Consider the following 126,324-nt stretch of genomic DNA (forward strand, 5'->3'; position numbering starts at 1 on the left):
ATCCCCCTAGCTCTAGGATCCCCAGTCAGTGGGAATAGTTTATCTTTAGTTACCCTGTCTTTTCCTATTAATAGCTTGTTGATTTCAATCAGCTCACCCCTTAACCTTCCACGTTCTAGAGAAAACAGGCCTAATTTGTGTAATTTCTCCTCATGGCATGACTCCCTCCAAAGTTAATGTGTTGTTCCTAAAGTATGGTTCCCAGAGCTGCTCCTCATTAGACCAATCCCTGAGAACAGAGAAGTCAGAGTGATTTTAGCGCCTGTCATTTTTAAAAGAATAATAACTCAAACCCCAGTAATTTTCTGTGACCCTCTAGATTTTGTGAGCATTGGGTCTAAGAAAACGAGTCACGTGTCCTCCATGCCAGCTAAAGTGAGGTGGCACAGAGCTAAAGGTAATGCCAGCCATCTGCACCTTGGGTAAATGTACTCGCAGATTCACTTGGGAAAGCTGGCAATGTCTATCTGACTTTTAATTTAAAAATATGTATTTTGTGTTTTCAAAATTAGTAATAAACACTAATTGCATATGCAGGGAGTATTTAAAATTCTCTGCATGACCAAAGTGTTATTCATGTTACAAGTTGAATTGCTGCAATAAAAATTCACCATTATACAGTAGTACCTGCAGGTCGTTCTGCTATAATGAGACAGTTGTTTTCCTCTGTAACCCCGCACTATAAAAAATCAAGCTATGGAAAACCGCTATGGAAAATTGCACTGTACAAGATCGCCATTGAAAATCGCTATACCCATTCAGTAGAAAGCTTACGTTATCCAAACATCGTCCACAATTCATCAATCGTGTTAAAGCCAATTCAGGTTAACGAAACATGCATTATGCCAAAATGACCTAACTCAAGTAACAAGAGCTGATGATGGCATGACATTTAAAAGCAAGCATGCAAAACTGGTCTTGCTGCTCACTGCAAGCTAGCAAGGGAGCACAGGGAAGGTGCTGTGTTTTGGGAACTATGTTTACTCTGTAGCTCTCATTGTGGGGGAGATTCTCACCAGTGGCTGTAACAGGTTTGAACTGATGTTTGCACAGGGCAAGAGGCACGAGTCAGCACGTTCTGCCCTGCACCAAATCAAACAAATAATAGATTTGCCCCAATATTTCAGAGCGCTGAGCTTTTATCAGGTCAAATACAGTCAGAGAGATATGGAAAGGATCCTTCGGCCAATTGTGCCCATAATGCTTATCAAACATCCATCTATTCTAACCCCAATAGAATGTAATACCAACAGAGAGGGTTCAATTCCTGCACTGGATCAGATTATCATGAAGGACTTTTATTTATTAATTCATAAAAATATTTTATACACATACATAGCAGTTCAGTTCTTAACAATGACATATGAAGGAACAAACAACCAGTGGAGTTTGACTCTATCCAACAAACAAACCAAGAGCATCTCTTACTTGTTTCATATTGTATTTACATATAGTTGAGGCAAAGGGGGTTCTGATAACTGAAGGACTCCCATTTAACTGTGGCAGAAAGACATTAGACTGTGGTCTTTCTCCATTGCACCTTGGCACCAGCTGCCCCAAGCTTTACTGCGTCTCTCAGCACGTAGTCCTGAGCTTTGGATCGAGCCAGTCTGTAACACTCAGTCAGGGTCAACTACTTGCTCTGAAAGAGCAACAAGTATCAGGCAGACAAAGAGCATCTTTTACTGTGTTGATGGTCCTCCTCGCCTTTTCAACCTCTCCACTTGCCTGAGGCATGATGACCCTGAGATTAAACCACAACCACATAGAACATAGAACATGACAGCACAGTTCAGGCCTTTCACCCCACGATGTTGCGCTGACCTGTGGAACTAATCTGAAACCCATCTATCCTACACTATTCCATTCTCATCCATATGTTTATCCAATAACCATTTAAATGCCCTTAAAGTTGGTAAGTCTACTACTGTTGCAGGCAGTGCATTCCATGCCCCTACTCTGAGTAAAGACATTACCTTTGACATCTGTCCTATATCTATCACCCCTCAATTTAAAGGCATGCTCCCTCGTGCTAGCCATCACCATCCAAGGAAAAAGGCTCTCACTGTCCACCCTATCTAACCCTCTGATTATTTTATGTGTCTCAATTAAGTCTCAACCTTCTTCTCTTTAATGAAAACAACCTCTAGTCCCTCAGCCTTTCTTCATAAGACCTTCCCTCCACACCAGGCAACATCATCATAAATTTCCTCTGAACCCTTTCCAAAGCTTCCACATTCTTCCTGTAATGCAGTGACCAGAACTGTACGCAATACTCCAAGTGCAGCCACATCAGAGTTTTGTACAGCTGTAACGTGATCTCATGGTTTTGAAACTCAATCCCTCTACTAATAAAAGCTAACGTACCATATGCCTTCTTAACCAACCTATCAACCTGGGTGGCAATTTTCAGGGATCTATGTACCTGGACACCAAGATTTCTCTGCTCATCTACACTACCAAGTATCTTACCATTAGCCCAGTACGCTGCATTCCTGTTACTCCTTTCAAAGTGAATCACCTCACATTTTCCATATTAAACTCCATTTGCCACCTCTCAGCCCAGCTCTGTGGCTTATCTATGCTCCTCTGTAATGGACAGCACAGTGGCTCACTGCTGCCTTACAGTGCCAGGGACCCAGGTTCAATTCCCACCTCGGGTGACTGTCTGTGGAGTTTGCACATTCTCCCCATGTCTACATGGGTTTCCTCCGGGTGCTCTGGTTTCCTCCCACAATCCAAAGATGTGCAGGTCAGGTGAATTAGCTATGCTAAATTGCCCATAGTATTAGGTGCATTAGTCAGGGGAAAATATAGGGTCTGGGTGGGTTACTCCTCAAAGCGTCAGTGTGGACTTGTTGGGCCAAATGGCCTGTTTTCATACTGTAGGCAATCTACTCTAATCTAAACTGCACTATCTACTTAGTGTCATCTGCAAATTTACTAACCCATCCTTCTATGCCCTCATCCAGGTCATTTATAAAAATGACAAACAGCAGTGGACCCAAAACAGATCCTTGTGGTACATCACTAGTAACTGAACTCCAGGATGAACATTTCCCATCAACCACCACCCTCTGTCTTCATTCAGCTAGCTAATTATTGATCCAAGCTTTTAAATCAACCTCAATCTCATGCCTCCATCTTTTGTGCAATAGCCTACTGTGGGGAACTATATCAAATGCCTTACTGAAATCCAAATACACCACATCAACAGCTTTACCCTCATCCATCTGTTTGGTCACCTTCTCAAAGAACTCCATAAGGTTTGTAAGGTTCAACCTACCCTTCACAAAACAATGTTGACTATCCCTAATCAACATAACCCTTTCCAGGTGATTATTAATCCTATCTCTTATGACCTTTTCCAACACTTTACCCATAACTGAAGTAAGGCTTACTGGTCTATAATTACCAGGGTTATCTGTGCACCCCTCCTTGAACAGGGGACAACATTTGCTATCCTTCAATCTTCTGGCACTATTCCCGTAGACAATGTCAACATAAAGATCAAAGCCAAAGGCTCTGTAATCTCCTCCCTGGCTTCCCAGAGAATCCTAGGATAAATCCCATCCAGTCCTGGGGACTTATCTACTTTCACACTTTCCCGAATTGCTAACACCTCCTCCTTGTGAACCTCAATCACAAAAACAACATTGTCTTTTTCCAGTGTGAATACTGATGAAAACTATTCATTTTGCATTTCCCCTATCTCCTTGGACTCCATGCACAGCTTCCCACTACTGTTCTTGATTAGCCCTAATCTTATTGTAGTCATTGTTTTATTCCTGACACATCTATAGAAGGCATTAGTGTTTTCCTTGATCCTATCTACCAACAACTTCTTCTGTCCCCTCCTGGCTCTTCTTAGCTCTTTCTTTTGGTCTTTCCGAGCTAATTTGTAACCCTCAAGCGCCCTGACTCAGCCTTCATGTCTCAGTACCATAAGCCTTCTTCTTCCTCTTGACAATAGATTCAACCTCTTTAGTAAACCACTGCTCCCTCACTCCACCACTTCTTCCCTGTCTGACAGATGTACAATTATCAAGGAAACGCAGTAGCTGTTCTTTGAATAAGCTCCACATTTCAATTGTGCCCATCCCTTGCAGTTTCATTCCCCATCCTATGCATCCTAAATCTTGCCTAATTTTATCATAATTGCCTTTCCCACAGTTATAACTCTTGCCCCGCGGTATATAATTATCCCTTTCCATCACTAAAGTAAAAATAATCGAATTGTGGTCATGATCACCAAAGTGCTCACTTACCTCCACATCTAACACCTGGTCGGGTTCATTACCCAGTACCAAATCCAATGTGGCCTCGTCCCTTGTTGGCCTATCTGCATACTGTGTCAGGAAACCTCCTGCGCACATTGGACAAAAACAGACTCATCTAAAGTACTCAAACTATTGTATTTCCAGACAATATTTGGAAAGTTAAAGTCTCCCATAACATCTACCCTGTTACTCTCGCTTCTATTCAGAATTATCTTTGCTATCCTTTCCTCAACGCTTCTGGAACTACGTGGAGGCCGATAGAAAACTCCCAACAGTGTGACCCCTCCTTTTCTGCTTCTAACCTCATCCCATACTATCTCAGTACACGAGTCCTCAAATGTCCTTTCTGCCACCATAATACTGTCCTTGATTAATAGTACCACATTATATATACGTTTACCATCATCTCTGTTCTTACTCAAACATCTCAATCCTGGAACCTGCAACAACCATTCCTGTCCCTGCTCTATCCTTGTCTCCAAAATGGCCACAACATCAAAGTCACAGGTATCAACTTGCTGCAAGTTCACCCACCTTATTTTGGATGCTCCTGGCCTTGAAGTAGACACACTTCAAACCACCTTCCTGCTTGCCGGTGCATGCTTGCGACCTTGAAACTTTATTTCTGACCTCACTACTCTCAACTTCCTGGACAGTGGAACTACAATTTAGATTCCCATCCCCCTGCTCAATTAGTTTAAATTCACCCGTATAACATTAGCAAATTCCCCCCCCCCCCCCAAGGTATTGGTACCCCTCTGGTTCAGGAGTGGACCATCCTATTTATAGAGGTCCCACCTATCCCAGAATGAGCCACAATTATCCAGATATCAGAATCCCTCCCTCCTGCACCATCCCTGTAGCCATGTGTTCAACTCCTCTCTCTCCCTATTCCTCACCTTGCTAATACATGGGACAGGTAGCAAACCAGAGATAACAGTTTTGTTGGTTCTAGCTCTAAGCTTCCATCCTAGCTCCCTGAATTTCTGCCTTAAATCCCCATCCCTTTTCTTATGCCTTTAGTACCAGTTACCTCTCTTTTCTTTCTCTCTCTCTCTCTAAAGAGACAGCAGCTCTATGGTCCAGTGAACTATGACAACTTTACCCATCTCCTTTTAATTATAGAGTCCAGTTGATTCTCTCTGTATGACTAAGTTTCATATTGAACATTGTATTTACCACAAGGGAACGAGAACATCAATATCTTTATTCTATTCATTTGCATACATTACTTAAAGGCTTACTTCCCAGGGGATCGATAGTTCACATAAATGCACAGTTAAATTCATGAATCATGTAGCAGTGCTCCATTGTGCGTGATGCTTTTAAATAGATTTAAAAGATGTGTTAAATTCAAAGGAATCATTACAGAAATTGCGTTAAGAAAGAATGCCACAGATGCTTAATACTGAATTATCACTTCAATTGGAGGGAATGCTTCTTTAAATTTCCCAGTCAAGGTCAGTAGGGGCAGATTCTAGTCCATAATTTATAAATGACCAATGAATAAATATGTGGAGCAGTCACAACATCGACAACAATAACAGACTTCTACTTATCAATTCCCCCGTTGCACGGTGGCTCAGTGGTTAGCACTGCTACTTCACAGCACCGGGTCCCAGGTTCAGCTCCAGCCTCAGGTGACTGTCTGTGTGGAGTTTGCACATTCTCCCTGTGTCTGCGTGGGTTTCCTCCAGGTGCTCTGGTTTCCTCCCACACTCTAAAGATGTGCAGGTCAAATGAATTGGCCATGCTAAAATGCCCCATAGTGTTAACTGCATTAGTCAGAGGGAAGTATGTCTGAGTGGGTTACTCTTCGAAGGGTCGGTGTGGACTTGTTGGGTCGAAAGGTCTGTTTCCACACTGTAGGGAATCTGAATCTGATCTGAAAATTTTGGAAAGGTGAAAACTAATTATAGATGAATATGAAAGGGTAAAGAAAAGTCAATTTATCAATCATGCCTATCCCGTCCTGAAGATTGCACACGTGAATAATGCAGCCTAAAAGAAACAGCTGGCTTTATACAGCATCTGTAATATGGTAAATTCTTCTGAATGTTAGTTTGATATAAGCCAATATTATGGCAGATGGTGAAGGTTGCAGCTCTGATGAACAGTCATCTAAATTCAAAATGTTTGCTTGCTCACTCTCCCTGGATGTTATCTGACCCGCTGTGTTCTGCAGCATTTGCTGTTTTCAGTACAGGTTCCAGCAGCTGTAGTAATTTGCTCCCACATTGTGTTTGTTTTAAGGGGTGTCGTAATGGAGAAAAGGCAGGCTGAGCTGTTTGCAGAAGGGATTTCAAAATTTAGGGGCCGGACAGCTGAAGGCACAGTGATCGCTGGTGGAGAAATTAATATCAGGAATTCCCAAGGGGCTAGAATCAGATGAGCGCAGGGATCTCTGAGCATTGGGGATTTGGAGGAAGTTGCAGAGCTCGGATAGGATGATGCTGTGGAAGATCTTGAAAACAAGAAAGACACTTTTAAAATCAGGCTGAGGAAGCATGGGGGAGATGGTAAATCTAACATGGAATTAGAGGGACATGTGTGACAGAGTTTTGGATGGCCTCAAACAGCATTTTGAATGTGGGACATGTATGGGCTGACCCAGGCAGTTTTTTATTCCTGATGAAGGGCTTTTGCCCGAAACGTCGATTTTGCTGCTCGTTGGATGCTGCCTGAGCTGCTGTGCTCTTCCAGCACCACTAATCCAGTGGTGGAACTGGTGCAACTGGTCACGTTCTCAAGGTTGGAATGAGCAGCATTGGGAACGTGCTGATATGTGGTCAGCAGCTTAGTTCAAATATGATCAAAAATGACACCAAGATTGCAAACAGTGTCAGGCTGTGGCCAGGGAGGTGGGGCTGGAATCAGAAACGTGGGATCGTGCTGCAGCTGGACAAAACTCTGGTGCGGCCACATTTGGAGTATTTGTGTACAGTTCTGGTCACCACCTTATAGGAAGGATGTGGAAACTTTGAAAAGGATTCAGAGGAGATTTACGAGGAAGTTGCCTGGTATGGAGGGAAGGTCTAACGAGGAAAGGCTGAGGGACTTGAGGCTGTTTTCGTTAGAGAGAAGAAGGTTGAGAGATGACTTAATTGAGACATATAAGATAATCAGAGGGTTAGATAGGGTGGACAGGGAGAGCCTTTTTCCTTGGATGGTGATGGCTAACACATGGGAACATAGCTTTAAATTGAGGAGTGATAGATATAGGACAGATGTAAGTGGTAGTTTCTTTACTCAGAGAGCATGGAACACACTGCCTGTAACAGTAATAGACTTACCAACTATAAGGGCACATAAGTGGTCATTGGATAGGCATATGGACGAGAATGGAATAGTGTAGGATAGATGGGTATCAGATTGGTTCCACAGGTTGTTGCAATATCAAGGGCTGAAGGACCTGTACTGCGTTGTAATGTTCTATGTTCTAGAGTTTATTGCAGGAACCTAAAATAATAGCTTTGGCTGTCAGAATATTCAATTGAATTAAATATCTGCTGATCCTGTATTAAACCTGACAAGTTAGTGACAGTGGAGGTGGTCAATGGAATTGGTGACGAGGTAGAGCTGGGTATTGTCAATACACATGGAAAGACAATGCCACCCTTTTAGATGATGTCATCAAGGGGAAGAACAGAGATGGGAAACAGCAAAGGGTGAAGGTCAGGTGCTTGGGGAACACCAGAGCAAGAACAAGAAGGGAAGTCATTGCAGATAATCCTCTGGCCCTGATTAGATGCTTAAAAATGTAACTAGGCAAGTGTAGTGCCACACAGCTGCAGGACAGCTGGGTTAGGAAGGTTTGAAAGTTAACTCAGACAGGGTCCATGATGAATATAAAGAAAGCAGGAAAGAACTCAACCCCAGGGAATTAGGAGGGTAACAATGGGCCATGTAATGACCTTGGTACATAGGGTTAAAGAGAATCCCAAGACATTCTATAGATGCATTAAAAACAAGAGGATAACTAGGGAGAGGATAGGACCTGGATTAGTGGTGCTGGAAGAGCACAGCAGTTCAGGCAGCATCCAAGGAGCTTCGAAATCGATGTTTCGGGCAAAAGCCCTTTATTCCTGATGAAGGGCTTTTGCCCGAAACGTCAATTCCGAAGCTCCTTGGATGCTGCCTGAACTGCTGTGCTCTTCCAGCACCACTAATCCAGAATCTGGTTTCCAGCATCTGCAGTCATTGTTTTTACCTAGAGGATAGGACCTCTCAAGGATAAAGGAGGGAACTTGTACTTGGAGGCAGAAGATGTGGGTGAGATCCAAAATGAGTACTTTGTATCAGTATTCACCCAGGAGAAGGATATGGAGAATAGTGAGATAGTGTGGACCATGCCAATATACTAGGCTACTTTGAGATCAAGAAAGAAATGGTGTTGCATCTCTTGAAGAGCATTAAGGTGGATAGATCCCCAGGGCTCAATGGTATCTGCCCCAGCTCACTGAGTGAGGCAAAGGAAGAGATAGTTGGGACCTTGACCAAGATCTTTGTATCCTCACTAGCCATTAGAGAGGTCCTGGAGGACTGGGGAGTAGCAAATGTTGTTGCTCTCTTCAAGAAGGCAAGTAGGGATAATCCAGGAAACTATAAGCTGGTGAGACTCTTAACAGTGGTTGGGAAGCGATTGGACAGAATTCTTTGGGATAGGATTTACATGCATTCCAGGAAGGTTGTGGTGGCTTTGGAGAGGGTGCTGAAGAGGTTTACCAGGATACTGCCTGGATTAGAGGGTATGAGCTATAAAGAGAGGCTGGAAAAACTCAGGTTGTTTTCTCTGGAGTGGCAGAGACTGAGGAGAGACTTGATAGAAATCTTTGAAATTATGCGATGCATAGATAAAGTTGACTGGTCAGAATCTTTTCCCAGAGTTGAAATGTCTAAAACTAGGGGACATGCATTTAAGGTGAGAGGGGGTATGTTCAAAGGAGATGTGAGGGATGAACATTTTACACAGAAAGTGGTAGGAGGGTGGAACGTCCTGCCAGGCTTGGTGGTGGATAAAGATACAATAGGGGCGTTTAAGAAACTTTTAGATAAATTCAAATAATGCAGGGAAAAGAAGCAAGGGCAGGCAGAAGGGATTGGTTTAATTTGGGGTCATGTTTGGGCCAGCATTGTGGGCCGAAGGGCCCATTTTTGTGATGCACTGTTCTATGTTCTATGTTCTATGATCTGTGTTCTATGACAGTGCAGAGACATTTCAGACAAGTGTCAGCAGATTAAGAAGCCTAAGGAGGGACAGTTTGCATTGCCACAATTACATTCTTGAAGAGACAAGAAGTTAGACTGAAATATTAGGCTGGTCTTGGGAATTTTTGTTGAAACTCAAAGGAAATCGAATATGTCCTGATATGTCACTGTTACTGGTATCACTAATTCAAATTCATGTTGATAACTTCCCTATCCATCCAGTTTCCTTCTGAAAGCCGCCAATGAATTAATTCCTGCTGAAGCATGCAACCCATTTCAACAGATACCAGTTGTTTGCAATAAATAAATATTTTCTCTACACTAACTCTATGCTTTAATGATGAGCACTGGTGACTCAGTCTATGTTTTTCTAACTATCTTGCTAAAATAATCTATCAGAATCTAATCCCTCTATATTGAAAAGGGATAAAAGCACCACATATCCTTTATTAGATTTTTAGATACCCTCCACTGCCTTACAACAAATGAAGCATTTTAGAAATCTATTCAATGAACAGAATGGAAAATACAATTTATACACAGTATGGCCCCAGAAACCTCAATGCAATTATAAACAGATAATCAGTTTCGTTGACATTAGTTCAAGTACAAGTATCAGGGTGGACTTTGGGGAAACTACACCCAGTTTAAGGTATGCAGTCATACTTCACTGAAGGCTGTATTCTTCCAAAGTGAAAAAGATCATTGCTCTAAGTCTATCATGATAAGTAAGGGTGTCAAGCAAATTGATTTCCTCTGAACCTTTCAGAAGGACATGACATCTTTTGTATAAGGGTATTATATTCGGGCACAATATTCGAGATACCCTGTACAGCTGAGCAAAGGTCTTCTACAAGCTAAGAACTGTGTTTGTAATTTCATATCTAATTACCTAGTTTTGCTTCCTAACCTCTTTCACAACATTCTCATAACACAATTTGTAGGTCTTCAATGTTTTATTAAATACAATTACTCAGATCATCCATCCAGGGAGCAACCTGCAACTACTCAAGCACAAATGCATAGCATTTCACTTACCAACACTGTAAGACATGTTACTGAATGACCCACTTGCAGATTTACTGAAGGTTTACATTCAGAATTCTTTGTAATGACATATGAGCCACACATGTGCACTCATTCACCCAGATAGTTTTTACCCACCTCTCTGTGGCTGAATGTAGAGTGGGGGTAAAGTCTGGAATAAATCTTCAACTTTCCTTGAGCAGAAATAATATTTTACAAAGGAACATGCGTGAGGCAAATGTTAATTAAATAATTATACTTCATGTCTGATTGTACCTAAATATCAACCAAGTTATACAAATGAATAATTTTTGTATCATAAAAATTGCTCACTCATTAAAATATGGCAGTTGTCTTTAATCTTTGTTGTATGCATTCTTTAATGTGATAAAATCTGAATTAAGGAAGAATATGGTCAGATTTTTAAAACTAATTATTGCCTTGACTACACTTCACTTTTCCAGCAATTTATAGAAAAGAAAATAGCATCCGATGGCACCCTCATGTCTCCAGGATGGCATAATATTCAGCTTTGACTGGAGAAATAGCAATCATTGTGCCAGATAATAATCATGTCCAATAAAAACAAACTAACCAAGTTCCCTTAACATTCAATGGTTTTGACATTGTTGAATCCCTATTATCAACATCCTGGAAGTTACCGTGGCCGAAAACTTAACTGGCCATATAAATACTAAGACCATAAGGGCAGGTCAGAGGCTAGAAATTCAGAGGTGAGCAACTCAACTCCCCACTCCCTAAAGCCTGTTCACCATTCACAAGGCATATGTCATGAGTGTGATGGAAATACTCTGCATTGCCTGGATGAGTGCAGAGGTAGCAACACTCCAGAAGCTTTGTACTATCAAAGACAAGTCAGCCTGTTTGATTGACACCTCACCTGTCACATTAAACAATCCCACCCTCCACAACTGTTCCACAGTGGTCACAATGTGTACCATCAAAAAATGCATTTACTGCAAAGCTTCTTCATCAGCATGTTTCAAACTGCTGGTGTCTCATCTGAAAGAAGGTGAGCAGGAGACAAATGGGAACATGACCATCCATCCTGCCATCAATCTACGTTGTCATTTTTTCACTATTGCTGGATCAATATCCTGGAACTCCCTCCCTAACTGTATGGAAAAACAGAAATTGCTAGAAAAGCTTAGCAGGTCTGGCAGCATCTATGCAGAGAAGTCAGAGTTAATGTTTCAGGTTGATTGAACCTTCCTCAGTATTGGGTTTTTGTTTCTGATTTAGAGCATCCACCCCACAGTTCTTGTGGTTTTTATTTAGATTTATGGATGTACCTATACCACACATATGGGGGGGTCTAGATTAGAGTGGTGCTGGAAAAGCACAGCAGGTCAGGCAGCATCTGAGGAGCAGGAAAATCGACGTTTCGGGCAAAAGCCCTTAATCAGGAATCCTGATGAAGGGCTTTTGCCCGAAACGTCGATTTTCCTGCTCCTCAGATGCTGCCTGACCTGCTGTGCTTTTCCAGCACCACTCTAATCTAGCCTCTGGTTTCCAGCATCTGCAGGCCTTGTTTTTATCTATACCACACACATGGCAATCCTTCAACAAGATTCTCCAGAACTAGCTCATGTTATAAAGGGATGGTGGTAAAAGATGGCCTTGATAGCTTTGCCCACATTCTCAAAAAAACACAAAAATAAACAAATTATAACTATCAAATTACTTTAGAAATACCGACTGGCTATTAACCAGGCTTGTGCAATAGGTCTTATAAACAGCACATGAATAAATAATTAGATAAACTGCTTTCAGTGGGAGTGGGTGAGATAGAAATGTTGGTCAGAACATTGCTTTCTCTGCCCTTCCAACTGTGCCATGGAACCATTTTGCCAATTGCTTAAGAGGTCAGGTCTCAGTCTAATAGCTCATCAGAAAGGCAATGTTTCTGACACTGTAATGTTTGCTAGTGCTGTACCATAATGTTGGCTTCATCCTCCAAATAGCTTGAAACACAAACCTCCTGAGATTTAGATGATTATGTTGCAAACTGCTTCCTGGGAACTGTGCAAACATCCGAAAGATGTGATTTGTACACTGACAGGGTGGAAGCCCATCACATTGAGTAGGATGCTGTTGAAGACTTCATGGCCACATACACACAATCAATGACACCCTGCACCTGGGGAAGTCCTGAGATGGCTCTAAATCTGATTGATCTCTCCCCCTGATGAAGATGATGATTGTAGAATCACACATCGCTAGCCCACATGAACATGGTATTAGTCACATCCTTGATTCACCAATGGGGTGCAGATTGGGGAGTCCCATACATACCTCCAGTGGATCCCTGAAAGAGCCACTGACATATAATTTGAGGCACAGTGGCTTTCAGGGCCACTGGTATTGGGTTTCCACTAGAACACCTGGAACTCAACTCATGCTGCAATGTGGCGGGAGATATCAGGTTTGTTAGCTTTTGTTTTGATTCCCTCCTTTTGTAGGTTTCTTTTTTTTCGTACTCCGTTGAAGCAATGTGAATATTGATGAACTTGTATCTTGCTGAAGATTTTTATCTTGAACCTATCAGAAAAAATGCAGGAATGCCTAATTTCAAATAATCGCAACAATTCTTACCTCTGGAGAAAAGAATGCTGATTGGTTGGAAAGTTTAGTCCAGTTGGCTAAGGCAGTAGCATAGAAACATAGAAAATAGGAGCAGGAGGAGGCTATTTGACCCTTTGAGCCTGCTGTGCTGTTCATTATGATCACAGCTGATCATCCAACGCGATAGCCTGTTCCTGCATTCGCCCTCACAACCTTTGACCTCTTTATCCCCTAATGCTGTTTTAAACTCCTTCTTGTTTTAACTTCTGCTGCATTCCCCGTGGTAATGAATCCCACAGGTATACCATTCTCTGGGTAAAGGCTTTTCTCCTCATCTCACTCTTAAATCATTTACCCCATATCCTTAGAATGTGACCTCTCATTCTAGACTCTCTTGTCATCATGACTTTTGTTCCTGCATTTACCCTGCCTAGTTCTGTTAGAGTTTTATAGGTTTCTGTGAGATTCCCCTGACTCTTCTAAACTCCAGTGAATACAATCCTAATCATTGTGATCTCTCCTTATGCTCAGTCCCATTATCCCAGGAGTCAGTCTGGTACACCTTAGCTGCCCTTCCTCTACAGCAAGATTATCTTCCTCAGATAAGGAGGCCAAACCACACACAATCTTCCAGGTGTGGTCTCACTAAGGCCTTTATAATTGTAGCGAGACATTCCTGCTCCTGTGATCAAAAACTCTCACTCTGAAGGTCAAATTCCATTTGTTTTCTTGACCATGTGCTGCGCCCTCATTTTAAAAATGTGGGTAAAAGAGTGGACAATCAGCGATTAAACAATGTGGAAACATAAGCTGTATAAGCCATCAGATAGTTCAAAACAAGCTCAGTGGTTTGAACGTTTTATTTTGTTTGCAGGGAATTGGTTCCTGTGCATAAATGCAAGTCACTTCTAGCAAGCACCACTGAGCTATGTTGAGAATTTGGCTGATTATCTTGAATTGGTAATATATCCATGAAGACACAGAGGGTTGTTCTGTAAGTGTTGTCCAATCATACCCAACCAAAGATATTTGTTTTGAGTTTTGTGAGCCTGGGATGTGCTCTGCCTGTCAGGGAACACGCTGTTTGATTCTATCCATTGGTGATTGAGAATTACTGCCTACATGCCTGGCATCATCCTTTCACTGAAATTCAAACATGAGCTTATTTAATTGTGACGTAGGTCCATTTTGGGCAGATGTTAGTATCCTGCTAGTGGGAAGTATTACTTGTGTAGCCATTGCATATTAGCAGCATGAAATGGTTTATTTAACTTGCTGTTCAAATGTATAAAATTCTTTACTTTTCCAGGGTAATTTGAGCTAAACCAGGAGTGTGATATACAGCAAAGAATACAAGTCTAAAAGGGTTGTAAGATCATTGGGTGCATATCTGTACAAATTATGTTTCAGTTGTTTCAGGAAGCTTAAGAAAGTGATTAATACGATGTATAGGACATGAGCTTTATCAATAATGACAGAGTTCAAAAACACAAAATAATAGTGAAGGCATTAAATAACATTGGTACAGCCACAACTGGATAATTTTGTCCAGTTCTTAAACACCATTCCTTAGGGAGAATGTGAAGACATTAGGAAGTGTGTGTAAAAACAAGAATGGTCTGGAGATGAGAGACTTTAGTTGGCAAGATATGATGTAGGTTCTGGGACTCCTCTCAGCAGCACAGTGGCTCAGTGGTTAGCACTGCTGCCTCACAATGCCAGAGACCTGCGTTCAATTCCATCCTTGGCCAACTGTCTCTGTGGCGTTTGCACGTTCTCCCCATGGTTTTCCTCTGGATGCCCAGCTTTCCTCCCACAGCACAAAGATATGCAGGTTAGGGTGGATCAGCCATACTAAATTGCTCATAGTGTCTAGGGATGTGCAGGCTAGGTAGGTTAGCCATGGGCAATGCTGGATTATAGGGTAGTGGGGTGAGTCTGGGTGGGATACTCTTCAGAGGGTTGGTGTGGACTCGATGGGCTGTATGGCCTAATTCCATACTGTGGGGGTTCTAAGAAAATATTGAGAGGCGATTGAATAGTGATCTGCAAAATCAGGAGAGAGAGAGTAAGCATGAAGACATTGCTTTAAATAAAGAATTGAGAAGGCACTGATTGAAGCTCCCTGACAAAATGTGACATGAGGGTAATTTTTAATGCAGCCAATGCTTTGAGTCTGGAGAAGCTTGTCTGAAAGGTGCTGAAGCTGCTTCCAATGCTGTTGTCAAGGAGAAATTATATAATTACTGGTGGAGACTGATGTCAGCCTATAAGAGGAAGGGTAAGTTAATGTTAGGGAGCAGGTAGGGACAGGGTCTGTCAGTGACCTCCTGCTTTGTAACCATTCTGTGATTCCAAAGTTTAATTATGTTTTGGTAAGCTAGGTCAAGAAAATAACTAACAAGACAATAGAATAAAACAAAGAACTGCCTAGACTGGATATCAAAAACGAAAACAGAAATTGCTGGAGAAACTCAGCAGGTCTGGCAGCCTCCGTAGACAGCGCGAAACAAAGTCAACCTTTCGAGTCCGGGAATCTTCTTCAGAACTCCGTCCCAATGTTCCGCTATTTCTCTCTCCACAGATGCTGCCAGACCTGCCGAGTTTCTCTAGCAATTTCTCTGGTCGATAAGATATGTGGAACACGGCTTTATCAATAGGGGCATAGAGTTTAAAATCACAAAGTCATGGCGAACCTTTCAATAACAATGGTGCAGCCATTCTGTGTTTCCAATGATCCAAAGTTCCCTCCTCAATGAGTAAGACAGAGAAAACCGCCTGCCTTTCCTGGGATTCATTAAAAAGTGTATCAAAGGGAGATGCAGGATGGCAACAACTTGATAATCATTACTGGGCAAGATGCAAATGTTCGGCATAAAACTATATATTAGGAGAAAGTGAGGACTGCAGATGCTGGAGATCAGAGTCGAGAGTGTGGTGCTGGAAAAACACAGCAGGTCAGGCAGCATCCCAGGAGCAGGAGAGTCGACGTTTCGGGCATAAAATTCCTGAAGAAGGGCTCATGCCCGAAACGTCGATTCTCCTGTTCCTTAGATGCTGCCGGACCTGCTGTACTTTTCCAGCACCACATTCCCAACATAAAACTGTATATTGGAAATAATAAACGAGAAAAGCCTATTGAGAAAATGCATATCATCCGCGCGTTATAAACTCTGGAGCTTCAACGATCACAATGAACAATTGAACAAAGAACAATGAACAAAATAACACAGGGACAGGCGCTTCGGCCCTCAAGTCTGCGCCGACATGTTTTCCCATTCCATACTAAAACTGTCTTCACTTACAGGATTCATATCCCCCTATTCGCATGGTATTCATGTATTCGCCCGGGTGTTGGAGATTACATTTTATGTTACAATAGTTGCCCCACAATTAAACTTTAAAAAGGATTCGCAGCACTAGATTCCTAAAGATCGGTTGTCTGCGTAGATTTCCTTCTCAAAAATCAACCCAGTGGAGTTGAGAGTGACCCTGATTTACAGACCGACTTATCGGAACGGAGAGGGGTCTGTTTTGTTCGGCTCTCCAAGAAATGATTCAAAACGTACAGGAAGGAGTCTGACTCTTACAGTCGGGCAGTGTTGAAGTAACGCTGTGAGAGATCTTCCAAGGTATGCCCAGCAAACTGGTTCAAATCACTATCACCTCAATATGCGTGAGAAAACCATTCATCAAAGTTTTCTGGTTTTGTTTATTTGTTTCTGGGCTGGCCGTGCAGCAACATGCCGCGAAATTCGTTAGGGTGCACATTTCATTCAGAATATACATTGCCTTCAGCACAAAACCTTTTCCTGTGAAGTAGTTGTCTCTTTGCAAATGTTTTCCTAAAAACCAGAAAGGGGAAGCAGCCTCGGCAGCAGCGGAGACGAGAGAAACCCAGTTAGCACAGGGAGAATTGGCCGGGCTGGAGATTTCAGCACCTTGGACAGTTCTCTCTACTTCAAGCCACTGTGTGTCTCTCTGCCAAACTCACTCAGCCCCAGTCAGAGCCCCCCAACTGTGGATACGGGAAATCTCCAAACCCATCCTTAGCCCTAATAGCCTCGAGCAAGCTCCAATTCCCTTACAACTCGAAATTTCCCCCCTGAATCCAATTTCAATAGCTCGGGCTCCCTGTAACACTCCTCAAAACGAACCCCGAAGGTTTTGAAATGGACGATCATCTGGGCAGAAACACCGACAGAAATTACTGGAGAAGCTCAGCAGGTCTGGTTGCAGCTGTGGAGAGAAATCAGAGTTAACGTATCGGGTCCGGTGACCCTTCCTCAGAACTGGATAATCTGGGCTTCATTCTCGCCTTCAGTCTGCTATTAACCTGGTTTCAATCGGGGTGGGGTGGGGAGGGGGCTGGTTCTCTATATGAACCTGTGGGTTTCACAAATTACCGAGGTTAAAGAGAGAAAGAGAGTGGGTGTGGGTGAGAGAGTGTGTGTGTATGAGAAAGAGTGCGTGTGTGAAAGAGAGAGACAGTGTGTGAGTGTGTGTCTGTGTGAGAGTGTATGTGAGAGAGAATGTGTGTGTGAGAGACTGTGTGACAGTGTGTATGAGAGTGTGTGACAGTGTGTGTCTGTGTGAAAGTGAATGTGTGTGTGTTTGTGTGAAAGTGATCGTATGTATGAGCGAGTGTGTGTATGTGTGACTGTGTGAAAGTGAGTGTGTGTGTGTGTGCGTCCCTGTGTGAGTGTGTATGTGTGTGTGTGTGCGTGCCTGTGTAAAAGTGAGTGTGTGTGTGTGTGAGTGTGTGTATGTGTGTGTGAGAGAGAGTGTGTGTGCGTGCCTGTGTAAAAGTGAGTGTGTGTGTGTGTTTGTGTATATAAGAGAAAGAGGGAGACAGAGAGTGGTCTCCTCCCCCTCCCTTTTCATTCATAAATGTGTCGGCACCATGCTCCCATGTTCTGCGTCATTAAGCAGGCTACAGACGTGATACCCAAAGCTGAGAAGCAAGTATAAAAGTCCAGGAATCAGTCTGTCCCCCCAAATAACTTCCTACCAGCTTGCAATCTCATCTGCAGGGAGAGAACTGCAGCACTGGCCAGACCATCCTCCGCCGTTAAGAAGTTACACGGTATGTATTTCTTCATCATTCTCCATCCATTTGTTACTTAAAAACAAAATGCAATCTGAAGTTGATTCTTATCCTGCCTCAAAATGAGGCGGTTACTGGAGTCGATTAGGGACTTGCTTTTCAAAAGAAAAGAACGCGAGAAAAATCTCGACAGAATTTTTGACTGGCATTTTCTATTCGAAACACAGTATGTCTCCAATATCCGCTCCAAAATTTCCGGATTATTTTGCGGTCTGTTAACTCGATTCGTGTCGTGTCAACATGATTTATTCTCGTTAACAGTGGGTTACAGAGGCGGCTGGGTTTTTGAGAAGGAAAATAAAACAAAAAAAAGTTTACAAACTGGTTCAGATAATTAATTTGAAACATTTTATTTTAAGATGTAAAGACTTGGCCATGCAGGATGTGTGTGTGCGTGTTTATGTGTAATTTCTTGCTCATGCAACGCTTACATTTCCGCATTTATCACGCGGAAATGGCTGGCCAGTTTATCCTGTTTAATTTGCTGTCAATGATTTCACCTGAAATGGTGGGTCAAAGTCAACTGGAAAGCAAGAAGGCAAAGGTGCTGAGAGGCGCCGGGTGCAGTTCCCGTGGCAGGGCTTTGAGCTCACGTTAAGTTCCAGTAAGTGAAGTCATCCCCTCAATGATCCGTTACCCACTCACTAAAAGACAAACGAAATGCTGCCTAATTCTGGCCCGTGGTTGGATAAATGTGGCAAGAGCTGAGGATTTGGTGCCAGTTTAGGATTTGATGACAATTTAGGATTTGGTGTCAGTTTAGGATTTGGTGTCAGTTTAGGATTTGGTGACAGTTTTTATCTGGTTCTGTCTTGCAGATTGGCAGCCCCCTGTCATGAAGACTCCGCTGCTGTCCTACACGGTTATCCTGCTTGTTCTCTTCTTCCGCAGTGGGCATTGCCGAGCCCTGGATAGCTCCACACCCAGCAGGACCCGCCCGGATCCCCAGGCAGCACCCCAACAGTCCCTTAGTCCATTCTGGATCCGCGATGGGGAGGAATACCTCATGCTCCCGGGCAAAGATTCCAAGGACAGCGCTGGGGTCTCTCCCGCCCGCTGGCAGATGGTCCTTTCTGATCCAACTTTCCCGAAGCATATTCTGCGAGACCCAGTTGGAGACTTGGAGCAAGTTAGCAGCAGATACCAGGCCGAGAGGGGTGGGATGTTAGACAGAGGGAAGAGGTTAGACGACCCTCCGATTTCCTTGGATCTAACATTCCACCTTCTCCGGGAAGTGCTGGAAATGGCCAGGGCTGAGCAAATGGAACAACAGGCTCACACCAACCGCAAAATAATGGAGCTCATCGGCTGAGAGAGAGGGAGGGAGGTGTCCCCACCAAGAACATCAATCATAGCGCTGCTCTGACACTAGTGTTTATTTTTATAGCGCTAAACTGTTAGTGTGCAGTTCAAACAACCCAATCCTGTAGCTGACAGTCCAGTGTAGAATTGTAGTGAATAAACGTATCGGTGCTCAATCATGTTTCATGTGTAAGAGAATGTCTGATATTTATATTTTTTAATAAAAGCTGCTTTATGCTTTATTGTGGAGCCAATGTCCTGTTCAATTCAGCCTGACATAGCAGAGGGAGGTGCCCGCGGCTCACCGGGCGCGGAAACCCTGAATAAAGATCGCCCTTTGGTTCTTTCTTGCGTTGAGTTGTTCCATTTTCCGAGGTTTGTAGCCACAAGGAAGCATTTATTCGGTGCGCTCAACCCTCAGGCAACCCCTGGGAACATAGAACATAGAACATAGAACAATACAGCACAGAACAGGCCCTTCGGCCCACGATGTTGTGCCGAACTTCTATCCTAGATTAAGCACCCATCCATGTACCTATCCAAATGCCGCTTAAAGGTCGCCAATGAATCTGACTCTACCACTCCCACGGGCAGCGCATTCCATGCCCCCACCACTCTCTGGGTGAAGAACCCACCCCTGACATCTCCCCTATACCTTCCACCCTTCACCTTAAATTTATGTCCCCTTGTAACACTCTGTTGTACCCGGGGAAAAAGTTTCTGACTGTCTACTCTATCTATTCCTCTGATCATCTTATAAACCTCTACCAAGTCACCCCTCATCCTTCGCCGTTCCAACGAGAAAAGGCCGAGAACTCTCAACCTATCCTCATATGACCTACTCTCCCATCTCCCCCCAGCTCCTCACCCCCACTCTCCCAACCCCCAGTTCCCCACCCCCACTCTCCCAACCCCCAGCTCCCCACCCCCACTCTCCCATCCCCGCTCCCCCACTCTCCCAACCCCCAGCTCCCTACCCCCACTCTCCCACCCCCACTCTCCCAACCCCCAGTTCCCCACCCCCACTCTCCCACCCCCTTGCCCCACCCCCACTCTCCCAACCCCCAGCTCCCCACCCCCACTCTCCCACCCCCTTGCCCCACCCCCACTCTCCCAACTCCCAGCTCCCCACCCCCACTCTCCCACCCCCAGCTCCCCACCCCCACACTCCCACCCCCCCAGCTCCCCACTCCCACTCTCCCACCCCCCAGCTCCCCACCCCACTCTCCCACCCCCCTTTCCCCACACCCACTCTCCCAACCCTCTTGCCCCACCCACACTCTCCCACCCCCAGCTCCCCACCCCACTCTCCCAACCCCTTGCCCCACCCCCACTCACACACCCCTTGCCCCACACCCTCTCTCCCAACCCTCTTGCCCCACCCTCACTCTCCCACCCTCCAGATCCCCACCCCACTTTCCCACCCCCCCCAGCTCCCCACTCCCACTCTCCCACCCCCCTTGCCCCACACCCACTCTCCCAACCCTCTTGCCCCACACCTACTCTCCCACCCCCCAGCTCCCCACCCAACTCTCCCACCTCCCCTTCCCTCCCCCAGCCCCCCTACTCCCAACCCCTCTGCCTCACTTCTGGCGCTCTCTAGCTCCGGCTAAAGGGGACGATTGAAAGGGTTAGTATTTGCCGAGCCCGAGGGGGAATGATATCGGAGACTGTCCCACCAGAGAGTTTGGGCAGGTATTCCCCATCAGAATTAAACAAGCCCTCGGTCACCAAAGCACAAAGACCCAACAGTTATCCAACTTGGAGCAGGAGACCCAGGGGTCAGCTTCGCATTGAGGTCCCGCTGTTGTTTTGGAAGGGTTCGGCTGTTTGCCTGGATGTGGGGTTTTCTCTCTCTCTCTCTCTCTCTCTGTCTATTTAGCCAGCGAGTTTAACCAGGAAAAGGAGAACACGTGGCGACTTCCTTGTCCCGCTTTCTGCCCCCCGCCGCTTGGATCTTCGCTTTGGCCTGTGGCACTGTCATCAGAACCAGTCTGCAACAGGGAGACACAAAGACATTCGGTTACTTCAGTGGCCATTAACAGCTCCCCTTGGAGCCTGACAGTTTGATCTCCCATTCCCCCCGCCCCCTTCCCCAGCCACACCATCCCCAGCGCCTTGGCATCTGACCGGGCAGTGCACTGTCCCTCAGGGCCAGACCCACTGGAGGATCCGGGCTAAAAGAGGGGTTTGGGCGCTGCTGAATCCATGAGCTGAAACAACGCCGGCTCGTTTATCTCACAGCTCCTGTGCCTTTGTAACAACGTTAAAACCACAATTTGACAAACTGCGGAGGCTGGAAACAGACACAGAAAGTGCTGGAGAAACTCAACAGGTCTGGAGAGGAAGCAGAATTAACGCGGAGAGTCCAGTGACCGTTTTCCCGAAGTCCTATCGTTTAACTCTCTTCTCTCTCTGTACAGAGGTTGCCAGACCCGCTGAGTTTCTCCAGCACTTTCTGAGTTTGTTTCCGACATTTCTCTGTGTCTGTCATAAAGTGGACAAAACCCCCTGGCGTGAAAACTCGACATTGGGTGGGAGACCGCAACAATCACTCCAATAATCCCACAGCTCATTCCCTGCCTCGACTTCCTTCAAAACACCAGACTTAAGACACACGCCTTTCGATTCCTACTCCCATTTCTCCAGCGGTTCACACCTTCCCGTTACAGGGGGCGTCTCCGCCCAGTCTGTAGGACCCGCCCATGGAATAAAGTTGCATTTCTAAAGTGCCCAGGTAATTTTGTTTTCCCGCGGAACGTTCTGACTGAGCGAAGCTAAATGTAACAACAAAGTGGCCGATGGCCTTGAAGACTGGAATTGCAGAGACGAGCTACAGAGTGTTCAGCTCGTCATAGAACTAGGAAATAGTGCAGCACAGGAAGAGGCCACTCGGCCACAAGGTGTGCTTCATCTCTCTTCATTCAATCAATCTCATTCCTCATGTACCTGTATTTCATTCCCCCTTTCTCAGGGCTATGACTCAGCGAGTACAGTCCACGTGTAAACACTAAACGCCTTAAAACTGTGCGCTTGGCTCCATCATTGAAACGGTCCATTGTCTCCTTTGAACCTTCCCGAAGCCTTCACCGTACCAAATCACTTTCATCCAATCTCTTTTTCCTGCTCTTGGGAGGCAGGCCCACTTTCTCCAATCTATCCCGCATTCCCAGAATGAATCCAATGATCTTCCTCTATGCTAAACCTTAGCCAAAGTTTTCCCAACCTTTCCACAATGTGGGATCCCAATCGGACACCGTACTCCAGCTGGGACTGAGCTAGTTCATATAAGATAGCACCGCGGGAACAGGAGGAGGCCATTCAGCCCCTCAAGCCTGTTTCACCATTCAATGAAATGTGGTTGATCCATGGTTCAATCTCATATGCCCGCCTTTGACCGTATCACTTAATACATTTCTTAAAGAATATCTATCTCAGATTTAAAATTATCATCTGATCATGCATCAAGTGCTGTTGTAGAGAGTTCCAAACCTCTGCCACCCTTTGTGTGTAGATGTGCTTCCTAACAGCTCTCCTGAAAGGTCTGGCCCTAATTCTCAGACAATGACCTCTGGTTCTAGAATCCCCAACCAATGGAAATAATTTATCTAACTTCCTGTATTTTGTACTCAATGGGGTTAATAGTGCCTAAAAACAAGTGATGCGCAAGTATCCAGAGCACTGCAGGGATTGCACATCATGCAGTCCCAACCATTTAACATCCAGCTCACCCTGTTTAACATGCACCTTGGGCTAATAATGCTATTGGATTCATTAGCAACATGTTGCTTACTCAGCGCCGATGAAAGGTACCGTGTACCTCTTAGAGGGGAGGTGTGTAGTGGTTGAAGTGGGCCTGACAGTCAGGCAGGGAGTAAAGGTGCCCTAGGTGCCCGCCCCTTCACTGTTTGATCACTCAGCATTGCCCTTTGATGTGAAGGGCACTGCTTGTCACTGACCACTCGGGTGTTTCCTTTCTTCCTGGTGGTGGTGAAATGAATAAAGATTTATACACCTGTTGTCTCGCACTGTGTCTCACACCTGTATGCACAGAATGAGTGCTGGGAAAAATATAAGCACTACCACCTAACAGTGGGGAAAAAAAGAAAAAAATATATAACCAGGAGGTTTAGAATCTCCTCAGTTTAAGGGACTGACTCTGTTTAAAAAAAGCTGCCCTGGGAAGGGGGTGAAAGAAAAACAGAAATTGTTGGAGAAACTCAGAGTTAACTTTTCGAGCCCAGTGACCCTTCCTCAGCCTTCACTCCCCACAGATGCTGACAGACCTGCTGACAATCTGCTTTGCCAAACTCACTCCCTGCCTATCCCTCTCCAGGCACTGTGCTGCATGGGGATGGGTCCTTCCCAGAGTTAGGGGCGGGGGCTGGGCAGTTGCTGATGCTGTTTTTTCTCTGCCCCCCCCATAACTCCACCCTTGCCCAGATTCACCTCCAGTGTACCCGGACTTGACCAGTAACAGCAGCTCGTTGTGACACTCTCCTCCTGGTGTGTACACACACTTAGTGCCTCATCTGCTTGTGGCAGTCACTATGGAAATACTGCAGAATGGCACAGCAGGACAGAAAGTGAGCTCCAAAAGTTGTTGGAAGCTGCAATGGGGACCTGTTTGTGAAAGGCAGAAAGGCACCAGGATGTCCTATATTCCTCAAGTGAACTGAACAACCAGCACCCACATACTGAGAAGGCTCACACCTGTGGAGGGTTATTCCAGAGGATAAGTTCAAAGACAAACATGCAGCACTGTGAATTTCAATAAGCTTGTGTGAGTGGCCAGGATAATTGAATTCATCCTTAGATGTCATACCCTGCCAAGTGCTACACCCCCACCACTCACCTATCAACGTTCCCTGTCAGTCAGGACACAAAGCTGAGACTCAAACTTTCCACTGCACCTTCAGCTTGTGTAGTCTGACAACAACAGCTCACAGCTTGTTCACACTGCCAACCATTCAGCCATTACATCAGCCAGATTGTACTGACTGACCCTCTTCATCCCTTCCCCTCATGAGGTGAGGTTGTGTAAACTGGAGGAATCGAAGTGCACCCACATGACCCAAGCAGTTGCTTGTACAGAAGTCCTGAATAACAAAACCGCCTTCACCACCAGGCACACTGCTGTGGAGACATTAAACAACTATAGACAGCAACAAACACTCAGCCAATCAAAGCAACTGCAAGGAAAAAAAGAAGGGACCAGCAACTAATCTGTAAGTAATTGATAAATGGAACATTATCAGATAGACAGGATGAATATAAATTAGTGTTGGTCACTCTGAATGGAGAGAGGGGGTTGCAGATGGCTCAGCTTTGGGTTCATCTTTGTTCTTGGTTAATATAGATTATTTGGATTTGAGCACAGTAAACACAATCTGAAATTCTGCTGAATATAGAAACGTTGACACACGTTAAGGATGATGCAGAGATGTTAGCGGAAAGGGCAGGAGGCAGCAGACATAACTTAATATGAGTAAGTGCGAGGTAATATATTCAGGAAGAAAAGCACAGGAATGGGAGCAGATCGTTAGTGGATAAATAATCAAGGACATGAAAGTGACATAAATTTATACCATAGATTAAAAAAATGATGCCTTGGATAGATGAATAAAGTTAGGAGCAAAACATGACTTTTGATAAAGTATCACACATAGGCTACTTAATAAGAGAAGAGCCCACAGTATTGGTTAGAACATGGATTGAGGATTGGCTATAGAAGACAGAGATGATAGAAGACAGAGAATTGAGGGAAAGGGGGTATTACCAGAATGGCTGTCTGTCATTAGTGGAGTGTTGAATTAGTGGATTAGTGCTCAGGCCACAATACTTTTACAATACACATATAAACAATTTGATAACAGCAGTAAACATATTATTGCCAGGTTTGCAGATGACACAAAAACATGGGAAAGGTAAGTGGGGAGAATGGCACTAAAAGAGTCTACATTGGGATACAGACAGGTTAAGTGAGTGGGAAAAAAATCTTAGCAGATGGAATATAATATGGGAAGGTGTGAGATTATGGACTTTGGAATTTAGAAAAATGAGAGAAGGGTCTTGATAAAGTAGATATGGAGTGATTGTTTCCCCTTGTGAGAGAGTCTAGGACCAGAGGGTATAATCTCAGAGTAAGGTGTCACCCATTTAAGACAGAGACAAGGAGGCTCTCTTTTTCAACAGAGGGTAATGAATCTAAAGAATTCTGTAGCACAGAGGACAGTAAAGGCTGTGTCATGAAGTATATTCAGTGCTGAAATGGACAGATTTTTGAACCGTAAGGGTACCCATGCTTCTGGGGAAAAGGCAGAAAATGAAGAGATTCATTCATCTTAATGGAGTTGAAGATTAACCATGGTCTCATTGGATGGCAGAGGAGACACAATGGGCTGAATGGCCTACGTCTGCCTCCATATTTTATGGGCTAACATGAAGTGCTGGGATTACTCCCATTAATGCAGCAATAGCTAATAAAGGATTTAAATTATGGAGAATTTTTTTAGATTGAGTTGCTGAGGAGTATCATTAATTTCCATGGAAAGGTAATGGAGAACAAATCACCATCTTCGGGACAGGAAAGGATGGAAACAAAACAGTCCGAGAACATTACAGCAAACATTAAACAAGAGAAGTGTCAACCTCTACTGATGCCAAGGACTGAAAATCTCTTGCTGAATCAATGGTGAAAAATGCCTGCCAGTCAGACAATCCAATGGACAACATGAAATATCAACTCAGCTATGTCCAACTTGTGGACTTTGATCTTTCCACTTTCAACAGAGGTTACAGGTCTGTTGTAACTTCAATTTCAGATACTGTATTGAAAAGATGTAACAAAAGAAATTATAGCACTGCTGAAATTTAGTTGCACTTTAACTGGGCAGTTTGTACTTCTCAAATCAAGTGGTTATGTTTTCTTTGATTGACACTGGATTTTCTGAGGTATATGTTTTCTGTGTCAATTCCCCATCTGTGTCACATTAGCACATCCTATTGCTTTTCCTGTAACACATCCTCATGATGCAGCCTTGGCAATGGACATTTATCTGTGGAACAATGAAATTCAGTTCTCAGCCTGCAATAATTTATTACCATGATGATTTGAGTCTCTGAATATTTCTGCTGTTTTCAGTGTAACAAGTATTTTGGGAACAACAAAAATCATTGCAGGGGGTATAATAATGGAACAAAAAATGGAATCATCCCTACTAGATTCCAAAGTTTAAAGCTCAGGTCCTGATGATACTTAATGAAGATGGATTGATATATGAAATTAAAGACATTAATTAAGGTATAATGGAAAAAAGCAAATTTATCATGACGTCATATAATCATAGATATTTCTGTTAATTGAAATATTCTCAATTTAGAATTCTCCTGCAATATTTCCGTGAAGCAAACATGCTGAACCAGTCAATTCTGTTTCTATAAACACTGCCTCTGTCAAAGTATAATTTAAGACAAACATTGTTCTATAATTGTTGGATAATTGACTGTTATGGCATTCTCCTTCAATAGACTAAACAGAGCAGCATTTTAGCTGTTTCATTGTTTTGTCATGAATTCATTTACTCAGCATCAACATACTGCTGGTTTTTTTAAGTCCCATGTGTTAGAGACTTTACAAGAAAGAATAAGTTAATGTTTGTCAGCATACTTTGATAGAAAACTTTGTCATATGAAACAAGAATAAAATGCAATTTCTAGTAATTATCTTGACATATTTATATTCAGATAAAGTTATACTTTAGAACAAGAAAAAGCACAACAGCTTTTGAACTGAGCAACCAATCTCTGAAACACATAACGGCTATTGTAGCAGTGCAGGAAAAAAGTAAAGCAAAGTCCTAAAGATGTTATGGATTGAGAAAAGGGTTTTCTTCAGTGGTAGCGTTCTTTACTGAAAGTTGTGACTGGAGATGAGCAAAGCATTGTTTAATTTCTTGCACTACCTCATATCTTCAAATAAAGTTTTTCCAATGCAATATTCCCAGGATGGAAGATAACATGCTGGAAGAACATTTTGGAATACTAATCTACCAATGAAGAGAGGTGATTCCCGTGCAATGAGAAAAAAATAAAGTTGAGGACAAGCACTATCCAGCAGAAAGTGAAGAAACAATCTAAGGGTATGTTTCCATGAGAAACAATCTAAGGATATGTTTACACGAGAACAGCACTTTGGTTTCAAATTGTTTCACTTTGCAATGAACCTACACTTACAGTGTAAATGCAAGCTGCATCAACAGTCAGAACTCAAACTCAGAGGTGAAACAAGTACATGATGTGGAAGTGCCGATGTTGGATTAGGGTGGACAAAGTCAGAAGTAATACGACACCTGGTTATAGTCCAACAGGTTTATTTGAAATCACAAGCTTTCAGAGTGCTGCTCCTTTGTCAGGTGAAATCAGGTGAACAATGTCTAGCTAGACTCCATGGAAAATGAATCTCACTTCATTTTGTTCTGGAGTCAGTTTGGATATTAATACGTAATACTGCACTATTTACCATTCTATTAGAGTTATATAATTGTGCTCATTGCATAGAAAGCAGTTTCATAGCCCAACTGGTCCACAGAGTGCTTACATTTCACAAGAGCCTCCTTGCACTCTTGATCTCACCTTATCAGAATCTTCTATTTCTTTTGTTCCTCATATGCTTACCTAATTTCCCCTTAAATGTACCTTCCATTGACCTCAACAGCTGCTTACAGCCAGACCTCCACAATTATACCATATTTTGGGTAAAGAAATTTATTTAATACTCTACTGGTTTGCCAGTGATTATCTTTCCAAAATTTCAACTTTGGAATTACCACAACTGTACAGATTTTCTCTGTGTCTATCAAATCTTAACATAATCTAAAAATACATCCAACTGGTCATTCCTCAATAGCCTATGTCCCACTGAAAAGAATCTCAGTTAGTCAGTCTTTCTTGTTAAGTGCGTCATCTCAATATTGGTATTATCCTTTTGCAAATTTTTCAGTGTCACTATATTATTTAAATGATATGGAGACTAGAGCAGTGCACAATAAGGTGTGGTCTAACCAATTTTCTGTACAAGTTGAACATCACTTGTCTACAAATGAATGGTGGTGCTTCTTTTATTTTATGACTGAGCTAACTTGCTTTGCTACATTCAGAAATTTGTCTGTACTCTAGATTCCTCTATCTTCTTCCCTATTTAGTCTCTTATTATCCAAATAATTAATTGCCTCCACATTCTTCCAATAAATTGTGTCAAATCACACATATCTATAACCAAAATTCATTTGCCAATTACATTATCAGCCAACAAGATTATTAATGTCAAAAACAAAAACAGAAATTGCTGGAAAAGCTCAGCAGGTCCGGCAGCATCTGTGGAGAGAAATCAGACTTAATGTTTCGTGCCCAGTGACCGTTCCTCAGTGTTCTGAGAAAGAGTCACTGGACCCGAAATGTTAACTCTGATTTCTCTCCACAGACGCTGCCAGACCTGCTGAGCTTTTCCAGCAACTTCAGTTTTCGTTTCTGATTTACAGCACCCACAGTTCTTTTGGATTTTATTAAATTTATTATTATATAGGCCTACTGCCAGAACTCTAATTTTTGTGAAACATTTCTGCTTGCTTTGGATCTTGAAGTAAGTCTGAAATGAATTGGTAAACTTTGTGATGAGAAGTGTGATTCATGTTTATGAATAAATTTTGTAAATTTTAGATTTTAAACGAGTGGCATATGGATGTTGGTTAATTTCTACAAAGGGGGTTTAAAAATAATTGGGTTAATCTTTCTGAAACTGTGATTTCACATTAATACCTGTCAGAAGACAGGGTGGCAAGACTATCTGGAGTGCTCATGGAAACTTGGTTAAATTGTGGGTTTTATGACAGGAGACAGAAAACACTGAAAGATGTGAGCTTGTTTCTAGGTTGAAAAATAATGAAGGATTGAATTGAACACAGAAAAATCCAAAGATTGGAAAGTATTTGGACAGTTCAGAGGACGCTGTTTGAATTCATGTATTGCTGGACATTGGAGTGCGTCTGGGAAAATTAACAAACAGAGAAATTCACAACTGATTTTGGAGGAACTGGGTGAAGTCACAGCACAGAATCAGAAAAGTGAACCATTTAAGTGTAGCCTAAAGAAAGTCTGCAGTAGTGAGTAGTGTGGGTCCTTTCTTGATTATATATTTTTTGAGATATGTCTCTTGATTAAACTTAAAATATAAGCCATAGCTATTAATTTAACCTGGAGCAGTATTTTGTAGAGGAATAAGAAGGTGTTATTTTCTGGGTCTGTAGATTGTGAAGGAGCAAAAATGGCCTTTGCAGTGATATGCACTTCTTGTCAGATGTGAGAGTCTAAGGACAGTGTAGGGTTACTGAGGATTATATCTGCAATAAATGCTGTTGGTTGTGAATCCTATCAGATCAAATGGATCGGTTGGAGAGACAGTGAGAAGCAATCAGGAACTTGCAACAGCAATGGTATGTGGTGGATGGCAGTTTTTGGAAGGGAGAAAAGTTGCAGATACTGTCACATAGATGGGTTAACTCCAGGAAAGGTAAGAGAGGTAGGCAGTTAGTGCAAGAGTCTTCTGTGGCTATTCCCATTTCAAACAAGTATGCAGTTTTGGAAAATGTACAGGGTGATGGATTCTCAGGGGAACACAGCACGAACAGTCAAGTTTCTGGTATTGAGATTGGCTCTAATGCAATGAGGGATATGTCAGGTTCCAAGAGATCAATTGTGTTAGAGGACTCTCTAGTCCAAGGTACAGACAGACGTTTCTGTGGCCAGAAGTGAAAGCTCAGAATGGTGTGTTGTTTCCCTGGTGCCAGGATCAAGGATGTCTCAGAGAGGGTGCAGAATGTTCTCACAGGGGAGAGGGGTCAGCAAGAGGTCATTGTCCACATTGGAACCAAAGACATAGGAAGGGAAAAGGTTGAGATTCTGAAGGAAGATTACAGAGAGTTAGGCAGGAATTTAAAAAAGAAGTCCTTGAAAGTAGTAATGTCTGGATTACTCCCTGTGCTACGAGCTAGTGAGAGCAGGAATAGGAGGATAGAGCAGATGAATGCATGGCTGAGGAGCTGGTGTATGGGAGAAGGATTCACATTTTTCATTGAAATCTCTTTTGGGGTTGAAGTGACCTGTACAAGAAGGACGGATTGCACCAAATTGGAAGGAAAATTTGCTTCAACTGTTTGGGAGGATTTAAACTAGTAAGTTGGGGGTGGGGGGTGGGGGGCAACCCAGGGAGATAGTGAGGAAAGAGATCAATCTGAGACTGATACAGTTGACAATCGAAGTGAGTCAAGGGCAGGCAGGGACAAAGCAGAGAACAAGGTAGGACTGATAAATTAAACTGCATTTATTTCAATGCAAGGGACCTAACAGGGAAGGCAGATGAACTCAGGGCATTGTTAGGAATATGGGACTGGGATATCATAACAATTACAGAAATATGGCTCAGGGATGGGCAGGACTGGCAGCTTAATGTTCCAGGATACAAATGCTACAGGAAGGATAGAAAGGGAGGCAAGAGAGAAGGGGGAGAGGCATTTTTGATATGGGATCGCATTACAGCTGTGCTGAGGGAGGATATTCCTGGAAGTACATCCAGGGAAGTTATTTGGGTGGAACTGAGAAATAAGAAAGGGATGATCACATTACTGGGATTGTACTATAGACCCCCTAATAGTCAGAGGAAAATTGAGAAACAAATTTGTAAGGTGATCTCAGTTATTTGTAAGAATAATAGGGTAGTTATAGTAGGGGATTTTAACTTTCCAAACAAACTGGAACTGCCATAGTATTAAGAGTTTAGATGGAGAGGAATTTGTTAAGTGTGTACAAGACAATTTTCTGATTCAGTATGTGGATGTACCTACTAGAGAAGGTGCAAAACTTGACCTACTGTTGGGAAATAAGGCAGGGCAGGTGACTGAGGTGTCAGTGGGGGAGCACTTTGGGGCCAGAGACCATAATTTTATTTGTTTTAAAATAGTGATGGAAAAGGATAGACCAGATCTAAAAGTTGAAGTTCTAAATTGGATAAAGGCCAATTTTGACGCTATTAGGCAAGAACTTTCGAAATCTGATTGGAGGCAGATGTTCGCAGGTAAAGGGACAGCTGGAAAATGGGAAGCCTTCAGAAATGAGATAACGAGAATCTAGAGAAAGTATATTCCTGTCAGGGTGAAAGGGAAGGCTGGTAGGTGTAGGGAATGCTGGATGACTAAAGAAATTGAGGGTTTGGTTAAGAAAGAGAAGGAAGCATATGTCAGGTACAGACAGGATAGATCGAGTGAATCCTTAGAAGAGTATAAAGGAAGTAGGAGTATACTTAAGAGGGAAATCAGGAGGGCAAAAAGGGGACATGAGATAGCTTTGGCAAATAGAATTAAGGAGAATCCAAAGGGCTTTTATAAATATATTAAGGACAAAAGCGTAACTAGGGAGAGACTAGGGCCTCTCAAAGATCAGCAAGGCGGCCTTTGTGTGGAGCCGCAGAAAATGAGGGAGATAGTAAATGAGTATTTTGCATCAGTATTTACTGTGGAAAAGGATATGGAAGATATCAACTGTAGGGAAATAGATGGTGACACTTTGAAAAATGTCCAGATTACAGAGGAGGAAGTGCTGAATGCTTTGAAATGCATAAAAGTTGATAAATCCCCAGGACCTGATCAGATGTACCCTAGAACTCTGTGGGAAGCTAAAGAAGTGATTGCTGGGCCTCTTGCTGAGATATTTGCATCATTGATAGTCACAGGTGAGGTGCAGGAAGACTGGAGGTTGGCAAACGTGGTGCCACTGTTTAAGAAGGGTGGTAAAGACAAGCCAGGGAACTATAGACCGATGAGCCTGACCTCGGTGGTGGGCAAGTTGTTGGAGGGATTCCTGAGGGACAGCATGTACATGTATTTGGAAAGGCAAGGACTGATTAGGGATAGTCAACATGGCTTTGTGCGTGGGAAATCATGTCTCACAAACTTGATTGAGTTTTTTGAAGAAGTAACAAAGAGAATTGATGAGGGCAGAGCAGTAGATGTGATCTATATGGATTTCAGTAAGGCGTTCGACAAGGTTCCCCATGGGAGACTGGTTAGCAAGGTTAGATCTCATGGAATACAGGGAGAACTAGCCAACTGGATACAGAACTGGTTCAAAGGTAGAAGACAGAGGTGGTGGTGGAGGGTTGTTTTTCAGACTGGAGGCCTGTGACCAGTGGAGTGCCACAAGGATCGGTGCTGGGTCCTCTACTTTTTGTCATTACATAAATGATTTGGATGTGAGCATAAGAGGTACAGTTAGTATGTTTGCAGATGTCACCAAAATTGGAGGTGTAGTGGACAGCGAAGAAGGTTACTGCAGATTACAACAGGGTCTTGATCAGATGGGCCAATGGGCTGAGAAGTGGCATTTTGGGAAAGCAAATCTTAGCAAGACTTATACACTTAATGGTAAGGTCCTGGGCAGTGTTGCTGAACAAAGAGACCTTGGAGTGCAGGTTCATAGCTCCTTGAAAGTGGAGTCGCAGGTAGATAGGATAGTGAAGAAGGCGTTTGGTATGCTTTCCTTTATCGGTCAGAGTATTGAGTACAGGAATTGGGAGAAGCTGATGCCTGAAGAAGGGCTTATGACCGAAACGTCGATTTTCCTGCTCCTTTGATGTTGCCTGACCTGCTGCGCTTTTCCAGCAACACATTTTTCGACTCTGATCTCCAGCATCTGCAGTCCTCACTTTCTCCTACAGGAATTGGGAAGTCATGTTGTGGCTGTACAGGATATTGGTTAGGCCACTGTTGGAATATTGCGTGCAATTCTGGTCTCCTTCCTTTCGGAAAGATGTTGTGAAACTTGAAAGGGTTCAGAAAAAGCTTTACAAGGATGTTGCCAGGGTTGGAGGGTTTGAGCTACAGGGAGAGGCTGAACAGGCTGGGGCTGTTTTCCCTGGAGTGTCAGAGACTGAGGGGTGACCTTATAGAGGTTTACAAAATTATGAGGGATATGGATAGGATAAATAGACAAAGTCTTTTCCCTAGGGTCGGGGAGTCCAGATCTAGAGGGCATAGGTTTAGGGTGAGAGGGGAAAGATATAAAAGGGACCTAAGGGTCAACCTTTTCATGCAGAGGGTGGTACGTGTATGGAATGAGCTGCCAGAGGAAGTGGTGGAGGCTGGTACAAATACAACATTTAAAAGGCATTTTGATGGGCATATGAATAGGAAGGGTTTGGAAGGATATGGGCCAGGTGCTGGCAGGTGGAACTGGGTTGGGTTGGGATATCTGGTCAGCATGGACGGGTTGACCGAAGGGTCTGTTTCTGTGCTGTACATCTCTAAGACTTTATGACTCTATAAGTGAGGCTATTGCTTGGCTATGGAAATTTTCATTCACTAAATGAAATAGAATCTTTCCTCTCCTTGATACAATGCTAACTAGTCTATTGTTGCCTGAAATTATACCACCCTCCTTCCTAAAATTAGGAACAACATTGACTCTCCATTAGTCCTCTGGCACTATTCCCTGTTTTATTTAGTTCATACAAGCATGAAATGGTGCTGCTATTAACCCTCCCCCTATTATACACACACACATATTCTTATTATTGTTTTCAGAGATATTATTATATACCTCTGAATCAGGTGGGACTTGAACCCAGGTCTCCTAGCTCAGAGATAGGGACACTACCACAGAGCCACGAGATCCCCAGTTTTTTAAAAAAATGCAGAGCTGTAAATGGATCATATCTGTACTAATCTTGTGATATAAATGTAACCTGGGAGTACCTTTCGTTGTCTGCTCTTGCAGAGTTCTACCTGTTCTTGGAGTAAGTTTGAAGCAGCACTGATGGGCAGGAACTTGAGTCCCTGTCCACCTTGACATGTCAGCTGCATGAACAGCAGAAGGTAGGAAGAAAGGTAGAAAGAAAAAAATGTTCAGAAAAGGGGTCTACCTTTATAAGTTTTCAGGCATGAGGCTTAGCAATAAAAATTGCAGTTCCTTTTCTGTTATTTACTCGTGGGACATGAGCATTACTGACTGGGGCAACATTTATTGGCCATCCTTACTTAACTCCAAAAAGGAGGCAGTGAGTTTGCCTTCATCCAGCTACGCTATCAGTGTGTTTTTTTTTGGTAGCCAATGTTTACATGATTTATAAATACAATTTTTGATATGCTCTATATTTATCAAAATTAATGGACAAATCAGTGACTCATACTCATGAGTCAAGTTCCAAATGCATGTGAATCTCATGAGCAACACTGATTATAAAATGCAGCATTTTCAGAAAGGAAAACACTTTATTCATCCAGAGGAGATCTTTAGGACTTTAATCCGCCACTCACTCGTTAAATTTGGGATTGCTTTATATGCCACATTAAAGTAGTCTCTCACTCTCACAAAAACAAATTTGAATGAGGATTGGTCAACAGGGTTTAAGCTCAGCAACAGAAACCAAGCGGCTCAAGTTAATGAAACCAGCAGTGAGGTTATCAATCAGCATGCAAAGATTTCCCAAGTCTCTTTGCAATGGCTTGGCAAATATGGAAGGAAAAGGGTATTTAGCGAGAATTTAAAAGGCAGCAATTGTCAGCTTGTGAAAACTTAAACCCTGAATCTTTGTAATTAAATAATATTCTGCACCAGACTGTGCAATGACTAGATGGCCTGAGTAATGACAAAATAGATTCCCAATCTGTAATTTCATTCACATTTCTTCTCATTGTTTCATAACTTCAAGGATATAAAGGAAAAACTGACATCACCAATCAGAATCTGTGATGCTGATTTTCTGTTAGTCAAATGAAGGGGAGCAATGAAAGCAGTAAATGTACCGGGGAATAGAGTGGGAGTCCGATTCTTGATGGGTTCCAGAGTTAATAGGTGAAGGAACTTCACTTACTCCAAGTTTTAGTTGAAAAATAATCTACAGGTTACAGTTTTAGCTGAGAGTAAGAGAAACTACTTTATGTCTTTAAGATACCGTATTGAAAAATATTCTTCCTACCCAGAAAAGAAAAGATCATGGATTGAATCTGATTCCAAAGATGGCGAAGCATGATCATCAAAACCAAAACTGAAATGAAGAACGCTAGACCCTGTCAGAAAATAAGATACACCGGGTCTGCACTTTTGTCCACAACTGATCGTTTAAATTCTTTAGTTAACGCAGAGTGGGGGTGAGAAGGGAATGACATTAAATAATGAAAAGTGAAGCATTCAGCACGAGTACGTGAAGACAGCACACAATAGCAGACAGCAATTGTTCATTCAGAGGTAGAACAGTCTTTCTGTTTACTGATCTATTTAAATTACTATCCTTCATAGTGATATCAAAGGAAGAGTAACAGTACGTTTTTCAGAGCCCCTGCTGCTCAGCATTCCTATGGACAGTGATTCATGAAGCTCAATAGGTACGTTCACTGCCCAGCGTATTGTTTTCCTTTTTTTTGCAAGCCTAGACAGCAAAGTCTAGACTTTGTGGCCACAATTATTTAAAAAATAGTGTCAACTCATTTACATCTGCTTGATAACCAAAAAACCAAGACTGAATCATGATCAGACTGTTTAACTATGCAGGTCATTACAAACTAAACTGACCTCATCCACACATCAGAACTATCTATGTATACCTTTCAAATGGAACCATACATAATTATATAAAGGGAAAGAAGCAGTGACTTTTAATACTCTCACCATTACTGCCCTGGGTTGAAATCAGCTGGTTGAACAAACTAGGGAATACATTTATGCTCTCCTTAATTTGCTTGCATCACTTTCTCCTGCAATGACGATTTATTATGATCGATCAGGAAACACTTTTCCAACACCCTCATTAAGACACTTTTAATTAGTAATAAGCAAAAAATATTGCAGGCTGCTGCCTCCATGCACAAAACTGATTTGGCTGCAGGGCTGAGCAAGGCCATGTGGTGCAGGAATACTGTTGTTCAGCTGGTCTACCACAGAATTCTTTTGCAAACATTTAAATCTTCACTGACCTGTGACAAACCTGGAGCTGAACTATCTTCATTACCATCCACTTCCAATTTAGCTGAACTCTGGTCTGCTGCTGATTTCTTTGCATCTTTCACAATGGAAACTGCTGATCCAATCTGACTGTTCCTATCGTCCGAACTGTTGCTTAATAGGTTCAAACTGGGGCTGATCTCGTCCAAGGTGTGAGCTTTGTGCCAATCTGGGTAAAAGGCAGGATCTGCAGTTGTTGCTGATGACAGCAACTGAGGTTCAGAGTCCAGGAGTTCAGAGGCCTCATTAAAATTAACCATACGCTTGATAAGGATAGACAGAGCAAAACAGAATATTCAGTAGCCTTTTCACCATGTGAATTCTGGTTCATCGTTCATACTTAATTAATAATAAATGTGTTATTTTGAAGGGAGCATATTGGCAAATACCTTTTCCTTATTGAGTTTTGTCCTACCAAAAGGACCCTTTTGGAAAATACTTGTTTCTGCACCAGTCTCAGTTGAAGTATCATCCAAATCCTCAGTGAATAAAAATGCTTGTGATCGACAAAATAACATCCATGATCTGAAGTGAATATATCATTGTCGAGGTCACAACTGACAGGGTGGCATGGTGGCTCAGTGGTTAGCACAGCTGTCTCACAGTGCTAAGGACCTGGGCTCGATTCCAGCCTTGGGTGACTGCCTGTGTAGCATTTGCACATTCTCTTGTATCTGCATGGGTTTCTTCTGGGTGCTCTAGTTTCCTCCCACAGTCCAAAGATGTGCAGGTTAGGTGAAGTGACCATGCTAAATTGCCCATAGTGTTCAGGGATGTGTAAGTTAGGTGCATTAGTCAGGGATAAATGTAGGGGAATTGGTCTGGGTGGGATACTCTTCAGAAGGTTGGTGTGGACTTGTTGGGCCGAAGGGCCTGTTACCACACTGTAAAGATTCTATTCTAGCTGTACCACTGTCTCACTGCTAATATAGAACTCATGCAAGGTTCTAGAAATTTACTTTATAATTCAATTATTAGTCCTTGTGAATGGTTATAACATACTTGTGACTCTTCAATTCAAACAAAACAACCGTTTGGCGCAATCAGTTCTTTACCATGAGATGCTCAGAATTTATGACTCCTGCCTTATAGAAGAGAATCACAGTGTGCAAGTAGGCCATTTGGCCCACTAAGTCCACACTGACCCTCTAAAGGGCATCCCACCCAGATACACCTGTCTACCTCACCACCCTGCATTTTCCATGGCTAACACAGCTAGCCTGCATATCCCTGAACACTGTGCGCAAATAAGCATGGCCAATCCACCTAACCTGCTCACCATTGGACACAGACAGTTGCCTGAGGTTGGAATTGAACTCGGGTCCTGGTGCTGTGAGGCAGCAGTGGTAAACACTGAGCCACCGCACCATCCTCCGTTATTACCTTTACTTTTAGAAATGATAGATTGTTTCCACATTGTTTTCCCTCTTCTCTCCTTAAAGATAATTACATAGGTATTGTCTCACTTCCGATTTCAGAAATGGATACATTATACACTTTGGAACTTGGGGAATTTTTAACCAGAAACGTTTCCTTAAAATAGTTTATTTGAGGTATTTTACAACATTTTGATGTAAGGTTTAGTAGTCATTTGAAATGTGGGTCCATTGTTAATTCCTGTAAATTGGATCAAAGTATCAACAATGATTTTCCCAGGAGGAGAAGTGCTTTGGCTGACACGGTCATTCACTAATTAACTGGGTTTCAGGGCATCATTTCTTAAAAAGTATCATTTCAAACAGTTCATTTAATATTCCTTTTCTTTCACGTAATGTGTATGTCACTGGACTGGCCATTGACTGCCCATCCCTAGTTGCCATTGGGAGGAAGTAGGGAGCTGCCTTCTTGTGCCACTGCAGTCCGTGTGCTGTAGTTTGGCCCACATTATTGTTATGGAGGGAAATCCAGGATTTTGACCCAGCGGCATTGAAGGAACGGTGATATATTTCCAAGTCAGAATGGTGAGTGGCTTGAAGGGGAACTAGGAGGTGGTGTTCCCATTTATCTGCTGCCCTTGTCCTTCGAGATGGAAATGGCTATGGGTTTGGAAAGTGCTATCTCAGGAAACTTGATGGATCTCTGCAGTGCATCTTGTAGGTGGTACACACTGCTGCTACTGAGTGTCAGTGGTGGAAGGAGTGGATGTTTGTGAATATGATGCTAGTGAGGTGGGCTTGCTTTGCCCTGGATGATATTTTTAATGTTGTTGCTGCTCCACTTGTCCAAATAAGTGGGGAGTTCTGAAGTGTTTTGTAGATCAGGCTTTGGGAGTGAGGCGGTGAGTTATGGTGCTATATTCCTAGCCTCTGACCTGCTCTGATAGCCGCAGTATTTACATAGAGAGTTCAGTTCAGTTTTGTGGTCAATGGTAACCCCCAGGATAGTTGATTGGTGGGGAACTGAAGCACTCCATGTCCAAACGCAGCATCGAAAAGTGTGGCGCTGGAAAGCATAGCAGGTCAGGCAGCAGCCGAGGAGCAGGAGAGTCGACATCGCAGGCGTAAGCCCTTCATCAGGAATGTGGAGGTGGAAGAGAGCTGAGAGAAAATAGGAGGGTGGCAGTGGGGCTGGGGGGAAGGTAGCCAGATAGGAAGATGATAGGTAGATGCACGTGGTGGGGTGATGGTGATAGGTCAGAGCAGAGGGTAGAGCAGGAAGTTGGGAAGGAAGATGGACAGGTAAAACAGTTCAAGAGAGTGGTGCCAAGTGGAGGATTGGATCTGGGATGAGGTGGGAGCAGGGGAGATTTGGAAACTGGTGAAGTCAATGTTGATGCTGTGTGGTTGGAGGGTCCCATGGCAGAAGATGAGGCTTTCTTTATCCAGGCATTGGGTGGCTTTGATTTGGTGGTGAAGGAGGCCCAGGACTTGCATATCCTTGGGGGAGTGGGAGGGGAGTTCAAGTGTTCGGCCACAGGGCAGTGGGGTTGTTTGGTGCGTTGTCCCAGAGATGTTCCCTGAAACACTCATGGGTTGGCGTCCTGTCTCCCCAATGTAGAGGCAACCACATTGAGAGCAACGGACACTGTCGATGAGGTATTTGGATGTGCAGGAAAATCTTTGCAGGTGTGGAAGGATCCTTTGGCATCTTGGATGGAGGTGAGCGGGAAGGTGTGGGTGCAGGTTTTACACCTCCTGCAGTGGCAAGGGAAGATGCCGGGAGGGGAGGGTGGGCAGCCATGGACCTGACAGGGGAGTCACGTAGGGGATGGTCTCTGGGAATGCAAAAAGGGGTGAGGAAGAAATATACCTCTGGTTGTGGGGCCCATTTGTAGGTAGCGGAAATGGCGGAAGATAATGCAATGTATCTGAAGGTTGGTAGGGTGGAAGGTGAGGGCCAGGGGAGTTCTGTCCTTGGTGCAGTTGGACGGGTGGGGTTTGAGAGTGAGAAGTGGAGGTGATGTGCTGGAGGGCATTGTTGATCATGCATGAGGTATCAAACCTATACCCATACTCCCCCTCACCTCTGTCCAAGACCCCAAAGGATCTTTCCGCATCCAGCAGAGATTTTCCTGCACATCCAAATGCTTCATCTATGTGTCCATTGCTCTCAATGTGGTCTCCTCTACACTGGGGAGACAGGATGCCAACTTGTGGAGGTTCAGGGAACATCTCTCGGTCAGTTACACCAAACAACCCCACTGCCCTGTGGCCGAACACTTCAACTCCCTCTCCCACTCTGCCAAGAATATGCAAGCCCTGGGCCTCCTCCACAGCGGAGTCAAAGCCACCCAATGCCTGGAGGAAAAACATCTCATCTTCTGCCTTGAGACCCTCCAACCACACAGCATCAACATCGACTCCACCAGTTTCCAAATCTCCCATCCCCCCACATTATCCCAGATCCAACCCTCCAACTCGGCACTGCCCTCATGACCTGTCCCACCTGCTTCTTGCATCTGCATAGAATGGATTGGATAATGGATCTTCCTTCCCACCTATCCACTCCACCCTCCCCACCGACCTATCGCCTTCCCAGCTATGATCCCCCCCAGCCCTATCCCCACCCCTCCCATTTATCTCTCATACTCCTTTCCCCACTCCACATTCCTGATGAAGGGCTTATGCCCGAAACGTCGATTCTCCTGATCCTTGGATGCTGCCGGATCTGTCGTGCTTTTCCAGCGCCACACATTTTGACTTTGACTCTCCAGCACCTGTCATCCTCACTCTCTCCATGACAAGGGGAAAGACACATTCGCACCACACAACTGGTAAGCAATCACCATCTCCAACAAAGAGAGAATTATCATTTGTCTTCAGTGACATTATCATCGGTGAAATCTCTCCAATAATGACTTAATGGATGGGCTGGATTGTAACATATCCAAATTTTGTGATGATAAAAAAACAGGTGAGTGGGAATGTTGTGATGAAGACATAAGGAATGTGTAAATGGATGGAAACGGGTTGAGTGAGTGAACAAACACTTGGTAGATGAAGCTTAATGTAGGAAATTGTGAGGACACACACTTTGGTTGGAAAAATCAAAAGGCATACAGTTATTTAAATGGAGAGAGACTCCAGAAAAGTGCAACACAAAGGGATCTGGGTGTTCTGAACATAAAGCACGATAGGTTAGTATGCAGATGCAGTAAGTTATTGAGAAGGTAAATAGAATTTTGGCATTTATTGCTAGGGGTTTGGAGTTTAAAAATAGAGACATCTTATCACAACTATACAGGTAGCTAGTGAATACTATAACCTACTTTGGTGTCCATTTTTCAGAAAGGATCTATTGGTATTAGAGGCAGTTTGAAAGGGATTCATTTGGCCAATTCATGGGATAAAGAAGTTGACTTATCAAGAACTGCTAAACAGGTTAGACCTGAATTCATTGGGGTTTAGAAGAATGAGGGGTGACCTTATTACAACATACAAGAGTCTGAGGGGCTTGACAGGGGAGATACTGAGTAGATAAATATTGATAGTGACAGAATCTTGAAATGGGGACATGGTAACAGAACGAGAGGACACTCATTTAAAACAGAAATGCAAAGGAATTTCTTCTCCTTGAGGATAATGAATATCTGGAAGTCTCCATCCCAGAGGCTTGTGGGGGCTAGATAACATTTAAAGAGGAGTTAATTAGGTTTCTGAAATGTTGGGGAGTCGAGGACTATGATGAACTAATGCAAAAGGCTGAGACAGGTCAGTCATGGTCATGTTGTTTGTGGCAGCACACTTCAGAGATCACACGGTCCAGTCTTGTTGCTGCTTTTTACATTTATCCTTGACGATTTAACACACCTAACAGGCCACTCAGCCTTATTAAATGGCTAAAAATGTAAAAAATGGATTGAAGTTGGGCAAACCCACTTAGCATTGAGTAAGGAACCGGCAACAGGAGCAGTATGTACCCAGCTCTGCCAACCATGTAAAACAATCCCTACTGACAACTGGGCCTTGAACCAAGATGGGGAGAACGGTCTCAAAGGCTCATCCAACAGCAGCTTGATATAGTCATACTCACCACACTCTAGCAGATATGACCCCAGACGCCAACATTGCCATTACTGCATGTGTTCTGCTCTGCTGGCAGGACAGAGGCAGCAGAAGAGGCAGCATAGAGGTTACACAGTCAGGAGGGAATTTCTCTCATCATTGACTCTGGATCCTATTGATCAATACACTGCTACTGATCATGGTAACTGAGTCCTAACGGTCATAGCTGTTTGAGTGGCCTCTGCCAGATTATGAGGAAACCAACAAGAAGGCAAAACTTACTTCACCTCATCCAATGTACCTCTGGTAAATGCATCCATTTGACAGGATTAGAGAGAGAGTAACCCCCTCATGGGACTTGGTCTTTGAAAGGACTTATGTTCACTAACACTAACACCATGCTGAATGGGATAGATTTTCAGCAACGTTTAGCAAATCCAGATTAGGCATCTGTGAACAAGGAGGTTATGCTGGAACTGGACAAAACCTTGGTTACTTTTCCTCACATCTCCACTAAACCTCCTGCCCCTTCAATACGTGCCCCTCAAAGGGAAGATTTCCTTCCTGTCTCCTCATAATTTTATGCATTTCAATCTCCTCTGCTCTAAGGAAAATAACCCGAGTCCAATCTTTCTTCATAACTGACATAACTCTCCAGCCCAGGCAATATCCTTGTAAATCTCCTCTGCAGCCTCTCCAGTGCTATCACATTCCTCCTGTAAGATGGATTCCAGAACTGCATACAATACTCTAGCTGTGGTCAAACCAACTTTTTATACAATTCCAGCATGACGTCCCTGCTCTTAAACTCTATGCTTTGACCAATAAAAGTAGGTAAACCATATGCCTTTTTAACATTTTATCCACATGTCCTGCTACCTTCAGGGACCAATGTACATGCACACCAAGGTCCCCCGATCCTCAGTACTTCCTAGGGTCCTACATGCATTCCCCTGCTATATTTGTCTGGCCAAGTACATCTTATGACATCCCCTTATCCCGACTGAATTCCACTTGCCACTAGCAGCCCATCTGACTAGCCTGTCTATGTCATCCTGTAATCTAAGGCTTTCCTCCTGACTATTTGCCACCCCGCCAATTTTCACACCATCTATGAACTTACTCATCAGGTGGTACCAAAGCATCTGTTCCATTATCCAATCCATTCTGTGCAGATGCAAGAAGCAGGTGACTGATGCATTGCTTGCCAATTTGCTATATTTTCCATCGACAACTTGAGACAGCCAGCTGAACATTGACAGTGTGTGGGTGGGTGAATTTAAAAGGAATTAGGTTCTGACTGTAGGGCATTGCGTGGCAGAATTTTTTGCTGTTCCAACGTGTCTGATGGAAGATCACAGATCATTAACATTCAGATGAACATTTAATCAGGGCTCAGCTCCAGGTTCCAACTTCTGACACCCACACCTCAATTTCCAAAGCTCTGGTCAATTAAGGACCAGAGAGCAGGCTTGCTCGTCCAATCAGAAACAGCTAGTGAGCTGCTAATTCTGGAAAGCCAATGGGAAGCCCTCTAGCATTCAGGAATTAGGAACCCCCAATTGATTGAGGATGGAGTTACTGGGGTGAGGAGGCAAACAGCAAAGGATAGAACCGAGAAGTTAATTTTGTTATAGCTGACTGGTCACAATCCTGGAGCAGCCATCCCTCTAGAGGGCAGCCAATGGCTCCTGCTGTGATCTTGTAGGTCACGTGATTTTCAGTTGACCCATCATTCCACTCCACCCCACACTTATCCAGTCTGAACCCACCACCTTAGCCTTGATGTGTGTTGCTGACTGGAATTTACGTGGAAATGGGGCCTCAATAGCTTCTTGATTCATCATAATTGGCTTCCATCATCTACCCACCATTTGCTGTCAGTCAGCTTACCCAGCCCCAACCTGACCCCTTTCAAAATGGCTCCGAGTCAGGGTTATGACAATACCCAGCAGTAACTCTGGGCCCGTGCCGAGGCTGGAATCAAACCTGAGACTGTGGTGCTATGAGGCAGTAGTGCTAACCACTGAGCCACCATGTCGCCCGAGTACCCAGCAGAAACACTGAGCCTGACAAATTGTATGCCCCTCTCTTGCTTCTGTCTGGCCCTTGACCTGGATTAAAAATGTAGCCCTCTGTTTTTCTCTTTCCACAGATCGTGGCAGACATACTGAGTATTTCTGGAATTTTTATTTTCCTCCAAAGATTGTGTGTGATTTCTTCAATGGGTCTGTCGCCCAACCCAGGAGAAAAAGACTCTCTCACTTTTGACCCTTCCCAAGTGTAACCAGCAGCACCAAGTCATAAAAGGGACTGTTCAATCTCCTCGAAGCTGACACAATTTAATTTTAAGCCGTCTGATCATTCTCAGTCCACTTGGTCTGACAAGACCTAAAGTATAAATGGATGATGAGATCATGGGAAACATGAACTGGAGTAGGCCATTCGTGCCTTCAGGCGTGTTCCATCATTCAACAAGGGTTCGACAGGTGACATGGTGGCTCGGTGGTTAGCACCGCTGCCTCACAGCACCAGGGACCTGGGTTCAATTCCAGCCTCAGGGGACACAGCAAGCCTCCTGCTTGTCTAGCTTTGATCCTGGCACATGCAGTTTTATTTGTCTTTAATCTGATTAGGAGTATATTCACTGGGGTTAACAAGATTGAGAGGGGGGGGGGATGGGTAATCTCACAGAAAGTTGACTGGAGTTTGCACATTCTGCCTGTGACTGCCTGGGTTTCCTCTGGGTGCTCCAGTTTTCTCCCATAATCCAAAGACATGCAGTTCAGGTGAATTTGTCAGACTAAATTGCTGATAGTGGTCGGTGCATTAGACAGAGGGAAATGGGTCTGGGTGGGAACTCTTTGGAGGGTTGGTGTGGACTTGTTGGGCCGAAGGGCCTGTTTCCACACTGTAGAGATTGTATGGCAATGTAATTCTATGACTAATCAGATTGGCCTGTACAGCCTTAGCAAGATGTCCTGACTTTCATACTCCCTACGTCTCCACTCCTTGCAAATAAGTCCAACATTTTATTTGCCTTCTTAATTACACGTGGTGCCTGCCTGCTAATGCCTTTACAAGGAAGGATGAAGTACCAAAAATCAGCGTGACGTGCAGCAGGTGGTGAGGAAAGCGTGTGGCATGCTGGCCTCCATATCGAGAGGATCTGAGTACAGGAGCCAGGATATCTTGTTGCAATTGTGCAGGGCTTTGGCAATGCCACACATGTATTGTGTGCAGTTTTGGTCTCCTTATTTGAGGTTGGATAATCTGATTATGGAGAGCGTGCAACAAAGGTTTACCGGACAGATTCCTGGGAAGACGGGACAGGTGTATGAAGACGGGACTGCTTTAGTTAGGACCGTAAAGTAGACAAGCAGGAGGCTGGAAGAACACAGCAAGCCAGGCAGCATCAGGAGGTGGAGACATTGACGTTATGGGTAGGAGGAACTGCAGATAAAGGTGGGGGGGTGGGAGAGGGGCGGAATGGTGAGGTAGTGATAGGTGAATGCAGGTAGTGGGTATGACCTAGTTGGTCAATGGGAGACACAGCAAGCCTCCTGCTGCCTACTTTTGATTCTGACACCTGCAGTTTTATTTGTCTTTAACCTGATTAGGAGTATATTCACTGGGGTTAACAAGATTGAGGGGGGAGGGGTAATCTCACAGAAAGCTGTCAAATTCTGACAGGACTGGACAGGGTAATTTCAAGAAGGTTCTTCCTGATGACTGGAGAGTTCAGGCCCAGGGCTCATGCTCTAAGTATATGGAGTAGGCCCATTTCCTACTGGGATAAGAGATTTCTTCACCCAGAGAGTGGGGCACCTGTGGAATTTTCCATCACAGGAAGTGGTTGAGTCCAAAACATTGATTTCAAGAAGGCGATAGATATAGATCTTTGGGCTAAAAGAATCAAAAGGAATAGGGAGAAAGCAGCAACAGTGCAATAGAGTGGATGGTTAGCCATTATCAAGATGAATGGTGCAGCAGGGTTGAAGGGCTGAATGGCTTACTTCAGCTCCTATTTTCTATCTTTCTATTTAGTTTAAAGCCCTCTACATGACCCTGATTATACATTTTGCCAAGACACCAGCCCCAGGGTGGCTCAGGTTTTGCAGCAGTACATCTCTCTCTTACCCAACTCTCGGTGTCGGTGTCCTATAAAATAAAACTCATTTCTCTCATTTGAGTCTCTTAGATATTTAGCATTCTTGTGCTGCTTAACCTATGATAATCTGCTCATGGCTCAGACAAAGGGGGCAAGGGCATCTTCTGAGACCAGTCCAGACCTTGTTCACAGCTAACAGGGTCAGGATAAGGTAGTGGCCGGGGAGTCAGACGTCAGGAAGCCCACCACCCGGCTGACTCTTTCTACCCTCTTATGGGGTGGTTTTCCTCCAGGGATGAGAGAGAGGGGGATGGGTGTCACAGCTGTTACTATTGGTATAAGTGATGGGGTGTGTCCCAAGTGAGTGAACAGGCAGCACAGCTGGTTAATGGTGTTGGGAGTTGGGGTGAGTCAGAGCGAGTGTGGAAGGAGTTGCAGGCATCAGTGAGAGTGGTGGAGCATGATCCTTAGTGGGAGTTGGGTACAGTAGCAGAGATAGAATGAGTGTGAGGTATCAGAGAGAAGATAGAGTGGAGTAAATCAATGGCCATTTTCCCACAATGCTCTGGACAGCTGAGACCACATTATCCTGGGTGGAAACCTCAAAGTGGGCTAGGCATGGTCTGGAGGTGTGGCCTCATCTGCTATTCTGGGGTGGGGGAGGAAATCCCATCTCACCCTCCCAACCTCCAGCTCCCCACACGGCGCCAATTTCCCTTCCGTCTGCCACACCTGGGGCAAATCTCAGGAACTGTGGATTGACAGTGTTTGTCTATGCACCATCACCTTTTAAATATGATGCCAGCTCTAGGTTGCTGGTCAATTCTGGACTAACTAAACAGTGGTAAGTTGCTCTGGGAATGCTGTTCTAAGATAGGACAGGAATCGAACCTGATACATGCCATAGGGGCGGGAACAGTAATTATTGTGGTGAGTTTGGTAAGATTCAGTGAGAAAACCATTTGGCTTCTCAGAGAGAATCCGTCCAATGAACCTAGCCAAATACACCAAATGATTCAGCCTGAAGAGGTATACAGAGGGGTATGGTCATGTTAAGCGATAGAACAGAAACTTGGCAGATGGCATACAATGTGGGAAAATATGGAGTTATGTACTTTGGTAGGAAGAATGGAGGAGCTGAATATCATTTAAATGGGCATAGACTGCACAAAACAGAGGGTTTGGGAATCCTTGACTATGAATCGTACAAAAACTAGAATCCAAGTTTAGCAGGTAATAGGGAATGCAAATAGAATGTTAGCCTTCATTTCATAGAGAATATTGTGTAAAGATAGGAAATCTTGCTAAAACTATACAAGACACTAGTCATAGAGTTGTACAGCATGGAAACAGACCCTAATCAGACTACAGCTGGAATACTGTGAACAGTTTTCGGCTCCTTATCTAAAGAAGGGTATACAGGCGTTGAACACAATTCACTAGTTTGATACCAGAAATGGAGGGACTTGCATTTGAGGAGAGGTTGAGTAGATTTGGCTTATTCTCCTTGGAGAGCTTACTGAAACAACATTCTTAGGAGGCTTGACAGAGCAAGTTATATCTCCTTGTGGGAGAGTCTGGGACCAAAGGGCATCATTCCAGAGTAAGGTGTCACTCACATAAGACAGAGGCGAGGAGGACTCTTCTCTCAGAATGGAGTGAATATGTTGAATTATTTACCACATGCTGCCAAGGCTGGGTGATTAAGTGTATTCAAGACTGCGAGAGACAGGTTTTTTACTCAATCATTGAAGGAAGAGTTATGATGATAAGTCAGGCATGTGGAGTTGAGAATCACGCCATCAAGCAGACTCGATGGGCTGAATAGTCCACTTCAGCTCTGATGGGTATGGTGTTAGAAGCCATTTCATTCTGCAGCAGGAGGTATAACAACCAACGTTAAAATCCATCCAATACTCATGCATGTCAAACAATTGAGCATGATCACTGCCATTAGGAAGGCAGACTATCGCTGTTTCCACCATCTAACTGAGTGACACTGATTCTCTGATGGCTATCCCATTTGAGATCAGCTAACTGCACAGAGATACAGGATATAGGAGTGCCCGAGGATCCTTCTAGTTTGGATGGTCATTAAGTGACTGAATCACTGTGATTGTGAGGTTTCCTACTGTGGTAAAACAAAAGTGATGAAAATTGTAGCTAGTACTAATAGTCCCTAATTCTGAATTATTTACTATTATTTTGTGAAAGTGAGACTAAATCTCATTTTCATATTTGTTTAACCAAATTAAACAATTACTTGCATACCAATTCTATTGAACTGCAGTTAATTGAAATACAGACATCATCCATCTTTAGGAGCTTATTATTGCTCTGAAGTGCCTAGGACAATATTGCAAGGATTAGAGCTTAACTTGGCTTGGAATGCAAGGCTGAATGTTGTCCTTGGTCACAGCTTATCCTTTTACTTTTGCAGAATCTCGGCAAGAAAGACAATCGATTTCACCAAAAGCTATCAAATATTTGTCAGTTAAAGAAAGCAATCAACTCAGCTTTAAGAAAAATAAAAATGCACTAGTTTCTGATTTATGATGCGTGTCACTTGTTATTAACATTAATACTTGAAGAATGGTGGTACCTGCTGTCCAATAGCTGTTTGCAAACAGACGCTTCCCTCTTCTGATGCCAAAGCAGTTGTGTTTATGGGTGTTGGCTCTGTTGGATGGATAGCTGGTGAAATGGCTCCAGTAGAAGCACCTTCCTGCTGGGACTGCTCCACTTCAGCATGAATCTCCTCAGTTTGTTCTTCTTCCACTTCTTCCCCTTCTTCCAGTTCAGTTGTCTCCTCTTCAACTGTGGGTTTAAAGAGTACGCGTTCTCATGCTGGAGATATTTTGGTCTATGTTAATCCTGCACAAGTGCTGTCATCTTCTGATACATGAATATTAATCAGCTGGCAGCAAAACCAGGGCAAAAGTGCTGAGTCTTCCTGGCACTGGCCACATCCTAGAATTGTGTTGTCACCAGATTCACATGCCAGGAGCAGGTGACACTAACATAGCACCCAATGTCAAATAAAATCAGATTGCAACAGAGAAATCATCACAGTATGCTGTGCTCAGCAAAAATCATTGGTAGATTGTTATAGAGCTGTACAGCACAGAAACAGACCCTTCGGCCCAACTCATCCATGCCAACCAGATGTCCTAAATTAATCTAGTTCCATTTGCCAGCATTTGGCCCATATCTCTCCCTCTAAACCCTCCTTATCCATGTACCAATCCAGATGCCTTTTAAATGTTGTAATTGTAACAGCCTCCACCACTTTGTCTGGTAGTTTGCCACATGTACCATCCTCTGCATGAAAAAGTTGCCCCTTAGGTCCCTTTTAAATCTTTCCCCTCTCACCTTAAATCTCTGACCCTCTAGTTTTGGAATCCCCCCACCCCAGGGAAAAGACCTTGATATTTGTTCTATCCATGTCCCTCATAACTTTATAAACCACTACAAAGGCACCCCTCAGCCTCCAAAAGTATGCTCTGCTCAGCAAGGATCATAGGCATGTTTCTTACAAGGGATTTATCATTTTGTTTCCCACATTAAAAAAGAGGGATTAACAGGAATAGGCCATTCAGCCCTTTAGAGTCATAGAGATGTACAGCATGGAAACAGACCCTTCGGTCCATGCCAACCAGATATCCCAACCCAATCTGGTCCCACCTGCCAGCACCCGGCCCATATTCCTCCAAACCCTTCCTATTCATATACCCATCCAAATGCCTCTTAAATGTTGCAATTGTACCAGCCTCCACCACATCCTCTGGCAGCTAATTCCATACACATACCACCCTCTGCATGAAAAAGTTGCCCCTTAGATCTATTTTATATCTTTCCCCTCTCACCCTAAACCTATGCCCTCTAGTTCTGGACTCCCTGACCCCAGGGAAAAGACTTTGTCTATTTATCCTATCCATGCCCTTCATAATTTTGTAAACCTCTATAAGGTCACCCCTCAGCCTCCGACGCTCCAGGGAAAACAGCCCCAGCCTGTTCAGGCGCTCCCTGTAGCTCAGATCCTCCAACCCTGGCAACATCCTTGTAAATCTTTTCTGAACCCTTTCAATTTTCACAGCATCTTTCCGATAGGAAGGAGACCAGAATTGCACGCAATATTCCAACAGCGGCCTAACCAATGTCCTGTACAGCCACAACATGACCTCCCAACTCCTGTACTCAATACTCTGACCAATAAAGGAAAGCATACCAAACGCCTTCTTCACTATCCTATCTACCTGTGACTCCACTTTCAAGGAGCCTAACCTTCAAGACTTTGGGTCCAACATTCTAAATGACAGCGAGGGCATTTAATCAGAACAATTCTGGAATGCCATCAATTCAAATCTAGATCTATTTGGTTCTATCCCCTGCATTTCCCCACTTCTTAGGGTTTATTCCATGTAACAAATGGAGATGTTTTGGGAAATATCTCATGTCCTGGGAATTCTGCCAAGTTCCGGAGTGTTCAAACCCCAATAAGATCCATATCTGCTGACAGTAAGAAGAATTGAGAGATCAGGCCCATGGTACTGTCTTGTATTGTTGTGTGTAAAAGTGCTTCCTGACAAATCTCCTGATGGTCCGGTCCTCATACCGCTTTAGACTTAGAATCACCAACCAGTGGAAATACTGGATTAGTGGTGCTGGAAGAGCACAGCAGTTCAGGCAGCATCCAACGAGCAGCGAAATCGACGTTTTGGTTTTGCCCGAAATGTCAATTTCGCTGCTCGTTGGATGCTGCCTGAACTGCTGTGCTCTTCCAGCACCACTAATCCAGTATTTGCTTTCCAGCATCTGCAGTCATTGTTTTTACCTAACCAGTGGAAATATTTTATCCTTATCTATTCTGTCTCTCCCAGTTAATATCTTGAGGATCCCTTAAACTTCTAAATTCTGCAGAAAGCAGAGCTAATTTATACAACGTCTCCTTAAAACTTAATCCCTGAAATCCAGGTATCATTCTTATGAACCTCCAAGGCCAATGTATCTTCCCTAAGGTGTGGTGTCTAGATTTGCTCACTGTACTCTGAGTGGGATTGAACCATGGGATTGAACAATTGCAACATAACTCCAGTCCTTATACGGCAGTCTACTAGGTATAAAGGCCAGTCTTCTATTAGTCTTCTTGGTTATTTTCTGTACCTGTTTGTGGCATTTTAAGGATCTATACACCTGAACCCCAAGTCATTTTGGACATCCCTGTATTTAACTTTATGCCATCTAGAAAGCACCCTGATCTATCCTTTCTCAGTCCAAAATGGATAACTTGCTTACATTGACCTCTATCTGACACAGTTTTTCCCATTCACCTAGTTATTCAATATTGCAAATTTACACCGTCATTTACACTATCTACAACGCCACCTAACTTTATTCCAACTTCACTAATTGCGATATAAGTAATATAATATTTTTTTCATCCATTGTCCAGTCAACACTATGACCTGGGCTTCAAGTCAGCACTATCTGACAAGACCTTAAAGCTATAGGAGCCTACGATGAAATGATTTTAGCAATTGCTTTTTTCTGAGTTATTTCCAGAGGACAACAAAACCTAGCATTAATTTTGCACTAAATTTGCAACTCCACCTTGAAAGTCTACAAAAATGAAATGTCTGGGAAATGGAGAATTAAAGAGCAACATAGAAAATAGGAGCAGGAGAAGTCCATTCGGCCCCCTGAGCCTGCCCTCCCATTCATTTTGATCATGACTTATCATTTAGCTCGGTACTCTAATCCCATCCATCCCCCCAATATCCCTTGATCCCTTTAGCCACAAGACCAAAATGACCTCCATATTGCAAACATAACGTTTTGACCTCAGCCACCTCCTGTGCTGCTGGATTCCAGAAGCTCACCATCTTCAGGTGAACAAAATTTTTCTCAGTCCCAAAAGGTTTATCTCTTATGCTTGAACTATGACCCCTGGTTCAGGGCTCCCCCACCATCAGGAACACCCTTCCTGTATCTAACCTGTCTAGTCCTGTTAAAAGTTTATAAATTTCGACAAGATCCCTCCTTATTCTTCTAAACTCCAGAGAATACAATCCTAACCAACTCAATCTTTCCTCATATGTTAGATCTGCCATCCCAAGAATCAATTTGGTAAAACTTTGCCACACTCTCACTACAGTCAGATAAGAAGACCAAACTGCGCTCAGTATTCCTCATCAATGCCCTGTAATGGGATGGAATTAAAACGTCTCATTGGACTAACATGAAAGTTATAGGTGAAAGTGAGGACTGCAGATGTTGGAAACCAGAGTTTAGATCAGATTGGTGCTGGGAAAGCACAGCAGGTCAGGCAGCATCCGAGGAGCAGGAAAATCGACAGTCCGGTCAAAAGCCCTTCATCAGTGGTGCTTTTCCAGCACCACTCTAATCAAACATGAAAGTTATATTCATCCATATTGTGTGTAAATTTAAACAATTAGTGTTATTACCTACACTCTTTCGCTAACATTGATACCTTCTACAAATTCATCATAACCAAAAATAAAACAATGAAAAGACCTTTGCCATAAAAAGAAGAAAGAAATCAGGGAACTCGAGTCCAGTGAGCTTAATGTCAATGGTGGGTAAGTTGTTGGAAGGGACACTCATATATTTGGAAAGACAAGTACCGGTTCAGGCTGGTCAGCATGGCTTTGTGCATTGGAAATCATGGTTCACAAATTTGAGTGAGTTTTTGGAAGGGGTAACTTAGAGGTTGATGAAGACACGGGCATTTTCTAGGCCTGCGACAAAGTTTCACATGATAGACTGCTTAGCAAGGTTAGCAAGGAGAGCTAGTCAACTGGATACAAAATTGGCTTGACAGTAGGAGGCAGAGGGTGGTGGTGGTGGAGGGTTGTTGTTCAGGCCTGTGACACAAGGATCAGTGCTGGGTCCACTGTTATTCATCATTTATTATTTATTGATTTGGATGAGAATAGAGGAGGCATAGTTAGTAAGTTTGTGGATGACACCAAATTTGGTGGTATAGTGGACGGTAAAGAAGGTTATCTAAGATTACAATGGGATCTTGATCAACTGAAGCAGTGGGCTGAGGAATGTCAGATGGAGTTTAATTCAGATAAATGTGAGGTGTTGCATTTTGGCAAGAAAAACCAAGTCAGGACTTACAATTGATGGTAGTGTTATCGATCAGAGAGATCTAGGGATGCAGGTACATTAGTTCTTGAATGTGGTGGCACAGTTAGACAGGGTGGTGAAGAAGGCATTTGGAACTTCATTGGTCAGAGCATTGAGTACAGGAGTTGGGAGGTCATGTCCCATTAGACATCAGTAAGGCTACATTTGGAGTACTGCATACTATTCTGGTCTCTCTGTTATAGGAAGGATGTTATTAAACTGGAAAAAGTGCAAAAAATATTCATACAGACTGGAAGGTTTCAGTTATAAGGAGAGACTGGTTAGGCTGGGATTTCTTTCCCTGAAGTGCAGGACACTGAGGGGTAACCTTCCAGAGGCTTATAAAATCATGAGGGCCATGGATAGGGTGAATAGCCAAGGTCTTTTCCTCAGTATAGGGAGTACAAAACCACAAGCCATAGAATTAAGTTGTGTGGGGAAATATTTAAAAGGGACCTGAAGGACAACCTTTTCATGCAGAGGATGGTGTGTGTATGGAATGTGATGCCAGAGGAAGTGGTCAAGGCTGGTACAATACCAACATTTAAAAGGCATTTCAACAGGGACATGGATAGGAAGGGTTTTGATCCATGGGACTTGTTCAGTTTAGGAAACTTGGTCAGCATGGACAATGGGGGCTGAAGGGCCTGCTTCTGTGCTGTATGACTCTATAAAACGCACACAATATGAATCTTGCACTTCAATTACTCCAAACAGAGAACTGGCCATGAAGAGAATGAATGTTGGAGGACCAGGTTTGGAAGATTGTAGAACTGTTGCCAATTCACTTTCCCCTTATACTTGGTTCACCGTGAGGCTGAACATGTCAATGCATTCCCCCTGTATTGAAAATCGGTGACAGAAACATAAAATGTACAAGTCAATCATGGTAAATGTACCATAGTTTTCCCAGACCGTGGCACTGCCTTCCCATTAGGACAGAGACAACAGCTCGGAACTTAACCTGAAGGTCACCAGATCTCAGGCAAGGGCTGGGAAGGAAACTCCTCCTCCTCCAGCCACTGCAGGAATTGAACCCACACTGCTGCAAAGAGCCTTTCATCCAACTGAGCAAAACTGACCCCCCCCACCAAGTCAGCGAACATTTAAAAGAAGGGAATATCTTAATTTTCCTGATCAATAATCTGTTGGAGCAAATTACACACACTTTACAGAATTCACCTGGTATCATTCCAATGGAATGAACTGGAAGAAGGAGGTGGGTGAGAATTCAATATCAGGTTGAGGATTTTCTCTGCCAGGTTACCGCTGTCGTAGTGAAATCCTATCCAGGCAGTGGTTAGTTGGGGAGTGAGATACGGATGAGCTTGTTGCGATCTGATCAAAAAGCTTTTTTCTAGTTTTACTTCCTATCAGGTCCTAGATTAGAATGGTATTGATTAACAGCACTCCCTGTTACCAATATCTTACTGAGCCATAAAATACGCTTACACTGCCCAAACTTTCACCTGTTGTTTATGATGAAATGTAAAGAATCTAACTTTGTTCTGGAACATGTCCTCACATTTTTGGAAGTCAATCTCCCTGAGGAGATTTTCTTCTTCCTTAAATTCGACTGAGAAGTGATCCATATTCTCAAAGTCACGTTCTATTTTTTCCATCTGTGATGTTTCAGATATTTCGGAAATCCTAGAAAAAATTCATTGAGAATTGGTTGTGAGACAACAGCCCATATTTTCAGAAGAACATTGTTAACTATCAAGTTTGTGTAGATGGGGTACTTACTTTTTAATCAGTGGTTTTGTATTCTGTAAAAAGAAAATGCAACTTTATTAAATACTCAAAGTACTCTTCAAAACAAAGATTAAGTTCATAATTTTGAAGTTTGATTTTGCAATGCCACTGTGGAATACTACAGGATGACTGACTAACATTTATCAAATGTTACTTCCTCCCTCCTTTGTGGTTGTATAAAGCTCAGTTAAAACAACGCAAGAGGAAATGAACTGAATCCAATATCCTTAAACCATCTTTAAAAAAAGTGGAGTGCACTCTGTCAAGTGCGGACACTCCAGAGCTGCTCTGCAGGGTGGGAGATATTAAACATGGGCACGGCACATAAGGGGAGGTTGGCACCACATGTTGTGGACAGGGACCAGAGGGTTAGGGATGGATGACACACAGATGGATGCCCTCATCTTCTAGACTCCAAGCTGAGGAGTAGACATATAGAGGTTTATAAAATCATGAGGGACATGGTTAGGGTAAATAGATAAGGTCCAGGGCATAGGTTTAGGGTGAGAGGGATGTGGGCATGAATAGGACGAGATTAGAGAGCGATATGGGCCAAGTGCTGACAAATGGGACCAGATTAGGTTGGGATATCTGGTCAGCATGGATGAGTTGGACCGAAGGATCTGTTTCTGTGCTGTACATCTCTATGACTCTATGACTGGCAGAGAAGGAGGCAACCCACCAGACCCTGCAAGTCCAGTCTGAGGTGGTCATCTGGGTCAGTCCAGTTTGGTGAAATGCCCATGGGTGCCAAAGAAGGTCAATCACCTGCTCCACTCCACTGTGGTAGGTATCACTACCTTCTCTCTGTTATGTCACACTCACTCTTTCTCTGCTACAACACCTACCTTCCACTGAGCCCCATGCTCTACCACTCTCACTATTGCATGCAGCAGCTTCCCTCACTCGTTCTCCCCCCTTTAAATAACCCCTCCCCTTTACCTTGCTGAACCCTACCTGTCCTCGGCATTGCCTAGTCACTCACTCAAGACGCCTCAGCACCTTTCCCTCACTTGTGCCAGTACCAAAGACTGTGCCGGCTGGTTTCACCTCAGCCAAACTTTCCCTTTGACTCATTCCAGAAGACTGGGGCATAATGTAACAGGGACAAAGGGACAGTCTGACATTCAGCTCCTCACTCTTGACCAGGGGACGAAGTTTGACCTTGCCAGCAAAGCCCGGGACAGTTCATTGAGAGACACTAAAACCTCCAAGTCCCAGCAAGCAATAAAGAAGCATTGTGCCTTGTTCTGCTACTCTCCCGGCTAGCCCAGAATCAATCTGATATCAGTCCTTTGCTAATAACACCTTCTCTGTCGCCTGCAGGTACAAGTAGGATGTTCATGGTGTCTACAGGGAATAGGCCTGCCTCAATAAACATCCCCTCCTCTACCACGGAGGGAGGGAGCATGGGACCTTCAAAGGAAGCAGCAGCAAGACCAGCTCCTGCCCCCATCTCAGACACCGACACCTTGTTGGGTACAGTTAGGGGGGTGGACCTTACTGACACGTCTCTGCAGCTGGTTGAGGAAGAGATGCCCCAGGTCGCTGGCACTCGGAGGGTTGATGGAGACGGGGTACCTGATTAACCTCAGGCAGGAGAGGGTTCCGTGCTGTTGCGATTCTGGACCCCATCGCCATGCACAGGAAGATCCCAGAGCAGCAGGCGGGTTTGTCAGGGCCACGACGGAACCTGTCGGTTGCAGGGACTGGAGCGAGGTTGTGGGAACCTGGCTCCCTCTGGCATGTGACCATCGGGCTGTCTCCTTGGACAGGTTGGTGACTGCCTTTGGAGGGGCAGCTGCAGGGCCCTCAGGGTGAGCTGGATAACCACACAATCCTGTACCCCCCCCCCCCCCCCGGGAGCTCCCTCAGGGTGAGCTGGATATCCACACAGTCCTGTACACCCCCACCCCGGGAGCTCTCTCAGAGTGAGCTGGATAACTACACAGTCCTGTACCCCCCCACCCCGGGAGCTCTCTCAGAGTGAGCTGGATAACTACACAGTCCTGTACCCACCCCCACCCCCCCCGGGAGCTCCCTCAGGGTGAGCTGGATATCCACACAGTCCTGTACCCCCCGGGAGCTCTCTCAGGGTGAGCTGGATATCCACACAGTCCTGCAAGTCTCAACGATCAATATCCGGTTTGGAAAATGCAACCTTTTTTGTCCCAATGTCGAGGATATCCTGACTGGGCGTCTCACCCAATCTTCCTAAGAGCCTGTGTCATTCAGGGTCTGGGAAAATACTGTCCTCTGTTTTTGTAAAATGTAACTACTGTAACCATCTCTTTGCAGAATGAGCTAACAGAGATAATTGTTGACGCTGGTCTCATTAACCATAATGGTTGACGTTTTGGAATGTGATTAATTGACAGGAACAGAGTTAATTAATACTGCAGTCCAATTGATTGAAGGCTCCTCCGGTATGATGGAGATGACACATGGCCCTTAAAATGATAAAATTACTCTTAAAGTTTGTTTCTTTTCTCTGTTTTACTGGTTAAAAACTCATTAAATTCTTGGGCTGTTGAGTATAGAGACTGGAGGGTAGAGCAGATGGATGCAGAGACGGTGGAATGGTGCTTGAGATTGCCAGGATACGGGGCACACCTGTTTTTGGGGAAGTGAGCCCTGTATACGCACTCGCACCTCAACAGAGCCAAGAGCAATGTCTTCACAAGGTGACTTACTCCTCCTGCTGGGGTACGTTGAAGCTAACTTGGCAGACCTTGGAAACCAGGATGCAGTGGTAGCTGGGTGCATGAAGGTTTGAGAGAGACAAACAGCACTCATGAGCAAGTATCGGGATGGGTGTTAGATGGGTCAGAATAAGAGGGAATGCAACACGACCTAAATTAGGCTTATAGCTCATATTTATAATTGCAATTTATAATTGTAATGTATTCTAGATTTACCCTGTATTATAGCCAACAAACAGTCACAAAGATCTAGTGGAACAGATTTAAATCACAGAAAAATTCAAAAACAATACACTAGTGATCAGAGTGTTCTTTAAAAATTATGGGACAGTAATAGTTTACAAGATGGAGATTACAAAGAGTTATTGAAGTCTGTTCAGGTGACCTTTGGATATGAACATAAGAGGTACAGTTAGTAAGTTTGCAAATGACACCAAAATTGGAGGTGTAGTGGACAGTGAAGAAGGTTACCTCAGATTACAATGGGATCTTGATCAGATGGGCCAATGGGCTGAGAACTGGCAGATGGAGTTTAATTCAGATAAATGCGAGGTGCTGCATTTTGGGAAAGCAAATCTTAGCAGGACTTATACACTTAATGGTGAGGTCCGAGGGAGTGTTGCTGAACAGAGAGACCTTGGAGTGCAGGTTCATAGCTCCTTGAAAGTAGAGTCACAGATAGATAGGATATTGAAGGCAATGTTTGGTATGCTTTCCTTTATTGGTCAGAGTATTGAGTACAGGAGTTAGGAGGTCACGTTGTGGCTGATAGGACATTGGTGAGGCCACTTTTGGAATATTGCACGCAATTCTGGTCTCCTTTCTATCAGAAGGATGTTGTGAAAGGGTTCAGCAAAGACTTACAAGGATTGGAGGGTTGGAGGGTTCAGGCTATAAGGAGAGGCTGAACAGGCTGGGGCTGTTTTCCCTGGAGCATCAGAATCTGAGAGGTGACCTTATAGAGGTTTGCAAAACCATGAGGGGCATTGATAGGATAAATAGACAAAGTCTTTTCCCTGGGGTTGGGGAGTCCAGAACTGGACGGCATAGGTTTAGGGTGAGAGGGGAATATTATAAAAGAGACCTAAGGGGCAACTTTTTCATGCAGAGGGTGGTATGTGTATGCATGAGATGAGCTGCCAGAGGAAGTGGTAGAAGCTGGTACAATCGCAACATTTAAAAGGCATCTAGATAGGAACATGAATAAGAAGGATTTGGAGGAATATGGGCTGGGTGCTGACAAATGGGATTAGATTAGGTTGGGATATCTGGTCAGCATGAACGAGTTAGACTGAAGGGTCTGTTTCTGTGCTTGTACATCTATATGACTCTATGACCCAATGACCTTTTTATCTGAGTGTCTCTTACTCAAATGGAAAGAATGAGGTGAATTAATTGAAGTGTTAATGGTGGGATATTTGCAGAATAGTGATTAACGTGTCATGATTTTAGCTTGTCTATGGGAAAAGAGAAAAAGCAATAGGTAGTAAAAGTATTTAACTGGAATAGTGCTGATTTTAGTGGCGTAAGAATGGATGTGACCCATTTAAATTGGGTGCAAAGATTGGTAAATAGAACTGTAACAAAACAATGGGTTGCCTTTAAAAAGGAGATAAAGTGTGATTGATATAGACAGTAAGATGAAGCAGAAAACAGCAGAAAACAGGAGCAGATGACAATCGAATTGAAAATCACGCTGACTATAAAAAGTCCAGAAGGGAAGTGTAAAAAAACAAGAAAGGCAAAAGGAAAGCATGAGAAGAGACTGGCAGGTAACACAAAAGGAAATCCCAAAGTTTTGATAAACAGATAAACAGTAAAATGTTAGTAACAAGGTGCAAGGAGCGTGGCCACTTAAACAGTTCCCTCATTGATCATGGAGACAAATCCATGGCTCAGTTGTTAAATATTTGCATTTCTCTTTATCAAGAATGAAGATATTGTTAATGTCTAATAGAGATAGTTAAGAAATTGAATAGGCTAAAAACTTCTCAACAAAAAAATTTAAGTAAGCTCAAAATTGATAAGTTACCAGCACTGGATGAAATGCACGCAATTAAACTCTGCGAAGTAAGGGAAGAAATTGCAGAGGTACTTGTTATAATCTTCTACTTGGCCTTAGATACGGGATTGATGTGGAGGAGTAGATAATTACAGATGTTACCGTTATTTGAAACTTTTTCAAAAGTAAATCCATCAAAACAATTCCAATCTGTGTAAACTCAGTGGTGGGGAAGGTTTTACAATTGATAATCAAGAAAAAACTGCAACTTAGGTAATTGTAAATTAATTAAGGGAAGGCAGATTTACTAAAGGCAAAACATGTTTAACTAAAGTGATTGAGGAGGGAGTACTGGTGAGTTTAATGAGGTTGATTTGCTATAAAGGGACCTCCAATGGACACTTGATCGAAAGCTACATAAGAATGGTGACATGAGATTTGAAACCTGCTAAATGAAAGGACAAGAGATGTCATAGATACAAGGCTATCAGAATGACATGAAAGAACAAAAATAGTTAATGGTATTTCTTAGACTTGAAGTAGGGGCATAGTGCGATTTCCATGGGTTGGTATTGGGTCCACTGCTTTTCATGACATATATTAAAGATGTGGATTTGATTGTACAGGGCACAAGATTAAATTTTGCAAATAATCTGTGAGAAGGATAGGGATTGATTCTAAAAGGCCATAGACTGGAGGTTTTGAGAAAATGCCATAGTGATGTTCAACATCACCATTGGTCTGGACAGAGAGAATCTGTTCCTATTGGGTTTGAAAACCAGAGGATGACCATTTCATGTGATTGAAATGACAGTGACAAGAAGAGAAACATGAGTAAGTAGCCAGGACTTGGAATATGTTGCCTAAAAATTTAATTGAGACAAATTCGATTATGGATTTCAAAAGGAATTAGAATTAGAATCCCCACAGTGTGGAAATCAGCCTTTCGGCACAGCAAGTCCACACTGACCCTCCGAAGAGCAACCCACCTGCTCCATTCCCCTATTACTCTACGTTTTCCCCTGACTAATGCACCTAACCTACACATTCCTGTACACTACGGGCAATTTAGCATGGCCAATTCACCTAACTTGCACATCTTTGGGTCGTTGGAGAAAACCCACGCAGACACAGGGAGAATGTGCAAACTCCACACAGACAGTTACCTGAGGCTGAAGTTGAATGTGGGACCCTGGCACTGTGAGGTGGCAGTGCTAACCAAAATTGGAGCAATCTCTGAAGAGGAAACTTTCCACGGCCACGGGGAAAGGGCACAAATCGAGCAGTGGTTGAGTTGCACTTGCAGACAGGTGATATGGAAAAATGGACTGAATGACTTCTGTATTGCAGCCATTCTATTATTAAATGAATCCAATCCCACAGAAACCAAACTGTTATCATCTCCATTTATGTTCAGTTACATATAAACTCTCGCTTGACTATGCATGAATAATATCTCCTCAGAGCTGCTCTTTCTTAATGGTTTAAACCAGAACCTTCCTTTTTACTTTATTTACAACATTGTGGAGATCCAAAGTCATCACTGGGTCAAGAAGATAAACATTAAAATACCCATATTACTGTTTTTGGTAGCAATCCCAAAAATATTGTGACAAAATATTGTACCACAGGTTTAACTATTATGACAAGTAATAAATGGGGGGTCAGTACCTCTTACTTTTTGCCAAGATAAAGTAGGGGGTGGTATCAATGCGGTGATATGCGCAAATCCTCATGCACTTTTGTTGAAGTCACATTGTTTAACTCAGTACCTGTAAGAAAACTGCTATTTCAGGCTCCTCCATACACTGCAATCCTGACTGAATGACCTTGGATACCTCCTCAAGATGTTCAGCGTATTTCTGAATCAATGAACGAATATGGTGCATCTTTTCCTCTTGCTCCATTGTGATATATTGCATCATTTCCTTTTTCTTTTCCTCCAACAGTGTGTATAGACCATCAAACTTCTCACACACGTGTTCCTTCTGCCTGCGACTGTTCTCCTACAACATTGAAGCGTTCATTACTTTGGTTGAAGTTTTCAAATCCCATCCACCTTCATCCACAAACAAACAAAGCGTCTACAAAGTATTTCTGGCTTTTAGCACCGTGTCCCGTGAATATTAACCCTTCATCTGCAATGTTAACAGGAATATTAGAATTTTTTCTAACGAAAATATTAAGTGGGCAAACAAATTTCATTCAAACAAAAACTTAAGAGAGTGCTAGCTAATACTTGATCCACCAACACTCAAGAAGCTTGACGCCATCCAGGACAAAGCATTTGATTGGCACTACATCCATAAGCATCCACTCCATCCACCACCGATGCTCAGTTGCAGCAGTGTGTATTATTTACAAGATGCACTGCAGAAATTCACTAAAGATCCTCAGACAGCACCTTCTAAACCCACAATCACTTCCATCTAGAAGGACAAACGCAGCAGATGCATGAGAACATCACTACTACAACTTCCCCTCCAAACAACTCATCATCCTGGCTTGCAAATATATTGCCATTCCTTCAGTGTCACTGGGTCAAAATCCTGGAATTCCCTCCCTAAGGGCATTGTGGGTCAACCTACAGCACATGGACTGCAGCGGTTTAAGAAGGCAGCTCTCCCCCACCTTCACAAGAACAATGGAGATGGAGCAATAAATATTGGTCCAGCTAATGACACCCACGTCCCATGATGGATTAACAAAAAAATTCGTAAGGGATGACTTCAAGCACTGAATCTTTGTTTCTGCTGTGTATCAATGCACTACATCGGTCACCATGATAAAGAAAGGGATAAAGAGTTACTTTTCTTGGCATCTCATTGAGGGCCGAAGGGCCCGTTCCTGTGCTGTACCGTTCTATGTCCTATGTTCTATGTTTTATCTCCCTACAACATCAGAGGTCACACAATGCCAGCTTATAACCCAACAGGTTTATTTGAAATCTGCGTCCTCAGGCATGCTGTGATGTGATGGGTGCAGGTTTGACTGGCCACAAACTGAGTTTTAATCTCATGTTGTAGGGACTTCACCTGATGAAGGAGTAGTGCTCCAAAAGCTTGTGATTTTAGATAAACCTGTTGGACTATAAACTGGCATCATGTGGCTTCTGATGTTGTAGGGAGATAAAACGTAGGACATAGAACGTAGAACAGTATAACACAGGAACGGGCCTTTTGGCCCTCAATGTTGTGATGAGCATGACACCAATGAAACTAATCCCTTCTGACAATAGACAATAGACATAGTGCAGGAGTAGGCCATTCGGCCCTTCGAGCCAGCACCACCATTCATTATGATCATGGTTGATCATCCAAAATCATTATCCTGTTCCTGCCTTATCCCCATAACCCTTGATTCCACGATCTTTAAGAGCTCTATCCATCTCTGCCTGCTCTAGGTCTGTGTCCCTCCATTCCGTGCATATTCATGAGCTTATCTAAAAGTCTCTTTAACACCCCTCTCGTATCTGCCTCCACGCTGATACTGAGCAATGATGTTGTTTTTCTGCCTTCATAACGATTGGAAAGCTATTTATGAACTTTCCATATTTGCAGAACTTTTGGATGTCCCAATAGTTCAGAGCAGCATTTTTGGAGGTTTAGTAAGCAGTTCCTGATGGACAACTGAACTGTGGCCTAAGAGAACAGAATAAGATATAAAAGTACAGCTCCTAAGATACAAATATGTTTGTTAAAAATGGAATAATGTCACATCATATTATACCTGGAATACTTGCATGCTAATTGTTTGCATTCACAAATATTGGAAATACCTCAATACTTTTGCATGTCTCTTCCATCTGAGTGATTATTGTTTGAACACGGTCATTGCTTGCTACTAGCATTGCAATTCCATCACCGAACTCGGACTGCGCACAAAACAAAACACATAACTTTAAATTAGTTAAATGAGAATGAGAGGATCCATCAGTGTCCGATTTTAATGCTATTTTGAATGATATTGTAAGGAACAAGATTTCAGGGCCCAGCTAGAATTGGCAGAAATGGCCTGATTCACAGAATCAGATATCAGGATCGCAAATAAGGTTTCTCTCTTACTGCGTAACAGCAAAGCCAGGATTAAAATGACACACTGTTTTAACTTAAAAACAGTAAAAGAACTGCAAACGCTGGAAATCTTAAGAAGGGTCACTGGACCTGAAATGGTAAACTCTCCACAGGTGCTACCCAACCTGCTTAGTTTTTCCAGCAATTTCTGTTTTTGATTCACAGTTTCATTCAAGTCATTTGTACATGTAATGATTTGAAACAGATAGATAAATAACTACAGACTGCCAATTAACATGTATCCACAGTGATATTAAATTTGAGAGTTCCTGACTAAAAACTACATGATGTTAAACAGAAGATATTTAAGTTATATGAAACAATGCAGATGCAGAGTCCTCATCTGCTCCTCACATGACAAGCCCTTCATTCCTGGGATAATTCTTGAAAACCTTCTCTGGACCCTCTCCGATGCCAACACATCCTTTGTTAGATACGGGGCCCAAAACTGCTCACAATATTCCAAATGTGGCTTGCTCAGAGCCTTATACAGCCTCAGTGATGCATCTTTGCTCTTGTCTTCTAACCCTCTTGAAATGAATGCTAACATTACTTTCTTAACTGCCAATTGAACCCTACAAAGCTCAAAGGAAGTTGTACATAACGGTCTAGCAAAGGCTATGGCATAGATTTCACTTTCCTGATATTAATTACATTCTGGTGTCTGGTATCGGATACTGACATTAAGCAATCTAAAGCAGATATTTGTATGAAGAATTTTTATGAACAGCACACCAGAAGTAAAAAGGACTTAATTGTCTTTCACTTATTAACATTTTAAAGGAGCATCAAGCTTATGATAGTAAAATGGGATTAAGGTAGAAGATGAAATGTCTTAGAGAAACTCTAAAAATAAATGAAATAAGCTTTAAACATTTTTAAAATCTGAAAAAAATTAACATCTCACAGGTATGTAGCTAGATTTTTTAGGGCCAATGAATTGGTCAATAATTGTAACTCAGTACATTGTTGTAGCCCTCTTTATAGTTTCTTCAACAAGATATAGCTTTTACAAGATTTTTAAAATGAAATTATTAACATGCAAAATGGAAATTTGTCAAGATTTTCAAGATTTCTATCTCTGAGAACCTCACCTATCCTGAGGAACTTTGGATCTATATTTAATTACACAAATGGACACCGAAAGTTGCTGTCAATTTCACAATTGTAACAACAGTGAACACTGATAGTTTTGAGAAAATTATTCATGCATTTGTAATTTATATTTTGTGTATTATGGCAGCAAAAGTAATTATTTATTTTTAGGAAGTAACATAAAGCAATAATTGTATTACAGGATGTTGGTTTGCTCGCGGAGCTGGAAGGTTCGTTTTCAGATGTTTCGTCACCATACTAGGTACCATCTTCAGTGAGCCTCTGGATGAAGTATCGGTGGTGTAGCCCGCTTTCTATTTATATGCTTGGGTTTCCTTGAGTTGGTGATATTATTTCCTCTGGTGATGTCATTCCCTATGATGGTGTCATTTCCTGTTCTTTTTCTCAGGGGGTGGTAAATGAGATCTAAGTCAATGTGTTCGTTGATAGAGTTCTGGTTGGAATGCCAAGCTTCTAGGAATTCTTGTGCATGTCTCTGTTTGGCTTGTCTGAGGATGGATGTATTGTACCAGTCGAAGTGGTGTCCTTCCTCATCCATATGTAAGGATACTAGTGTGAGTGGGTTTTTATTTGTAGCTAATTGATGTTCCTGGTGGCTAGTTTTCTGTAGTGTTTGTTACAGTTCTGACACAGTATTTTGTAAATGGCATTAGTTTTGCTTGTTGTCTGTATTGGGTCTTTCAGGTTCATTTGATGTAGGGAAGCGTGGCTAGGGTGTGTTCCGGATGTGTTTTGTCTGCTTGTTTGGGGTTTGTTGCTGAGAAATCGGCGGACTGTGCTCATTGGGGTACCCAGTCTTTTTGAATAGGTGATTTTCCTCTGCTCTTCACAGTTCCTCTGGGCTGCAGTGTGTGGTGGCTTGTGATATAATGTTCTGATGCAGCTTTGTTTGTGGGTGTTGGGACGATTGCTTCTGTAGTTCAGTATTTGGTCCGTATGTATTGTTTTCCTGTAGAAACAAACCCAAACAAGCAGACAAAACACGTCCAGAAAACCTAGCCGCTCTCCCTTATATCAAAGACATCTCGGAAATGACTGCCAGACTACTCAGACCCCTTGGCACCATGGTAGCCCACAAACCCACCAACACACTAAAACAGCAGCTAATGAACTTGAAAGACCCCATACAGACAACAAGCAAAACTAATGTCATTTACAAAATACCTTGCAAGAACTGTAACAAACACTACATTGGACAAACAGGCAGAAAACTAGCCACCAGGATACGTGAACATCAATTAGCCACAAAAGAAAAAGACCCACCCTTGCTAGTACCCTTACATACAGATGAGGAAGGACACCCTCGACTGGGACAATACATCCATCCTCAGTCAAGCCAAACAGAGACTCAAACGACTATTCCTAAAAGCATGGCATTCCAACCAGAACTCTATCAAAAAACACATTGACTTGGATCTCATTAACCACTCCCTGAGAAAAAGAAAATAAAATGATCTCACCAGATGAAATGACATCACCAACCCAAGGAAACCCAAACAGATAAATAGAAAGTGGGCTACACCACCAGTGCTTCATCTGGAGGCTCATTGAAGATGTTACCCAATATGATGACGAAATGTCTGAAAATGAATCTTCCAGCTCAGCAAGCAAACCTACCACCAGAACCTCAACTTGAGCTACAAATCTTCTCAAAAGTCGCTAATTGTATTGTAATTGATGTAGATAACAGGGAACAATGTATTACCATATTGAAGAATATTGGAACAGGTGTCGGCCATTTAGCCTTTGTTCCTGTTCCACCATTAAATGGGATTATGGCTGCTCTGTGGCCTAACTCCATATAGCTGCTTTTGGCCTATATCCTTTAATATCTTTGCTTAACAAGACTTTATTAATCTCAGACTTAAAACTAAAAAGTTTTAAGATGATAACCAATCCCCTGAAGAGATAAATATTGATCTGTGGAATTTTTAACCGGTATTTAGTCTCTCTGAACTCAACTGATATATTGGCAAAGGATTTCAGTTCTGATTCATAACATTGATTCCACTAAAGGTTTTTGGATGTTGCTTGCTGCCTCTAGTATATGATAGTTGGCCAGTAAGTCATTAACGGTACCATGGCAGTGGAAACTGGAAATCCCAAACCATATCTAGGCTGAAATCAGTGCTGCGATGGTTTAACAAAGTTCTAACCAGGTATTTCTGGATATTTCAGTGAAAAGCTGCAGCCCAAATTGAAGCGTTTCTAACATTCTTATTCATGTTGCTTGTTCCCTTTAAAAATAACCAACAAAAGTGTGATAGGATTGTTGTCTTATGAAGGACATGTCTTAAATTGAAAACTGATGAAAGTAAGTCTAGGTTGCTCCATTGGGTGACAGGAGAATAGGCCCGGGAATGGATTATTCTTCTATCCCTTAAATGAGAACGACAGACGGAACTTTTCTCCAAACAAGATGAAACTGTGGCAAAAAGAAACTAAGACCTACCTTTTGCCTTTTATAAATATTGTTGAGTGGAGCTACTTCACAGTCTTTGTGAGCTCCAAATACTTTACACATGGAGCATGTCGGCACTTCACATGTCAGGCAGTAAATGTTGATGCGTTCATCATCGTGTTCCTCACACATGGGTTGCTCCCTCTTCTTTTCTGGTCTGCAAACAACACAGATTGAATTTCAGTTCTTGGATGTTTTATGCTAAATACAACACGAATGTGACTGTTCAGTCCCTGTCCCAAAGACTGTATATGCATCCTTAGGTAATAGAAAATAGGAGCAGGAGTAGGCCATTCAGCCCTTCGAGTCTGCACCATCATTCAATATGATCATGGCTGATCATGCAATCTCAGTGTCCCATTCCCTCTCTCTCTCTCCAACCCCCTTGATCCTATTAGCTGCAAGGGCCATGTCAAGCTCCCTCCTGAATCTATGTAATGGACTGGCCCCAACAGCTTCCTGTGGGAGAGAATTCCACAGGTTCACAACTCTCTGAGGGAAGAAATTCTTCCTCATCTCAGTCCTGTATGCCTTACCCCTTATTCTTAGACTGTGATCCCGAGTTTTGGACTTCCCCAACATCGGGAAACATTCAGAACCTGTTGAATCCCATCAGGATTTTATATGTTTCCATGAGATTCTCCCTCTCATTCTTCTAAATTCCAGTGAGTACAAGCCCAGTCGATCCAGTCTTTCCTCATATATCAATCCTGCCATCCCGGGAATCAGTCTGGTGACCCTTCACTGGACTTGCTTAATAACAAGAATGTCCTTCTTCAGACTAGGAGACCCAAACTGCACAGAATCCTCATAATGCAATCAATAAATCTCAATGACCACAAACAATTGCAGAGATACAATTACATTGGACATATATTTACAAGGGAAAGCCATAAGGAAAAATCAGCTGCACGAACTTGTGCTCTTTGTTTCCTCTTGGAAGTTTCCTCTTTGGTCTACTGTGTCTCAGTGTAATCCTGTCACCAGCAGCTGAGGTAGTGCCCGTCTGTTCAGTGTCACACTCCAATGCCTTTGATGCCTGTGGTAGGTGCTGGATAATCATCTCGAGAGCTCCAGCTCACTGTCTCCTGCACTGGCTCCGTGATTCCCCTCTCTCACCTACTGGAGCTTGACAGGTCTACAGTGGAAGGGAAAAGGAGCCATCGCTACCCTGTGGGGTGGGGGGAAGGGGTGCTGAAAGGACAGTTAGCACATACTCTTCCTCAGGCTGTGCCAATGCATTGTGCTGTCTTCCTGCGCCAGGTCGAGCTCTGCAAGGGTTCGAGATGCCTCAAATCCTCTTGACTAACCACTGGAACCTATGGCTGGGGAGCAAGAAAATGCAGATTGCTGTATCTGGCTATACATGGAGGAGGTCCTGTGTTTGGTTTTGTTCCGTACGGCAGACCTCATATTGGGGGAAGACTCCTCCATAGCCCATGGAAAGCTGCGCATGTAGCCCACAGCATGCTCCCCACATTTCCCCATTGCCTCTGCAGAATGTCCAGCAGGTTTCCCATCACAATGACCAGTAGCATGGGGTTTAGCAAAGGCCTGATCGCCAGCACTCCTCCCATCAACTATCACACCATCCCCCAGCTGTGAGGGTGGAAGCGAGCATCATTTTAAAGTGAAAAGCAGGAGGTTTAGGGGGGAACCGTTTTCACCAGAGGGGGTTGGAGCTCTGGAGTACAGCCTTGGAAGGTAGCGAAGACGGGAAACTTCACACAAACGTTAAAAAGTACCTGGATGAGCACTTGAAATTAATCTTGGAACAGGGGAGCTCACTAGATCAATGCCCACTATAACGTATAACTTTATTTCCAAAGTTACCACTTCAGGGAACTATGCACCTGCACTCCAAGATCCCTCGGTATATGAATGATCCTTAGGGTCCTACCATTTGACCTCCCTTATCCCAGAGTATTGCTCTCTTGCCTTCAGTACTATAACACTCTTTATTTACATTTATACATTCGAGTCAGAGAGGTCTATGACCCTTCATCCCATTGAGTCCACACCGTTCAAAAATAATCATCGAACTATTTGAACCCATTTTCCAGCACTTGCTCTTTAGCCTGTATGTCTTGCCATCTCAACACTGAACAATTCTTAAATGTTACCAAAGTTCTACCATTACAGGCAGTGAATTCTGGATTCCCACTGCATTCTGGGTGAAAAGGATTTTCCTCACATCTCCTCTCAACCTTCCGCCCTTTACCGTCGATCTCTGCCATTGCTCCCTCCAACATGGCGAGTGTTTTCTTCCTGTCCATTCTGTCACAGTACTGCTCATAATTTGAACATGTCACTCATGTTCTCTCTCAAACCCCTCTGCTCATGTTGATAGATCATAGGTCCCTGGAACGTTTGTACGAAAACAGCCCCAGTCAGTCCAACCTCTCTTCACAACATTGCGGGTGACTGAATAGAGCTCCCTAGTGTCATGTCAAAGACCTCTCTCCTCTTGTGTTTTGTTTCTCATCGCTCCCTATTCCAATCACTTCCACTCGCTTCAAGGATGGCAGCAGAGCAGGACACTTCAGCCAGAGCCCGTCCGCTCCATCCATTTCTTTTTTCTGATTTTTTTTCCCTCTTTTGTGTTTCTTTTCTTCTTTCTTCTCGGCCTTGGATTCCCAGCACTGCCTGGCAATCTTGCATCTTGGCTTGGAAATCTCTTGACTGCCCAGTGCGGTGATCTCCTGGTGCAGTGTGGTAGTCACCTGGCCTGGTGTGGTGGTGTCCTGGCCCAGTGTGGTGGTCTCCTGGCCCAGTGCAGTGGTGTCCTGGCCCAGTGTGGTGGTCACCTGGCCCAGTGCGGTGGTGTCCTGGCCCAGTGCGGTGGTGTCCTGGCCCAGTGTGGTGGTCACCTGGCCCAGTGCAGTGGTGTCCTGGCCCAGTGCGGTGGTGTCCTGGCCCAGTGCGGTGGTGTCCTGGCCCAGTGTGGTGGTCACCTGGCCCAGTGCGGTGGTGTCCTGGCCCAGTGCGGTGGTGTCCTGGCCCAGTGTGGTGGTCACCTGGCCCGGTGCAGTGGTGTCCTGGCCCAGTGTGGTGGTCTCCTGGCCCAGTGCAGTGGTCTCCTGGCCCAGTGCGGTGGTGTCCTGGCCCAGTGCGGTGGTCTCCTGGCCCAGTGCAGTGGTCTCCTGGCCCAGTGTGGTGGTCTCCTGGCCCAGTGTGGTAGTCTCCTGGCCCAGTGCGGTGGTCTCCTGGCCCAGTGTGGTGGTCTCCTGGCCCAGTGCGGTGGTCTCCTGGCCCAGTGCAGTGGTGTCCTGGCCCAGTGCGGTGGTCTCCTGGCCCAGTGTGGTGGTCACCTGGCCTGGTGCAGTGGTGTCCTGGCCCAGTGTGGTGGTCTCCTGGCCCAGTGCAGTGGTGTCCTGGCCCAGTGCGGTGGTGTCCTGGCCCAGTGCGGTGGTCTCCTGGCCCAGTGCAGTGGTCTCCTGGCCCAGTGTGGTGGTCTCCTGGCCCAATGTGGTGGTCTCCTGGCCCAGTGCGGTGGTCTCCTGGCCCAGTGCAGTGGTCTCCTGGCCCAGTGTGGTGGTGTCCTGGCCCAGTGCGGTGGTGTCCTGGCCCAGTGCGGTGGTGTCCTGGCCCAGTGCGGTGGTGTCCTGGCCCAGTGCGGTGGTGTCCTGGCCCAGTGCGGTGGTGTCCTGGCCCAGTGCAGTGGTCTCCTGGCCCAGTGCGGTGGTCACCTGGCCCAGTGCAGTGGTCTCCTGGCCCAGTGTGGTGGTCTCCTGGCCCAGTGCAGTGGTCTCCTGGCCCAGTGTGGTGGTCTCCTGGCCCAGTGCGGTGGTGTCCTGGCCCAGTGCGGTGGTGTCCTGGCCCAGTGCAGTGGTGTCCTGGCCCAGTGCGGTGGTCTCCTGGCCCAGTGCAGTGGTGTCCTGGCCCAGTGCAGTGGTGTCCTGGCCCAGTGCAGTGGTCTCCTGGCCCAGTGCGGTGGTCTCCTGGCCCAGTGCAGTGGTCTTCTGGCCCAGTGCAGTGGTGTCCTGGCCCAGTGCAGTGGTCTCCTGGCCAGGTGAGGTGGTGTCCTGGCCCAGTGCGGTGGTCTCCTGGCCAGGTGAGGTGGTCTCCTGGCCCAGTGCGGTGGTGTCCTGGCCAGGTGAGGTGGTCTCCTGGCCCGGTGCAGTGGTTTCCTGGGCCGGTGTGGTGGTCTCCTGGCCCAGTGCAGTGGTCTCCTGACCCAGTGCAGTGGTCTCCTGGCCCAGTGCGGTGGTGTCCTGGCCCAGTGCGGTGGTGTCCTGGCCCAGTGCGGTGGTGTCCTGGCCCAGTGCGGTGGTGTCCTGGCCCAGTGCGGTGGTGTCCTGGCCCAGTGTGGTGGTGTCCTGGCCCAGTGCAGTGGTGTCCTGGCCCAGTGCGGTGGTGTCCTGGCCCAGTGCGGTGGTGTCCTGGCCCAGTGTGGTGGTCACCTGGCCCAGTGCAGTGGTCTCCTGGCCCAGTGCGGTGGTGTCCTGGCCCAGTGCGGTGGTCTCCTGGCCCAGTGCAGTGGTCTCCTGGCCCAGTGTGGTGGTCTCCTGGCCCAGTGTGGTAGTCTCCTGGCCCAGTGCGGTGGTCTCCTGGCCCAGTGTGGTGGTGTCCTGGCCCAGTGCGGTGGTCTCCTGGCCCAGTGCAGTGGTGTCCTGGCCCAGTGCGGTGGTCTCCTGGCCCAGTGTGGTGGTCACCTGGCCCGGTGCAGTGGTGTCCTGGCCCAGTGTGGTGGTCTCCTGGCCCAGTGCAGTGGTCTCCTGGCCCAGTGCGGTGGTGTCCTGGCCCAGTGCGGTGGTCTCCTGGCCCAGTGCAGTGGTCTCCTGGCCCAGTGTGGTGGTCTCCTGGCCCAATGTGGTGGTCTCCTGGCCCAGTGCAGTGGTCTCCTGGCCCAGTGCAGTGGTCTCCTGGCCCAGTGTGGTGGTGTCCTGGCCCAGTGCGGTGGTGTCCTGGCCCAGTGCGGTGGTCTCCTGGCCCAGTGCGGTGGTGTCCTGGCCCAGTGCGGTGGTGTCCTGGCCCAGTGCGGTGGTGTCCTGGCCCAGTGCAGTGGTCTCCTGGCCCAGTGCGGTGGTCTCCTGGCCCAGTGCAGTGGTCTCCTGGCCCAGTGTGGTGGTCTCCTGGCCCAGTGCAGTGGTCTCCTGGCCCAGTGTGGTGGTCTCCTGGCCCAGTGCGGTGGTGTCCTGGCCCAGTGCGGTGGTGTCCTGGCCCAGTGCGGTGGTGTCCTGGCCCAGTGCAGTGGTCTCCTGGCCCAGTGCGGTGGTCTCCTGGCCCAGTGCAGTGGTGTCCTGGCCCAGTGCAGTGGTGTCCTGGCCCAGTGCAGTGGTCTCCTGGCCCAGTGCGGTGGTCTCCTGGCCCAGTGCAGTGGTCTTCTGGCCCAGTGCAGTGGTGTCCTGGCCCAGTGCGGTGGTCTCCTGGCCAGGTGAGGTGGTGTCCTGGCCCAGTGCGGTGGTCTCCTGGCCAGGTGAGGTGGTCTCCTGGCCCAGTGCGGTGGTGTCCTGGCCAGGTGAGGTGGTCTCCTGGCCCGGTGCAGTGGTTTCCTGGGCCGGTGTGGTGGTCTCCTGGCCCAGTGCAGTGGTCTCCTGACCCAGTGCAGTGGTCTCCTGACCCAGTGCAGTGGTCTCCTGGCCCAGTGCGGTGGTGTCCTGGCCCAGTGCGGTGGTGTCCTGGCCCAGTGCGGTGGTCTCCTGGCCCAGTGCGGTGGTGTCCTGGCCCAGTGCGGTGGTGTCCTGGCCCAGTGTGGTGGTGTCCTGGCCCAGTGCGGTGGTGTCCTGGCCCAGTGTGGTGGTCACCTGGCCCAGTGCGGTGGTGTCCTGGCCCAGTGCGGTGGTGTCCTGGCCCAGTGTGGTGGTCACCTGGCCCGGTGCAGTGGTGTCCTGGCCCAGTGTGGTGGTCTCCTGGCCCAGTGCAGTGGTCTCCTGGCCCAGTGCGGTGGTGTCCTGGCCCAGTGCGGTGGTCTCCTGGCCCAGTGCAGTGGTCTCCTGGCCCAGTGTGGTGGTCTCCTGGCCCAGTGCGGTGGTCTCCTGGCCCAGTGTGGTGGTGTCCTGGCCCAGTGCGGTGGTCTCCTGGCCCAGTGCAGTGGTGTCCTGGCCCAGTGCGGTGGTCTCCTGGCCCAGTGTGGTGGTCACCTGGCCCGGTGCAGTGGTGTCCTGGCCCAGTGTGGTGGTCTCCTGGCCCAGTGCAGTGGTCTCCTGGCCCAGTGCGGTGGTGTCCTGGCCCAGTGCGGTGGTCTCCTGGCCCAGTGCAGTGGTCTCCTGGCCCAGTGTGGTGGTCTCCTGGCCCAATGTGGTGGTCTCCTGGCCCAGTGCGGTGGTCTCCTGGCCCAGTGCAGTGGTCTCCTGGCCCAGTGTGGTGGTGTCCTGGCCCAGTGCGGTGGTCTCCTGGCCCAGTGTGGTGGTCTCCTGGCCCAGTGCGGTGGTGTCCTGGCCCAGTGCGGTGGTGTCCTGGCCCAGTGCGGTGGTGTCCTGGCCCAGTGCAGTGGTGTCCTGGCCCAGTGCGGTGGTCTCCTGGCCCAGTGCAGTGGTGTCCTGGCCCAGTGCAGTGGTGTCCTGGCCCAGTGCAGTGGTCTCCTGGCCCAGTGCGGTGGTCTCCTGGCCCAGTGCAGTGGTCTTCTGGCCCAGTGCAGTGGTGTCCTGGCCCAGTGCGGTGGTCTCCTGGCCAGATGAGGTGGTGTCCTGGCCCAGTGCGGTGGTCTCCTGGCCAGGTGAGGTGGTCTCCTGGCCCAGTGCGGTGGTGTCCTGGCCAGGTGAGGTGGTCTCCTGGCCCGGTGCAGTGGTTTCCTGGGCCGGTGTGGTGGTCTCCTGGCCCAGTGCAGTGGTCTCCTGACCCAGTGCAGTGGTCTCCTGACCCAGTGCAGTGGTCTCCTGGCCCAGTGCGGTGGTGTCCTGGCCCAGTGCGGTGGTGTCCTGGCCCAGTGCGGTGGTGTCCTGGCCCAGTGCGGTGGTCTCCTGGCCCAGTGCGGTGGTGTCCTGGCCCAGTGTGGTGGTGTCCTGGCCCAGTGCAGTGGTCTCCTGGCCCAGTGCAGTGGTCTGCTAGCCCAGTGTAGTGGTCTCCTGGCCCATTGTGGTGATCTGGCCCAGCGTGGTGGTCTGCTAGCCCGGTGTGATGGTCTCCTGGTGCAGTGTGGTGGACTTTTGGCAGCTGGTGCTGTCTTTCAGCCTGGCGTGGCCTCAGCATGGACTTCTGGCCTCAAGGTGATCCCGGAGCAGTCTCCAGGCCTTGAGATCCTCAAGGTGAAGCCTGACACAGTATGGAGTCAAGGACTAGCATGGACTGGAGTCGAGGTGCCTGTATGGACTAAGTTAGTAAGGCCTTTGTTCTCAACCTTTTAAATTTCTTTATTTTGTAACTTATTACAAGGTCTGCAAGGCTGGACTGTTTATTTCTTTATTTTCCCACATTTTTTTCGTGAAGAACCTGTACTGAAGAATCTGAACCAAGATAACTTGTATTTATGATGGCACTGTAAGTGACAACTTGTGAGCTTTTCACTCGACTCATGTGAGTACATATAACAATAAAGCTCATTCCATTCAATTCAATTCACATCTTCTGCCCTTTCTGTTGATGTCAGAGTAACTATCAATTACATCACCTTTAACTAATGCTTTTGAACAGATTGCCTTCTAGACAATGCATTACCAGATGAACAACAAGAAACCTCCTCATTGCTGAATCACGTGGTTCATACTTTTGACCCGACACATTTTTTTTAGAATTTTAATTACAATTGAGTGGGAACAGGCAAGAAGACAGAAAGCAGAAGTGACATTCACTTCCTATTAGGACATTGGGAGAGCTGATGGCTTATCATAGAATACCTACAGTGTAGGAGCAGGACATTCAGCCCACTGAGTCCACAGTGACCTTCTGAGGACATCGCACCCAGATCCACCCATCCTCCCTGTAACCCTGCATTTCCCACCTAACCTACACATCCCTGAACACTATGGGCAATTTATGACAGCCAATCCCCCCTAACCTGCACATCTTTGGACTATGGGAGGAAATTGGAGCACCCACAGGAAACCCACACAGACACAGGGAGAACGTGCAACAGAGTCATAGAATCATTGAGATGCACAGCACGGAAACAGACCCTTCGGTTCAACCCGTCCATGCCAACCAGATATCCCAACCCAATCTAGTCCCACCTGCCAGCACCCGGCCCATATCCCTCCAAACCCTTCCTATTCATATACCCATCCAAATGCCTTTTAAACGTTGCAATTGTACCAGCCTTCACCACATCCTCTGGCAGCTCATTCCATACACGTACCACCCTCTGTGTGAAAAGGTTGCCCCTTAGGTCTCTTTTATATCTTTCACCTCTCACCCTAAACTTATGCCCTCTAGTTCTGGACTCCCTGACCCCAGGGAAAAGACTTTGTCTATTTACCCAATCCATGCCCCTCATGATTTTGTAAACCTCTATAAGGTCACCCCTCAGCCTCTAAAGCTCCAGAGATAACAGCCCCAGCCTGTTCAGCCTCTCCCTGTAGCTCAAATCCTCCAACCCTGGCAAAATCCTTGTAAATGTTTTCTGAACCCTTTCAAGTTTCACGGCATCTTTCCGATAGGAAGGAGACCAGAACTGCACGCAATATTCCAACAGTGGCCTAACCAATGTCCTGTACAGCTGCAACATGATCTCCCAACTCCTGTACTCAATACTCTGACTGATAAAGGAAAGCATACCAAATGCCTTCTTCACTATCCTATCTACCTGCGACTCCACTTTCAAGGAGCTATGAACCTGCACTCCAAGGTCTCTTTGTTCAGCAACACTCCCTAGGACCTTACCATTAAGTGTATAAGTCCTGCTAAGATTTGCTTTCCCAAAATGTAGCACCTCGCATTTATCTGTATTAAACTCCATCTGCCACTTCTCAGCCCATTGGCCCATCTGATCAAGATCCTGTTGTAATCTGAGGTAACCTTCTTCGATGTCAACGACACCTCCAATTTTGGTGTCATCTGCAAACTTACTCTCTATATCTCCTATGTTCACATCCAAATCATTTATGTAAATGATGAAAAGTAGAGGACCCAGCACTGATCCTTGTGGCACTCCACTGGTCACAGGCCTCCAGTCTGAAAAACAGCCCTCCACCACCACCCTATGTCTTCTACCTTTGAACCAGTTCTGTATCCAAATGGCTAGTTCTCCTTGTATTCCGTGAGATTTAACCTTGCTCACCAGTCTCCCATGAGGAACCTTGTTGAACGCCTTACTGAAGTCCATATAGATCACATCTACCACCCTGCCCTCATCAATCCTCTTTGTTACTTCTTCAAAAAACTCAATCAAGCTTGTGAGACATGATTTTCCACACACAAAGCCATGTTGACTATCCCTAATCAGTCCTTGCCTTTCCAAATACATGTACATCCTGTCCCTCAGGATTCCCTCCAACAACTTGCCCACCACCGAGGTCAGGCTCACTGGTCTATAGTTCCCTGGCTTGTCCTTACTGCCCTTCTTAAACAGTGGCACCACGTTTGCCAACCTCCAATCTTCCGGCACCTCACCTGTGACTATCAAAGATACAAATATCTCAGAAAGAGGCCCAGCAATCACTTCTTCAGCTTCCCACAGAATTCTAGGGCACACCTGATCAGGTCCTGGGGATTTATCGACTTTTATGCATTTCAAGGCATTCAGCACTTCCTCCTCTGTAATATGGACATTTTTCAAGATATTACCATCTATTTCTCCATATTCAATATCTTCCATATCTTTTTCCACAGTAAACACTGATGAAAAATACTTGTTTAGTACCTTCCCCATCTCCAGCGGCTCCACACATAGGTTGCCTTGCTGATCTTTGAGGTGTCCCTAGTTACTCTTTTGTCCTTAATGTATTTGTAACAACCCTTTGGATTCTCCTTAATTTTATTTTCCAAAGCTATCTCATGTCCCCTTTTGCCCTCCTGATTTCTATCTTTAATATACTCCTACTGCCATTATACACTTCTAAGGATTCACTCGATCTATCCTGTCTATGCCTGACATATGCTTCCTTCTTTTTCTTAACCAAACCCTCAATTTGTTTAGTCATCCAGCATTCTCTATGCCTACCAGTCTTTTCTTTCACCCTGACAAGAATATACATTCTCTGGATTCTCGTTATCTCATTTTTGAAGGTTTCCCATTTTTTAGCCGTCCCTTTACCTGCGAATATCCGCCCCCAGTCAGCTTTCGAAAGTTCTTGGCCTTTCTCCAATTTAGACATTCAACTTTTAGATCTGGTCTATCCTTTTCCATCACTATTTTAAATCTATGCCCAAGGCTGGAATTGAACTTGGGTCCCTGGCGCTATGACACAGCAGTGCGAACCACTGAGACACTGTGTCAGCCACTTTTAATCCAGAGACCCAAATAATGATCCAGAGACCTGGGTTTGAATCCTGCTATGCTGAAAGCCACAAAGATCTGGAATGAAACCATTGATGAATGTCATGGAGAAGCCTATCATGTTCACTAAAGGGAAGGAATGCATTGTCCTGGCCTGACCTAACTGTGACCCTAGACCCCCAGAGTAATGTGGCTGACTCCTAACTGCCCTCTGGGCAATGAGTGCACAGCACCCACATCCTGTGAATGAGTTAAAGAGATGTCTGGCTGGTAACAACATTCTGGCTCCGGGGTCTTTGAAAACCTTCCATTTGGAGACAAGGGTCTGCCTTTTCCTGCTGCTGCCTCTTTTCAGGGGTCAACATCCAGGCTGGGCTGACAGGTGGCAAGTAACATTCACGCCACACTAATACCAGACTATTACCAACACCAATAAGAGACAATCTAACCACTGCCCCTTGACAGTCAGTGGTGTCACCATCATTGAATCCCCCACTATCAACATCCTGGGACTTATCATTGACCAGGAACTCAACTTGATGCACCAGACCAACACAATGACTATAAGAGCAAATCAAAGGGTAGGAATACTGCAGCAAGTAACTCACCTCCTGACTCCCCAAAGCCTATCTACAAGGCACAAGTCAGGAATGTGATGGAATACTCCCCACTTGCCCTGGATAGGTGTAGGTCCAACAACACTCAAGAAGCTTGACATCATCCAGGACAAAGCAGCCCATTGATTGGCACCAGATCCACAAGCACCCACCTCCTCCACCACCAACGCTCTGTAGCAGCAGTGTGTACTATCTACAAGATGCACTGCAGAAGTTCAGCAAAGATCCTCGGACTGTACCTTCCAAATCCAGGACCACTTCCATCTCGAAGGACAAGGGCAGTGGATAAATGGGAATATCATTACCTTCAAGTTCCCCTTTGAGCCACTCACCATCCTGACTTGGAAATATATCACTGTTTCTTCACTGTTGCTGGATCAAAATTCTGGAATTCCTTCCCTAAGGGCATTGTGGATCTACCCACACCTGGTAAAAAGGCTTCTAGAACTGGAACTTGATTAATTTGATAAAAATTCTACTGTGGTCCAGTAAAGAAACATTAATATCCTTTCCTGCTTCAAGTCCATCAGTCCCAGAGGCTTATCGAAATGAAACCCATGCTGAGCAATTTGTTTCCTTTGCACAACAGCAGCTATCAGCCTTGCTGTGGGAATAGAATTGGAGAACAGTAATTTCCAAATAACCCCGTTGCTTATATAGCAGGAAGTAATTTAGTTAAGGATCAGGCAGAAAGTTATTGCAAAAAATTGTTATAACAGAAACTCCAGCAGCTGGTGGCAATAGTGAGTGAGTGCATCTAACAGGGTGTTATGGATCAAACCAAATCCCTTCAAATATATCAAAGAGAGAGCCTAGACCCTAACTTTTATCTTATTTAAAGGCAAGTGTAAGCTGCTGAGATCCTGATGTAATTTGATTGGTCACACGCATAGCTTTAAGTAAAACACACTTTATTTTTACACACAGTTAAATACAAACAAGAGAAAGAGGAATTGGTATAACTCTATTGGAACACTTAACATAATAATAGATTATTTAACTATTAAATAGCTACTGTTCCAAAAAAAAATGCCCCATAAACACACCCTTGGCAAAGGCAAATTCAGTAAAATAGATTGTCTCACATGCAAGGTTTCTCCAGTCAAGAAAAGAACACCACGAGAAAATTCCAGCAGAGGGAGAGTACTCCAACTTTTTGCTGTGGCTGAGAGAGATGTATACCATCTTCCACAGCCAACCTCAAAACCCCAACAACTACTAAGAGCTAAAATAAAACCCTGATTCTGTAGAGCCTGAGTCTACCTGTTCCCGCTGTTTCTATTGTTTTAACTTTTAAAAAAGTCCAGGGCCTCACAAGCTGTTTACTGTATTAGCTTGGTAGGCAACTCAACACCCCATCTCAAAATCTCTCCTCAAAAACAACCAAAACTAAAGAGACCTCTTAAAGCCATAATATCGTCACAGGGGCAACTTGAGCAGTTGTGCCAGCACCTCCAATGTACTAAATGATGAGAGGAGGTCCCAGGAACTGCAGTAGGGGCAATCTCTGACAGAAAGGGTCACTTGAGGAGAGGAGAGGACAGCTCATTGGGAGGAGGATCAGACAGAGAATGGACTTCCTCAAGCAGACGTAAACCACAAGTTTGGTTCCTTCTAATTATTACATATTCTCTTTCAAACCTCCTTTCATGTTTGTAAGTACCTGATGCCAGTTGAATAAAGAATCACTGCTTCATGATATTTGCACTGTTTGTGTGTTCAAATCTCATTGCATTAAGAATCAGTACCACCCAGACAGTAGAAACATTTATTTGAGATGCAAATTCTCAAAAGGTTAGAACAGTGAATTATATATCACCAGCACACTATATACAAGTCCTCCGAAAATATTGTGAGATTTTACCTCATTCTATCAAACAGCTCACTGCTCAGCCATTCCAGCTAAAGGGTGTCTTCGCACCCTGCTAATGCTAAGTCAACCTTATATTATCTCCAGAGGTTATATTATCTCCAGAGGTTATATTATCTCCAGAGGTTATATTATCTTCAGTGGGCCTCCAGGTGAAGAACTGTGCATGATTCCTGCTTTCTATTTTGTGGGCGGCATGGTGGCACAGTGGTTAGCACTGTTGCCTCACAGTGCCAGAGACCAGGGTTCAATTTCCGCCTCAGGCGACTGACTGTGTGGAGTTTGCACATTCTCCCCGTGTCTGCGTGGGTTTGCTCCGGTTTCTTCCCACAACCCAAAAATGTGCAGGTTAGGTGAATTGGCCATGCTAAATTGCCTGTAGGGGAATGGGTCTGGGTGGGTTGCGCTTCGGTGGCTCAGTGTGGACTTGTTGGGCCAAAGGGCCTGTTTCCACACTGTAAGTAATCTAAGGTTTCAAACTTATATTTACTAAAGCTTGAAAATATACCATAACTAGTTTAAGATTTCATTGTTTGCACTCAAAAACATGCTGCAGGTATTGTGGTAAGAGCATCCAACTGCAGTTAGTGCATTTTAATCACAAGTACAGCAGGGTACTCTGAATATTTCTGCATCTTGGCAGCTAAGGAACCTGGCTATGAATGAGTGAGAAGCCATTGTTATTTTGAAGATTTAATAGACTGACTTCAACAAATTATTTTTCGAGAGACTAGTAATTCAGAAGCAATGAGGTTCAAAAATGGAAATGCAAGAGAGCTTAAACAGTATGACAGATGCCCAAATTAACACCTTGTCTGGTTTACTTCAGTACGTCATACACATGTACGTGCTGACGGGAGATGCTAACAGCAACATGTAAAAATAGATCCTTAATAAAACTGGAAGCAAACTGATTATTTTTAGTAAATTTGTCACACATTAAAATGTCAGTAGCATAAACTGAGCTCATTCCAACCTGTAGCAAACGTTTCTGAGGTAAGTTGGTCTTAAATAAACTGTCCCTAATTCATGCTCTGATACCATTACAACAGAGAACTCATTCTGGCTGGGCTGCACTTGGTTGGTGGGAGTGAGAAGCGAAACACGTTGCTGTTTCCACTGTTCTTCAAGCAGTGCAGCGCAACAACTTTAAACACATGGACCATCTACATGGAGTTATCTCCTACAAAATGATATTCAAATTTATGAAAAAGACTTTTATTTACCCCATAACATTGTGGTCTGAATCTACATAACTCTACAGTACAAAATAATTTGTTGAGAAATGTTGGAGTGTACACTTGCACCTTTATTGCAACATAATATTAATAATAAATAAAGATCTGTGCTTAGAATCCCTACAATGCGAAGCAAGCCCATCATTTCCACACTGGCTCTCCAAAGAACATCCCACCCAGATCATGCCCCCTGCTCTATCCCTATAACCTTGCATTTCCCATGGCCAATCCACCTAACCTGCACACCTTTGGAGTGTGGGTCGATTCTGGAGCACCTCGAAGAAACTCATGCAGACATGGGGAGAATGTACAAACGCCACACAGACAATTGTCCAAGAGTGGAATTGAACCTGGGTCCCTGGCACTGAGAGGCAGTGCTCAAAACATCGACTCTCTTGCGCCTCAGATGCTGCCTGACCTGCTGTGTTTTTCCAGCGCCACACTTTTCGACTCTGATCTCCAGCATCTGCAGTCCTCACTTTCTCCTACTCAACCAGGGCAGTAAAAACTAAAACAGTGCTGCAAACAGAGTCAAACTCCTGACAAAACAAATAGCTTCACACTTTCTGGTAACACAGCATCTCGACAAACTGAGTGGGTCAACGCAAAGTTCAACTATTGAGGAATCAAAGATTGTGATGTGAAACCAGGACGTTCGGCCAAATGTGTTTTCTTTCCCCAGTGGGAAAAGCTTGCTGGTTGAGAGAACTCCAATTCAGTGGTGTGTGGGACAGAGCAGATGTCCTGAATAAAGATACTGACTGATCCGAAGGTAAACCAGTGGTCAGAGTTTCAGCAGCCTATTCACCTTCACTCAGGGTACAGAAAACTGCTAGCAATGGGCAAACTGGACACAAAGCAAGGACAGCATCACCCCAACCAGGTCGCTGGGTTCTGGTGGTGCCAGAGTGGTGTACAATTGAGGCTGATGAGGGCGGGTTGCCATGGAGCAATATTGCTACAGGAGACCCCCTTGTGTGGCAAAGAACGTGTGAAAAGCTGGTGGGAAAACATACGTGGCAGCTGGAAGAGGTCCTTAAGAGGCTACTTCAGCTCTGTTGGGCCTGGGTAAAATAGAATGATGTCAGGAACACAACAGGAACTCCACACTCACTGTTCCTTAAGGGCTCAGCATTGCCTGAGGTGCTAGTAAAATTCAGTCCATTGTTTGAAGAGAAAGCCTGATGCCCACTGTGGACACTTTATGAACAGAACAGAGCAAATGGAGGATTAAAATGAGGAGGAGGCTTCAAAGGGACTCAACTCATAACTGTTACAGTGTCCCTCCATCGCAATGAACAAACAGAAGGTGCTTGTAACTCACCAGAGGGGCTGTGTCTGATTGTTAACACTCCACCAACTTTAATGCCAGTGCAATCTGCGCAGTGATAATACTATTGCTCAGTTGGTAACATTCTTGCCACTGAGTCAGAACTTTATGACTTTATGCTCACATTGGAGTCATGAACATAAAAGGCTGACATTCAGTGGAGGGAAGAACATGGGAGTTTTTTTTATTTGTCTAACATCAGTGGCTTGAGCAGCATTAATTGCCCAGACAGCAGTTAAGAGTCAACTGCATTGCTGTGGGTCTGAAGTCACACATATGTCAGATGGGTAGATTTCCTTCCCTAAAGGACATTAGTGAATCAGATGGGTTTTTATGACAATGGTTTCACAATCATTAACAGGGTACTCATTCCAGATATTTTTGTTGGATTCAAAGTCCACCATGGAAGGACGTGAACTCAGATCTCCAGAACATGACCTGGGTCTTCCAGGAGTAATAACCCAGTGAGAATACTACTGGGGCATTACCTCCCATTTCCTGGCATCCTGCCCAATATTTAATCCTGAATTAATATCAAAACCAGAATATCCTGTCATTACCACATTGCTGTTCATAGGAACTAACGCGGCACTTTTAAAATTGATTGGCTGGCAAATGACTAAAAAGCTCAATGACAAGGTACATGTGGTACGAGGTCCTTCTACCTGCATCTCCAAATAACCCTGATGGATGTGCATATCCGACCTGTGCTGGTACTGTACTGCTATGTATAGAAACCCTCTGTTCCATGAAACGTGTTTTAATGGCCACCACTTCTAACATGAAAACAAGTTACATCGGAGGTCACATGATTATGGTAAGCCTTGAGTGTACAATGTACAAATGCATTTCTCCAAACAATATCCTCTTGCTAAAAAAAAATGCGTATAGTGACATTTGCAGTTAGATGTTACTCTATATCCATGACCAACAAAGAGAATGAGCATGGGCTAAATACTGGGAGAGCTAAGGAACAGAATCAAGTCCCAGAACTCAACCAGAGAAAAATAAGGTTGGTGTAAAGTTAACTGGGAGTGGATTCAAGTCCAGACACCCGACAAAGCATACCTCAGAATGTCACCCAACAGCCTTCTAGAGGTCAAAATGGGAAAAACCAGAACCCAGGATATGGGTTATAGAACTGAACTGTGAAAAGTTAAGACTTTTGTTTATTCATTCACTGGATGAGGGCATCACTAGCCAGGCCAGCATTTATTGCCCATCCTGAATAAAAGTCAATCACATCGCTGTGGGTCTGGAGTCACATGTAGGGCAGACCAGGTAAGGATGGCAGTTCCCTTTGCTAAAGGGCATTAGTGACCCAGATGCATTTTGTCCTGACAATTGAGTCATGGTCATCATTAGACTCTTAATTTCAGACTTTTCCTTGAGTTCAAATTCCATCTGCCATGACAGCATTTGAATCTGGGTTCTCAGAACATTCCTTTGTCTCTGGATTAACAATCCAGCGATAATGCCATGAGGCAAATGTGACACAGCTGAGCAAACAAGTTCCACTGATAGTTCCAAGCTGGTTTTGAGCCCAGGTTAGGACAAAGCATGTGATTGAGAAATGGCTGTGTGGTTTATGCCAAGTTTTGTATTGGACCTTCACATGGACCTTGTAATGGAACAATCACCATTAATAATGGGGAGGACTATCATGCATGTGTGTTCTTCATAGTGAGAAAGTATTACGTTGGTCATAGACACCAAGCATTGATATTCAACTTATTTTATTTACTTTTAACACCTGAAATCTTCCATGGTGTAAAACATGGTCTAAAATGATTGTCATTCTCATGAAACTGACAGTAAACAAGGGTCTGAGTCTAAGTTGAAATTAATATCATTATGAAGAGACAGCACAACTCAGATCTGTATCCTCCAGTTGATTCATAGCTTGTAAAGTTTGTTGTAATTTTATTTTTAAAAAATCAATCACTATTCTACTGTGCCTGTTGATCTAAGTTAGATGATTATCGTTATAGAATTTGTGCTGTATACATCATAGGATAAAGGTTCAGAAGTAGGCCATTTGGCCAACTGAGTTTATTCCACCATTCAATCATGGCTGATATGTTTCTCAACTCCATTCTCCCTCCATCATCCTGTGACCCTTGATCCCTTTACTAATCAAGAACCTAACTATCTCTGTCTTAATTACATTCAGTGATTAAAAATGGAATAGTGTAGGATAGATGGGCTTCAGATTGGTTCCACAGGTCGGTGTGCAACATCGAGGTGCGAAGGGCCTGTACTGTGCTGTAATGTTCTATGTTCTGGAAGTTGCACAGTCAGATAAAAGGTGGTTTGTAAAGCATTCAGCTGGGGAAAACAATGAGCAGACACAGGAACAAATAAATGGACATTTATCAACAACACCTTCTGAGCAGCAGAATAGAGACAAGGAGAAACATGTTTCTGCGAATAAAAACTGAAAGATACTCTCCCTGCCCATCTCTCCTCCAACCACAAAAGTCAGTACCCAGTTAAAACACAACATTGAGAAACCACCTGGATAAAGGTGATAAACCACGGAGGCTGGAAATCTGAAACAGATACAGAAAGTGCTGGAGAAAATCAGCAGGTCTTACAGGATCTGCGGATAGACAGAGAGGGACACACAGACAAAGTTTATGTTTCAACTCTGGTATGACCCTTCTTCAGAAATTTTCGGATGCTGCAGAGTTCCCCCAGCATTCTACGTGCCCATTTGGAAAACAATCGATTACCGAGAAATCAAAAGAAACATAGAGTCATAGAGATGTACAGCCCAGAAACAGACCCTTCAGCACAACTTGTCCATGCCGACCAAATATCCTAAATTAATCTAGTCCTGTTTGTCAGCATTTCGTCCTTGTACTCATGGTAGTGAAAGGAATAGGGAGTAAAACAAAAATATCTGAACAATTGGAAATTAACAGAAATTTCAATTTCTAAAAGTTGACCCTCCCACAATCAGATTGGATATTACAGAATTGCTTCAAAAGTTATGCTATTTTCCAGAAAACTATTGAAGAGATAAATGTTATCATAGACTCATGAATTAATTTGAATGATTAGACCAGAAAACATCTTTAAGCTATAAATAATGTTAATGAACTTGAAGAGTCAAATCAACCACAAAATATTTATTTTATTCTCTCTCCACAGATGCTGTTAGATCAGGTGAGATTCTCCAGCATGCTCTGATTTTATTTGCTTCTATGTTAATGAATGGGATGTGTCATCCAAAAAGCAACATCATTGCAGATTCAATCCAGAGAAATTAGCTCAAGTGAGGGAAAAGATGAAGGTCATGTTGGACAATGATACAACTGTGTTATAGCAGTTGGAATTCAACTGCAATAATGGTGCTGAAAATAGAAAGACTCTGCAATGATTCTTACAAAAGCAGGTTCATATCCTATTCCACGATTGGAGGGTTGCAGTGAGGTGATCGAACAAGCACTGTTTGACACAAAAATTGACTTACTAAAAGAATATTGGCAAGTTCTATTGACTGATTGAGCCAAAGAAATGTCAGACTTTGTAACGCTCAGTTCAGATCAGCCATGATCCTATTGGATGGTAGAACAGGCTTGAGAGGCTGAATGGCCTACTCCTGTTCCTATTTCTTATGGTCCTCTTACAAGGGAGACCAGCCTCCTCCTGGCAAGAAATTCATGTTTACAGTTCAGGGGAACAAGTCACCTAGCAGAAGGTTGTGAAACCTCCAAGCTCTAACTTAATGATGCTGTTCCAAACACTTGCAACAATCCCCATAAATGCCCCTTGGCACAAAAGGTAAAATCAAACACAGGGTCTTACAGGAGAGATCTCAGAGAAAGAGTACCAGCCTGGACCTGCTTCTTTGGGTCCAGCAGCTTTAAAACACTACTGCTTGCTAAACAAACCAAACTAGAGAAGAGCTAAGCTGGGAGAACTGACCACTCCCCTTTCATTTTATAAGTTTTATTTTCAAAATCTTGAAAGCCTGAGGCAGTATCCATAATCAAATTGGCCCTAAAACCTTTCAACTTGGACTTTTCGGAGTCTGTGAAAAAATACCCAAGGACAACATAACCTTGCTAAAGGAGTAGCATCATCACACTCGTGCAGGGAGGAAGATGGATCTTCTCTATTATCCTGATACAGAATTACTGAAATGTCACAGAGCAGAAGGAGGCCATTTGGCCCATCATGACTGCACCAGCTCTTCAAATGGGCACCACGACCTAGTGCTAATTGCTTCCTTTGTCCCCATATCCTTGCACGTTAACTCTCTTCAAATTATCATCTAACGGTCTCTTAACTGTTTCAATTGGGCACTATGTCAGAAAATGAAGAGATTTTGTTCCATAGAGCTATAAACACATCAAAGACACAGATTTCTAAACAGTTTCTGAAAGCAGAGAAAGAAAAAATGAGGTACAATGGTTTTGGAAGATTGGCATTGTTGATGGAATATTGGGTTTCAGTGGTGTAATGGAGGAAAAGGAAACTTGCAGGCTGGAACTTAAACTGTAAATAGTTTTCTACATGGGATGTGTAAGACCCAGGGAGGAACTAAGTATTACTGGGGTACCAAATGTCAATAAATTTTAACAGGGATGGGAATGAGAGATATGCTAGCTGGTAAAAGAACAATAATGCATTACAATAAGTTTAATACATTAAAGATACACCAATTATACACAGTATTTCATCAGTTTTATCCTTTATGGTTGTAACATATCATCTTCAATCGACAGGATCATTTTAATCACTGGATATTATATTGTACGCTACAAGTATTGATTTTCTATCATTTGTCTACTCTTCCTTCCTCCATTGTCTTTTAATTGGGATCTGTGACATTTTGCCAGCTGACCAGATGGTGCACTGAGTAAGAGATTTTGAGGCTGTTCACTGTCTTTTTGTCTCAGACGTATCTACTGATTAGTGGTAAAGGATATACCATTGTAAAGTATCTACAGAAGAGATACTGTTCTTAGATAACAAGAAGGTTTATTGCATTATTGCAATACATATAGTTGGTCAGATATAGCTACAATGACCTGACAGAGTTGGTATAGCTGCTACTTTCAAAAGCTAAAATAGAACACCTTGTTTCCAATGACAGATTGAGTGTCACATCAACAGAATAGGTGGAGCCAATTGTATCATAAACATTAACTCTTTCAGAACCAGTACCTTAGGCAACAAGATCCAGTCCCAATTAGTCTTTGGCTAAGCCATTATTATTCATTTATAAGCCTTGATGGTAAATTTTAACAGGCTTTCTACCATGGAAGACATCACAGCCAAATCTAGTTTGTAATTCCTGAGGTTCCTGTGTCTTCCAGCAGATATCAGGGGTCAGAACTTTCAACTATTTTTCCTTCATTTACACTTAAGTAAACACCACTGTCACGCTTCAGTTGGGATTAGTAATCAGCACACTCCATACATCAGCTCTGACTGGCTCAGATACTTCTTATGTTGGTTTACCAAATTCGGCACAACAGCTTTGCTATGATTATATCAGAAATCTCATATTCTCTAAAGATAAAGCATCTCACTGTCATACTCCATACATTTGGGTTGGCATGGCGATTCAGTGGTTAGCACTGCTGCCTCATTGTACCAGGGATCTGGGTTTGATTCCACCCTCAGGTGACTGTCTGTGTGGAATTTGCACATTCTCCCCATCTGTGCTTGGGTTTGCTCTGGTTCCTCCCACAGTCCAAAGATGTGCAGGTTAGGGTGGATTGGCCAAGCTAAATTGCCCCCTAGTGTCCAGGGATGTGCAGGCTAGGTGGGTTAGACATGGGAAATATACGGTAGGGGTTTGGTCTGGGTGGGATGCTCTTTGGAGGGTCAGTGTGGACTTGATGTGATCGAATAGCCTGCTTCCACACTGTAGGGGTCCTTGAATACAAAAGAAAATGTTGGGAAAGATATGAGTACTATTAACATTTTGGCTTTTTCAATTTTAAAAATATTGTTGCTTGTCAACAATTTCCAATAACTTCATTATACTAAACAAGGGAACATAGAAATAAGAAACATAGAAATAAGGGAACACAGAGACATAATGCCCATTCTATCTTGTAGGAAACAGAACAATATCTACAGACTTTGTCATTAGCTTAAAAATGTGTTGCTGGAAAAGCGCAGCAGGTCAGGCAGCATCAAAGGAACAGGAGAATCGACGTTTTGGGCATAAGCCCTTCTTTAGGAATGAGGAGGGTGTGTCACGCAGGCTAAGATAAAAGATAGGGAGGAGGGACTTGGGGGAAGGGCGTTGGGAATACGATAGGTAGAAGGAGGTTAAGGTGAGGGTGATAGGCCGGAGAGGGGGTGGGGGCAGAGAGGTCGGGAAGAAGATTGTAGGTCGAGAAGGCGGTGCTGAGTCTGAAGGTTGGGACTGAGATAAGGTGGGGGGAGGGGAAATGAGAAAGCTGGAGAAATCTGCATTCATCCCTTGTGGTTGGAGAGTTCCTAGGCAGAAGATGAGGCACTCTTCCTCCAGGCATTGTGTTGCTATGGTCTGGCGATGGAGGAGGCCAAGGACCTGCATGTCCTTGGCAGAGTGGGAGGGGGAGTCAAAGTGTTCAGCCACGGGGCGGTTGGGTTGGTTGGTGCGGGTGTCCCAGAGGTGTTCTCTGAAACATTCCGTTAGTCAGCTGCCTGTCTCCCCGATGTACAGGAGGTCACATTGGGTGCAGCGGATGCAGTAAATGATGTGTGTGGAGGTGCAGGTGAACTTCTGACAGATATGGAAGGATCCCTTGGGGCCTTGAAGGGAAGTGAGGGGCGCAAGTTTTGCATTTCTTGCGGTTGCAGGGGAAGGTGCCGGGAGTGGAGGTTGTGTTGGTGGGGGGTGTGGATCTGACGAGGGAGTCATGGAGGGAGTGGTCTTTCCGGAATGCTGATAGGGGAGGGGAGGGAAATATATCCCTGGTGGTGGGGTCTGTTTGGAGGTGGTGTCATTTCCTTGTCAGATCCACACCCCCCACCAACACAACCTCCACTCCTGGCACCTTCCCCTGCAACCGCAAGAAATGCAAAACTTGCACCCACACCTCCCCCCTCACTTCCCTCCAAGGCCCCAAGGGATCCTTCCATATCCATCAGACGTTCACCTGCACCTCCACACACATCATTTACTGCATCCGCTGCACCCGATGTGGCCTCCTCTATATTGGGGAGACAGGCCGCCTACTTGCGGAACGTTTCAGAGAACACCTCTGGGACACCCGGACCAACCAACCCAACCGCCCTGTGGCTGAACACTTTAACCCCTCCCACTCCACCAAGGACATGCAGGTCCTTGGCCTCCTCCATCGCCAGACCATGGCAACACGACGGTTGGAGGAAGAGCGCCTTATCTTCCGCCTAGGAACCCTCCAACCACAAGGGATGAATGCAGATTTCTCCAGCTTCCTCATTTCCCCTCCCCCCACCTTATCTCAGTCCCAAACCTCAGACTCAGCACCGCCTTCTTGACCTGTAATCTTCTTCCCAACCTCTCTGCCCCCACCCCCTCTCCGGCTTATCACCCTCACCTTAACCTCCTTCCACCTATCGCATTCCCAACGCCCCTCCCCCAAGTCCCACCTCCCTACCTTTTATCTTAGCCTGCTTGGCACACCCTCCTCATTCCTGAAGCAGGGCTTATGCCCGAAACGTCGATTCTCCTGTTCCTTGGATGCTGCCTGACCTGCTGCGCTTTTCCAGCAACACATTTTTAAGCTCCGATCTCCAGTATCTGCAGTCCTCACTTTCTCCTAGACTTTGTCATTAACCTGAGAATTCCTGTAATCTTTCTTATTCAATCTATGATCATTAATTAAGTTGCTTTATGTGGAGTCACACTATATGCATGAAGTTAAAAATCACACAACACCAGATTATAGTCCAACAGGTTTATTTGGAAGCACTAGCTTTTGAAGCGCTGCTCCTTTATCAATCACCTGATGAAGGAGCAGCATTCCAAAAGCTAGTGCTTCCAAATAAACCTGTTGGACTATAACCCGGTGTTGTGTGATTTTTAATTTTGTCCACCACAGTCCAACACTGGCATCTCCAAGTCATATGCACAAAAGGTAGCTGGAGATACCATTGAACAAAGCTCTTGTGCACTTCACTAAAAGTTTTGTTAATCTAAAACACCCAAATAGAAATGGTAACTCAAGTTTATAATTACATTATATTCAACTTCAAGTATCAGGTTTTAATGATGATTGACTGGACAAGCTGACATCCAAACAGGAGGCCTACCTGATTGACTCCTGCTTGTACAAATCAATGATGTTTTCAACAAGAAGATTTCTTTGTAACCCATAAACACCATGTCTGTCCAGAATCACCTCATGTCGACAAGAAGGACAGTGGAAACGACCTCCTGATCCAACTGTGGAACAGCCGCGAGTTGACCAGTATGGATTGGATGCCTGATAATAATTGAAAACACATATTCAAATACAATTTCTATTGATATGATATACTTAATGCTTGCAGAAGGTTTTTGTGACTACAATTTGTCATTTTGTTTGTAATATGGACCTCAGGCATTTTTCAAAAACAGGCCTACAACATTTCTTACCCTGTGATTTTTTTTATGATGGTTATAGCTATGAACATGATAGTGTATTCATTTTAACAGAGAAACACATTTTGACCTGAAAGTTTTATATTGAAACAAAAATGGTGCTGGCATTGTTAGGAAGTGTTCAAGTGAATTGGAAAGAACTTTCAAATAATTTGAAGAAAGGTTAGGCTAAATCCAGGGCATATTAATAGCTTAATTTTTCTCCTACACTTTCCACAGACATTGTTCAGCCCTATGTGTGTTACGGAGTGAGCCAATGAATAATAAATTCAATGTATCTGTAACCACCTGAGCATCAAGACTGTTCCACAAGCAATGTGGTCCAGTGATTACCTAATTTGGTGTCCATTCACTCTGGCCATGGGCTTACATCAGTACCTTCAAGGTGAGGGCAAAGGGCAAATTGGGTTCATTATGCCATTGCAGGTCATTTAAGGTAATTAATTTCTTGTGGGAAGCTTTGGCAGTAACCTTCCTTGCTAACTGCTTGGGATGTCACCTGATCATATGCCTAGAGGATGCCCAAGCCCAGTCCAGTAATAGGACATCTGTACCACCTCCACTGGTCACCTGAAGACCTTGGAGCTCAGTCGGTCTTCCATTATACCACTCTTCAATGTTTCTCTTCTCAGGTTCATTTACCGTGGGGCTACCATCAGTTGCTGCAGTCACAATGTCAGCCTCTTCTACTGAACCTACCAATGAGATGTGACCACAGCAAACAGCAGCCAGGTCAAGGCGACCTGTAGCAGCAGCAATTTTGGCAAATAAAGGAAACCATCAAGTACAGGGAGGTTTGGTACAGAGGGGAGATTCAAAGTACAACCAATGAATCCCTTCACTTACAAATGAAAATTTCCAGATTCTTAAATAACCAACGATTAGATTGAGACAGAAGTTCAGGCCAATGGTTTGCAATTTATAAGGATGTAAGAAAGGCTTGTAGTTATGACAGAACTACCCGAAAAGGATGACCATTAAATGACTAGCAATGCATCTTTTCTTATTGAAATATTAGCAATACTAAGATCCTAATGTACCACATTGTTTAAATACAACATTGATTTTACTGCCTCTGAGTCAGTGATGCTATGCTTAATGAATTGAATTGAATTAAATTGAATTGAATTGAATTTATTGTCACATGTACCGAGGCACAGTGAAGAGCTCTGTCTTGTGAGCAATTACAGGCAGATCACAGAGTTAAGTAACACAGATAATAAATAATAAGTAAACAGCGGCAAAAACAAAAACACAGGGACAGGTGAATGTTAAGAATTTGTGAGTCCATTCAGTATTCTAACAACAGCAGGGTAGAAACTATTTCGAAACCATCTGGTGCGTGTGTTCAGGCTTCTGTACCTTCTCCCCGATGGTAAAGGTTGTAGAAAAACATTGTCAGGGTGGGATGGATCTTTGAGAATGCTGGTGGCCTTTCCTTGACAGTGGGCCTGGTAGATGGATTCTATAGATGGGAGGTTGGCCTTTGTGATTGTCCGAGACAAGTTCACCACTCTCTGTAACTGTCTCCGATCTTGAATGGTACAGTTACCACACCAGATAGTGATAATGAGAGATTAACTGGCTCCTGTTCACATGGTGATAACACTTTTGGAGTAATACATACAATTCTGGTTACCCTGCTGTAAGAAGGATGTTATTAAACTGGAAAAGGTGCAAAAAAAGATTTAGAAGCATGTTACCAAGACTGGGAGGTTTGAGTTATAAGGAGAGGCTGGATAGTCTGGGACTTCTTTCTGTGCAGCGTCAGAGACTTAGAGATGACCTTATGGAGGTTTATAAAATCTTGAGGAACAGCGATAAGGTAAATAACCAAGGTCTTTACCCCAGGGTCGGAGAGTCCAAAACTGGAGGGCAGAGATTTAAGGTGAGACGGAAAAGATTTAGAAGGGACCTGAGGGGAAGTAGTGTGCATATGGAATGAGCTGCCAAAGGAAGTGGTGGAGGCAGATACAACATTTAAAAGACAATTGAACAGATGCATGGATGGGAAAGATCTAGAGGGATATGGCAAATGGGGCTAGTTCATTTTAGGAAACCTGGACAGCAAGGATGAGTTGGGCCAAAGGGTCTGTTTCTGTGCTGTATGATTGTATGACACTCCTTTTGAAGACCTTAATTTTACCTGAACAATTATGTTTAATGTAAGGGACAGGAGGTTTAGCGGGGATACGAGGAAAAATGTTTTCACTCAGTGATGGTGGGAACCCGGATCTCATTGCCTGTCAAGGTCACAGAGGCAGAAACCCTCAGAACGCTGAAGAAGTGTTCATATGTGTTCTTGTGATACCAAGGTATACAAGACTATGGGCCAAGTGCTGAGGAATGGGATTAGAATAGTTAGGGGGTTATTTTTGACTGGATGTGGATACGATGGGCTAATGGGCCTTTTTCTGTGCTGTAGATCTCTGTGACTATGTTGTCTAAATGCTTGTATCTTAATGTTTTGGAAAGTCTGCTTTATTAAAAATGAGTTTGTCCTTGGTGGAGGGAAGGGAAGGGTGTAATGTATCTAATTGGACACTAGAGGGGACACAGGGAGTTTTCAATCAGAGGAGAGGTAGCTAATAAAGTTAAAAATCAAAACCTCTTCCTATCTGCTTTTATAAAGAACATTAGGAATGGGAACAGGTGTTGGCCATTTGGCCCATTGAACCTATTCTGCCATTTGGTAAGCAGCCGATCTGATTGTGGCCTTAATATCACTTTTTAAAAAAAATCAATCTCACTATTTATTTTCCACAATTAAAAAAATGCAACTGTATAAAAGTCAACCTTCTACATTTCCATGACACCTTCCTGCAGGAGAGACGGACCAGGGAAGGTGACTGGAAATAGTGAATCCCTCTACAGGGTCAGCTTGACTCTTCTCCAGGATCTCCTCTTAGAGTTGTACCTGATCCCAGTTTTCATGCAGGCCCACTGTGGGATCAGCCAGTTCGGCTTCATCTTCTTGGTGAGGAAGTGCTGGATCCGGAATGTTCTGTGAGATGGAATGGAAGACACCTTCCTCTCCCAGCTCCAATGGCCGAGAATCATTTTCCTTAACCCTTGTCTCCCTTGTCCAGCAAAAATCTGTCTGAGTCAGTTCTGCACATGTTCACTATGGGATGGCTCAGTGGCTAGCACTGCTACCTCACAGTGCCAGGGTCTTGGGTTCAATTCCAGCCCTGGAGGACTGTCTATGCAGACATACTCCCTGTGTCAGAGCGGGATGATCTGATTTCCTCCCATTGTCCAAAGATGTGTAGGTTAGGGTGGATTGACCATGGGAAATTACCCATAGTGTCACGGGATGTGCAGGTTAGGGTGGATTATCCATGGGAAATGCAAGGGGCCCAGGGATTGGATGGGATGGCTCTGTGGAGGGTTGGTATGGAATCGATGTGGTGAATGGCCTGCTTCCACACTGTAAGAATTCTATGATTATATACAATGTGCAGTAGACACAGAAAATTATGGGGTTTCTTATTCAGCCCTGCATGAGATCAGCCCCTATCCAAGGAACAAATCCAACTGCGCTCATGCGTATATAAAACTTCTCAAATATTGCCCAGTGGTGTGCGATTTGGAATTTTGCAAGTATTGTATCATCTATAACAAATCCTGACTCATCAAAGTGTGAAAATGTGGCAGAAGACGCAAAAAAAAATGTATTTGTGAATGAACATACCAGCTGTCACATTTACTACTGAAGGGATTGGCCTTGGATTTGTTAGGATTTCCCACAGTCCCTCAGCAGTGTCTCTGCTTCATGCACAGCACAACAGCGTTTGTCCAAGGATACTGCAGGCTACTTGGTTTAAAATAAATATGTATCAAATTATTATTTAAACTTGTGGCATTTATGTTTTCTGAATGTTAATGAAGGCTTTTTTAAAAGTCTCATGAAGCAACAGTAACCTTCAAGACAGATGGGTAAAAGCAGAATAATTTCAAAGATTCTGAATTTCCTTGGAAGTTTTGGCAGAGAATTGTTTTGAAGGGCATTGGAAATTTTGGTGAAGCATGATTCTTGCTCAATTTTCTGCAAAGTTACAGCTGCAAAAGAGTCATGGAAATTCAAGGCCACTGTTTATATAATGGACTGATTCTACAATTCAGCGTTCCTGGTAAATCAGACACACTCCCAGAAATTGAAGGTCAGGAAAGCATTAGATGGAAGGCCACACTGGAATATTTCAGCTGTAGCATTCAAAACAGATTAATAGTCCATTTTTGCTGCTGGTGGAAGCATTTCCAAAACATTCATTCACAGGATGAGGCTGGGCAGACCAGTATTTATTGCCCATCCCTAATTGCCCAGAGGGCAGTGAAGAATCAGCCACAATCGCTGTGGGTCTGGAGCCACATGTAGGCCAGACTAGATAAGGATGGCAGTTTCCTTCCCTAAAGGACGTTAGTAAACCAGATGGGCTTTTCCCAACAATTAACACATGGTCATATTAGAGTCTGATTCCAGATATTCATTGGATTCAGATTGTGCCGTCTGCTGTGGCAGGATTTGAACAAAGGACATTCTGGGGTCTCTGGATTAACTTCCCAGCAATCGTACCACCAAGCCATCACCTCCCCCTCATCAGGGTAAGTTACAGGCTACACAAAACATCCAAATGTATATATATAGCAAATTTGGTGACTATATCTGTTGACAGATTCACACTGATATCATCTCCAACGTAATTCACTGTTTGTAAAGCACAATGGGATGTTGGAGGTGCTACATATCAACGTGAGTTTGTCTTTCTGCTAATCAGCGTGCACTAACTCGTGTTTCAGTCCTTGTTTTGCATCTTAAAGAAATTCCAAGCATCAACGATTTGTCTATAACAGGGTGTCTATAATAAAATATCAGAGCCACTGGGCTGATTTGCCACACTGGGGGTGGGAAACAGGAGTCAGAATTACGTATCTAGGTCTCAGACCCATGCCCAGTCATTCAGAGTTTTGACACCCCCCAAGTGTGCCCCTTAATTGACATTGAGACAAGTAAGGGAGAGGGGTGGGTTCTCAAAGCTGGTGAACCAAACAGAGACCATTGAGTTTCAGAGGATCAGCCAACTGGAGCCTGAAGTAGGCAGGAACAGCAGGTAATAAGGAAGGTGAATGGAATTGTGTCCTTTGTTGCTAAAGGAACAGAGTCTAAAAGTAGGGAAGGGTTGCTGCAACTGTACAAGGCATTAGTGAGACCGCACCCGGAGTACTGCCTACAGTTTCGGTCCCCTTACTTGGGGAGGAATGTAGTTGTATTGGAGACAGTTCAGAGGAGGTTCGCTGGTTCGATTCCAGAGATGAGGGGTTTGTCTTATGAAAAGAGGTTGAACAGTTTAGGCCTGTGCTCTCTGGAGTTTAGCAGAATGAGGGGAAAGCTCATCGAGACGTACAAGCTACTAAAAGTAATCGGAAAGTAATGCAGGGAGGATGTTTCCTCATGTCAGGCAATCTAGAGTGGGAGGTTATAGTTTTAGGATAAACAGCAGATTTAACAGAGATGAGGTGAAATTACTTCACTCAGAGGGTCATGAATCTGTGGAATTCATTCCCCCAGAGTGCGATGGATGCTAGAACATTCAGTAAATTTACGGAGGGGATACACAGGTTTTTAATTAGTAACAGGTTGAAAGGTTATGGAGAGCAGGAAAGTGGAATTGAAGTTGTGATGAGATCAGCCATGATCGTTTTGAATGGTGGGACAGGCTCAAGTGGGTGAATGGCCTATTCCTGTTGCTAGGTCTTAAGATACGTAACCAAGCAGGGTCAACCAGCTGGGTCCATCCCATCCAGCTTTTTAAAAATCTCAATGAAAGAAGAGTGATCAGCCCCTGTGGATGCAAAGAGAGAGTGAACACCTTCTGCAGGTTTGTCTTTAGTTGTATCTCTACCCAGGCAAACATTGCCAACACCAGGGACGGCCCAGAGCATAAGGGAAGATGGTGACTTTGTAGTATTATCACCGGACCTTGAATCCAGAGACCCAGGTAATGTACTGGGAATCCTGGTTCAAATCCTGCCACGGCAGATGGTGGAATTTAAATTCAATAAAAACTGGAATTAAGAGTCTCATGATGACCACAAATCCATTGTTGATTGTCAGGAAACTCCATCTGGTTCACTAACATCCTTTAGGGATGAAAACTGCCGTCCTTACCTGGTCTGGCCTACATGTAAGAAATATTGCTGACTCTTACTGCTGTCTGGGCATTAATTGCTGGCTTAGCCAGGGATGCCCACATTTCATGAATGAGTGTTAAAAATGTTGGCACCCAGATCCTTCAGTCAGCGCCTGTCCCTGATCCGCCCCCTCAACATCAGCTAACCGCCAATGAAAGCAGTAAATCCCAGCTGCCCTCCTTAACCTGTCTTTGCCAACACTCTTAATGATTCGAAAGTGTGGCGCTGGAAAAGCACAGCAGGTCAGGCAGCATCCGAGGAGCAGGAGAATCGACGTTTCGGGCATAAGCAAAATGCTTCTTCGATGCTGCCTGACCTGCTGTGCTTTTCCAGCACCACGCTCTCAACTCTGGTCTCCAGCATCAGTAGTCCTCACTTTCTCCTGGTCCTATCATTGATTGACTCATAAACATTGAGTCTGTTTCTCTCTCCACAGATATTGTCAGATCTGCCGAGTTTCTCCAGGGCTTCCTGTGGTTGTTTCCAGTAGGCTTTGTTTGCTGTATGACACACCACAGAAGGCAGGAGCCAGGAGACTTTGATCTTGGAGGCTCGATTTACAACTGCAGGCCCAAAACTGCACTTACAGTTTCATTTAATCCAGACCCAGGCAAGAGTTGTACCTGCTCCTGAACACCCCTGGGCCATGTAAATGCTGAAGGCCATGAAATCATTGTATTCTGATCTCTGAACAGGAGACTAAATGCCAAGAGCAATTCTCTGTCCCACATTTAAATAGGTGCAAGAAAATTGATAAACCTAGTTTCGACTTAAAAGGGAGGTATAAAGAAAAGCTTTAAGTTTAGATGTTGTGTCATCTCATTTCCAAAGTGCAACAAATCCCAACTATCACCTTCAGTATATTAACACGTTCAGGAAACCCTCGGTAGCACACAGCAAAATCCCACAAAGTAGATGAATGAGCAGTTAATCAATTTTAGTGGCTGAGGGAGGAACATTGATCAAGCGAACAGAAGAAAACTCTCTACCCTGAAAATCACAGCATCCAAATCTTTTCCCGACAACTGAACAGGAAGGGAGTAGCTGGCTGTGCTGATGATTAACGAACTGATAATGCAGCCTTCTGCCAATGTGAATTCTGCTTCAGCTACGCTCCACTGAATGAGACTTCAACTCACCATCTTCCAGCTCCAAACCAAACAGATAAATGGGACAATAAACACCAAAATAAACTAAATTGTCTTCCGTTCACTTAAAAGCTACTCTATGTGACCTTTTGAATGTCATTTTTTGACAGGATTATGAAAAGGATGTGCATACAAACATATGAAATGTGAACAGCAGTAGAAATATGAACACAGCGCCAAAGACCCGGGTTAAATTCCCGCCTCAGGCGACTGACTGTGTGGAGTTTGCACATTCTCCCCGTGTCTGCGTGGGTTTCCTCCGGGTGCTCCGGTTTCCTCCCACAGTCCAAAGATGTGCAGGTTAGGCAAATTGGCCGTGCTAAATTGCCCGTAGTGTTAGGTGAAGGGGTAAATGTAGGGATATGGGTGGGTTGTGCTTCAGCGGGGCGGTGTGGACTTGTTGGGCTGAAGGGCCTGTTTCCACACTGTAAGTAATCTAATCTAATCTAATCTAGACAATGAAATCTCTCCATCCTGCTCCACCTTTCAATAAGATTGTGGCTGATCTGCTTCTGATTTGAATTGCACATTCCCATCTATCTTCAATAACCCTTGGTCCCTCTGGGTAACAAGAATAGGTTCATCTCTCTCTTGAAAGCATTCACTGACCCTATCGACACCGCATTCTGAGACAGTTCCAAAGTTGCACAGATGTCTGAAAGAGAAAAAAAATCCTCTCATCTCGGTCCTGAAAGGGCTACCCCCAGTTTTAAAACAGTGCCCCTTTGTTCTGGAATGACCCATAAGAGGAAACAGCCTTCCTACATTCACCTTGTCAAGATCACTCAGGGTCTTAGACACCTCAATAAAGTCACCCCTCACTCTTCCAAACTCCAAGGTCAGGCTCTGAGCAACCCATCCTCAGAAATCAACCCATTCATTCCATGGATCAATCTGGTAGACCTCCTGTGCACCATTTCCAATGCATTTACATCCTTTCTTCAATAACGTGACCAGAATTGCACACAGTACTTGAGATGCAGTCTCTCCAGTGCACTGCATAACTGAACATAACATCTCGGGTAAATTCCTCTCATAACAAAGTTAGGGTACCCACAGTCGCTGCCATAGGGGCCAGGTCAACCTTCTCGAGGGTGAACCCACGGAAAGTGACAGGCCTGGGTGGAGTTCCCGGCCATGCACTCAGATCCTGCACAGACTGGCCAGCGAGAGTATTCACTGACTTCTTAAACCTCTCCTTACCCTCATTTAAGGTTCCCATCTACTTCAAGAAGACTACCATCATCTCAGTGCCAAAGAAAAACCAGGCCACATGCCTTAATGATTATTGCCCAGTGACTCTGACATCCATCATTATGAAGCGAGAGGTTAATCATGGCACACATCAACTCCCAGATTGCCTAGATCCACCATAAAAACCTACTGTCACAACAGGTCCATGGCAGGTGCCAAAACCCCTAGCCCTACGCTCATCCCTGGAACATCTGGATAACAACTTATTGACTTTACTTTCACCTTCAACATCATAATTCCAAACAAACGTATCTCTAAATTATGAGACCTCAGACCGCAATTAGTGAAGGTAAGCAACAACACGTTCTCCACAATAATACTCAACACCAGGGCTTCACTGGGCTGCGTACTCACACCCTTCCTGTACTCCATATACACTCACGACTGCGCAGTTACATTCAGCTCTAACTCCATTTACAATACCACTGTTGTGGGTCGGATCTTAAACAATGATGAGACAGAGCACAAGAAGAAGATAGACATTGTGTAAAGACAACAATCTCTCACTCAATGTTGGAAAAGTGAAGGAGCTAGTCATTGACGTCAGGAAGAGGAGTGGAGGACACTCCCCTGTCTGTATCAGTGGTGCTGAGGTGGAGGTAGTTGAGAGCATCATGTTCCAAGGAATAAATCTCAGCAACAATCTGTCCCTGTCCATCCACATAGATGCTACGGTCATGAAAGCACAGCAACACCTCTACTTCCTCAGGAGGCTAAGGAAATTCAGCATGTCCACAGTGGCTCTCACTAATTTTTATAGATGCATCATAGAAAGCATCCTATCCAGATGCATCACAGCTTGGTATGGCAACTGCTCTGCCCAGGACTGCACAAAATTACAGAGAGTTGTTAACACAACTCAGTCCACCACCAAAACTAGCCTTCCATCCATTGCCTCCATCTACACTTCCCGTTGCTCAGGAAAGCAACCAACATCATCAAAGACCCCTCCCACCCTCTCCCATCAGGCAAAAGATATAAAAGTTTGAAAACATATACTAACAGATTCAAGAACAGCTTCTTCCCCACTAGTGGAGTCGCAGATAGATAGGATAGTGAAGGCGGCATTTGGTATGCTTTCCTTTATCGGTCAGAGTATTGAGTACAGGAATTGGGAGGTCATGTTGCGGCTGTACAGGACATTGGTTAGGCCACTGTTGGAATATTGTGTGCAATTCTGGTCTCCTTCCTATCAGAAAGATGTTGTGAAACTTGAAATGATTCAGAAAAGATTTACAAGGATATTGCCAGGGTTGGAAGATTTGAGCTACAGGGAGAGGCTGAACAGGCTGGGGCTGTTTTCCCTGGAGCGTTGGAGGCTGAGGTGTGACCTTATAGAGGTTTATAAAATCATGAGGGACATGGATAGGGTAAATAGACAAAGTCTTTTCCCTGGGGTCGGGGAGTCCAGACCTAGAGGGCATAGGTTTAGGGTGAGAGGGGAAAGATATAAAAGAGGCCTGTGGAGCAACCTTTTCACACAGAGGGTGGTACGTGTATGGAATGAGCTGCCAGAGGAAGTGGTGGAGGCTGGTACAATTGCAACATTTAAAAGGCATCTGGATGGGTATATGAATAGGAAGGGCTTGGAGGAATATGGGCCGGGTTGGACTATATTGGGTTGGGATATCTGATTGGCATGGACGAGTTGGACCAAAGGATCCATTTCCATGCTGTACATCTCTATGACTATGACTCTATGTTATCCAACTTTTGAACAGACCTCTCATGTATTAGAGTTAATCTTTCTCTGCATCTTGTCTGTAGCTGTAACACTATATTCTGCATTCTCTTCTATTACCCTGGTGTCCTTATCTAAGGTGTGATTTATCTGGATATCAAGCAAAACAATACTCTTCACTGTATCTCAGTACATGTGACAATAATAAATCAAATGAAACCAAATCAATCAAATCGAGTATTGGAGCACTTCAGATCAGGGAGTAGAAATGTACGACTGTAGCTATCTGAATTGTCTCATTTTAAAGTTCTAACACCATCTTTAAAATGAATCCATATCAGAATTCTCCTTCAATTTTAAACATCTTGTACAGAAAGAAAATAAATAATCATGATACTGTACACATGAACAGCAGGAGAATGAATAACATTTCGGTTACTACTGTGAATAATTTCTCCTTGTTAGATTAGTTTATATGATTCTTGTATAGAAGAAATTAAAGGCTATTTTGCACATTTAATATAAAGGCATTATGGAGCTGTTGGTAAGGCAAGTATACAAGCACTTGCAATGCTTACTTAAAGTCCTTTGTTTAATCATGTAACAATGCTTCAAGCCATTTATTTTAACTGTTTTAATACCTCTAGTAAAAAAATGGAGAGAAAAAATTTGCACCTTCTCCCTGTGTCTGTGTGGGTTTCCTCCCAGTGCTCCGGTTTCCTCCCACACTCCAATGATGTGCAGGTTAGGTGGATTGGTCATAGGAAATGCAGGGTCACAAGGATAGGGTACAGGGATGGGTCTGGATGGGATGCTCTTTGGGGAGTGGGTGCAGATTCGTTGGGCTGAAAGATTTGATTCTGTACTGTAGGGATTCTATGATTCTATAAATCTGATACAAGTACTTCAGCATTCATGTAGTCACACTGCCAACAACATTATTGATATAATAAGGCACCATTTATTATTCCTACAAGGTTCATAGACAAGGCTTGGCGTTTGTCCATTTCTAGGATTAGCAAGATGACTTGGGATAATATTTATGTTATGACTCTGTCAACTTGTTTACTTTTTAACTGGCTGAGGAAATAGGTTTTGGAGGCAGATTGTGGACAAACAATTAGTATCATTTTGAAAAGTTATATTGACTTCAAAAATGGTTAGCTGGAGCAGGAGGCAGAAGAGAAAAGCATGTTATTTAGAATAGTTGTAATATTATACATTAGTACATAACAGTAAAATGAAATACAAATAGATAAGAGAGCAAACTTGATACAAAAACATGTATATATTAATTAAATTGAGAATTATAGCAATAATGTTGATCTAAACATCTGCTCTGCATTCTTCATGTAATATTTGTGTTTGTTTAATGGCAGGATTGTAAGCTGTAACAATGATGTATGTCTTGGGGAGTGGGAACTGTAACAAGGATGGTATTGTTGGGGATAAGTGAATTGCATAGGCGATGGTGTGCATTGGGGTAAGTGAATTGCATAGGCGATGGTGTGCATTGGGGTAAGTGAATTGCATGGGCGATGGTGTGCATGGGGGTAAGTGAATTGCATGGGCGATGGTATGCATGGGGGTAAGTGAATTGCATGGGCGATGGTATGCATGGGGGTAAGTGAATTGCATGGGCGATGGTGTGCATGGGGGTAAGTGAATTGCATGGGCGATGGTGTGCATGGGGGTAAGTGGGTTGTATGGGCGATTGTATTAGGGTCATAGAGTTATAGAGATGTACAAGCATGGAAACAGACCCTTCGGTCCAACTCGTCCATGCCGACCAGATATCCCAACCCAATCTAGTCCCACCTGCCAGCACCCGGCCCATATCCCTCCAAACCCTTCCTATTCATATACCCATCCAGATGCCTCTTAAATGTTGCAATTGTACCAGCCTCCACCACTTCCTCTGGCAGCTCATTCCATTGTTGGGGATAAGTGAGTTTTATGGCGATGGTGTGCATGGGGTTAAGTGAAAGGGTCTCAGAACCCAGTACATGGTTTAATGATGGAAATAGGTTTCACATTTAACTCAGAGGAAAAGTGAAATGTGCCATGGGCTGCATGTGAGAAACTCCTTAAGATCCGGCAGTAACAAAATTTCTCAGAGGCTCCATTGTTTTCTGATCGTAGTTATGGCAATTGACGAACATGAAATGGGAGAAAGTAAGGACTGCAGATGCTGGAATGTGGTGCTGGAAAAGCACTGCAGGTCAGGCAGCATCCGAGGAGCAGGAGAATCGATGTTTCAGGCATGGGTGAATCTGGATTCCTGATGAAGAGCTTATGCCCGAAACGTCGATTCTCCTGCTCCTCGGATGCTGCCTGACGTGCTGTGCATTTCCAGCGTCACAGTCTCGTACATGAAATGGTGAAGAGCCAATTGTACCAGCCCCTTTCAACGGATTTCACGACAGATGAAATTGCTTTTACAACAAATGGTATTGAGCTAAAGAGGCAAGGCGGAGAAACCCCACACCAAGAGTACTCTTCCAATCAGCTCTTTTGGAATTCAGACATCTTGGCAGTTAGTAATTGCAGAGAGTCAAATTTTATTAGTCTCCACTGGATTGGAAATGGCTTCCAGTGGGTGGTCTCCAAGACAAAGATCTGACCCCACTTCTCCCGCACCAGGAGAAGTGACCATATGCTGTCACACATGAGGCTGATGGAGAGTGGTCATCAGCCTGCTGACCCACTGGCTGGGGGTTGACAGTATCAGGGATTAATGTGTAATGAAGTCTGTCTTTCTACTGAGCCTGGAATTCTGGCAGGAAATTCAATCACACTCAAAATGTTCGGGTCATGTCCTGAGGAGTGTTGGATCAGCATTTGGAATGCCATGTCCAGTAATATAAAGTACAGTACATGGTATCAAGCCACAAGAAAATGGACAAACATTTTCAAAACCATAAACAGCTTGCATTAATACTGTGTCATATTTCATAGAGTCATACAATCCCTAGAGTGTGGAAACAGGCCACTTGACCCAACAAGTCCACACTAACCTTCCGAAGAGCATCCCACCTAGACTCATTCCCTTGCCCTGTTACTCTCCATGTCCCCTGATTAATGCACCTAACCTACAAATTCCTGGACACTATTGGCAACTTAGTATGGGCAATCCACACTAACATGCACATGTTTGGATTGTGGGAGGAAACCGGAACACTCGGAGAAAACCGGAGCACTTGGAGGAAACCCCCACGCAGACAGAACGTGGGGAGAATGTGCAAATTCCACACAGACAGTGACCCGAGGCTGGAATCGATCCCAGGTCCCTGGTGTGTTCATGCTAAATATTCTAAGACCCTTCAAAGGTGCATTATGAAACAAAACTTGCCACCGAACCACATAAAGGAACTTCAGAGCAGGTGACATGGGTTTTACAAAGCATCTTCAATGGACACTAGTGGGCTAGAGATACATAGGGCAAGAATGCCAGAATTTGTAGCCTGGCCAACTTTGCATTCATTCACTGAAATTGGGTGTCACTGGATAGGCCACCATATTTATTGTCAATCTCTAATTGCCCAGAGGGCGTTTCAGAGTCAACCACGTTATGGTGAATGTGAAGTCACACATAGGCCAGACCAGGTAAGGATGGCAGCTTCCTTCCCTGAACCAGAAATTAGTGAATCAGATGGTTGTTTTCCCAGGTCATGGAGCGAGCGAGAGTTAAGGCATAGAGCGATTTGTATAGGAAGCTGAGAAATTTTAAATCTTAACTGAGAGTCCTCAGCATATACGGGATAATGGGTGAGCAGTCTGTTTTAGAATATGGACAGTGGAGATTTGGATGACCTGAAATTTACGAAAGGTAGAAGATGTGACACGATCCAGGAATACTGAGTAATCAAACCTTGGGGTGACTGAAGCACTGATCCCCAAGAGCTCACTTGTCGTACTATTAACAGATCTGGGCGTCGTTCCTCAGGAAAGATACATTGAACCTTGGAGGGAGTACAACGTAAGTTTATAAGAATGACGGCTGGACTTCAGGAAAGATTGTATGAATTAATGCTGCTTTCTCGAGAATTTAGTAGATTAAGGGATGATCTAATCGAAGTCTTTAGATATTAACAGGAAATGACAGGATAGATAAGGATAGGCCATTTCCATTGACAGGGAAATCTAGCACTTGGGGGCATTGTCTGAGAATTAGGGCCAGATCATTCAGGAGAGATGTTAGGAAGCATTATTACACACAAAGTGTGTGTTTGGAACTCTCTTCCGCAAGTGGTAGTGGATGATGGATCAGTTGTTAATTTAAATCTGACATAAATAAATTTTTAGGTAAAAACAATGACTGCAGATGCTGGAAACCAGATTCTAGATTAGTGGTGCTGGAAGAGCACAGCAGTTCAGGCAGCATCTGAGGAGCAGTAAAATCGACGTTTCGGGCAAAAGCCCTTCATCAGGAATACCGGCTTTTGCCCGAAACGTCGATTTTACTGCTCCTCGGATGCTGCCTGAACTGCTGTGCTCTTCCAGCACCACTAATCCAAAATCCATCAATAAATTTTTGTTAAGCAGAGGAATTTAAAGATAGGGACCAAAGGCAGGGATATGGAGTTAGACAATAAATCAGTTATGACCTCATTGAGGCTCGATGGGCTGAATGGCCTTCTCCTGTAGTTATGTCTCTCCAAAGGCCTAAGTTGCTCAAGTGTGATGCTTATCAATCTATTCCCCTGAACAAACCTCCTTAAACCACGTTACCAAGAAAGGCATTTTCCCATGAAATTCCTGCAAAAATGTCGTATAATGAGAAGAATGTTACACAGCACGTCAGATAAAACCATATACCATTCCAGCCTGTTGCTGGGGTAAATGCTCATGAGTTGTTTTCTGATGGGGGAGGCCATTCTCTCCTTTAGGTCAGGAGTACAAAACTCACTTTCTGGTCACAGCTCAACAAATCAGTTCACTTTGTGCTTTCTCACCCTCATACATGACCCGTACATGGCTCTTAACTTACCTGAAACATGTCACTCGCACACTTCCGGCACAAGTTATGCTGGCATGGGAGAATAACAACAGGTTTGGAAAACATTTCTAAACAGATCGGGCAAATCAGTTGCTTTTCCAAGTTGTCCATGGTTTGCCGATCTTTGGCCAAAAGGTTGTAGTCCATGGAAGTGGTCATGACAGAAAGCTTACAAGATCAGGGCTAACTATTAAAGTTACGTTCAGAAATGAAGCTACCTCCCAGCTTCTTCTCTTGGTTTTTTTGCCGAGCTTGGTCTGAGATTTTGACCCGATTGATTGGAACACATCCTACTGTTTCTGCATGGCTGACACTGTCTGGGATTGGATTGGTGGGTTCAATGTTGCTTTTAGCAGCAGTATGTCAGCTGTTGCTATGTTTGCTGTGCACAGCTATGGCCTTATATGAAACTGACACTAAATGACACTGACTGCCAAAGCCGCTGCGTGTCTCTTTCTTTATCTCCAAACTTAACACCTGTCAGCACTCACGCTCAAAACAGCTGCTTCTCTGGACACTGGCATTCAGCAAGAAATGTTCCTTTTCCAAGCTGAAACAAACAACATCAAATAGAATGCCTTTTGCCAAATTCACAGCTCCCAAAGTAGTAATGCCGTAATATGTAAATTGTGTTTTATTAAAATAGCTCCGGATCATGACAATGACTGCTGACAACCTTGACAGCTCTGTCCAAACTCACTCAAACTACAACCCCAGCCAAAGTTTAAAATAGAAAAGAAATGTTGGACGTAGCTTGTACTTATCTCCATGATGAAACAGAACACACGTTTTATTTTACAGATAAAGAGATGAAATGGCTCCTAATGTCATTTGAATAAAACAAAGAACTGTGGATGCTGAATATCTGAAACAAAAGAAGAAATTGCTGGAGAAACTCAGCAGGTCTGGCAGTATTTGTGGAGAGAAATCAGACTTAACATTTCAGCATTCCGGAACAGTTCTGAAGAAGGCTCACAAACAAAAACCGAAATTGCTGGAAAAGCTCTGCAGGTCTGGCAGCATCTGTGGAGAGAAAGCAGAGTTAATGTTTCGGGTCGAGTGACCCTTGCAAGCAATTTTGGAGCAATTTCGGTTTTTGTTTCTGATTTACAGCATCTGCAGTTTTCTGAAACGTAAACTTTGCCTTCAGTCCACTGAGTCTGTCACACATGCTGAGTTTCTTTAGCAATTGCTGTTTTTTCTCCTTTTCCATGCTCTGTGCATGTGGGAGTGGTAGGGATGAGTTAGTTGGCTTGGATTGCAGAGTGATACCAGCAGCGTGGGTTCAATTCCTGCGTTGGCTGAGGTAACTGTAAAGGACTCTTTTTCTCAAACTCTCCCATCACCTGAAGGCATGGTGGACCTCAGGTTAAACCACAAACTGGGCATCCATGATCTGGTATAACTTACTTGTTGGTTTGAGATAAAATGAATAAGTATTTCAATTTTAATGAGACATAGGGGGTATTTTTCTGTCTTCATCAGACATTCCTGATGAAGAGCTTATGCTCAAAACATTGATTCTCCTGCTCCTCGGATGCTGCCTGACCTGCTCTGCTTTTGTAATGCCACACTCTTCGACTCTGACTCTCCAGCAACTGTAGTCCTGACTCTCTCCGAAACTAGATTCCCCAAAGTACAAGTGCTACTGATGAAGTTTTTGTACCAAACTCATGGATTTCCTTGCTTGTAAAAGCACTCTACTCCCTCAGTGCTCAGGTTCTGAAATGTTACAGCAACTTGTATTTAAGAAATATAAGAACATATGGGCCGGGTGATGGCAGGTGGGACGAGATTGGGTTAGGATATCTGGTCGGCATGGACAGGTTGGACCAAAGGGTCTGTTTCCATGCTGTACATCTCTATGACTCTATAAGAAATAGGAGCAGGAATAGGTAATCTGACCCTCCCAGCCTGATCCGCCATTCAATAAGATCATGGCTGATCTTTCTTGTGGATCCAGCTCCCCGTATCCGCCCTCCCACCATTACCCTTAATTCATTTACTGTATAAATCCATCTATCTATCTTTGCCTAAAAATATGTTAGGAAATGTGCTATCCTGACTCTGAGCCAGAGATATTAGAAAGAATGACTAGAACATGGTAAAATGAAAGCAGTAAGGTGGACATTGCAGGCTGATGAAGGAGGTGGTTAGGGTTAGGAATAGAATTCACAGAATCGTTATGGCGCAGAGGGAGGTCATTCAGTCCACTGTCCCTGCCCCACCTCTAAGATTTAGTCCGACTCCATTGCCAAGTGTCAATGTGTTGCCTTTTCCCCATGTCCCTACATACCATTACTATCTAATTAAAAACATCCAATGCCCCATTGAATGCAGTAATTGGACTGATTGCAACCGTCTTTCCAAGCAGTGCATTCCATTCCCCAACAACTCACAGAGTGAGAAAGCATTCTGGAGCACTGGGATTGAAAACACAGCAGCGATTAGTGGGTTGCAGGGAGATCTAACACTGAAAACACCGAGGGCCAAGACCTTTAGGGAATTTAAACAGGAAACATCAGAATTGCAAGATCTGAGAAACTGGCAGCCAAATGTAATCCAACAAGAAGTGTTGATTGAGTAGGATTTGCAGTAGGATAGGGTATAAGCAGTCCAGGTGTGGATGAACTGATCTTTACAGAGGTTGATGTGGGGTGGATGTTGGTCAGAAAGAAATTGGAATAGTTGAGCATTAAAAGAGGAACCATTCCCTTTCCAGTGTATTAGAAACCCACATCGACAAGTCTCCTTGACTGGCTTAGTCAGCACAGATCACACACACCAGGTTATGATCCAACGGGTTTATTTGGAAGCAGTAGCTTCCAAATATGATCCTGCCCCACTAGCTACTTAACAAAGGAGCACATTTTTTTATATTTCAAAATATACTTTATTCATATAAATAAATCTTTGGTACTTGTACAATTTTCCATGTCGTTCATAGTTATATACATTGCATGTCTTAACATTACAAAGCACAGATTGAATCAATCAAATTTATAGTTATCCTATTAACAGTTACCTTTATTAACTATCCAGTCTCTTGGTATTTGGCTGTGGCTTCAGTGGAACCCACCTACTGAGTGGGTGCCCTGTTATATGAAAGCAAATGAAACTCTTTAACCCCCAGTTTATGGGGTTACCATTGTCCATTTGACTGTCCTGTCTCTGGGGTGGCTGTCTACATCCCCATGGTAAGCACGAACTGCTGGACCTTCGTTGGGCTGAAGTAGCTATCCAGCTCCTCACTGGGGTCATTTACCCGCTCTGGTGTCATTGAGCCAAGGCAAGGGTCCTCACTGTCCAGTTCTGTGTCTGACAATGGGACTGTCAGAGGATCACAGCTCTCAGTTGCCTGTAGTTGTGGGGCAGTGGGTACCCCCTGGTTCTCACTGGGTGGAGGGTGGACTTCGGGGGGTCCGTTGTTTCCTGGTTGGGAGGAAATGCCCTCCTCTTTACCGACGGCGCTCTGTCTCTTCTTCTGGTGGTGATGGCCTTCTTTGGGAGAACCTTTTTTTTATTTCAAAAATATACTTTATTCATAAATGATTTGATGGTCTGTACATTTGGTCATGCCATACATGTCAACATTTACATACACAGATCAGAATTTACCATTGTTATATACAGGTCTGTGCATTTCTCAATCTTATGCACATATATTTGGCTGAGGCATCAGCAGAGCCCAAAAAAACATCCGCATGGGCCCCCTGTTCTTCTTTAGGCAGGCCGATGTTACACGGTGGTCTTTTCCCACCGCGCCTTGGCGGCAGCTGCCCCAAGCTTCAGCGCGTCCCTCAACACATAGTCTTGGACCTTGGAATGTGCCAGTCTGCAACACTCAGTCGGGGTCAACTCCTTCAGCTGGAAAATCAACAGGTTTTGGACCGCCCAGAGAGCGTCCTTCACCGAGTTGATGATCCTCCAGGCGCAGTTAATGTTCGTCTCAGTGTGAGTCCCGGGGAACAGGCCGTAGAGCACGGAGTCCCGCGTCACAGCGCTGCTCAGGACGAACCTCGACAAGCACCACTGCATTCCTCTCCAGACTTCCTCTGCATAGGCACATTCCAGAAGGAGGTGTGTGACAGTCTCGTCCCCCCCGCAGCCACTTCGAGGGCAGCGTGCGATGTGGCAGAGAGTCCGGGCGTGCATGAAGGATCTCACAGGCAGAGCCCTTCTCACCACCAGCCAAGCCATGTCTTGGTGCTTGTTGGAAAGTTCTGGCGATGAGGCATTCTGCCAAATGAGGCACTTAAGAGACAATGTTTTCATGCAGAGGGTGATGTGTGCATGGAATGAGCTGCCAGAGGGAGTGGGGAGGCTGGTACAATTACAGCATTTAAAAAGTATTTGGATGGGCATATGAATAGGGTGGGGTTAGAGGGATATGGGCCAAGTGCTAGCAAATGGGACTAGATTAATTTAGGATATCTGGTCAGCATTGACGAGTTGGACCAAAGGGTCTGTTTCCATGCTGTACATCTATCTCTGTGACTCTATGACTCTATCACTGAGATGAGAAATTTCTTCACCCAGAGAGTGGTGAGCCTGTGGAATTCTCCAGCACAGAAAGTGGTTGAAATCAAAACATCATATGCTTTCGAGAAGGAGGCAGGATATGAGGGGAGGGTGGGATTAGGGAATTGAGTTCAATGATCAGCCACGATCACATTGATTAGCAGAGCAGGTTTGAGGGAGCGAATGGCCTACTCCTGCTGTTAGCTTCTATATTTCTATGAAATGATTAGTATTTCCCAGTGGTGTTGGATGCATCCCTGGAAGCTTGATCATGTGGGGTCATGTGATTCTTTATCATGTGAGGTCTGGAATTGCCATTACATGTTTTACTGACTGTAAAGACTGTACTAGGACCATTGCTCTCCTTCTGAGTGACCTGAACTTGAGTATAGGAAATACAACAGGCAGATGATACAAAATCAAGACTATGATAGTAGCAGACTTCGGGAGAGGTCCTAACAGACTGATGGAATTGGCAGGCAAGTGACATAGAACTATATAGTGTAAAGTGACACATTTTTGAATAAAATAACATGGTCAGTCAGGGTGGTATAATCTGATTGGTACTCGTAAGGAAGGATTGAGAAAAGGGAAACCTCAACCCCAAATCTTTGAAGGTGACAAGGCTAATTGAGATTAAGCGCACCGGATATTTGACTTTGTAAGTAGTCTTACTGAATATAAAATCCAATCACAAAACTTTATAAAGTTTCCAATTAGGCTTCAGGTGGAGCATTGTGTTCAATTCTGGGCACCATTGCATTGAAACAATATTAACACCTTGGTGAACGTACAGGAGAGATATACCAGAATTATGCCAGGGAGGAGACAGTTCAGTTGTGTGGAGAGATTTGAGAAATGAGGGATAATAACAAGAACTGCAGATGCTGGAAATCTGAAACAAAAACATAAAGTTCTGGAGAAACTCGACAGGTCTGGCAGCATCTATAGAGATAAAGCAAAGTCCTTCATCACTGGACTCAAAAGTTAACTCTGTATCTCTCTTCACAAATGCTGCTGGACTTCCTGAGTTTCTCCAGCACTTTATGTTTTTGTGTTAGAGAAACTGAGAATGATTTCCTTAGACCAAGGAGCCTTAAGAGATCTGATGCAGATATTTAAAATTCTGAGGAGTTTTGACCAAATAAGTAAAGGGACATCTATTTCTTCTGGCTCGTGAGTCAGTGATCAGAGTTAAAGGAATTGAAGGAAAATAAATGTTCACGCAGGTGGGTTTTTAAAATCTGGAATATGCCTTAAAATCTGGTGGTCAGTTTTCCATGTACATATATGGGTATAATTTTCAAGGCTATGAGCAAAGAAGTTGGGTTTGCAATTAAATTGGACAAAGAGAGAGATGGGCTGAATAGCCTCCTCTGAGTCTCGTGATTCTTGTTTAGGCTTAGATCCCCGCTTGAGCTGGCAATTCTTGAGCTGTGAGCCTCCGAGTTGATCTGGGCTTGGCCTTTCCATGACACAGACCCAGCGGCCAGACAGAGAAAAGGGTTTTGATGTTTGGGCATGGAAACATGATGAGAGTGTGTGCCTGTGTTATACAAAGAGATCCTTTCTGGGTTAAATCTATTTGTCCATATCCCTCCCCTGTGTAAAGATCTTGTAAAGACAGCTGCTGTTGCAGAAGTGTAAATTATCGCCTGCAAATTTTTTTTACTGGCTTTATTCTTAGCAGAAAATATCGAGAAACCGAAAGCAAAACACACTGTCCTTCGAGCCGGAATCGAACCAGCGACCTAAGGATATCCTGCAGTTGTAACCTCTACAGTCCTCCGCTCTACCAGCTGAGCTATCGAAGGCGTTGAAAACTTAATCGTACCGGACCCAATAACAAATGCAAAGGCTGTGGGAGGGAGGGTGTGTTAGAATGTTTTATTTTCATGATTTGGAGATGCCGCTGTTTTGTTTTCGGTTTTGTTTTCTTGCTGGATCCTACACGGAACACTCCAGCGGACTCCCTCACTTTAGAGTTCAGATCCCTACCCAAGTCAAACAGAAAAGTGTTCCTGCAAAGCCAGACTATTCCTCTAGCTCCAAATAATCATGTCAAAAGAATTGCACTGATCAGTCATCCGGCATTAATTTGCAAAAAAACCCATCAAAGTACAGTCTGTGACTCACGGAAGACTCTCTGTCCGGGCTAAGCTGCCAATAAGTTGGTGTCCAGGCGCTCACTAACTATATATTTTTTTTAAATTGCAAACACAAATTACTGCAGAGACTCAGCAGGTCTGCGTTTGAGAAAGTAATTCGAGTCCAGTGGCCCTTCTTCAGGATCGACCGTGTTTTCTCAATCCTCGGATGCTGCCAGACTCTGTTTGAATATTTATCTGCAATTCTCCCAACAATTTCTGTGGTTTTCATTTTACTTGTATATCAGGTTTTCAGCATCCGCAGCTCTTCTGTTGCGCTTTTCGTGCGTTAATTGCGGATTCTGGTCCGTAAACTTGCATTTCCAGATGAAGCAGCCTTCCAGCGGTGGGACTTCTGAGGATATAGTAAAAGGGTGAGAAATACAACAACTTCTAGGAAATACAACGTCAAAGTAGCTCAATTTGTTGCAATCTTCTGTTACACGAACACGTTGTATATATGGGTCAGTGGCGCAATGGATAACGCGTCTGACTACGGATCAGAAGATTGTAGGTTCGACTCCTGCCTGACTCGTGGTTTTTTTTAATTTTTCTGGCAGACCTGCTGAGTTTCTCTAGCAACGTCTGCTTTTCTTTCAGGTCTTCAGCTCCTTCCTGTTTTATTTTCTTTTTATCTCTTTTTTTTAAACTCCCCGGGAATAAATTACATTTATCAACCCCATTCTTGAGCCACCATGTTGAATCAGAAAAAAAGGGTCACTGAACTCCGAATAAAAACGATAAGAAATGCAGGAAATCTGAAACAAAAACAGAAATTGCTGGAAAAACGCAGCAGGTCACCTGTGCAGAGATATCAGAGTTAATTTTTGGGTCCAGTGACCCTTCCTCAGCACTGACTGTGGCTAGGAAAATGTTATGATTTGGAGATGCCAGTGTTGGACTGGGGTGTACAAAGTTAAAAATCACACAACACCAGGTTATAGTCCAACAGGTTTATTTGGAAGTACACAGAATGTATAGTTATAAATAGCAATTAACAAAAAATAGCTATAAATTTTGCTTTAAATTCTGTGTCTTGCAATCTTATACTCCACAACCACCTGATGAAGGAGCAGTACTTCAAAAGCTAGTGCTTCCAATTAAACCTATTGGACTATAACCTGGTGTTGTGTGATCTTTAATTTTGACCACCCCAGTCCAACACCAGCATCTACAAATCATGATTACTCAGAAGATAGCTTGGGATGCAGGGATAGGGAATCAGGTGGATCTCTCCACAGACATGCTGACCTTTTTCAACAATTTCTGTTAATGTCACTGGTTTCCAAATGTTGACTCTGTTTCTTTCTCTTCACCTGCTGATTTTCTCCGCAATTTCTGACTTTGTTTCAGATTTCCACTACCCTCCGTTTTTTGTTGAACATTTTAATGCTGAATCAGAAGGTTGCTAACAAGGAATACATGCTCACATGCGCGAGGTTATATTGACTCCAACAAGTGTCTAACACCACTACAATGTCCACCTTGCAGCAGATAGGAGAATTCTGTTACAAACTATTAGTGTCCTCAAAAGGACTTTTCCAAAGGCTTACCGAGCCTCAACATCCACTGGACTAAGCCTTGTGATGTGGGCTGTACACAATCCAGCAGAAGACTCGTACCAGACTCAAAATGTTAACTCAAACTCTCTCTTCGGATGCTGCTAGACCAGCATTCTCTGTGTTTGTTTCAGATTTACGGCAATCGCAATATTTTTCTTTTAATCATAAAGCCTCGGCCCACACCACATGGCCTTCAGTGACCACTGTATTAGCGGAGGAGTAGCAGGCTGAAGGAGGCATCCAGACTATCATTGCTTTGGATGGAGTGCTCCTGAGTGTTTTTGTCCTGCAACATGATGCTGCTGTACAGGAGGATTAGCAACATGAGGTAATCATGCATTCTAAGCCTCATGTTTGCTAAATGGGTCTTGTCCAGTGTTTACCTTCTATGTGTCTATATTACTAAAAGTATGTAGAGAAATTGGAGAAGATGTAAAAAATACTTATTTGTAAGGCACCATATCTAAATGTTTACACCAGAAGACCTGTTTCTGTGCAATTCTGTGCAATCTATGAAGCAGAAATTGAGTGATTGGTTTCCATGGGTTAAGTTATATATTAATTATCTGAAAATGAATGCGAGTAAACCAAATATATCAATGAGGAACAATAATTAGCCGAAATCAAAACAATAAAATCCTTTAGATGTTGTTCAAAGCAAATATTAAATGACCATTAAGTCTCAGAAAGCCAACAAATCAAATTGTTCAAATTAATTAGTTACCATTTTCAATGCAATTTTTCTACATTGATCAGAGAGGAATGCATTCAGTAAGATAAAGTTAAAAATCACACAACACCAGGTTATAGTCCAACAGGTTTATTTGGAAATACGAGCTTTCAGAGCGCTGCTCCTTCGTCAGGTAGCTTACCTGTGCTTCCAAATAAACCTGTTGGACTATAACCTAGTGTTGTGTGATTTTTAACTTTGTCCACCCCAGTCCAACACTGGTACCTCTACATCTTCAGTAAAATAGTGTAACATAACACAGAGAAAGCAAAATCTTTCAGGAAATGATTCACCAAGTGTACATGCAAACTTGTTAAAGTTAGAAATGCCTGCAAGAATCTTCTTTCGCAGCAGCCTGTTAATCTCCATAGACCCTGAGACTCGAGTCAAAAATATCACCTGGAGCTGAGTGCAGGAAACCTCCAGCTATCTTCATAAATTCTGTATATCAAAAAAGAAGCATCACAGATATGGTCATTTTTAGCTGACTCCCTGTGGAATTAAATGCTCAGGGTATATCGTGATAAGCTCTGGGGAACTGATGAAAGAACAATGCTTCAGTGAACTGTTTGTTGCATTGGTGTGTTGTAAATTCATTGACGTTTGTTTTTGTAACTTTTAGTGTACAGGTTCAGAGCTGTGATTTCCTTGAATTTCACTGACAATGCTATTCCCTGATGGTTATCTGTGGATTCTAATAGATGACACCACTCCCTCAATGATGACACAGAAATGAGTCAGTGTTCCTCAGATATTTTCAGATAAGGACGTCTGAGTTTACTAACACTTGTGAAGTGTCCACCTCCCATTGGTCTTCTCACCTCTTTGTACCTTCTAAATAACACAAAATGAATTCCACCTTAGGAATTCATAGATACAGTACTAATTTGTAGAATAAAAATGTTGGAAACTGGCCCAAAACAAATGGTAAAACAGCCAAATATGGCCTGTAAAAATATTTGCTTTCTCGCCAATGGCAGGCTCAATGTGCATATTGGTCGTGATTGACCAGCAAGTCTTTTCCTGCCTGTCACTTTCGTATACTCATTGCCAAGCCTGCTCTTTAACATCTGCATTGAGGATGTAATCCTGGGAAGAATATAACTGGTGCTCCTGGAGAAAGCTACTTCTCACCAGTGCTGAATCAGGCGAACAAATTTCATCCGGATGATCTGAGCTCGGAATTTCCTGGAAGAAAATTGGGATTGTGCTTCTTCAAATTGTGCAAGCTTCTACATTTTGTTCAGAAAAACAAACACAAGGGATGGTCCTGCAAAATGAACATCTAATCAAATGCTTAGCCACATTCATCCATTTCACAATGGTACAGTGCTCACGCAGAATGGAACATTTTCTCGTTCTGAGGAAAGGTCACTTCACCTGTAACGTTAGCTCTGATTTCTCTCCACAGATGCTGCTAGACCTGCTGAGCTTTTCCAGCAACTTCTGTTTTTGTCTGGAACATTTTCTCAGTTTTTTTTGGTGAAAAATAACAAAAAATAAGACATGACAGCAAGTTTCAGAAATTTGCACTAGGCATTAGGAATGCAGGTTAAAGTCGGAGGATTCATACAATTTTTCCATCTACTCATGTTTAGGGTCAGCAAAAGACAAGTTATCCTTGGGCTTTGTAAGAGGTAATTAGATTGAATCATTTAAAATCCTGAGGAGTCTTGACAGGGTGCATGTGAAATGCATATCTCCTCTGTGGGAGAATCTAAAGCTAGGGGTCACAGTCAACAAATGAGGAGCCGTTCATTTAAAAGAATAAGGAGAATTTTATTTCCCACTGAGCAATGTGAGTCATTTGAACCGCTTCCTCAAATGGAGATGGAATAAAAGACCTTGACTATGTTTAAGCCAGAGACACATAGATTCTTGTTAAGGCATGAAAGGTTATCAGGGGTAGATGGGAAGGTGGAGCAATCTTGACCTTATTAAAGGCTGAAAATGTGTTGCTGAAAAAGGGCAGCAGATCAGGCAGCATCCAAGGAGCAGGAGAATCGACATTTCGGGCATGAGCCCTTCTTCAGGAAACCCCCCACCAACCCAACCTCCACTCCCGGCACTTCCCCTGCAACCGCAAGAAATGCAAAACTTGCTCCCACACCTTCCCCCTTAAATAACATCTGCAGTCCTCACTTTCCCCTTATTAAAGGTTGACCAGGTTTAAGAAGCCAAGTGGCTTACTCCTACTCCTATATCAATGTGAATTTCAGCAGTTCAAGAAGGCAGCTCACTACCACCTTCTCAAGGGCAACTAGGGATGGGCAACAATGCTGGCCCAGTCAGTCCCACAAGTGGATGAGAAAACAAATCTTCAGTTCTAAATCCCAATATGTATTTCTACTTGGAGCTGAGACTTGAGAAAGCAAATTCATAAAATTTACTCTATACCATAGTCAAAACAAAGTGGTGGAGGCTGGTACAATTACAACATTTAAAAGGCATCTGGATGGCTATATGAATAGGAAGGGTATAGAGGGATATGTGCCAAATGCTAGCAAATGGGACTAGATTTATTTAGGATACTTGGTCGGCATGGATTAGTTGGACTGAAGGGTTTCGGTGCTGTACACATCTATGACTCTATAACCCCAAAACAGAGGTATAGATGTTGGAAAATCAGACATCAAGCCACCATTCACCAATTGCCAGGCATTTTTTTAGAACAGTACATTTTTTTCGAACAGTACATTTTTTTAATAACATACTGTTTCTTTTACATCAACAAGTGTATACACAAAACAAATATTAAATGCTTTTCTGATTGCAGACATTCTGCTAACACTTTTGCTTGTTTTCATTTTGTTTAGCTACAGTGCAAAGATACAGTTTTCAGAGGTTTTCTCAATTAATTATTGTATTTTTTCTTTAAGCACATTTGGGCTCATATACATTGTCAAAAAGAACATAAAGAAAAATGAGGAAATCATAAAATACAAAAGACAAAAGGACTGTTGATTTTTCTTTTATCATTCTGAGTAATGAACAGAGTTTAGGTTGTTCTTAAAGAACATTGTTAATATTGTGGTTTCCCAGCAAGAGGTGGAGAAAATGGTAACATTATAGTTCACAATAATGTTTTCTCATATTCCCATACATTTCTCATTTGCACCACCTACACATTGTATCCTACTGTGATGGGCAAACAATAAAGAAATCAAGTAGTCCGCTAACATTCCCTTAGGTGACAGGTATTGGTAGGGCACTTTGTATCTGGTTACAAACAAGTAGGGGAATCTTAGGGAGCCTGCAAAAATGAAGGTGATGTTAACCTGTATCGAATACAACAGTTCCTGATCATTGGAACCTTGAAATTATGCCAAGGAAATGGTCAAGAATAGTGCAGACTATGAGTTTGCGTATACATTCAAGAGTTTCACTTCAGTACACTTAGAACATAGAACATAGAACATAGAAAAATACAGCGCAGTACAGGCCCTTCAGCCCTCGATGTTGCGCCGACCGAAGCCTACCTAACCTACACTAGCCCAATAACCTCCATATGCTTGTCCAATGCCCGCTTAAATGACCATAAAGAGGGAGAGTCCACCACTGCTACTGGCAGGGCATTCCATGAACTCACAACCCGTTGAGTAAAAAAATCTACCCCTAACATCTGTCCTATACCTACCACCCCTTAATTTAAAGCTGTGTCCCCTGGTAACAGCTGACTTCATTAGCGGAAAAAGGTTCTCACTGTCAACCCTATCTAAACCCCTAATCATCTTGTACACCTCTATCAAATCTCCCCTAAACCTTCTTTTCTCCAATGAGAAAAGCCCCAAGTGCCTCAGCCTTTCCTCATACGATCTTCCTACCATGCCAGGCAACATCCTGGTAAACCTCCTCTACACTCGTTCCAATGCCTCCACATCCTTCCCAAAGTATGGCGACCAAAACTGCACACAATACTCCAGATGAGGCCGCACCAGAGTCTTATAAAACTGCAACATGACCTCAGGACTCCGGAACTCAATTCCTCTACCAATAAAGCCCAGTACGCCATATGCCTTCTTCACAGCACTATTTACCTGGGTGGCAACTTTCAAAGATCCGTGTACATGGACACCAAGATCCCTCTGCTCATCCACACTACCAAGTAGTCTACCATTAGCCCAGTAATCCATCTTCTTGTTACTCCTACCAAAGTGAATGACTTCACACTTAGCTACATTGAATTCCATTTGCCACCTTACTGCCCAGCTCTGCAACTTATCTATATCCCGCTGTAACCTGCCACATCCTTCTTCGCTGTCCACAACTCCACCGACTTTCGTGTCATCCGCAAACTTGCTCACCCAGCCTTCAAGCCCCTCCTCCAGGTCATTTATAAAAATGACAAACAGCAATGGTCCCAAAACAGATCCTTGTGGAACACCGCTAGTAACTGCGCTCCAAGATGAACCTATACCATCAACTACTACCCTCTGTCTCCTTCCAGCCAGCCAATTCCTAATCCAAACCTCTAATGCACCCTCAATGCCATACCTCCGTAGTTTTTGCATTAGCCTGCCATGGGGTACCTTATCGAACGCCTTGCTAAAATCCATATACACCACATCTACTGCTTTACCCTCGTCCACTTCCTTGGTCACCTTCTCAAAGAATTCAATAAGGTTTGTGAGGCACGATCTGCCCTTCACAAAACCATGCTGACTATCCTTGATCACATTATTCCTATCCAGATGTTCATAAATCCTATCCCTTACAATTCTCTCTAAGACTTTGCCCACAACAGAAGTGAGACTCACTGGCCTATAGTTACTCGGGCTATCCCTGCTCCCCTTCTTGAACAAGGGGACCACATTCGCTATTCTCCAGTCTTCTGGCACTATTCCCGTAGACAACGACGACATAAAAATCAAGGCCAATGGCTCCGCTATCTCCTCCCTAGCTTCCCAGAGGATCCTAGGATAAATGCCATCAGGCCCAGGGGACTTATCTATTTTCATCCTTTCCAGAATTTCCAACACCTCTTCCCTACATACCTCAAAGCCGTCCATTCTAATTAATTGTGACTCAGTATTCACATCGGCAACAATGTCCTGTTCCTGAGTGAATACTGACGAAAAGTATTGATTTAGTGCCTCACAAACCTTAGGTAAGTAAGAAGAAATTAGATAACCTGAATGCCATATATATTTGTTCAGGCAAGTACAGTTGCCAAAGGTATTAACTTAGAACAAAGAACACCTGAAACCACCTGAAATATGAATCAGGCTGATATCAAAACAATCAAACCTTAAAATTACACTTTCTTCACAATTGATTTAAATGCAGCGTGCAAACAATATTGTCACAGAGGACTTAACAAAGGAAAATGGTTAACCATGCAAGGCTTTTGTCTTTACCAAATAAAATGTTTGTGCAAAATTTAAGTAGCATCACACACAGACAGCTATTATATCTTAATGCATTAACTACAGCAACTTGCAAGTGAAAACTAAATAGATCAATTGCTCATTTCTAAACCATTTATTTTTAAACAGATCATCTTCTAAAGTGAAATATACATTAAGATTGCTTATTTGTCTTGAGAAAAACTTCCTGTAATTTATTTCCTAAAAACGTAATGTTGCTATTTAGTGACCTTTACCACTCAAGGGTTGAAGATCTAATTTATAATATTTGTTTGTCTTTTCTTAAGTAGGAAGTAATTAAATTGTCCATGAATCCAAAATGTTATATATATGTGAGATATACACAAACATGGTTACTCTGTTTCGTGTGAGGAGACAAAAATAGCTAGATTATCTGAATGCTTGAAGTGGGGAATCTTACCCCCAGTATAAGTCTAATATGTGTTCATGGACATCAAGATTTTCTGCTGATTGGGGCACATTAAAATTGTAAACTTTCATTGTGACATAATTTCTGTACCAGCAACATCATGAATGATGAATTACATTTAGAATTACAGTTTCAATGTAGGGTACAAATTGAAAAATTTCAAAGGCTGGGAAACTTGTACAAAAGGAATTTTTTTACAACTTTGTGCTCCAAGTGGTTTGTAAAATATCCTACAGTGCAATCTACTTATCAGTGCTTTTGATGTCAGTGGGTGTGAGGAAAGAAATTGAGGATTGTATGACAATTCGTTACAATTTTATTATATATCTACATTTGGTCCATTAGCAAGTGGAAACCAGTACCACTATAAACTAACAAAACTATATTTTTACTTCCAAGAGTGCTATAGTTTTATAGATTTCTGTAATTCTGTTGCTTACTAAAATAAACATTTGGTTAATGAGGTGGTGTTTATTTGAGAAATACATATCTTATTCAAGTTATGAAAGCACATTTAGTAATCGGAAAGCTAAAATGGAGATGACTAATCTGAAGTTATGATTCAGATAAATTGGAAATATATTACACTCTCTATTCAATATTAAACAATTTGGCTGGGCGGAAGTGAAGGCAGAGGGCAAAGCCGATCAGGAAGGTAAGTGATTGTTATTTAAGAACTTACCTCGATGCCAACAGTCTTTTCGCATCAGAGAGCAGCGGGAGCTGGGCGGAAGTTCAGTCGGAGCGCAAAGCCGGTCGGGAAGGTAAGTGATTGTTATTTGAGTGGGTGTGTTCTAGACCGCAGGTCCTACAAAGTAGAGCCTCCTCTAACCTAAATTAAAAGTCCACAGACTTGCCCCAAAAAGAGGGTCCAAGGAATTTCCTGTGGATTGAAGAGTGAGGCTTTAGCTCAGGAGTCTTTGACAAGGAGGTTGAGTGAAGTGATCACGCCACAGTTGAAGAGGGTGAAGACATGACTGCCCAGCTGATTCAGTGCACTACGTGCTTGATGTGGGAGGTCAACAACTCTGATGTGTCTGGCTCGTATAAGTGTGCAAAGTCTGTGCACATTCAGCTACTGACAGAGCATATCGCAGCACTGATGAAACAACTTGAGGACCTTAGGCTCATCCGAGATAACGAGATCTTTCCGGATAAGACCTTCAGCGAGGTTATTAATCCGATCGTACCAGAAGAGAGCACAAGATGAGGAAGGCAGAGAGGAGACAGGTGCAAAAGACCCTGGGGTAAGTACCTGTCAGGAACAAGTTGAATCTTTTGGAACAGTAGAGACAGATGACACTGCCAGTCCGCGAAACAGCCCGGTCTGTCAATCAAAAGTTGGTGTGGAGATAGAGCAGAAGAGTCAGACATCACACAGAGCCGTGGTAATAGGGGACTCCATAGTGAGAGGAACTGACCGGGGTTTTTGTGGCAGCAGGCGGGACTTAAGGATGGTGTGTTGCCTTCCTGGTGCCAGGGTTAAAGACATCGCAGACAGAGTGCAGGAAATCATCAAGGACGAAGGTGAAGAGCCAGAGGTGGTGGTACATGTTGGCACAAATGATGTCGGGAAGAAGAGGAGGAACATACTACAGCGGGACTTCGGAGAACTAGGGAAAAGGCTGAAAAGCAGGACGTATAATGTGGTTATCTCTGGTTTGCTTCCAGTTCCTCGGGCTGGTGAGGCCAGAAACAGGGAGATAATGGACTTGAACGTGTGGCTGGGGAACTGGTGCAGGAAGCAAGGATTTAAATTCTTGGATCACTGGGGTATGTTTTGTGGTCAGCATAAATTCTACAAGAGAGACGGTCTGCACCTTAATAGGTTAGGGACCAGCATTCTGGCAGGCAGGTTTGCAACTGCAACACAGCTATGTTTAAACTAAGTAGCGGGGGAGGGGACAAACTGGATGTTTAAGAAGGAAATTGGAGGGGGCAAGTTAGAACAAGGGAAGTCAAGAAAGACAACTGTATCAATGAGGCAGAAAACTCAGAAAGGGATCATGCTGTAAGATCGAGTGAAAAAGGAGTTGATGGGAAGGGCGAGGGCAGTAACAAATTAAAAATACTATACATGAATGCACGAAGTATTAGAAATAAGATGGATGAGCTTGAGGCTCTTTTGGAAATTGTTAGTTATGATATTGTGGGGATAACGGAGGCCTGGGAAATGAATATTCAAGGCTACACGTGCTGTCGTAAAGACAGACTGACGGGCAGAGGGGGTGGGGTGGCCATGTTGGTAAGGGATGATATTCAGTCCCTTACCCGGGGGGACTTAGAATCAGGGGATGTAGAGTCAGTGTGGATAGAGCTGAGAAATTCCAAGGGTAAAAAGACCCTGCTGGGAGTTATCTACAGGCCCCCAAACAATAGTCTGGATGTCGGATGTAAGTTAAATCACGAGCTGAAATTAGCCTGTCGCAAAGATGTTACTACAGCTGTTATGGGGGATTTCAACATGCAAGTAGACTGGGAGAGGAGAAAGTGAGGACTGCAGATGCTGGAGATCAGAGTTGAAAATGTGTTGCTGGAAAAGCGCAGCAGGTCAGGCAGCATCCAAGGAGCAGGAGAATCGACGTTTCGGGCATGAGCCCTTCTTCAGGAAGACTGGGAGAATCAAGATGGTATTGGACCTCAAGAAAGAGACTTTGTGGAGTGCCTCAGAGATGGATTCTTAGAACAGCTGGTGCTGGAGCCGACCAGGGAGAAGGCAATTCTGGATCTGGTATTGTGCAACGAACCAGAATTGGTCAGGGACCTCGAAGTGAAGAAGCCATTGGGAAGAAGTGACCATAATACAATAAGCTTCAATCTGCAATTTGAGAGGGAGAGGGTACAATCGGAAGTGACAATATTTCTGTTGAATAAAGGGAACTATGGAGCTATGAGGGAGGAGCTGGCCAAAGTTCAATGGTGCAATACCTTAGCAGGGATGACAGTGGAGGAACAATGGCAGATATTTCTGTGTATAATGCAAAGGTTGCAGGATCAGTTCATTCCAAAAAGGAAGAAAGATTCTAGGAGGAGGCATGGGTGGCTGTGGCTGACGAGGGAAGTTAAGAAACATATAAAGTTAAAAGAGAAAAAGTATAACATAGCAAAGATAAGTGGGAAAACGAAGGACTGGGAAGCTTTTAAAGAACAGCAGAGGATTAGTAAGAAGGAAATACGCAGACGGAAAATGAGGTACGAAGGTAAACTGGCCAATAATATAAAGGAGGATGGTAAAAGTTTTTTTAGGTATGTGAAAGGCAAAAAAATGGTTAAGACTATAATTGGGCCCTTGAAGACAGAAACAGGGGAATATATTACAGGGAACAAAGAAATGGCAGAAGAATTGAATTGGTACTTCAGATCTGTGTTCACTGGGAAAGACACAAGCAATCTCCCTGAGGTAATAGTGGCTGAAGGACCTGAACTGAAGGGAATTTATATTTGCCAGGAATTGGTGTTGGAGAGACTGTTATCTCTGAAGGTTGATAAGTCCCCAGGGCCTGATGGTCTACATCCCAGGGTACTGAAGGAGGTGGCTCGAGAAATCGTGGATGCGTTGGTGATTATTTTCCAGAGTTTGATAGATTCGGGATCAGTTCCTGCGGATTGGAGGGTGGCTAATGTTGTACCACTTTTTAAGAAAGGTGGGAGAAAGAAAACAGGAAATTATAGACCAGTTAGTCTGACCTCAGTGGTGGGAAAAATGCTGGAGTCTATTATAAAGGATGAAATTATGACACATCTGGATAGTAGTAACAGGATAGGTCAGAGTCAGCATGGATTTATGAAGGGGCAATCATGCTTGGCTAATCTTCTGGAATGTTTTGAGGATGTAACTCTGAAGATGGACGAGGGAGATCCAGTAGATGTAGTGTACCTAGACTTTCAGAAAGCTTTTGATAAAGTCCCACATAGGAGGTTAGTGAGCAAACTTAGGGTGCATGGTATTGGGGGCAAAGTGCTAACTTGGATTGAAAGTTGGTTGGCTGATAGGAAACAAAGAGTAGTGATAAACGCCTCCATTTCGGAATGGCAGGCAGTGACCAGTGGGGTACCGCAGGGATCAGTGCTGGGACCGCAGCTTTTTACAATATATGTTAATGATATAGAAGATGGTATTAGCAATAACATTAGCAAATTTGCTGATGATACTAAGCTGGGTGGCAGGTTGAAATGTGATGAGGATGTTAGGAGACTACAGGGTGACCTGGACAAGTTAGGTGAGTGGTCAGATGCATGGCAGATGCAGTTTAATGTGGATAAATGTATGGTCATCCACTTTGGTGGCAAGAACAGGAAGGGAGATTACTATCTAAATGGAGTCAATTTAGGTAAAGGGGCAGTACAGAGAGATCTGGTAGGCATGCAGGTACAGCAGGTACATCTGGTAAGCATGAAGGTAAGCATGCAGGTACAGCAGGTAGTGAGGAAGGCTAATAGCATGCTGGCCTTCATAACAAGAGGGATTGAATATAGAAGCAAAGAGGTTCTTCTGCAGCTGTACAGGGCCCTGGTGAGACCACACCTGGGGTACTGTGTGCAGTTCTGGTGTCCAGATTTGAGGAAAGACATTCTGGCTATTGAGGGAGTGCAGCGTAGGTTCACGAGGTCAATTCCTGGAATGGTGGGATTACCTTACACTGAAAGACTGGAGTGTCTGGGCTTGTATACTCTTGAGTTTAGAAGACTGAGAGAGGATCTGATTGAGATATACAATATTATTAAAGGATTGGACACTCTGGAGGCAGGAAACATGTTTCCGCTGATGGGTGAGTGCCGAACCAGAGGACACAGCTTAAAAATACGGGGTAGACCATTTAGGACAGAGATGAGGAGAAACTTCTTCACCCAGTGAGTGGTGGCTGTGTGGAATGCTCTGCCCAGAGGGCAGTGGAGGCCCAGTCTCTGGATTCATTTAAGAAAGATTTGGATAGAGCTCTCAAGGATTGTGGAATCAAGGGTTATGGAGATA

At 44.0% G+C, this 126,324-nt stretch overlaps 3 protein-coding genes and 2 non-coding genes across 10 annotated transcripts; 2 read left to right on the forward strand and 3 right to left on the reverse strand.

The window, feature by feature from the left end:
• Nucleotides 1-18,019: 18,019 nt before the first annotated feature.
• crha (corticotropin releasing hormone a) lies at nt 18,020-19,751 on the forward strand. The gene is made up of 2 exons (XM_072571515.1): nt 18,020-18,186; nt 19,026-19,751. The coding sequence occupies exon 2, from the start codon at nt 19,043-19,045 to the stop codon at nt 19,517-19,519; it is 477 nt and encodes a 158-aa protein (XP_072427616.1). The 5' UTR covers nt 18,020-18,186; nt 19,026-19,042; the 3' UTR covers nt 19,520-19,751.
• A 1,330-nt stretch (nt 19,752-21,081) lies between these two features.
• Nucleotides 21,082-106,902, reverse strand: trim55a (tripartite motif containing 55a). 6 transcript variants are annotated; one of them, XM_072571518.1, is made up of 11 exons: nt 106,588-106,902; nt 90,992-91,164; nt 67,366-67,531; nt 63,503-63,598; nt 61,497-61,730; nt 55,012-55,034; nt 54,791-54,915; nt 48,713-48,927; nt 36,528-36,818; nt 35,534-35,624; nt 21,386-21,503 (listed from the first exon to the last, which is right to left on the reverse strand). In XM_072571518.1, the coding sequence occupies exons 1-11, from the start codon at nt 106,753-106,755 to the stop codon at nt 21,493-21,495; spliced, it is 1,593 nt and encodes a 530-aa protein (XP_072427619.1). In that variant the 5' UTR covers nt 106,756-106,902; the 3' UTR covers nt 21,386-21,492. The 6 variants fall into 6 exon arrangements, with proteins under 6 accessions (XP_072427618.1, XP_072427621.1, XP_072427619.1 ...); XM_072571516.1 differs by lacking the exon at nt 21,386-21,503 and adding an exon at nt 26,269-26,567; XM_072571517.1 differs by lacking the exon at nt 35,534-35,624 and having other exon boundaries at nt 21,082-21,503.
• LOC140476711 (large ribosomal subunit protein eL39-like) lies at nt 94,191-94,382 on the reverse strand. Its single transcript, XM_072569530.1, has one exon. The coding sequence runs from the start codon at nt 94,380-94,382 to the stop codon at nt 94,191-94,193; it is 192 nt and encodes a 63-aa protein (XP_072425631.1).
• A 5,938-nt stretch (nt 106,903-112,840) lies between the features above and the next one.
• On the reverse strand, nt 112,841-112,931 carry trnay-gua (transfer RNA tyrosine (anticodon GUA)). The gene is given in 2 exon segments: nt 112,841-112,876; nt 112,895-112,931. It is a non-coding gene; the product is annotated as a tRNA-Tyr (tRNA).
• Nucleotides 112,932-113,726: 795 nt separating this feature from the next.
• trnar-acg (transfer RNA arginine (anticodon ACG)) lies at nt 113,727-113,799 on the forward strand. The gene has a single exon. It is a non-coding gene; the product is annotated as a tRNA-Arg (tRNA).
• The last annotated feature ends 12,525 nt before the right edge of the window (nt 113,800-126,324 follow it).

This window comes from Chiloscyllium punctatum, chromosome 5 (assembly GCF_047496795.1).
Source record: "Chiloscyllium punctatum isolate Juve2018m chromosome 5, sChiPun1.3, whole genome shotgun sequence".
In the NCBI taxonomy this organism is placed as follows: domain Eukaryota; kingdom Metazoa; phylum Chordata; class Chondrichthyes; order Orectolobiformes; family Hemiscylliidae; genus Chiloscyllium; species Chiloscyllium punctatum.

Coding starts and splice junctions, on each gene's coding strand:
- crha (XM_072571515.1), top strand. CDS start 19,043: ATGAAGACTCCGCTGCTGTCCTACACGGTTATCCTGCTTGTTCTCTTC.
- LOC140476711 (XM_072569530.1), bottom strand. CDS start 94,382: ATGATTCTCGGCCATTGGAGCTGGGAGAGGAAGGTGTCTTCCATTCCA.
- trim55a (XM_072571516.1), bottom strand. CDS start 106,755: ATGACCACTTCCATGGACTACAACCTTTTGGCCAAAGATCGGCAAACC. Junction 67,532..90,991: donor TACAAGCAGGAGTCAATCAG/GTAGGCCTCCTG, acceptor TGTTGTTTGCAG/ACCAGAAAAGAAGAGGGAGC. Junction 36,819..48,712: donor AAACAGCTATTGGACAGCAG/GTACCACCATTC, acceptor ATCCTTATCAAG/CGTATGGTTAATTTTAATGA.